A 144,179-nucleotide genomic window follows, 5' to 3' on the forward strand; every position below is an offset into this window, starting at 1 on the left:
TTAGTTCACAAGGCCCCTCCTGATCTGGGTCCTGCTTGATTCTCCAGCCTCAAATGCTTCTCTTCTTCACTGCAGCCAATTAGCTGAATTACTTATTATTCTCTGAAGTCACCATGACACGAAAGTGCTCCTAGCAGGGCAAACAGTCAGCCCAATACTATTACTTTTATTCTTAACCTATTTATACCTTCAATTCTGTGTGTCTTTGGAAACATGGGTTATATATGGGTTACTCCTACTGGCGCTGCAGAATGCAACTCACTCAGAATCTACTTAAGTGCTCGCCCATAACACCAGTGAGAAAGGGAATCTTGGGGTATAAACTACATCCAGCTGTGGAACCTTATAAGTAAATGCCTCTCATTAGTTACTTCTCTTCCTAAATATTTAAATGAATTTAAAAAGACATTTAGCTACAAAAAGTTTACTGAAACAAAGTCTTACAGGGAAGTCCAATGTGTAAACTAGTTAGACTAGAGATGCTCCAGGTGAACAGAGTGGGTGGCCCTGCTCTCTGCCAGCGTGCACCCCCAGGTGGCCTTGAGGAGGCTCCGTAGGAACCCTGGGGTCCCTGGACACATGGTTTAAAAACCATTAACTGAAAGCACCAAACAACCTCTTCTAAGTGTCCCTGTTTCATTTGGTCCATTCCTTATTTCCCTCTTCCAACATCCCCGAGTCCAGCTCGAAATTAGTTTTCAGTTGATTAGGCCAAAGGAGAAACCAGCCTCTTTTCTCCTTGGGTCTAAGATCCACTGCTTTAGCTGTGTGTTAAAATTCCTCTCTCAAGTGACTTGGGCTATCAACATCATGCCTTCTAAATGACCCATTTTTCTTACAATCTTATACCTGTATCCCACATCCAAGACCCAGATATCCCAACATCAAATCAGGAATTCACCACAGACTGCAGGAAACCTGGTTAGAGGGTAATGGGAAAATAGACACTCTAGGTATATACCCCAGAAAACTTTCACACAACTCCCTAAGACACTAGTATAGGAATGCTCTTTGTAGTGTTATCTGTAATAGCAAAAATTTGGCAGCAACTTAAACAAAAGAAAAATGATAAATACATTACTGTATATTTATACCGTGGAACGCAATGTTGGCTGGTAAAACCAACTTGCAGTATTGGTTGGTAAAACCAACAAAAAAACATAATAACATTTGTATTTATACAAGTTTAAAAGCATACACAGCAGGGCTTCCCTGGTGGAGCAGTGGTTAAGAGTCTGCTTGCCAACGCAGGGGACACGGGTTCGATCCCTGGTCTGGGAAGATCCCACATGCCGCGGAGCAACTAGGCCCGCGTGCTTCAACTACTGAAGCCCTCGCACCTAGAGCCCGCAACAAGAGAAGCCACCGCAATGAGAAGCGTGCTCACCGCAACAAAGAATAGCCCCGGCTCGCCACAACTAGAGAAAGCACGCATGCAGCAACAAAGACCCAACGCAGTCAAAAAAAACCCAAAAAACATACACAGAAATGTCATTATCTATAGACATTTATACCAGTAGTAATGATGTAAACATATGATTGTGAAAGGTAAATACTAACTCAGAAGAGTAGTTATGTCTGCAAAGGGAAGGAGAAATTTGGGATAGGAAAGAGGTATATGCTTCCACTGCATCTATTACCTTTTGTTTTAAAGGAACATCTGAAGCTAGTATAGCAATATCTTACAAATAATTCAGTAAAGTTTAGTGGTAGTTATATGTGTGTTTGATAGGTTAGTCACTGTAGCTTCCTAAAAGTTGAAATATTTCATTGAAAAGAAAGTATGGTCTGCGGTGAGGCAGGCTTGAATTCAAATCCTGTCTCTGTCTAAATAGCTATGTGATTTGGGGCAACTTAAAACTCAAAACTTGAGCATCAGTTTTGTCATCTATAAAATCAAAACAATAATACCTCATGGCGCTGATGGGCGGATGAAATGACATATGTATAAAGCTCTTGGCACATAGCATGAACCTGAAAATTGTCGCTATTATTTACTACTGGTTTAAGACATAGTCATGATCTTCTACTTTAAAAACACATGTATATGTGCATAGGATCATACCAATCTGTATTTAATATAGTTCTACCCCCCTGGCAGCAGCCAGGCAGAACACAACACTAACAGTCTCATGACTCTCAGGATGAAAGAATCTCTTTATCATTGAGCCCAGCAGAATTTTGCCCCCACTTCCTTTCTGGTTTGTTTGTTTGTTTGCTGTCAATTAAGGGTCAGAGATTAGATGACTGACCTGTTAAGAGGCTAACTGCTACCTCCTGAGAGTCTGACATTCTAACTTAGTGAGTGAAAGAGCACAAAAAGGCTCCCATGGACCGGAATCCTTTTTAGAAGGCACTCAATTTTTTTTCCTCTTGTTTATGGCATTGATTGCCATTAGCAGATTATGTGTACCCTCTTACTTTTATCTCATAAGCTATAAAAGGTCTACACTCAGAAAGATCCTCCTCTCTCTGTAACAAAGATATTGCTTGAAGCATTTTTCTTACTTCCAGGAATAAATCTAGTGATTAAGAAGAAAGGCCATAAATGTTAATTCACCATCTCAACAAGACCTACAAACTCCATGGCATTTTGCCAGGTGCTGTATGAGATTCAGACGTGAAGAACATGTTCTGAACCTTTAAAGAGTTCATGCAAATAATGACAACACAATAGCTACCAATTATTAGCTCCATGTCATAGGTATTGCAATGATTAACTTACATAAACTGTCCCTAATCTTTACAACCACTCTGAAAGTTGTTATGACCTCAGGTGACCAATGAATAAACTGAGGTTCAGAGAAATATAGTGATTTGCCTCAGGAAACACATCTAGTAACTTGCAGAGATGGGGATTTGATTGTGTTGGGATCAGTAGGAAAAAGAAGGGAGAGATACCAAGCCCTGCTGAAGTCTTACTTTCTCTTTGACGTGTCTCCAGCTCTTTTGTCTGTGATTGATTCTCTGTTTTGTAAACTCTTTAAGAATTTATAGCCTGGTCCACACATTTTGATTCTTATTTAGATACCACTGTACATTCTAGGTGAAGGTTCAAAGGTACAAGTTGGGAATAGGTGAGACATAAGTGAAGCACTACTCTGACTTATATCTGGGTCTCCCTTCCTCAAAGGGTGCAGGGTTGAGACTGACTGGAGAGGCAACCAGGCAGATGGCAGATTGAGGAGATTACCTGAAAAGGGCTAGAGGGGGGAAGAGCCAAGCAAAACTGGATAAGCCATGGCATAGGGAACACAGTAGTTCAGATCCAAGGGCGGATGATTTTATGTTTAAGTTCCAAATGATAACTGAAGAAAGATAAAGAAGAAAGTTGTTGCTCAAACTATTCTTGGAAGTCACCAGAGTAGTGGGTTGGAATAGCACGTCCTAAAAGGCCACTGCAGGTTCCTAACTCAGTAATGGAATAGGGGAGGATTTCTGAGGAGAGAATGTGGAGGAAGTGGAAAATAATAAGGCCCAAAGAGAAAATCAAGTGTTTGTGATGGAATGCAGTTACGCACGTTTCTTCAGAGGAAACGAAACAAAAAGAGACAAAATAAAAGAAGGTGCCCACTCTCCCACTAACCCCCTCTTTGGCTTCACTGTCCCACACTTTTTCAGACAATCTTACTTGTTGTTCAGCATAAGCTCTCTTATTTAATTCTAATACCTGTAACGCATCTATACTCATCCACTCATCCAATGGCTGGATGTGGTAGCCAGCCTCCAAGATGGCCCCCAATGTCCTGATATTCATGGCCTTGTGTGGTCCCCTCCCACACTGTATCAGTGTTGGCCCATTTGACCAATAGAATACAACAAATGCAGAGGTGTGTGACCTTAGAGGGTAGGTCATACAAGGCATTGCCCTTCCTACCTTGCTCTCTCTTGGATTTCCTGCTCTGGGGGAGGCCAGCCACCATGCTGTAAGGACACACAAGTAGCCTATGGAGAGGCCCATGTGGAAAGGAACTGAGGCCTCCTTCTCAGAGCCATGTGAGTGGGCCACTGTAGAGGTAAATCCCCTAGCCCCAGTCACGCCTTTCGGTGACTACAGCCCCAGCTAACAACTTGATTGCAAACTCTTGAGAGAACCCGAACCCAAGCCAAAATTACCCAGCTAAGCCATTCCTAATGGGCAATTGCCCATTAGTGGTGGCAGTGAATGCAGGAGCTTTCATGAGAGCTATATTTTTAGAAAAACAGCTATTCTACTGTACAAGTTAACTATTGCTATATAATCAATTACCCCAAAACCTAAGGGCTTGAAATAAACAATTATCTTCACAGTTTTATTGAAATGGCAAGAATTCAGGAATGGCTTAGCTGGGTAATTTTGACTTAGTTTAGCTCATGAGTTTGCAATCAACTTGTTAGCTGAGGCTGCAGTCACCTAAAGGCTTGACTGGGGCTGGAGGATTTATCTCTGTGGTGGCTCGCTCACATGGCTCTGAGCAGGAAGCCTCAGCTCCTTTCCATATGGGGCCTAAACTACTACATATAAAATAAATAAGCAACAAGGATATACTGTATAATGCAAGGAATTATACCTTTTATCTTGTAATAACCTATAATGGAGTATAATCTGCAAAAATACTGAATCACTATGCTGTACACCTGAAACTAACACAATATTGTAAATCAACTATACTTCAATAAAAACAAACAAACAAACTTTAATTTGCAAGTGCACTTTAAGTTCTTTAAGCACGCTCAGAGGCCTGCTTGAAGCGCCACCTGCTGGTAGTAACTTAATAGCATCCCAAGAAGGCTGGAATAATTGGTGCTGATGGCCAGTGCTAACCCGTAACACCTTTCCAAGGTAAACCCCCGCTTCCCATCTTATGTCTCTTCTGAGAACTAGGCTTCTTCAATTCCTGGAGATAGCAACACCTGCCTTGGATTCTTCATGGCAATGCTTAAATGTGATACAACCTGAGCACTGAAAATCATATAAACATATAAGGAGTTCATATGATCATTCTTTCTAGCATCTTATCTCTCCTGCTTTACCAACTCCTTTCTTTCTGCCTGCAAACATGCAAAAGTCTCCATTAATAGAAAAAAAGGTAAATACCAAAAAACTGTTCAATGGATTTCCCCCCCAAATAACTGCCAAAGGCTTAGTCTGCCCCCCAACTTTATATAATTTTCTTTTCCCCCATTTATCCATAGACCCCTCCAGAATGCTTTCTGGATCTCTCCATGGAAGTTAGATATGAAATGAATAAAATGATTGCCCATCAGCAGAGACCACTTGATAATGGTTGGCATGATTTGGCATTATCCCCATTTTACAGACAAACTGATGGTCAGAAAGCATTAAAAGGATGGAAGGAAGGAAGGAAATAAGGAAGGGAGGGAGGGAGGAAGGAAGGAAGGAAGAAAGGAAGTGCTGCCCAGAGTCACACAGAAAGAAGTAGCCAGGGCCGTCTATGAAATTTGAGGGTCCCAGTGCAAGATGAAAATGTAGAACTACTTATTCATAAAGCAAGAAAAAAGTGCTGTTAAAGGTATTAAAATATAAAGCCTTTTCCTTTCTTCTGGGTCTCTCACTCAACTTGCCATGGTGGTTTTTAATTTGCTATTTAATATCATTCTAAGTAAAGAAAAATTAAAATTTTAAATTAATGGCATGAATTTTGCCATTCATCTTTATACTGTGCAATGTGAGTTTTAAATGCAAATATAAGAGCATTTAATTCATATGCAGAATCACCAGAATTACATAATTCGTATTTCATAGCTCATGCATACATCTAATATTTCGTTCTTACCAGAATGGTGGAAATGCTGCACAAAGCTAACCCAACTGTTTTTATTTTACTTCTTGATATGACTGTATTCTGACAGCACTCTCTACCTTTGCTTACTGATAAATAGGAAAAGCCCGAAAGGAAAAAGAACTATGGGTTACCCTATCTTTCCCTTTCCTCCTATATCATCATATTTAGTGTAAGTGGTTGGCTAGTACAGGGTAGCAACAGGAACAAGAAACAATATGATGAGGTTCCTCGGTCATTTGTGTTTCTTTGAATGCCATTGTCATCTTTCTGCATTCAAAACAAGTTCTGGTTCCAGTGGAAAATATGGCCTCTAGGGGCTGTCAGGACCCGTGCTTGCTTAGTCATAGACATGACACACTCACTTTGTACTTACTTTGAGTCTCATTAAACTTCTGCGCATTGTGGGTCCACTGGAATCCTGTGTTCATGGAGCGTTGTGAATGCTCTATGGGAAAGGGGCAGCAAGGGATGGTGGGCACATGAATCACACACATCTCCTCTAATTCACATGCATGCTCCATTGTCTGGTCAGACTTTATTACAAAATACAAGTTCAAAGATAAAATTATTAATAATTTTAAGACAGCAACAACAGAGCACTGAACTAAGTGGGGGGCCCTTCAGAGTGCCAGGCACTGTGCCACTGCATAGGCTGCATGCCCACAAAGCTGGTTAGAGAAGTTCCTGATGATACCGAAGGACTGAGGACTAGGATAATGGGAAGGGGTAAAGGGATTAAAATCTGGAGAAGGATGAGGAGTTAGAAGTGTTTGGAAGGAGATGGTTATCAGAAGGATAGAACAGCCTAGTTAATTTCAGCGGACGTACAGTAGGTCAGTTCCCAAGGGTGGGACAGACAATGTCCTAATCTCTAGATGCTTAGGAAGCATTCACTTTGGCAGCCGGTATCTATAGGGTACTTTCAAAAAGGGACAAGACCAGAGAGGCAGCCAGTATCAGGAGTCCAACAAAACAATGTTACAAGAGTTAGGACAATCCTGGGATGTGTTCCTCAGAAGGTCAGGCAGGAGGTCAAATCAAGGAGGCCTATTTGCAAACAGGTAGGATCTAGCTACAAGGCTGAGGCCAGGGGACAGCCAAGTGGAGACAGGATCCCTGATCAAGAAACAGACCAGGAGTGAGACATTGCCTATGGGTACAGGGTTTTTGTTGTGGATGATGAGCAAGTTTTGGGTGTAAATGGTGGTGATGGTTACACAACACAGTGAATATATTGTGAATGTGAATGCCACTGAGTTGTACACTTGTGAATAATTAAAATGATAAATATTATGTTATGTGTATTATCTAAATTGAATAAACAGACTAGCATGGTGCTCACAGCTGGCAGAATTATATCAGTTCCCCCATCTCAATGCAGAAGAGCCCCAGCAGGTACCACCTTCCTTTAGGCAGGCAGGACACTCACTGGGCATGAGAAGATTAGCCAGAACCTAACTTTCTTTACATCAGCACCTTTCAGTCAGATGTTGATGACTCCATCAGACTGTTCAATAACCCCAGTTACCTCCACTGCTTTTAAGAGAAACAACTGTACCAACAAATCATTTAAAATCCTTAGGATTAGATGGAATCTTGAAGTCAGGAAAACTGATAATTCTGGGAAAATTTTTTTTTCCTATCACGGCAACTTCTGACCCTTCTGGATCCTTTGAGTGAAAAGAAAAGCAAGTTTCATTTTTTAAAATAATCTATAAGTACAGAAGTCACACCTAAGCATAATATGTAATTGATAGTTCTTACAGAAATATTCACTAAGCTCTAAGAAACTTTGTTGAAACTAAGCACATATGATGTTGATGTAGATTTGAGGCAATGACTGTCAACTGGTCAGGCTTGTTAACAAAGACTAATTTCTAAGGCACAGAGGCACATTTTCAACAGACATAAGTAGTATGGTAAATATTTAGAATATGTTAAATAAACTCCCAACAGGCTCTTCTCCACCTCGCTTCTTCCTGAACAGGACCTCCAGGATAATCTTCTTCAAACACTGTTTACATGACGTCATGCCATGCCCAAAAGACGTCCTTGGCTCCCTATATCTTCAAATCAAACCTGAACACCTTGGGACATGCCACAGCAATGGCCTCTGATATGTTCAATGTTTACTGTCCATGGGGAACTCTAACAAGGGAACAATGGGGTCCGTGGAGCCATTCACCGCTATGACAGGTTCACCTGAACATGCCGTCCTCCCAAGAACTCTCCCAATGTAAAATAATCCACCAAAGCTGGTACTTATTCTCCCGGAAGTGTTTCCAGGCCAGCGGCTGCAGCCAAGTCACTGTCATGGTCATCTCCACACCTTGCTTCTTCCTGGCTCCAGACCTCTGCTCCTTCTGCATGTCACTCAAGACATGGTCCAGCTTCTCTCTATCAAACCATGTCCATGGTTTCCTTTAAGACCAAGTTCAAGGGACTTCCCTGCTGGCGCAGTGGTTAAGAATCCGCCTGCCAATGTAGGGGACACAGGTTCGAGCTCTAGTCCGGGAAGATCCCACATGCTGCAGAGCAACTAAGCCCATGTGCCACAACTACTGAGCCTGCACTCTAGAGCCCACAAGCCACAACTACTGAGCCTGCATGCCACAGCTACTGAAGCTCATGCGCCTAGAGCCCATGCCCCACAGCAAGAGAAGCCACCGAAATGAGAAGCCCACACACCGCAATGAAGTGTAGCCCCCACTCGCCACAACTAGAGAAAGTCTGTGAGCAGCAACAAAGACCCAACACAGTCAAAAATAAATAAAGAAATAACGAAATAAATAAATAGATAGATAGATAGATAAATAAAGGCCAAGTTCAGGACCTGCCCTCATCCTTTCATGATTTCCTCCAGAGTAACTTAATAATCATCTCCAGTGCTGCCTTCCCTTCAAGCTGGTCTGCTATTGGTCCTACATCATCCCCTACTTGGCTTACTGTATTATGTGTGCTTGTTTGCCTTTCTGAACTCAAATGCTTATGAAGGACACACACCATAATCCCTTAAACAAATCAAGAGAGGCTAAGTGAGGAAGCTCTGGAGAAAGACAGACCTGGGTTTGAATCCTGATTCAGCTAATAATTTTCAGTACGATCTCAGTGGTTACTTAGTTTCTCTAACCCTCTGTATTTTCATCTATAAAAAGGAGATAATAATTATATTGATCCTATAAGGTTGTCATGATGATATAATGCATGCCATGCACTTCTCACTGGTACCACAATTATACTTCTACAACCCTCACCACATCTGTCCACGCTTCACAAAGAGCAAGAGGATATGAACTATTATGACCCACTTTAGAGATGGACCCACCAAAAGATGTTCTTTAATGGGGCCATTGAAATGTATTTCAACTAACATTAAATTTACACACAAAAAATGTCAGTCAGAATAACAGAAGTATAAAATTACCAGGTCGTACCCCAAATAGATGCTAAATAAATACTTGCTGCTATTTAGTAATGAATAATTTAATGCCACATTTGACTAGTGCTATAATAATGAAAACTCTTTATTCATATAATGAAAATGCCACGGTTAAATTTTGATTTAAATTAGTTGCATACTCACTATGAAGCTTAAGGTAACTTCTCTTTGCAATGGCTTTAGGTATTCATCCAATGAATAAACTCTAACTTTTACTGTAAGGAAAAAATTGTCATTATTAGAAACTCTGTTGAACTCTAAATGATCTGACAATATTATTAATAACTCTATAATATGAGGGCTGTGAAATTAAACTTAAAATTAAGAAAGCCCAAAACATTAAATCCAAGTTTAAAGGGAAAGATGAGCTAGGATGTTGGAATGTGAACTTGATATTAAAGTAGAAAAAAATATTTTTTTCACAAAAGATTTCCTGAATGGGATTCTTTTAAATGTTTCTCTTTATGCATTTAAAATATAATTCAACTTATTAAGAAGTATTTTTACACAGCCTTTTGTATTTTTAAACCACTGATAGATAAAAAAGACTGATATCTGAATTTATTATGGAGTCGAGGAGGAAGAACATAAGCAGTAAGTTATGTCAGCAGAACCCAGTGAAGCATTCTCTAATAGAAGGAAGATGCAGGCAAAAATCTGCATGTCTCAGGGTATAATTAAGTGCATAGAAGGGTGGAAGCCTCACAGGCACCACAGCTCTCCTTCGACACACAGTCATCTTCTGATCAGGTGCCCAAGAAACAGTTCTGTCTAAGGCCAGGTTAATGTGAACTGGCGGGGACCTTGACCTGTTGCTAAAATTATGGCGGTGATTCCATCTTATCTTATTAGATGATGCTTACCTAATTAGCATCACCACCATCACCATCATCTTCAGTGGTGATTCGCAAAGTGCAGCTGCATTCAGTACACCCCCATTAGCTCAACCTTCCTTCCCACTCTTTTTTTTTTTTTTTTTATAAATTTATTTATTTATTTATTTATGGCTGTGTTGGGTCTTCGTTTCTGTGCGAGGGCTTCCTCTAGTTGTGGCAAGCGGGGGCCACTCTTCATCGCGGTGCGCGGGCCTCTCACTATCGCGGCCTCTTGTTGCGGAGCACAGGCTCCAGACGCGCAGGCTCAGTAGTTGTGGCTCACGGGCCTAGTTGCTCCGCGGCATGTGGGATCCTCCCAGACCAGGGCTCGAACCCGCGTGCCCTGCATTGGCAGGCAGACTCTCAACTACTGCGCCACCAGGGAAGCCCCCTTCCCACTCTTGAGATAACTTGTAAGATGGAATTTCCTGAAAGAAGACTGAAACCATTTCCAACTGGAAACATAAGGAGGCAGATGTAGGTAGGTGAACGTTGCAATTTAGTTCACAATTTTCAATGTTAATATGAAATTGAAATATTTTTTATAAAAGGAGATGATATTGAGAATTAAAAGTTAGATTTTTTACAGTTAAATTCAGCCTCTATGTTAAGTTCTATAATACATCACTTCAAGGGGTTTTTTTAAAACCACTTTGAAAGGAGCCTTGGCATCATTCTATGAAAGGTCTTTCTACCTCCAAATTATACTTGTATTTTTCTGATTCTCTGTGTTTATAATTTACAATTTAACCTTTAGTTTGTCAGCTCTTTACTTTTGTGTATGGTGTAAAGTTAAGAATTAAGTTCATTTTCCTCCCAAAATAAACCACTTGTCCCAATACCATTAATCAGGCCATCTCACTTTTCCCCCAGAAATTACAATTCCCTCTTTATTATACCTGACTGATCTGAATTGTAAATAGATTTGTCTGTCTGAAGAGAAATCCATTGTCACAGCGTAGTGGAATTTTTGTTGCTTTTGAAAAATGAGCAGATACAACTTCTAAATATACATGTGAAACTGCATTTGGTCCTCCAGATAAATCTTTTGGTTGTATCTGTTTAAAAAAATTAATGGATGAATATTGTATAATTAAGATATTCAAATAATATAATTTTATTATATTAATTATGATATATTATTATATTGATTAATTATATATTATTAACTAATTATATCTTAATATAAATACATTAATATAATGAAAGCATTTGTCTTTTAGGTATCTATGAAAATGATTTGAATAATTGTTTACATGCAACAAATATAAAAATTTTGTAAAATAAAATAGTAAATATGTTTTTTCCAGGAACACCTCTGTATTTTAGTTTCTTATCAAATTTAGTTTGAAACAATTACTTTTAAAAAGTTGATCTAGAGTGTATGTCTATTAAAAATGACAATCACTGAAAAAATTCAATTTTTAGTAAACAAAATAACCAAAAGTCATTAAGAAAGATAAAAAGCTCAAAAGCTTATCAGCAATGGAGGGGTGGGAGAATGGGGGGATTCAGATGTCAGGTGGAGAATGGACTAAATGACTTATCACATGGTAGTATAAAATATCTCTTATATTTATTTATATTTAGACTTACACTGAAAGTTAAAACGTTTCTTTTGCTAATGTTTTTCATGTCTATTTGTCATTATATAATTAGTATGTAGCCCTCTTCAAATATATTGCATATGGTCAGTATATTTTATAGTAATAGAGTTTGTGGACACATCTCTAATTTTCCTTGACATTTTTCACAAATTTGTTTGAAAGAAAATTTGTTTGATTTAAGTCCAAACAGAAAGTAACAAAAGCCTATGATAGATACACACTTTAGGGAAAAAATTAATTTTTCTGGAAAACCATGGGATTAGAATGTTGAATATAGTCTAGGAAAACAAATGTTCAAAATGTTCTCCATTCACTTCTCTGAATTTTTTAAATCAACAGAGTCAAACCTATTTTTATGTCTCTATATATTAATATTTCTGTTCCTCCTAATAAATAAAATTTAAGTATCTAAATTGTCTCTTTCTGGTATTCATCATGTTAATTCTGAAACAGGTGCATGTGTTGGTTAATTTAGTTTTCAACTCATGTCACCAAGTCTTTTCACCTTAAAAACCTTTATCTGCTTCATTCAAAAATTTACATTTCCTGACATTGTCCCCAAATCAGAAACAGATTCTCTACTAAACATTTCCCACTTACTTACATGTATAAACATATGCCACTTATCTCTCACCAACTAGTGAACTCACTTAATAGTGTGATGTATCACATTTTATCCACGTATATAAAAAGGATCAATGTACCATCTACAGGTATGTTTTACAAAGACACATTGGCATATAAAAGAAACTGTAAGATGAATACGTACAGTTAAGTTTGAAAAGCTTTGGAATTTATTTTCTGGAGATAAATTAACCTGATCAGAAGAATATGTAAAACTTTCGTCAGGATAACTTTTAATAGCAATGGTCACTGGAAGTGATTCTGTGTATCCATGAACTTGGATTACTACATTTTCAGAGGCTCCAACATAGAATACTTCAGGTGCTGAGACAACATATCTGTTGAAACAGTGAAATTATAGAATGATTCTCTAATACAACATAATTTTTAATGTTTTTCACTTAGTTCAAATTAGCAATTTTTCTTACATTTAGCAATACATGTCTCATTTCTCAAAAATTTATTATCTATGATAAAGCCAGGATAGTGTCCTGAAAAACATCCTAAGGATGAAATTTCAAAGAGACAGATCAAAATGATTTTGATCAGTTGCAGCCAGGGCAATGTTTAATAGAGTCCTCTATAAGAAGTGTAAATAGGGATCATGCTGCAGTCTTTTGAATTTTTAATCAAAATTCCAGTCAGTAAATTACTCTTCCCCATGGCAGGGATAACAGCCTGGGAAAATACAGAGTATTTGAATATAAGTCATGATAGCTCACAAAGTACTCATATTAAAAAACAGAAATGGCGTTAGACAAGAGAGGAAAGAAGAAATTCACTTGGAGTTTTCAGAACTAGAAAGTTAATTTCATGTGGCATTGATTGAATTCTGCTTTCTATAAAACTACAACCAAAATACATTGCAAATGAAAATGGGATCCTTCACTTACATTTGCTCCTGTCCCCAACTTCTTCCCAAGTAGAAAAAAATACACACTATGCTGAAAATGTCCATGGCTGGGTTAGGATTAAACTATTGATACAACCTTTCTTGAAACTGCCCTTCTTTTTTGTGAACTCAGCTTGAATAATTTGGTTAAATAAGTCAGATAGTGGGATCACTGAGAAGGAAACCTCAAAATTTAAATGATAACCTTTTAACGTCCAAAGATAATTTTGGGATTCAAAGCAGAGAAACTTGATTTTGATGACTAAAGCAGAAAAGACACCCAAATGGGAGTCTCCAGGAAAATGGTTCAAAGCTGGACACAGATACAAAATATTTGGAGGCTGCTCTGGTCTTGAACATTTTCCGGGTGTAGTAGATGCGGCTGATGCCCAGACCAGATACTCTTTTCTGGGCCCGCTATGCCCATCCTACAGATGCTGTGAGTGTTGGCTGCTAAAGTTTCCTAATTGCTCCCTTCTCCAGGTAACTCACCTCAGCCACAGGAGACAGCTTGCCCAGAAATGCCTGGGAAGTTATATCCTCTCCTTGGGATTGGTCCACAGCCAATAACTGACTGATTCTGGGGGTACAACAGACTAGCTCCCTTGCCTCAAGGTGGGACAACCTTGTGGTACCATTCACGCTACAGAGCCCCTCATGGGATCAGGTTGAGGCTAGACCTTGGTTGAAACCACATCTTTGCTTATCTTCTCTCCTGCCCTGTCCTGCTTCCCTCACTGCTTATAAAATTCTCTTAAGTCTCACAATAAACCACTTGCATGAGAGAGTCTCCCAGTCTCAGGCTCTGCTTCTAGGAAGCCATTCTAAATTTAAGGAGCATGAGAGGGGACTATCATCCTGGACTCTCTGTAGAATGTCTCAGATATGGAAATGGTTCTGAGGTTTCCCTGGAATGAGTCTGGTTTGAATTGTGCCCATGAGGCCTATACTGATCCACTTTGGAGCAGATCTGAAATCCCAAGGCATACTCCCAAATGCTGAAGTATTCCCAGGAACTTTGGGATTAAAAATGACCCATCAATGACCAGGACATGGGCAAGGAAACTATAAAACTATTGTTGTCATAGTTTCCTCAAGTCTGCATTCAATTGTATGCACAGACCCATCCTGAACTACAAGTCTCTAGGTATAGTCAGGATTGCTGGTGATTAGGATGATGGGCTGTTTAATTGCCTCTTCACTTGTCTGTTTTCCCCTCTTGACTACAGTTCCATGAGGACGGGTACTGGGTCTAACATATACAATGGAGATACACACAGAACTTATCACCTAAAAGGCACTTAGACAGTTAAAAAATTGTTGCTAAATGAATGAATAAATGAATGCATCATCAGGTGGACCAAGGAAGATGTTGTTGAAAGGTAGGTTGAGGGCCAGATTATATATGGCCTTGAATGCCATGCTAAGGAGTCTAGAAGGGAAATTAAGGACATTTTGACTTTGCTGCTCTGACCCTGAGGATGTTACCATCCATTTATGACAAACTAGTATTCTTCATTCTGTGAAAAGAATAGACAGGTAGTGCATGCTATGCAAAGAATTAAGAAAATTGTTCTCTAAGGCAAAATGCAAGCAGAAATTGTTGAAAGTCTGAGATGTCAAACATTCATTCGCAACAGCAACTTTAAAAAATGATCTACCATAAAGGCATTAGATTTTGATAGTGTTTGTTAAGCAGGAGTCTCGTAACTGCAAAGCTAGATTTCATCATTTTGTTGGGACTAATGGAATTGTCCCACATGCTACCTACAGGATATATACTTCTGGTTCAAAGATAAAAACAGGTTGAAAGTAAAAGGATGGGAGAAGATATATCATGCAAACAGCAACTACAAGAAAACTGGAGTGGCTATACTATGTTAGACAAAACAGACTTTGAAATTAAAAATGTTACTAGAGATAAAGAGGGATTTTTACAATAATAGACGGGTCAACCCATCAGGAAGATATAACAATTATAAACATACATATACCTACCACCAGAGACCCAAAATATGTGAAGCAAAAATGGACAGTTGAAGGGAGAAACAGAAAATTCAACAATAATAGTTTCAATTATGGATAGAACAACTATGCAGAAGATCAACAAGGAAATAGAAGACTAGAACAACACCATAAATCAACTAGACCTAGTAGACATCTGTAGAACATTCTACCCAACAAGAGCAGAATACACATTTCTCTCAAGTGCACATGAAACATTCTCTAGGATAGATCATATGCTAGGCTATAAAACAAGGCTCAGTTAGTTTAAAAGGATTGAAATCACATATTTCTCTGATCACAATGGAGCAGAAGTAAACATTAATGACAAAAGAAATTTGGGGAATTTCCAGATCTGTGGAAATTAAACCACACATTCCTAAATATCCAATGGGTCAAAGAAGAAATCACACACAGGGAAATTAGAAAATACTTTTAGATGAATGACAATGAAAACACAACATGCCAAAACATATGGGATACAGCTAGAGCAGCACTTAACAGAAAATCTTTTGCTATAAATGCCTGTATTAAAAAAGAAGAAAGCTCTCAAATCAACAACCTAATCTTCACTTTAAGACAGTGAGAACAGCGAACTAAGTACAAAGCAAGCAGAAGGAAATAAATAATAAGGCTTAGAATGGAAATTAATGAAATAAAGAGTAGAAAAACAACAGAGAAAATCAACCTAACCAAAAGTTGGTTCTTTGAAAAGATCAACAAAATTAACAAAGCTTTAGTTAAGCTCTTTATGAAAAGAGAGAAGACTCAAATTGCTAAAATCACAAATCAAAGAAGAGTCATTATTTCCAATATTCTACAAGTGGAAAGGATTATAGGGGAATACTAAGGGATCATCTCCTAAGATTCAGTTTGGTCTCTCTGTTTACCCTTTCAAGGTACCAGATGGAACATAAGTGTCACCCTAAGTGAAAGCCACCAAAGGCCTAATTACTAGGGAGGTTTTCAGAAATCATTATAAGAGAGGGTTAAGAGGAATTCAGGCTCCTGAATTGAGCTACATGGAGCTGGGAAGATGATTCTGATAATAGTTCATTGTCTGCCATTCTGACTTTCCTTGGACTCAGCTTCAATAGACTCATGTTTGAGTCCCAGGAAACCCTAATAACAGCCTGGCTTAAAAATGTTAAAATCTACATGAGGTATTGGGAGACAAGACTTCAGTAGCATGGTTTTGATTGGTTACAGTGGTGATTAGCATTGACAAGGACAAGAGTCAATTATATCTCATAAAACTGGAAAAGGAAAAAAAAACCAATGACAAGGGCCAGGACCTCCTGGTTTAGGAGACTCCTCCCTCAGTACAGCAAAAGTGCCCTGGCCATCAGGCACTTACACCCTCAGCACATACCTCTGTGCACTTCAGCAACAGTATGGTGTCTTTGGTGGTCAAAGCAGAGTGGCAACCATGGAGATGGGCTGCTCAGATTTCCCTTGATTAAAGAACTTGCCATCAGTTGCAAGGGGGATATTAGCTGACAGCCTCCAGCTGTTAATGCCTTCAAGCCCTACCTTAGCTTTCAAGCTGAGGTCACGCTTTTTCCAAGAAGCCCTCAGCCAATGACTAAACACTAGAGCCTGACCATTTCTATAGAAGAAAATAACTTTATCTTTTAGGACTGAAAAATAATGCAAACTGTAAATTGAAGGAGTTTAGCTAGGTGATATAACAGAACCAGAGATTCTCTCTAGTTCTTACAGTCCATAAATCTGTTGAAAAGAGTCTGGGAAAGTTTTATATGGACTATCAGTCCTTTGGTTTGTGACACTGGCTATTATTCCTGGGGATTCATGTGATCTTAGCTTTTTAGTTCATGAATTACTCAAGGTCTTACTGGCCCTGTCTCTGATTGCTAAATTCTAGCTTTGTACAATCTTGTTATTTTCCAAGTTATTCTGATAAATTAAATAAGAGGAAATTCCATTAATATTAAATGATGATTATGAAACTGCAAGGTGGAAGGATTTGTACTGGGTGTTATATGAAATATAAGACATATCTCCTGTCAGGAAGCTGCCTGACGACCTTAGTCTGATTCTCCTCTGAAGCAAATCTGCAAAATTATTAAACTGGATTGTGAAACATGAGGCAAGTGACAACAAACAGAATAGCTTTCTATCATTTGGAGAAAAGAACTGAGGGATAGCTAGGTCACTCTGCTATGGTTAGTATTTGTATTGTAAATGCAACTCAGAAGAGTAACAACTTCATATTATCAGATATATACAAATCAGTGTGGAATTAAAGAGTTGCCCTCACTCCTTTCCTATTCTCACTCCTGCTTTGGGGAGAGAGGTTCTTTTAGCATGCTAAGAGAGGCGGTTAATATTCAAATTAGCTAGAGAAAGGTTTCACCTCTGACTGCTCTAAGGCCTGAGGTCTATCCAAGGCCTTCATCATGCTAGACACCAGCAGAGGGTCTGGTTGAAGGAGGAGAACTGGCCAAGAAGGGACTGGCAAGTACCCACCCAAGGTTAACTGGATAGGGAGTGAGAGACTACCCAAGGGAAAAATAAGTGTTTTGCACCATCCTCTGGATTTTGTATATATTTTTACCAGCTACTTATCAGATTGATAATGAACTACACCAGCATACCATGATTTGATAATGGATCCCACCTAAATATCATGACAGACTTTGAGGGACATAGCAGTGAGGTGACACCATAAATCCAATTCTCTGTTGGAAAAGAGAAAAAGAAACGAGTTTCAAAACAAAAAGACAAAAAATAGTAAAACTGAAATTCAGCAATGTACACATTCCAAACTAATAAATATCATCTGAACTTAGATTTTTTTAAAAAAGGATACAGCTTCCTTTCAATTTAAAACGTGGAGCTTTTAATGAATTTTGACTTTTCTACAACTCCAAGGGCCTCCTTCCGTGTTGCATAAATAGTGGGGGAGAGGGGAGCATCATTCACATAAATGTGAGTGTGAATGGCGCCCCCTGTTGGAAGCCACCTGAACTTCCTAGTCCTGAATCCATCTCTGCCTTCAGGAAAAATTAACAAGTGCCTAATACGGTTCATATACGGTTCATAAGGTCCGTCTTCCTGCCTTAGCGTCTACACTCCAGATTTTTGGCTGTATCCTGATCTGCTTAACGTCCAGCTCATTGCCAAGCTCTTTTTTCCCCCTCCTCCTGGGGTTTGCAGAAGTTGTTCCCTTTGCCAAGCAAATTCTTCCCCACGCCCATACTCCCTGAACTAAGTTCTTTGCTTCTTCCAGGACTTAGGATGAGGCGTCACTTCTTCTGGGAAACCTTTGCCTAATGCTAAAATAACTAAAACATATTGAGAACATATTATAGGGCATGTGAGAGAACTTAGAACTGTTCTAAGTTCTTACACATACATCAACATTTATAACTATCAGGATAACTGCGGGAAGTAGGTAGGACTGTCCCATTTCACAGATGAGGAAACTGAGACACAGAGGAAATTCCTAAAATAGTGTTACACAGATGGGCCATTGAACTGTGAGAAAACGGTAAGAACAAGGGATTGGAGGTCACAATGAAGTGAATTGTGCTAGGACGGGGGTCTTCCGGGCAAGCAAGCTGTTAAGATTGGAGAATTACGGTAAGGGAGAGGTGGTGCCTGCATTGGCGATTTCTGGAGATGGTGCAACCTCTGATGGTGACACTGTCCAGGGTACCAACTTGGAAATGGGAGGCTGCAGTGGAGGAATGGTGTCCTCGGCGACAACGTTTTTAAAAAGAATTCACTGTATTTCCCTGGCATCCAGCACAGTATGTTCTAAATTCTCTTAAACCATCTGTTGAATATACGCGGTGAAATGCAGCCCTTTCAGGCAAGCCCCAACCGAAGTTTCTTCAACTGCTTTTGGCTTTGGCTTCCCTCTCACAACCAGAGCACTAGTCTCTGCCAGGACTCCCAGGCTGCTCTCACTCCCTTAACCTCGGTTGCAGCTGGAGCCCAAGATGCGTTCCCTCAGCGGTTTATCCACGTCTGGCACCTGAAGCAGAGAATTCGCCTCAGAAATGGGCCTCGAGGAGGAGCGTGGGGCGAGGCACACTAGTTCAAGCCCAGACGGGCAGCATTGGAAGTGCGGGAGCTTGGCGACAGCGCCACATCGGTCCCTTAGGTCATCCTCAGGCCCAGCCCCCACGGAGCGTGACGAGGCCTGGCCGTGAGGCGGCCGCTTCGCCTCAGAGAAAAGCGCTAGGCCTCTAGCCAGCTGCCACAAGGAACCTCCCCTACCGCCGGCTCCCGCGCGCCTTTGCGCGCCCGCGGCCCTGGCGTCCTAAGCGGCGGGAAGCCCGGCCCCGCCCCCATGCTCCGGGGAGGGGCGCGACCGAAGCAGTCCCCGCCCACACCGCACGCACTGCCCCTCGGCAACCGGCACAACACAACAAAATGGCCGCCGCGCCGTTGAGCGCCTGAAGGGAGCGACCAGCGCCTCTCCGCCCGGCGTCCGCCCGCGAGCTCGCTCGGCCCGGCTCCTCCGTGGTGAGTGGCCTTGGTCGAGGCCGTTCTCCGGCTTCCAGTCGGAGCGGTGGGGGTGAGCGGCGAAGGCGGGAAGGCCTGAACCGAGCGTGGGATGGATTCGGGGCGGGGGCGTGTGCCTGGGAATTGGGATTGGATGGGAAGGAGGGGAGGGCCCGGAACGGGCGTGGGGAGGAGGAGGATGGAGGGAGGTTTGGATGGGAAATGAGGAGGTCAGGGGTGGGGTGCGGCGTGGAGAAAGATGGGGTCCCGCCACCGAGCGGAGGAGGGAGGAGGTGTGCCAGGTGTATGCGGGGAATGACAGGGGTACAGGATGGTTTGGGTGTCCTGACGGGCGTCCTGGGATCGGGCGGAATACAGTACATGGAGAAAAATGAGAGTTAGGATATTGGGAAGAAATATTTGAAGGAGAGAAAGAGCAAATACTTTGTTGTATAACGGTTAAGGGACAGGTGCATTTTGAAGTCAAAGCTTGGCTTCACGTCTTGATTCTGCCACCTGTGTTACCGGCTCTTGAGATTTGGGCGTGGTCCTTAACCTTCCCGAGCAAATATTTTCTTGTTTGTAAAAAATAATCGCTAATTACTTTCGAGTGTACACTGTGTGCCAGATTCAGTTCTGAGTCCTTTAGTCCTTTGCGTTAACTAATTTAGAATTTAAAATAACTTGTATGAGGTTTTCATCCCCATTTCAAAAGCGATGAAACTGTGGATCAGAGAGGTTAAATAATTTGCCTTATGTCACACCGAAAGTGGAAAATTAACATTTGAACTCAGGTTGCTTAGTTCCAGAATCCAAGCTCTTAATTCTTAATGACACTCGGTCGCTTATCAATGAGGTTAATAATTTTGAACTTACACATCTGCGAGAACTTAAATTTGGTAATGTCTTTAGAGTGCTTAGCACAGTCCTTTCTTCACTCATTCAACAAATATTGTGCACCAAACAATAAACAGAGTCCCTACTGTCTTGTAGCATAAACTCTAGAAGGAAAAACAAGCAATAATCAAGTCGTTTCACAAATAATCATTTAATTCTAATTGTAAGATGTTGTAAAGGATGCTATTTGGTGCAGAGACCTAATCCTCTTGTGTGTCTTGAGTGTAGAAACCCTGCCTTCTCAGCCCTGTATTCTTAGAGCCTAACACAGTTCTTGGTGCATAAAAATTGCCAAATAAAATTGGATGACTGAATAAATAAAATACTGGAAAGGGATGGGAAGCTTGGTTTTTTGGGTACCTGAGTAGAATGGAGAGAGATGTGAGAGGAGAGTTCAGGATGTTAATTGGATGCAGAGGGACACAGATGTCAGGGTGTTGGAAGGGAAAGGCGAGTAGATAGGCAGTTGGGTTGAGATGAAGAGGAATGGGTGGAGGTTTGATTATTTTGTTTGAAGAGGGGTTAATTAGAAGTCAGAGTATTGGAATGGATTAGGATGTTAGAATATTTGCCGTGATGAGCAGTTTGGGAAATCAAGATGGATATAGAAGTGTTGAGTCAGGGTACTGGAAAGAACTATAGAGAAATGGAGGAGACTAATACAGTGTCAGGGAATTGGAACAGAATTTGTGGGAGAACTTGGCAACCAGAATAGGGTGAAGGATGGGAGGCAGAGGCTGACGAGCACAGGATGGAGAATTGCCATTGGAGAGGAATAGGAGTCAGGATATTTGAAAGGACTAGTTAGAGAGTAATAGTGTTTAAATGGGTGAGGGTATGGGATGAAGTCGAATTGTAGGGAAAGTACTGAGATGTGATTAAAGGGCTAAGGGATGCAGTGGAGAGGATATGGAAGTCAAGAAATGGGGATGGATATTTGCATATTGGAGTGGCTGGGAAGCGAGATGGAAGGTTTGAGGATTATTGAGGTCTGCCTCATTTGGAAAAGATCAGAGAAGAAAGTGGAAAGTCAGGAATGTTAGGAAAGGCTGGATAGAGGTGGAAGTGTGGTCTCTACTAAGCTGTGATGGAGGGGATTGTTAGATCAAGGCAAGTATCTGAGTCTGAGAATGACAGGATGCCCGGTCATGATTCTGATGATCACATCATCCAACGGCTTTCCTTACTCTGCAGACTACCTTCTGGGCCTTCAAAATGTGTCTCCAGCTCTGGACTTGTTTTGCTTGTTTTGTTTTCTCTTTATCCTGCCCTTCACACACTCTAGCCCTACATCTCAGCTCTATCTTCTCTTTTCTATTGATTAGTCTTTGTTTATATTATTGCAAACTACAGCCTAGGCCATATCTGTCTCTTTAAATTGTGGTTCAAGGCGTTACTACCCACAGGTGATAGTCTCTGAAATAATGCCGGCCTTTCTCAAGCACAGTAAATCCCTAACCTCATTTCACTGAGTTAGCTGTTCTATGAGATCCTACATCCAGGCTTTACAGGAGCTATGGCAACCAAGGGAGGGGGTCTGGCAATGCACTGTGACTTTGGAACCATCATTTAATCTTTCAGGTTACAATTCATTAAAGGAAAGAGTTGATTTCAATTTCTGGAATCCATTCTGATATATTTCTTTAACTCTATAAATGAGTAAGGCAGAGTTTTTCTAATCAGGTGAGGTAACAAAGGACAGCATGATATTCTAGTGAGGCCCAAAGAGTCTTGGTCATTAGGATGTTCTGAGAGGAATTCAGGATGGTTCAATATTTTAAGAATTTAGAGATAAGACTAAGGTGCAGGATACAAAATAATTGCATTGCATAAAAATATAGGATGTGCATTTTTTAAACCAAGAAACTAAAAAAAATATATAAGCCATATCTGTGTAACATGTAGCACACTATCATTCTAATTTTATAATTTTCTATCATGCTATAGGTTAGAGAAAGACATATACAAGTGGGAACTGGGCCCTGTGCCTCTCCTCTTTTATCTTTTAAATCTCTTGCCTTTATGAAAACTATATTTAATTCAGGAATGAATAAAATTATACTATTAAAGCACATGCCTCTTAGCTCTTCTCAAGCTTGAGTATATTATTATTTAGAAAGAGAGCACCAGTGCAGCTTAACACAGAATGAGGAGTATTACTAAGAGACTTTTTGCCTTGGCAGAATGATGAGACAAAAATTGTTTACCACGCTTGTGAAATTAAGACCCAAAACCTTGTGGCTATGGCATAAATAGCAGTTATGTGAATTGGGGGAAAGCTTTTCTGACCTATGTGGATGATATGACATGAAAAAACGGAAGAGAAAGTAAAGACATAGATTTGCAGTTTAAAGTGACCTAGACTATTGGAACAAGGTAGTTGGCCATGTTGTACTGTATACCGGTGAAATAATAATCACTTTTAAAAAATTTCGCAGGTTTTTGTTACCTTCAAACTAGTCACCTTAAGAAGCTAGATCATGAGTTCAGTGATGCTATTGTTGTATTAAATTTTCTGTTTTTCCTTCAGGAATAGTTTTTATAGTGTATGTCATCCATTAATCAAGGTTGTTTAGTGGCACTTGTTTATGATCTGTTTTGTCTAAGGCACTATCCTAGGCCCTACAGAGTGAATCAAACATGATCTGGCCTCCAGAAAACTCAGTCAGCAGTATGACATGGTAATGAAGTCATGGGCTTTGGAATCAGATCAGGATTCAAGTCTTGGCTTAACCAATTAGTTATGGGACTTTGAACAAATTATTTAACCTCTTAATCTTTAAAATGGGAGATAATAACACCTATTTCATAGAGTTGTTGTGTTTAATCCTTCTAATGTGAGGATACATACAAGAGCTTATCACAATATTTGGCACATGGTAAAGTTAATAATGAAACTGGGAAAATAAAAACAAAATGTAGTTGAAGTGATGGATCTAGTTTTCTTGTGAGACTTATAAATTAATTCTGAAAGCAGGACCCAAAGAGGAATTCCAGAAATGTTTTGGGCAAGATCAGCATTCCTAGAATGACTATATAGTCATTGAAAGGTATTAACATCTGTTAAATGTTGGTTAATTGATTCGATATGTTAATGGCAGCTCTCCTTTACATATATTGTATGTGTTCTAACCATTTAAAAAATAAGTTTCTTTAAAATCCCAGCCTGTATAATAATACCCATGTACATACCTGTGAAGGTGTATTTATTACATATGAAGATGTTCACACATCAAACCACTATAATATCTCTTTCTAATACCAATTTATATGGCATTAAGATTTTTTTTTAGACTTTCGTGGTGGTCCAGTGGTTAAGACTCCATGCTTCCAATGCAGTGGGTGCGGGTTCAATCCCTGGTTGGGGAACTAAGATCCACATGCTGCCACGCTGCGTGGCACAGCCAAAAAAAAAAAAAAAAAATTAAAATGAGATTTTTTTTTTTAAAAAGCTACGATTTATTATTATTATTTCTTTTTTTTTTATTTTTGGCCATGCTGTGCGCAGCATGTGGGATCTTAGTTCCCCAATCAGGGATCAAACCCGCGGCCCCTGCAGTGGAAGCACGGAGTCTTAACCACTGGACCGCCAGGGAAGTCCCTGGCATTAAGATTGGAGCTATCCAAAAACTTTGGATTGCAAACTACTTTTCTAAAAAAGAGTTTGTGTTTTATCTTCACATTTTAAGTAGTAAGAGTAGGGGAGACTGTGGATATTGAGCAAAAATAGAATCATTGTTAATGCAGCCTTGTTCAAGACCTATGCTTCTTATAAGATTTTTTGGTCTAAAAGTTTGTCAAATTTATAATTAATGCAATGTACTTATAAGAGCAATTGTATAACATGAAAATCTTTTTTGCATTAAACCTAACCTGTAAGTTAGGGCTCTTGGTATTGAGAACTGATACTACTCATGAAGATATCCTATGGCTGAAGTACTAAATAGCATTTTATTGGTTCCAGGTTCTTTATGAATAATTCATTCCATAAGTAGTAATTATCTACTATCTTTTAGGCTCTGTCCTAGGTCTGGAATACATCAGTGAACAATATCCCTACTTTCATGGAACTTATATTCTACTAGATTAATTATGTGATTTGACTTACAAATTAATTTGAGAGGAGAACTGATTCTTATCATTGCTCCAGCTAGCATTGTGTCTGACCAAGTCATTTACCATTCTGGGCCTTAATTTTCTTACATAAAAAGTAAAGGAATTTGGTCAAATGATTTTTGACAAGGGTACCAAGATCATTCAATGGGGAAAGGGAAGTCTTCAAAAATCGTGCTGGGAAAACTGGATATCCACATGCAAAAGAATGAATTTGGACCTTTACCTAATACCATATACAAAAATTAACGCAAAATGGATCAAAGACCTAAATGTAAGAGCTAAAATTATAAATCTCTTAGAAGAAAACATAGGGCAACAGCTTCATGACATTGGATTTGGCAGTGATTTCTTGGATATGACACCAAAGGCACAGGCAACAAAAGAAAACATAGACAAATTGGACTTATTAAAAAGTTTTAAATGAGCATCAAAAGACAATATCACAGAGTAAAACGGAAACCACAGAATGGGAGAAATTTTTTGCAAATCATATGTCTGATTAGGGTTAATATCCAGATTATATGGAGAGAATTTCTGAAAAGTTTTAAAAAAAGAAAAGACAAGACTGGGACAAGCATTTACAGCAGAAGAAATTAGATGTAGAGGTCCGTGTGGCTGGAGCCACAGAGTTGAGGGAACCAGTGACAGATGTGAGGCTAGAGACAAGGCTGTATCATGGGGGACCTCATAGGTCATGGTAAATATTTCATTTATTACAGACAGATAGATTAACTTTTAAAATAGATCAGTCTGGCTGCAATGTAGTGATGGAGGAGGAAGGCAAGAGAGCTTGTAGACAGATCAGTTAGAAGCTATTAGAGTAGTTTGATGAGGGCGTGGATTAGAGTAGACGACAGTGGAGATGGAAAGAATGGACTATTTTGAGAGATATTTAGGAGGTAGAATTGACAAAACTTGGTGATTGTTTGGTTATGGGAAAAAGGGAAAGGGAAGCATCAAGAATGACTCCCAGGTTTCTGTCTTATTCCCAAGAGCATTGTTCATAGTTAGGGAACACTGGAGGAGGAACAGGATGGGAGGAAAATGAGGGAGGAATGAGAGAAATGATAAATTCAATTTGGACATGTTGATTCAGGATGCCAGTGAGATATCAGGTAGCAGTTGGGAATAGGTGTCTGGAACTCAGAGAAAGGTTGGATTGAAAATATAAATATTAGTATACAGGTGGCGTTGGGAACCATGGGTGTGCATTAGATTGTCTAAATTAAGATTAGAAAGACCCGAAGAGACTTGAGGAGCTCTGACATTTAAAGATTGAATAGGAGAGCCTTGGCCAGCAAAGGAGGCCAAGGAGTGGCCAGGGAGACGGGAGGATACCAGGAGAGTATGGTGTCCCAGAAGCCAAAGGAAGAAACTGTTTCAGGAAGGAGAGACTGCTTATCAGTATGAAATACTGCTGGTTGCCAAGGATTTCCACCTTCCTGCAATCTAGGACCCCTTATGGGTAGAAGAGACATTGTGACCAGTTTGGTCCAATAAATTGAGAACCGTAATGACAGGTAAGGCTTCTGGCTGGAGTATTTGTCAGTACAGAACCCTCTAGAGGTCTCTTTTCCCTCTGGTAAAGTAATCAGCAATGTCTGAAATAGTGTCTGCTCCCAACAGCTTGGAGTAGTTTGGGTTCTAGCATCTATAACTTCTGAGTTTATAACTTTGTAGTCTTGAAAATTCTAGAAATAGATTAATAGTTTTGATAGCTCTAAAAATTAACCTTGTTAAATATACCGGAAACTCTTACAGGTTTTGATGGATACCTGGCTTTATTCTTGCAATGAAGAAAGGTCCTCAGCAAAAAATTTCCAAAGCAAAGATGCCACCATCATCTCACTCTCCTAGTCCATCATCTCTTACGTCCAACATGAGATCTAGGTCACTTTCACCTTTAAGTGGATCCGAGACTCTACCTTTTCATTCTGGAAGACAGGGGTATGAGCAAGTTGAGATTATAGCTGAAAACACTATGCTTTTGGACTACCAAGACCATCAAGGTATTGCTTTTAACCTAAGAATTTCACCAAATACTGTTAAGTACAGATGGAAAATATTCAACTTACATTTTTGGTCCAAATGTAACATATATCCAACTACTAACTTGAACCATTGTTTTTATTGACAGAAATTGTGTAGGGACAGTGGAGGATGGAGGCTTCTGGGTGAGGGTGAAGATGTCTGAAAGGGTTAGGAGAAGGGAGTTTCCTGAAAGAGGAAGCTTTATTTCCTGTGGTGGGAGAGTGCCTTAAAGCTCATATGCCAAATATATCTGTTATATATCTGAATATCTGTTCACTTTGGAATGGAGTGCCTTAATTCAATATAAAAATGCTATCCACCCCTGGGCTATTCCAGTCTGCTTATTAACATCTTGCTTATTAGCAATCTGTGAATGGACTGATTTCCACATAAGGGACATATAAATGTTCCACCAAGGTTTTTATTTTTTCTTAAAAGCATTCTTTTAGTCTGGGTATCTATAATGTGATTAAGTGTGAAAGAAAACTTTGTGATTTCTTTGCTAAGTCATGAAATCACAGTCATCAAACTCTGTTGACCTGAATATTGATCAGTGTTTATTAATAAACATTGTCAGCCTTGAGTTGACTGTACCCTTGCTGCCCGTTGGTACACTGTTATTTCTAATTTGATTAATATTTTAGAAAATGGTCTTTCCTAGAATGGCCCAAATTTTAAAAATTATTTTATTTTGAACCAAAATAAATATATTAACTTATTATGAGTAATCATAGGGAAACTTTGGCCCACAGCCTGGATCTGAACCCAGGATTAATTATCTTTGATTCATAAAGAAAGAACCAAGAGGCAATTTTCTTTTTTTGGATGCTTTTGCAGAATTTAACATAGCTTTTTTTAAAATAATTTTTTTTAATTGGAGTATAGTTGATTTACAATGTTGTGTTAGTTTCACGTGTACAGCAAAATGAATCAGTTATTCATATACATATATCCACTCTTTTTTAGATTCTTTTCCCATATAGGCCATTACAGAGTACTGAGTAGAGTTCCCTGTGCTATACTAACATGGCTTTAACAAGCTGTGACTGCAATATCCAGGAAGGTCTTAAGATAGGGTGTGCTATCCATTAAGTTAGTTCTTTATCTCTATAAAATATGCTATGATCCTCTATATTTAAAAAAGCAACAAATTTGAGTTTCCTACCATAAAAAAGAAATAGGAAAAGAGGTGTCGTGGTCTGAACATGGGTTGGAAAAGAATTTCCAGACTCAAGGCAGAATGTAAAGAAGATAGAATTTATTAGAGGGAAGGGTTGCTGCTATAACAGTGGGCCGACTTCCTAGTAGTCTGGGAGAGTCGAGCCCAAACATGTGCTATTGATCAGCTTTTATAGCCAGAAAACAAAGGAATGGTCCTAGGTGAAAATTTCATTTACTGATTGGTCGAGGCACATATACCTTCTTTCTGTAGGGTGGGAGTGGGAAAGGGAAGATGCCTTTCCTTATTTGGGACAGGCCCAGTAGCCCAGGTGGGCGTCGCCCAGGTGGGCTCAGGAATTTCGTAACCATGGCAACATGGTGGGGAAGGCGATTAAGAGTCGGTAGGGGGTATAATGCTGAAACTTTTTGAAGGAGGGTCATTCTTTGTCCTTGAAGCACCATTGTCCTTGGAGCACCACAGAGGATTTTTAAGAATTCCAGTGTTTTTGAACTTTAGATTAGAATTTTAAAAAACAAACAACTAAATAATGCCAATATTTATATATTTTAAAATAGCTAACATTAAAATTCTGCTAAAAACCTCAGTGCTGCATATAATTAAAAGTATAAGTTTTAGATTCATCTGCCTAGGTTCAAGTCCTAGATTTGCACATTTCTAGCTGCAAGATCTTGAATAAATTATTATAATTTCTTTTATAAAGGGGAACAGTAATTTCTATCCCAAAAGTTTGTTGTACAAATTAAATTTTTTAAATTAATTAATTAATTTTATTTTTGTCTGCATTAGGTCTTCATTGCTGCGCGCGGGCTTTCTCTAGTTGCACAGAGCGGGGGCTACTCTTCGTTGTGGTGCGCGGGCTTCTCATTGCGGTGGCTTCTCTTGTTGCAGAGCATGGGCTCTAGGCACACGGGCTTCAGTAGTTGCAGCACAGGGGCTCAGGAGCTGTGGCGCGCGGGCTCTAGAGTGCAGGCTCAGTAGTTGTGGCGCACGGGCTTAGTTGCTCCGCAGCATGTGGGATCTTCCCAGATCAGGGCTCGAACCCGTGTTCCCTACCTTGGCAGGCGGATTCTTAACCACTGCGCCACCAGGGAAGTCCCCAGATTAAATTTTTAAATGTAAAGTATTTAGCACAAAGCTTGTACACAATTAATATTTACAGAGTATAACTGTTATCGTCATTATTATGAAATGCTACACAAAGTAAAATATTATTATTAAAACATTGCAATTAGAACTAGCCAGCTGTTTTTACATTTGCATGGCTTAAAAATTTTTTTTTGTTATATAACATCAAGACAATTTGTTTTTCAAAGTATTCGTGTCTTCCTCTACTGATAATGATCTGTTTGTGTAATTTCAGAAGCTGATTCACATGAAGGAGTTCGATATATTACCGAGGCCCTTGTTAAAAAACTTACTAAACAGGACAATTTGGCCTTGGTAAAATCTCTGAACCTTTCACTTTCTAAAGATGGTGGCAAGAAATTTAGGGTAGGTTACCAACATTTCTGAATACAGACATTGTTTTTAATTTTTATGTGCTTTAAAATTTTTTTTAAAAGAGTATATTAGATTTACAGCACCCTAATGTCGCCGAATTTGTTGCAGATCTTTTATTGTTTCTAGTGAAAGTTCTCCATCAGAAGTGTGACATCTTCAAATTCATAAGCTCCTATTATTCTATACATTATTGATTCTCTCTAGAATGAGTCAGCAAACTACAGCCTGTAGGCCACATTGGGCCTACTGCCTATTTTTGTTAATAAAGTTTTATTGGAGCAGAGCTACACTCATTTGTTTACATATTGTCTGTGGCTGTTTTTGCACTACAATAGCAGAGGTAAGTGGTTGTCAAAAAGACTATGTCTCACAAAGCCAAAAATATTTACTATTCGGCGTTTTACAGAAGTTTGCTGATCCCTGGTCTAGACTGTTTACTACTTTATTCGTAAACTATACAGCATGAGCACATTGTAATAGACAACTTAATTTTTTAATTGGAAATATAAACTTAGATGCCTACTACATTAGTCACAAAAACTAATTCCAGAAGATTGAAAATCTTAATGAAAATGAAACAAAAATCAACCAACAAAAGTGCTATAAAATTATTAGGAAAGAATATAGGAGAATATATTTTTAAATCTTAGAGTTGGGAAGGCCTTTCTAAGCAAACACCAACCCTAATACCACAAAGAAAAATACTGACAGATTTAGCTTACTTAAAAAACTTAAAAAGTTGTGTTTAATGAATGATATCTTTTAAAAAGTTAAAGCAAAAAACAAGCTGGCAGATAGTGTTTCCAGCATATGTAACAATATCCACATAATATATAGAGCACCTACAGTTCAATAGAAAGAGACAGCTAAATGGAAAATGTGCAAAGGATATGAACGGTTTGTTCACAAAAATATTATAAATGGCTAATGTTAACATGAAAATATGTTCAATTTCATTAATGTCGAAGAGATGTGAAGTAGAACAATAGTTTGATGCCATTTTCCATCTTGTATGTCTGATGGACAAGAATTAAAAAGATTATTTCAGTGTTCAGAAAGGTGTGAGAAATGGGTATTCTCATATGGTCTTAGTGGATGTATAGATTGGTACAGCATTTTAGGAAAACAGTTTGTTAGTATTTATGAAAATTTCAAATGTATTTGTTTGATCCAGCAATTGAGTTTATACTTACTGAGTTTATACTCACCAACACAGCAGTTCTACTCCTTGATATCTATTAATATTTGCACACGTATCCAAAAGTATCTGAATAGCCATGTTTATTAAGCATTATTTAAGATGGAAAAATTGGAAATAACCAAATGTCTGTCAATAGGGGATTGCTTAAAAAAATTATCGTGCAGTATACCATGAAATACTATCAAGTTTCTTGAAAGACAAGAACAAAACCCAAAAAACCCCAGAACTCTATGTATTAATGTGGGAAAATGTTCCAGTATATTTAAATGGAACAAACAAATTCTAAAATATTTTGTATAGTAAGGTCTCGAAATATATTTTTTAAAATTCTGTTTTTCTATATATGTATATATAGATGTAAATGAATAGAAAGGCCTATATGTATATACACCAGCCTCTTAACAATGGTTACTTTTGAGCAGTGCGATTTTTTATGGGGGCCTGGAGACCTGATGAAGAGAGCTTTTTATGTTTGTTTGAAATTTTTATTAGAATATATTTACGTCTTGTGTAATTAAAAAGGAAAAAAGGAGACATCCTGGAGTTTAAAGGGTGTGAAAATGAAATATCAAGTTAGTAAATCTTTACTGTGTGGTTATTATATGCCAGGCATTATGTTAGGCTGTGGGAATAGATACAGAAGTCAATAAGCTTAGTTTCTGATCTCTGGGAATTTAGAGCTTAGTGTGAAGAATGCCTAGGATTAAGAGGAGAAATAGTGAGAGGGAATCAGAGAAAGAGAGTGAGCACGTGGGAGAGACAGACCCAGTGAAAAAGTCCGAAGGGGCTGTTGGAATAGAAGATCCAAGAGTATGATGAACGAGGGCCAAAGGAGAGAGAACATCAGGCAGAAAGGATATGCTATAAAATGTCACCGAATCAGCAAATAGGATGAAAACTAGGAAGAGGTTATTTGATTTGGCAGTTAAAAAAGCCCTTCCTTCTATTTCTCAAACCAACCACGTTCATTCTTTTAGGGTCTTTGCATTTTTTTCTCTGCCTGGTATTCTCTGTCCTCAGATGTTCACACAACTGGCTTATTATTAGGGTCTCAACTCCATGCACTTCCTCTCTCTGTGACGCCTTCTCTTACCAACCCAATTGCAGTTAGCCACCTTCTCCTCAGTCACTCTCTCTCATTCTTTCACTCAATAGATATTTATTTAGCACCTACCATGTGCCAGGCACTAGTACTATAGTAGTGAACACAGCAGACAAAATCTGCCCTCTTGGTGCCTTGCACTCTGTCACATCACGTTACCTTTATTTTCTTGTTAGTGTGCTTCAGTGCCTGAAAATTTTGTTTCTCTATTTGTTTATTGGCTTTCCCTGTGAATGAAATCAAGAACCTTGTTTTCCTTATTCACCACTGTTTTTCCATATTTCCAGTACCTAGAACAGCTCCTGACACATAATCAATCCATGTTTGATAAATATTTGTTGCAATGGATGAATGAATGGTGATCTTGGAGAGAACTTTTTGAATACATAGTAAGGGTGGAAGATATATTGCTTTGCCAATAGAATAATAGTGAATGGAAGGCCTCAGAGTGAGCAAATATTCACAACTTTTATGAGAACATGGTGGCAAATAAGGGTGATAAAATGAAAGCTTGGTAGGAATCAAGTTGGGTGTGAGGTGATTTGTATTATATAGAGGAGACTGAGCATGTTGAACATAGGCTCCTGCAGCAGGGGAATTGTCTGGTTCACCAGTATATCGCCATTGCCCGGTGCCACATCTGACATGTAGTGAGTGGGAAATAAATATCTGTTGAAAAGTGACTGTTTTTAAACTTGAGGGGAAGATCCAGGAGAGAGAAAGAGATTGGAGATATAGGCACACAAGGAGAAGAGATGGGTGAGATTATGCAAGAGCGTAAGTACCTAGTTGAACTTTGAAGAGGGGAGAAAGGGAGAGGCATAGAAAAGTCGAGGTGGAGAAAAGGATTGATGGGGAAATTCTCATTGGATAGTCTTCAGTTTCTTAGTGCATAGGAAGTGTTGTCCGCCGAGGGGCAAGGAGAGTTTGGCGACCTGGGGAGAGTGGCCACTCCTGGCCAAGGAGAGCCACACCAGCGGATTTTCCGGGGAAGCAGTAAAGGCTTAGTCTCTGGTGACTGATCAGCACATGCTTATATGTCGTGCTTATGTCGAGGCATCTGTTATATAAAGTATTTATTCATTTGTTTCCAATTAGTATATCGAAAATTTGGAAAAATGTGTTAAACTTGAAATACTGAATCTCAGCCATAATCTAATAGGGAAGATTGAGAAGGTGGACAAGCTGTTGAAATTACGTGAGCTCAACTTATCATATAACAAAATCTGGTAAGTAAATACTTCTTTGGGTGGCACTGCAGGGTCCTCATCTTTGTTAAAGAGGTAGATTAATGCTGCTGTGTTAACTGAAAGAATCCTTTGAAAGAGCAGGCACTTTGATCCTTATTCATTTGTAGTCTAGCCCTTCACATATGATAACTGTCATATTTTGACATTACTAAAGTACAGAATAATACCTGTCATTATCAAAGAAGGAGATACATTTTTTGAGTACCAAATTTTATCTTAATTCCATTTTTGACAGGAAGTTTTCCCAGATATAGTCTGATTAACTGCCTTATCACATTAAAAAAGGTGGCATGAAGCAGAATGTTTTAACCCTGTCATTTTGATCCTAAAGATATTTCAACCTGTTTTGAGCCTATGTATTTATCCTAATGTTCTTTGCTCATTGCTGTAATAAATACACACTATCTTGTTTCCACTTCATAATATATATTACTCTGAGAAATAAACATAATAAAACTGACAGTGGCTAAAAATATACATAGAAAACTTGTTATAGGCAAAATGATACAATTACCAAATCTTGAAAATCTTTATATCTATGTATTTTCCCTCCACATAAGACTTGGTATATATAATGGCCAGAGAACAAAACAACTAACAGTAGCAAAACCTCTAATATGGCAAAAATGAAATGGGAAAAAAAGTGATTAATGAATCAAATCCTTAATGTAAAGTATGTATAAAAAAATTGATTGTGATGAAAATAATTTCAACAAAACTGAAAATAAAGAAGCTTGGAAATATTTGCCCAGTATAGAGAATTGACCAAGGAATTAAATTGGAATCAACTTGGGAAAATATTTCATCCATGAAAATTCATCAATATGGGTGATAATGTTTTATTAATTTAAATATTCTGATTAAAATATTTTTGTTCATAAATACAGTATCATTCTGGGGGTCCACCAGCTCAAAATGGCAGCCATATCCTGCTGGCATAGCTAATGTTTTGGTGATGATTTAAGGTAATAATTAAGGACATCTTGTTCTTGTGCAGGGCTGTAGCACATAGCACAGTGTGTGCTGTTGAACTTTCTAGCTCTCCCCTTGCTGTCCACTAGTAGTCTTCACAGTGGTTAGTGATAAAGCTACGGACAGACTCTTCTGTGTTGTGGGATCTTAAAGTCTGATAGTAGGATAGGTGGGATTCCTGGGCACACACAGTAATGAAGAGTTTACCAGAGCTGTTCTGGTAAATTTGTTTTTAGCCACTCTTTAAATTCTCATTTATAAATTATAATTATGGAAAGTAACTCCACATAAAACCAAGCCTGTTTATTTTTAAAATACAATGGAGGGGCACTATCATTGTACTTACTAAGTTTGATTTTACCCTTTGGTTTCCAGCAAAATTGAAGGTATAGAAAATATGCATAATCTGCAAAAGCTAAACCTTGCGGGAAATGAAATTGAACATATTCCAGTATGGTTAGGGAAGAAGTTAAAATGTTTGCGAGTCCTCAATCTGAAAGGCAACAAGATATCATCGGTAAGTTATTCAAAGTAGCAAGAATATTTAAAAAATTTTTGGACTTGTTGAAGCAAAAAGATTAAAATCTATAAGTTTTTTTTAAAATGGGACTTCTTCTAATGTCCTTGGTCCTTTGACCAAACATCAAATTCAGACATAACCTAGTATTCTCTATGGTAATTAAATATAGGCAGTCCTGGTTTTGCATGGTTCCATGGTAACTAAAAGTTGACCTCTTAGCATTTTCCCATCTTTCATTTCATTTGAGCCTCAAAATACTCTTGTTAAGGAGACAGTGCAGGGATTATTTTTATAATTCTGTGAGTTAGGTACCATTGTCTTATTCCCATTTTCAAATAAAGTCTCAGAGAGGTTAACTCTCTTACCCAAAGTCATTCAACTTGTGCCAGAGTCCATGTCACTGAATGCCTAGAGCAGAGTTCTTTTTTTCAAACTTGTGAATTAATCTGAATTAATCTTGATTATAATGTTAGGTGTTACAAGAAGTGTTAATCACTAGCTTTTTATAGTAGGGCAACTTTGTTTTCGTGGTTCACATAAGCTAATAATGATGTGTATTTTTCTCTGGAGTATATTTTATGATTTCCTTGTGATATTTATACAGTTAGATATTCAATAAGCATTGCAAAGTAAAAACATTAATTTACTTAAATCTGTATTAAAATTGGTACAATCCTGCTATAATTTAAAGAACTTAAGTCTTAGAATAGAAAATAAAAGATGTGACTTCCAATGTGGGTCTAGGCTTTGCTTCTGTGACCTTTGGAGAATCTTTCATCTCTCTAAAACTCACTGTTTAAATTAGAGAAAACAGTCCCTGCCCTGCCTTCTTTACAGAAGTGGTATGGGGCTCAGATGAAATGATAGATGTGAAAATACTTTAAAAACTGTAAGGAATACAGCATTAGAGTTATGTAGTATTTTAAACTTTCACCAGTAGAAGCCAATAATAATAAATAACATTTGTTTAATGCTGTGCAATGTTTATGCTTTCTCATTTCATCTTTATAAAGATCTGGTAAGGTGACTCTACCATTTCACTGTGACAGCCCAAGAACCTCAGAGCCCAAGCCCCACGCCATGTTACCCAGCATCACCTTGGAGCTCTTGGAGCTTATGGGGTGATGGGAGGAGGTAGCCATGAATCTATTTAAAATTTGCCACACATGTTCCAAAAGTAGCTGATCCCTAGATAGGACTGTTAACAGGAAAATCATTTAATAAATATTTATTATTATTTCTAATTTTGTAAGACCTTCTTATCCCAGTTCATATTTGACATTGGCTTCAGTAAGAGTGCACATCCACTTGGGAGAGATTTATTTATACTAGCTATTGGTAGTAGTGTTTCTCAACCTTTTAAAATCCCTCTTTGGGTAAATGTAAAAATCTGACTTCAGAACCGTGAGTGTCTCTATGTATCCTTATTTCTTTTAACTATCAAGTATAACTGTTACCTGAAGATTTACCAAACTCCTTTTTTATAGCCATTTATATTTTTGATTTGTTCAATCAGCATACTGAAAAGATAATAGGGTTAGAGTTTCACAGTCTTGAATTCAAATCCTATTTCATTCACATATAACCTCTGAGCTTTGAGCAAGTCACCTAAATTCTTTGAACCTCAGTTTCATCATCTAGAAAATTAAGATGGTTCCTATATCATAGGTTTTTGTGAGAAGTCACAGTTAAAATGGTATATGGAAAATGCCTAATATTGCCCTTGATACATTTTAGATTCTCAAATACTCCTTTCTTTTTCTCCCTTCAAACCACTACTTTTGGATAATAGGTTTCATGAATAGGTTCCTTGCCATGTTAATAGCAATTTCCTTGATTTATTACTTCCCTTAGGTATGTTTATGATTTTTATTTTATTTATTTATTTTTTATGTTTTTAACATCTTGATGTTTATGATTTTTAAATTCAGTTATACCAATTATAATGTTACCTATCATTTCAGCTCCAAGATGTAAGCAAATTGAAACCACTTCAAGATTTGACTTCTGTGATCCTAGCTGAAAATCCAGTTGTGACCCTTCCTCATTACCTCCAGTTCACCATTTTTCACCTCCGTTCACTGGAAAGTTTGGAAGGTCAGCCAGTAACCACTCAGGACAGACAGGAAGCTTTTGAGAGATTCAGTTTAGGTGAGGTGACATATTTTTAAAAAACTAAATTTGGGTGGGAGAGGAATTTATTTTCAGAAATTATCCAGAAAAAATATACTTATTATGAACTTTATAATGCTATTAAAATTTGCATAGACAGTGGCACCATAAATCAATGAACTCAGCAAATATTCATTAGGCATGTACTGTGAGCCAGGCACTGTATCTGGCACTAAAGATATAATGGTGATCAAGACATAAGGTACTGGCCTTCGTGCAGTTTGTGTTTTAGTGGAGAAGACAGACAAAAAAACAAGTAAACCCAGATAAAGTAACAGCGGAGAACCCCCTTTTTGGAAAGTGGTGTAAAGGAATGGCTCTCTGAGGAAGTGACATATAAGCTGAAGGCAAAGGCAGGAGAGGATTCGTCATGTGAAGAAAGGCCTGAGGGAGAGGGAGCAGCTTGTACTTTGAGATTGGAAAGACCCTGGTGAGTTAAGAGACAGAAAGAAGATCAGTATGACTGGAGAATAGCTCAGGTAAAAGTTTGGAGAGATGGGGAGGGGAGAGATGGCACAGGGCCTTGGGGTTTGGATTTTATTCCAGGTGCAGTGGAAAGCCACTGACAACTTTTAAGCGGGGGTTTATATATTAAGATTATTTTTGATGCTGGATGGAGAATGATTTGAAGCAGGGCAAAATAGAGATAAAGGGACATGTTAAAAGGCTATTGCCTTAGAAATGTTGGTGGCCTGTATTTAGGTGGTAGATGTGGAATAGACGGATCAGCTTTGGGAGTAGAATCAGCAGCACTTTCTATTGGATTGGATAATCCCCAAGCTTCTGGCTTGAGTAAGTGGTTGGATGGTAGTATTGTTTTGGAAAATGGGAGAACTCAGAATGCTGAGTTTGAATGTCTGTGAGACAACCAAGAAGAGAATCAGAAATATGAGTCTGGAGTTCAAGAGATCTGTCCTAGAGATATAAATTTGGGATTCATCAGCATAAAAATAATATTTAATTCCACCAGAATCAACTAGCTCACTCAGGCAGGGGTTTGGAAGAGCATGAAGAGGAGCCAGTTAAGAAAACTGAGAAAGAGAGGCCAGCAAGGTAGGAGAAAACCAGGAAATAGTGGGTTGCAGAAGCTCAGAGAAGATTTCAAAAGAGAAAGTGGTCAGCTATGTTGAATGTCGCTGCGACATGAAGAAGAAAGATGAGCACAGAGAAGTGCTTTAGATTGACAACATGATGATGAGCTTGACAAGAGCAGTTAAGGTGTGGCTGGGACAAATGCTAGATTATAGATTGAAGACTGAATGGGAGGGAGACATTTGGGTAAAGATTTGAAATTGCCTCCCACAGCTTCCTCCCCTAGTACCTAATAAATGAATTTTTAAAATTAAGTTTAAAAAAATTTCACCAGTAGCTTCCAACCAGGAAATGGAGAAGCAAGTGCAATAAACCTCAAAGCTAGTAATCAAAGCAACAGAAAATATTCAAGAGCGGAGTGGAGAGACAAATCGTGGCTTAGTTCTTTTGGTCCTTGAGAAGACAAGGAGATGAGATCAGAAAAAAAGAGGAAAGATTGTCTGTTGATAAGAGGGATGGGACACTTTCTCCATCAGAAGGGAGAGAAGATGCGTGTAGGTATGGGTAGTTTTGTTGCCTTGGTGGTAGGAAGATGAGGAAGTTCCCACTGGTGGGGTTTCTGTTTTCTCAATAAAATAAGAGGTCATCAGCTGAGAAAGAAAATAGAAGGAGTACAACGTTGCAAAGCAACTATACTCCAATAAAAATTAATTTAAAAAAAAGATTGGAAGAAAAAGAAAATAGAAGGAGTATGGGAGGTTTGAAGGGAAGAGGAAGGTATATGAAGTAGCCTAACACGATAATGTTAGGGCATGAGCCTGTATGTTCAACCATTTGAAATTGATGTTAGTCCATTTTGACTTATAAAAACAGCAGTTTCATATGGTTTGATCCAATACTTGAGAAATGTGGTAGATTTTTATTTGTTTCGGATCCCCCTACCTCAACATTTGTTACCCAGAAGTTGATGTTTTGGAATCATTAAAAAATATAAATAATGCAAAGGGAAGTCATTATATAAATATACTGTTGGGGGACATGTTTAAAGTACTTATAATTCATTCACAACTTTGAATGTTAATTAAGAGCTTTTAGTGATGCTGAGCTCTTGGGATCCAGTTGTAATACAGATAGATGCAGTTTCTGCTTTTGCAAAACTTTAGTGGGGAAGGCAGACAGCCAAGCTATTTGATCACATTTTCCAACTCCCTCTGTGATGAGGACTGCAGCATAGGTGCAGGGTGGCATCATAGCATCCCTGAGAAGCGTCCAACCTGGGGAGGGTAGAGTCAGGGCAGGCTTCTCAGAATGGTTTTTAAAACTAAGACCTGGAGGGTGCAAAATAGGCCAGTAGGAGATAGAGGAAGACAGTTCCAGGGAGAAGGTGTGAATAAAAGCCTGCAGGTGGAAAAAGTTTTCGACAAAATTCAACACCCATTTATGATAAAAACCCTCCAGAAAGTAGGCATAGAGGGAGCTTACCTCAACATAATAAAGGCCATATATGACAAACCCACAGCCAACATCATTCTCAATGGTGAAAAACTGAAACCATTTCCTCTAAGATCAGGAACAAGACAAGGTTGTCCACTCCCACCACTGTTATTCAACATAGTTTTGGAAGTTTTAGCCACAGCAATCAGAGAAGAAAAGGAAATAAAAGGAATCCAAATCAGAAAAGATGAAGTAAAGCTGTCACTGTTTGCAGATGACATGATACTATACATAGAGAATCCTAAAGATGCTACCAGAAAACTATTAGAGCTAATCAATGAATTTGGTAAAGTAGCAAGATACAAAATTCATGCACAGAATTCTCTTGCATTCCTATACACTAATGATGAAAAATCTGAAAGAGAAATTAAGGAAACACTCCCATTTACCATTGCAACAAAAAGAATAAAATACCTAGGAATAAGCCTACCTAAGGAGACAAAAGACCTGTATGCAGAAAACTATAAGACACTGATGAAAGAAATTAAAGATGATACAAACAGATGGAGAGATATACCATGTTCTTGGATTGGAAGAATCAACATTGTGAAAATGACTATACTACCCAAAGTAATCTACAGATTCAATGCAATCCCTATAAAACTACCAATGGCATTTTTCACAGAACTAGAACAAAAATTTTCACAATTTGTATGGAAACACAAAAGACCCTGAATAGCCAAAGCAATCTTGAGAAAGAAAAACAGAGCTGGAGGAATCAGGCTCCTGGACTTCAGACTATACTATAAAGCTACAGTAATCAAGACAGTATGGTACTGGCACAAAAACAGAAATATAGATCAACGGAAGAGGATAGAAAGCCCAGAGATAAACCCACGCACCTATGGTCACCTTATTTTTGATAAAGGAGGCAAGAATATACAATGGAGAAAAGACAGCCTCTTCAATAAGTGGTGCTGGGAAAACTGGACAGCCTCATGTAAAAGAATGAAAGTAGAACACTCCCTAACACCATATACAAAAATAAACTCAAAATGGATTAAAGACCTAAAGGTAAGACCAGACACTATAAAACTCTTAGAGGAAAACATAGGCAGAACACTCTATGACATAAATCACAGCAAGATCCTTTTTGACCCACCTCCTAGAGAAATGGAAATAAAAACAAAAATAAACAAATAGGACCTAATGAAACTTAAAAGCTTTTTCACAGCGAAGGAAACCATAAATAAGACAAAAAGACAACCCTCAGGATGGGAGAAAATATTTGCAAACGAAGCAACTGACAAAGGATTAATCTCCAAAATATACAAGCAGCTCATGCAGCTCAATATCAAAAAAACAAACAACCCAATCCGAATTGGGCAGAAGACCTAAATAGACATTTCTCCAAAGAAGATATACAGATTGCCAACAAACACATGAAAGGATGCTCAACACCACTAATCATTAGAGAAATGCAAATCAAAACTACAATGAGGTATCACCTCACACCAGTCAGAATGGCCATCATCAAAAAATCTGCAAACAGTAAATGCTGGAGAGGGTGTGGAGAAAAGGGAACCCTCTTGCACTGTTGGTGGGAATGTAAATTGATACAGCCATTATGGAGAGCAGTATGGAGGTTCCTTCAAAAACTAAAAATAAAACTACCAGGGCTTCCCTGGTGGCGCAGTGGTTGAGAATCTGCCTGCTAATGCAGGGAACACAGGTTCGAGCCCTGGTCTGGGAGGATCCCACGTGCCGTGGAGCGGCTGGGCCCGTGAGCCACAATTACTGAGCCTGCACGTCTGGAGCCTGTGCTCCGTAACAAGAGAGGCCGCGATAGTGAGAGGCTCGCGCACTGTGATGAAGAGTGGCCCCCGCTTGCCACAACTAGAGAAAGCCCTCACACAGAAACGAAGACCCAACACAGCCATAAATAAATAAATAAACAAATACTTAAAAAAAAAAAAAAAGAAGTGAATCTGGAAAGACAAACTTAAATACACAATCTGTGACTCGTTTTTAAGAAAAAAAAAAAAAATAGAACTACCATACGACCCAGCAATCCCACTACTGGGCATATACCCTGAGAAAACCATAATTCAAAAAGAGTCATGTACCACAATGTTCATTGCAGCTCTGTTTACAATAGCCAGGACATGGAAGCAACCTAAGTGTCCATCGACAGATGAATGGATAAAGAAGATGTGGCACATATATACAACGGAATATTACTTGGCCATAAAAAGAAACGAAATTGAGTTATTTGTAGTGGGGTGGATGGACCTAGAGCCTGTCATACAGAGTGAAGTAAGTCAGAAAGAGAAAAGCAAATACCGTATGCTAACATATATATATGGAATCTAAAAAAAATGGTTCTGAAGAACCTAGGGGCAGGACAGGAATAAAGACTTAGAGAATGGGCTTGAGGACACAGGGAGGGGGAAGGGCAAGCTAGGACGAAGTGAGAGAGTGGCATGGACATATACACACTACCAAATGTAAAATAGATAGCTAGTGGGAAGCAGCCACATAGTACAGGGAGATCAGCTTGGTGCTTTGTGACCACCTAGAGGGGTGGGATAGGGAGGGTGGGAGGGAGACGCAAGAGGGGGGAGGTATGGGGATATATGTATATGTATAGCTGATTTACTTTGTTATAATACAGCAGCAACTAACACACCACTGTAAAGCAATTATACTCCAATAAAGATGTTAAAAAAAAAAAAAAAAGCCTGCAGGTGAGAATAGGCATCACAGATCTGAAGAAGTGGAATCGTTTTGGAAATGTATGCTTGAAAATGAGACTGGAGAGGGAGTTTGGGACCAAATCATGAAAAGTCTTGTCAGCTCTTTATGTAAGCTTTTTGGATCCTATGCTAAGCATCATAGGAAGCCTTTGAAGGATTTTTAAGTTAACATAGTATTTTATTTTGCAAACATGCTTGCAGCATCCTTTAAAGTGTAATTACTAATATCAAATAAAATATTGCATGTTTTTTCTAGGAGACCTGGAAAAAACATCACTTATCAACACAATAATTGAATTAAATACTTGGAATTAAAGTGTTGTCTTTTAAAATTGTTATCCACATGGTAATACCTTCTTACCTCTTAATAGAAATCACTTCCCAGCTCAAAATAACCTTTTTTTCCAAAACCATAGTGAATAATTTTAAAAGTAGAATTGTATATATACTATTCTAAGACTTATTTTGCTATTATTCGAGAAATAGTCTTACGTTTTTTCAAATAGAAAATATAATGATCAATAAACTATTAAATTTGTACTAGCAGAAGAGGTAGAAAGACTGGAAAGAGACCTGGAGAAGAAGGTGATGGAAACTGAAGAGCTTAAAAGCAAACAAACAAGGTTCCTCGAGGAAATTAAAAATCAAGATAAGTTGAACAAATCATTAAAAGAGGAGGCCATGTCACAAAAACAGAGCTGTGAGGAGCTAGAGAGTAACCTAAACACGAAAAATGAACTGGTAAGACCGTATTTTACATTGCCTTGACTATATTCTCTTGAAATAGAAAATTCTTTGTTCTTAGGTCTGAAAACACAACTTCCTGACTATAAAATGGGGAAGATGTGGTTTAACAGAAATATGTGCAACAGGTTTGACAGGTTGTAGTTGACTGCACACTGTATGGTGTGGCTGCCCAAAAGATGCATACTGTCTTGAGCCGTGAAAGTATGATACCCAGAACAAGTGAGGAAGATGAAGCCCCACACCACGGGGAGCTGGTCAGACTGCCCTTAGATGTCTGTATTTTTTTAAACAACAACACTGTTGGTGAGACTGTATGTTGGCAAAAACTTTTAGAAAGCAATTTGGCAAAATTATCCAAATTTAAATGGACGTACCCTATGTCCTATATATTGGAAATATTGTATATAATATTTATATTATTTATTGGTTATTATGTAATAGTTACAGTATAATATAATATATATTTCTAATAATATAGTCTGTAGAAATGGTAGCAAGAATGTATAAAGATATTATATATGTAGATACATGCATATATGTATATAAATATACATATACACATATATATACAAGGACATTGACTACATTATTGTCTATATTAGCAAAATATTGAGAATAACTAAAATGTCCCTCAGTGGATATCCATGTGGTAGAATAATAGTGTTCTTATCAAAGGAAGGTAGAGCTGTATATCCTCATATGGAAAGATGTCTAACATATATTGCTATATGAAAAAAGGCAAGCTGTATATCAAGTATGGTCCTATATATAAAGGAAGTATATAATAGTATAAGTATGTGTAAGTCAAATGGTAGAATGTATACCAAATTCTTGACAGCAGTTATTTTAGGGGAGTAGAATTATAGAGCACTTTCAAATTGCCGTATATGCATATCTTTAATGTTTAAATTTTAAATAATTTGGCTTTACGGTTGAATAGGTAGAAAAGGTATTTTAAAAGAGAAAGATTTAGACGGACTAGATAGCATGTCTTCAGAAGGTACCTGACCCAGAGGCTTCAAAGGTCTTGAGACCATGTCTGAGGAGTGGCCAAAGCAACAGGGGTGTCCAGGCTGGAGAAGAGGAGACCCAGCGAGCTGTGACGATTGCCTTCAGATAGTCAAAGGACTGTTTCATGGAAGAGGGACTGGAGTTATTGATGAAGGTACCAAGAGATAAAAATTAAGAAATGGCAAATAGAATTATAGGAAAACAGTTTTTCATTTAGTAATGAAGAAGAAATCTGTATAATAGCTGTCTTGAGATAAAATGTGATAACTCTGGAATGTGTTCGCTATCACTGAAACAGGCCATGTGCTCAGGGTTTAGGGAAAAGATAAAAAAAAACATTGGTCAGGGAGATAGACTAAATCACCTTAAAAGCCCTTTTCAACCTAGATAATTTGATTCTGTAAAATTATTAGTCTACTTTCCTTGAAGAAAAAAATAGCTATTGGTACTCTCTTTTCTTTTTCTTTTGACAGTTCTTTTTCTGATCTGTGCATAACTTAGAGAACTGTATTTCTCATATAATTAATAGAATCCTTGATACAGTTATCTTTTTTTTTTTTTTTTTTTGGCATCCCCCTTTCAAGATTGGCATTCTGGCTTAATTACTTGATTCGTTGACGAGAATTCTGCCTAAGCACTTACATTTTTAAGCAAGAAAAAAAAGCGTTCCCTCCTCTGTATAGAGAGGGAAATTGTTACTTGAAATCCAGATACTACTTAATTACCTCTTTCTTGAGCTCTTCTTTTTCAGGGGGACATGATAAAAGACAGGGCAGCTTTCCCAGCTCTGTTAGTCAAACATTCGGAGCATTTGTGGCTTCCTTCATATGCCTCTTATTTGAAGGTAGTTTTCAAATATGTCTGCTGTATTCTGAAGGCATATTATATATGATGTTAATAATCCAGTGATTATCAATGGTCTTATAATATGCATAGATCTGTTGCACTCCCTTCCATAATAGAGTGGATTAATGAGTAATTAAATCATTGAAGACATATTACAATCAGTTTTATTTTAGCAGTGAACTCTTTGTGCCATCACTTAACAGTTGTATTTAAAATACAAAAATAAAACAGTACTTAAAATAAACACAGTACTTATTTTGGTATCACTTGATATTTGTGAACATTTAATAAATTTTCCTGAGTTATTGATCTTTTTTGTAGTGTAGAATTCATCTTGTATTATTAAGACAAAAAAAATTATGATTTCCGTATGCTGACTCCCTGGTGCACGTTAAGTCAACCCATTGAAAGTCATGGCAAAATATTTTATTTTATATTTGTATGCTATCCCAAAATTATGGATTATTATAGTTGCCTAGTTTTCTCTTTTGTTCGTTTATTATGTTGATATGTTTATGCTGTAAATAAATGTTTTGTAAATTGTCAACAGTTTTTGTTCGTTTTTTTTCCTGTAACTGTTTTCAGTTAGAAGACAGACTGTGCTCTTTTTGAGTCATTATGTTACTTTTATCATTAAGTATTTAAAAACACTTTATATACAAAGTTACTATATGTTTATTATAACAAATTCAGACAACACAAATGTATGTAGTAGAAAATGAAGGTTTCACTCTTCCCCTACCCCATTCCTTGGAGGTTAATATGTATCCTTTTTGTTTTCTATGCTTATACAATATATATGTAATTACATAGTATATATGTAATTAAATATATATTTTTTTGAATGTTTTGTGATTTAAAAAAATTTCACTATATATTTTTTAAAATTCTGCCATCTTAATTTTTACAAAACAGTATATCATTGGACAGCTGTCCAAGTTAAAAAAATACATTCACGTGTACATGTGTGCACACATATATGCACACACACATGAATTCTTTTCAAAGTCTATATTATGTTCCACTATACGGATTTTCCATGATTTATTTAACCTCTTATTGATGAATATTTAAGTTGCTTCCACTTTTTTGTTATTAGAAACAATACTATAGAGAAAATATATATATATGCCTTATGCATTCATGCTAGTAATTCCTTAGCATAATCACTATAAGTTTTAAATTTTTAAATTTTGATAGCTATTAATGTTACCCCTCAAAAAGCTTATAACTGCTTCACACTTCTATAGCAGTGGGTGAAAGAGCCCAATCCCCCACTTGATAGTATTATTTTGAACATGTAAATAGGATAGAAAAAAATGGAATCTCATTGCTTTAATTTCGCATTTCTTTAGGTATTGGAGAGCTGAGTACTGCATATGTATTTCTTAGCTATTTTGTATTTCTTCTTCAAATTCATATTGTTTTGCCAGTTCTTTTATTATTCTAAAGGACTATTCTATGTTAAAAAAAAAAAAAAGAATTCTGTGTCTTATTCTAAGAGCCTACATTTGAAAAACATTTTCCATTATCTTATGCAGAATATCTGGTGAAAATATCACCTATAGTTGTATAATGTTTTCTAGTTTCATATAATAATTCCTCATGTAGTAAGTCAATTAACTTATAAATGAAGCATAGTAACATTGAAGGAAAACTTCTGGTGGCCATTTAACCTGTAATAGTCCCCCTATCCTGCCACCAACGAATGTTAACTTTAATATTAATGTTATTCATTGTCTTTTTGCAAGTTATTTAAACTCCTGGTCTTGTTTCCTCATTTTTAAAATGAGGATGATTTACCTGTCCTGCCAGCCCCACAGAGTTGTGAGGACTAAGTGAGGTTATGAATGTGAAAATGATTTGAAATGAATCAAGCTAAGTAATGGAAGGTGGTAAATATGAAACTCCATTAGAATGATGATAAAATGTGTCCATGTAAGAATAATGCAGGTATTAATAACCATATCTTCCTAAGGTAAGTTGTCAGTAAAGAGCAGCTTATGTTGTTATAGCCTCACTCTCTAGAATTCTCCAGGTGATGGTATCTGTTTGCTTCTTTCTCCTTTTAGCCCTTGTTTTGGTTTCTTGCAGACCCTTTTCTGCTGATTCTTTATTCTTCCTTAAAGGTAGTTTGTTCAGGACTGAATTGTATACTGTGTTTTTCATGGTTTGCATGAAAACTTGTATTAATATCCTTATGTACATTTTAAGTTTTGAAACTGGCTTGCCTTTTGAGAAATGTGCTTGTGTGTATGTATAATTTTTTTTAATGATTGTTTACATAGGAGAGTGAATTTGAATGTGGGGGAAAGAATTTGTATCATTTTTCCTATTGGTAAATATGTTAACTGCAGTCAGCTCTTGATTATCCACAGCTAATACTGTAACTAGCCTACTTTCCTGGGCCTTGACTCCCAATTTGCTCCCATTTATGCATTTCTTCAAAGGACATTTATTGAATGCTTACTATATGCTAAGCCTACTGCTGTAAAAAACACAAAGGTACTTTAAGATGCACAGAGTATTCATTATTAAAGTTGAGCCTTGAACAACACAGGGGTTAGTCCACGTATAACTTATAGTTGGTCCTCAATATCCTTAGTTCCTCGGCATCCACAGATTCAACCAACCACCGACTGTCTAGTACTATAGTACTTACTATTGAAAAGTATGTGTAAGTGGACCTGCTCAGTTCGAACCCACATTGTTCAAGGGTCAATTGTATTTGCCTGCGGAGACCAGTCCCTATAGCCTCCATGGTTCAGTCACATTTGCCTTTGTTTGTCCCTGCTGCCACTGATCTTTAGGGAGAGAAGCCCAAGATTAGTTGACATTGTTGGTTGTGAGTTGCCTTCTGGAGACTCAGGGACTTGTGAGCATTCAGTGAAAGCATCAATGTGGGTAATGTGCTTGACACCCTGCAGCAGGACATCGAAGGCAGTGTAGTATAATAGAGTGTCGGATTTGAAATCGGGAAACTTGGAACTGAACTCTGCCTCTTCCACTACCAGCTGTGCAACTGGGCAAGTTATTTAACCTCTCTGTACAGCTTTTATCATCTCATAGGGTAGTTGTGAAGATTCAGTGAGATAGCATATGTCAGATGCTTAGCATGGTGTCTGGCATACAGTGAGTAGTCAGAATTACCTGTTATCCAGGTTAGCCTTACTTCCACTCGGATGGATAATCAGGAGGTGACTGAAAGCTAAATCGTGCACGACTTTGATTTCACGGTCCTTGTAAAATGTTCATGTTTGTTTATGTTTTATTTTCTTCAGCTTGCATTTTTATATTAAAGAAGTTTTTCTGCATGCCTTTTTTTGTCTGGTATCTATTGTCAGACGCTGGGGGGAATGAAGAAGCAGAAATCACTTAGTGGACCTTTGAAATGAACTCAAGGGTTGGTTTAGTAGAAAGGGGACTGGTACTGGTAGTTAATAAAATATTTAACTTCTGCCACTAACCTAATTATGTAACTTTTGACAAGTCAGTTCACCAATCTGGGACTCAGTTTCTTTATTTATAAATTCAGAAGGTTAGATTAGATGATTTTTCTTCTAGCTCCTAAAATTTCTAAGAATAACTAAAAAGTTGTAATTACAGTAGGATTACTTTATTAAAAATTTAATGTCCCATATTTGGATCTGATTGAGCTTATTCACATCCCTTATCCTCCATTACAAAGAATAATGTTCAGAACACTTAAAACTGAGATGCCATTAGCCAAAATACTACAGCAACATCAGTACAACAATTAAAACCAATCTCCTATTTTCATCCTTCTCACTCCTTCTAATTTCTTAGTAATAAGTGTCAAATATCATTTCTATCCATGATTTGAAACTGTCATGAGTCAGTTAAATAAATTAGTACCAGTTATTGGGAAATCAGGAAGCAGGTACTTAGTAGACTAGTTACTTAAAAATAATTGATAAAGAGTTATTTTCATGTTTGGATAAAGCAAATTTAAATGATTTTTAAAACTTTTGTTCATTGTATCCTGAAATAACATATAAACTTCAAAGGTCTTTTATGTGATCTCTTATGAAATGATAATTTTGTATTTCATTCTTTGTAATACTTTAGAATTAAGATAAAATGCTCTTAATGTTATTCTATTTGCTGTGAGATTTTTAAAAATCTAATTATCAGTTATGATTAGAACTTGCCACACCACTGTACCTTTATACTAACTTACTGAATCTATGTGTTGTTTCATATCAAATTGGGCCAATAGCTAAGACAGAAGACCATGGAACTAACTCGAGCATGTCAGAAACAGTATGAACTGGAACAGGAATTGGCTTTTTATAAAATTGATGCTAAATTTGAGCCACTAAATTATTATCCATCAGAGGTGAGTTATTTTGATTTCGTAGTAATCCACAGTTAAAGCCAGCATAGAATGGGGCAGGGGAGGGCAGGGTGGTGGAGATGTTCAAATGATTTTATCAATAACCACTCCATGTTTTTCTTATGAAGATATCAGCAGAGTATTTTGGTTGAATCTGTGAATTATTTGGCTCAGTGTCCAAAAGAGGGTAAAAGCCCCGAGAGGATATTTGCCCACATCCATATTTGTAACCATAAGCAGCCCTTCTAATCCTCAGTTACCTCACTCAAGAGTGTGGTTGATCAGCTTCCTTAAATCCAAACCTCCAGGAAAAGTGCACTGCCTGCTTCAGTGACCATGGAATAGACATCTCCCTACATTGTTTTTTCAATAATCAGTGGGTTCACTATTAGTCAACCATTATTTGTACAAATACCATAAATGCCACTGCAACAGGGAACTGTTTAACTTCCAAGCTCCAGTCAATATCATGTAAAATAATATATGATAATAAAATATCATATCAAATATGATTTAGTAAAAATTTAGTATTTAGTAAATACTAAATACTAAATTTTTACGAAAAATTATTTTAGTAAAAATTCAACATTTAAAATTTATTAGACTGAGATTTTACTTATATGTCAGCCAAGAAACCAAAATAAAACATGTAGATTTCTGATTTGAGAGATACAGCAGTGCTAAAAACAACAACAACAACAACAAAAAACACATAACTGTAGGCACTTCCTTAGTCAATCCAGCTCACTCTTCGAGGATAGGAGGAGTAAGCCTTTTGAGACCATTTTTTGTTCTAGTTCCTTTTTAGTATATTAAGAATAAGATAAAAGAATTATATATATATTTTTAACTTCTGTGTATGTAGGATTACTATTTAGGCAAGTCTGTGATATATTCTTCATTAATATAATGAATAATGTCACTCGACTGCATAACAGTTACTTATTAATTCATAAGATTTATTTATTTTGTTTTTAGTATGTTGACATTGATAAAGCCCCAGACGAAAGCCCTTACATTGGCAAATCCAGATACAAGAGAAATATGTTTGCCACAGAGAGTTATATTACCAATAATGCCCAGCTAGTAGAGATCAAGAGGATGGATCCAGATGAAGGGGAACAACTTAGAAATGAACATGTGAACTTGAGAGCCCATACGCCACTGGACACACAACTGGAAGACAAAGAAAACAAAATAAGTGCAGGTTAAAAAAAGTTACTTTAAATTCTTTAAAAATATAAAAGAATTGAATATATAAGCAAATTTTGTTTTTTAATTCTTCTAGTTAAACATGCTGAAGTTCTTTATTATATTGTTGTTTGCATGAGACGTCTAAAACAAAAGCAGCGATTCATTGAGCAGATTATTTTTTAATGATTCCTGTTATGAAGAATGGGGTTTTTGACCGTTATTTGATAGCAGCATGTCCAAGGGCTCCAAGAATGCTTAAATTTCGTCCTGCCAACAGGTGCTTCTCACCATTGGACTTACACATTGACAGGCATAATTAGTAATAATTGAAGCAAGTAAAGTTATTGATTCCTATACATGTCGCCAAAACCTAAAGCAGTGCTTTGGATAAAGTGGATCAGTGCACTCTCCTGAGGCTTAGGCCTGAGGCTGGCCTCTGACTCTTCTTGACCTGTCCTGCACTCCACCTCGTCAACCGCCCCCCCCCCCCCAAGTCATCTAATTCAAGGAATCTTACCGCTTCCTGGCAACTCACAAAGAGGAGGAAATCAGTCCAAGGGGACACTTAGAGACCTTCCAAGTGGCAAACTTTGGACACACTTCCCCACTTATCTGTATGCATATGGCGGAAGGAGAAAGCAGACCTGACTTCATTCATCTCACTAGTAATCATGGCCCATTATGGGGATCTCAAGCAATGAGATTAGTGGCCCATCTTCTCTTGGTTGGCAGCTAAATGGAATACATGGAAGGCCAATAGAGGTTGACTTGGAAAGGGGAGAAAAGAGGCCAAGTTGTCCGTGCCTGCGTATACTATATGCAAGGCTCTGGAAGGGGAAAGCGAAACTAAATCACACCAGCTTCAAGGGGCTCATAGTTTTATAGGAGGCAGGGAGGGAGAGAGAAATCAGGAATTTGAGGTGGAAAGTCACTGATTTGGGATTACCAAATCAGTAGTGAATTTCTTGATATTGAATCCCATCATAAAGCATTTGCCTCTAACACAGGTTTTTGTTTAATACTCTAAACCTAATTATAACTTAGTGACATGTAAGCACATATTTACAAATAAAATCCTTATTCTTTCAAAAGAGTTCTTTAATGTTGGGAGTATCAAGTAGAGCCTCTTTTATGTTAGGAATTTTACAAATAAATGGATCAATTATAGCTCTATGGCATATCATGAAACTATTCTAGAGATTAACTAATAGAGAGGAAAACAATCATAAGAAATTACTTTTTTTTATTCCTGTGTTGTATAATTGCAGAATTTAATTGGAGGAAGTTATTGCTAAGAAAAAGGTAGAAATTTGAGAATTCAAGATTTTTCTTGTGTGTGTCTGTGTGCATGGTTTTTAAATTTGCAGCACAAGCTCGACTATCAGAACTGCATGATGAAATAGAAAAGGCAGAACAACAAATTTTAAGAGCTACTGAAGAATTTAAACAACTGGAAGAAGCTATACAACTTAAAAAAGTAAGTAAAAGTAAAGCTGCATTGCTAAGAGAAAATGCCAAAAATGAAATGTGTTTCCCTCTTCATAACCGTGTAAAACAATCTGTAAATCAGTGCTGCCTAATTAATTACGGAATAACAAATTTCAGAGTCAGATATGGTTCTAGCATTTTCCAATTTCATTTCCTTCCATTCAGGATGACATCCTATTAGCATTTTATAGAGTGTATAGATACACGTTACTTAACCATTTATGTAAAAAGATATATTCGGTCTACTCTATTATGAAAGTGTCCAATTTACCCAGGGAAGCTGCTTCCTAATATATCTCTCCTAATTTAATTAAGCACTCACCACCTTTAAGATCCTGGAACCTAGATTAAGAGCCAGAAAACACCTCTACAATGAACATTATTAAACATGAGCAGCAAAAATATAAATGATATAAAATATGGTATACAAAAAGATGATGTCATGAAGAAGCAAGCAGCTCAAACCCATGATGTAGTTGCATAGGGAGAAAGTTCAGAAAAGGAAGTATTTTGACATTTTAGTTTTTAAGTAAGTAAAAGGTTTTAGTTATTTGCAACTTTTAAAAATCAGTATTTCAAAATTGTGATGGTAATGTATTCATACCATAGTAGGAAGAAAAGAAGGTGAAGTCCAAATTATATATTCTTTTAAAAAGGTAACCCTGTGTTGTTAGTTTCAAATTATTTAGTAACTAGAAATTGATTCAAGTTTATATGGCAGTTGCTGACTGAGCTGGGCCCTGAGTAATGAAAAAAACAGATGTGTTCCTCTCTCATGGGCAGGAAATAGGCAAAAAATAAGTAAAAATAAGTTTAAAAGAAATGTATAGTTAAACAACATAAGTTCTAGGGGGGAAAAAAAAGAAAATTAGGAGAGACAGTAAAGAGGATGTAGATTGCCACAACCCACAAAGGCCTCACTGAGGAGGTGACATTTAGGCTGAGACCCAAAGGATGAAAAGGAGCCAGTGAGGCAGAATTAAGGGCAAGCATATTCCAGGCAGAGGTGACAGTGTGTGCAAAAGACTTCAGACTAAAGATTCCTCTGCAGGGTCAGGGAGAGTATAGTGGAAGATGAGGTTAAAGCTCATGCCAGGCATCATAGGCCATTTTAAGGGGTTTGAATCTTATTCTGAATGTAATGGGAAACCTTTGAAGGACTTTAGGTGGTAGCGTGGCTGATCCTATTTGTATTTTTATAAGGTCACTCTGGCTACTTGATGAGAGTGAAATGGGTTGAGAGAGATGGAAAAAATGGAGATGTGTACATCGGTTAGGAGGCTGTTGTTTAGTACAGGCAAGACATGATAATGGCTTGGACTACAAAGGTGATGGTGGACATGGAGAGAAAGAAGACTAGGTAAAATCTGGCAGTAGAATTGACAGGACTTAAAGATGGATTGAAAATGGGAGATGAGGTGGATGGAGCTATTAAGAATGATTTTAATAATTAAGAATGTTTTATAACAGTACTGGCGAAAGCTTTATATAGATAAATTGGTAGAAGTAAATAATGTACATAATTTTTAAGTAAATGGATGCTTACAAAATGTGCTTGGAAAAAATAGTTATTTTAAATGAGTAAGTATAATATAGCCTAAATTTTTCATTACATTGTCAATTGGCTTGATATTCTAATACAAGGGTAAGTGCTATGTAAAGTCAGCTACCATTAATATTATGGTTATTATTATTAATAATTTATAAATTGTTTATACTAAGATGACAACTTCATTTCTACCTGCTATTGTTTTATAAGCTTTTATAAAATAAATTTTCTACATATAATAAGGATAAAAGTATAAGATATGAATGGAGTGCCTAGGTATCACCTGCATTTTACTTTTATTATAAAAAAAAAAACAGAGCATGGAATACCTTTTTAAATTGTACTAGTTGTTTTCTGTAAATTTGTAAATCAGTGTTGCTGTCCTCTGTTAATTGTGTGTTGGGGTGTGGGGGGAATTAGATTTCAGAAGCGGAGAAAGACTTTCTTTTCAAGCAGTTGAGTGGTAGGATACAACTTCTAAATAAATTACGCCAAGAAGCTCTGGATCTAGAAATGCAGATGGAAAAGCAAAGAGGAGAAATTGCTGAAAAGCAGAAGGAGATCAAGGACCTGCAAATAGGTATTGATAGTCTGGATTCCAAAGACCCAAAACATGTAAGTAAATGAAGAGATCTTTGGCTTGTTCTATGGGGATGAGCATATTGTTCTTTCTGGGTATTATGTCTCATCATTTTTAGCCTCAGAGTCCTTTCTGAAAATCTCTTTTAGTTTGATGCACAAATTTGAGTGATACATATGTTTATATGTGTGTGTGTATATATATAATATGAGTGTATGTATGTGTATTATATATATACATATGTGTGTATATACATACACACACACACATATATATAAAGTGTGTGTGTGTTTAAAACAAAACAACCTAGGGCTTGATGGAGGTAGCTTTCAGTAGAACAATTGATGAATGATATATTTATTTTTTTTAAGTAATTGAATTTCATTATATTTCAAATCAAGAGAAACCTGCTCTAAGGTGCTCTCCAAACCTCTTACTCTTTCTCTCTCCTTGTTTTATTTTCTTCTTTCTTAACAGCAAGGTTGCAAGATGGAGAGCTGAAGGGGTTCAGAGTCCTTTTTCTACCTCTTCTTTAATCCTTTATGCAAATATTCCACTAAAGCTATTTGTTGTTTCATATTGTTTTGTTTTGTCCTTAAAAAGAAAACATTTCTCTAGAGTATGTCTTCCTAAAATGTGGCCAGAGGTGGTCAGGTGGCTGGATGATGGAGTTAGGTTCTTGTCTCTTTCTGTCTCTACTCTGAAAAGTCTTACTAATGGTTTATATTTTAGCCAATATTTGTAAAATAGAAGTAAGAATATTTCCTGCATATTTTACTGGTATACTTTGAATAATAAGGTTATTTTAAAAAAAACAACTTTAAAATCTCTGGATTATGAGAAACCATAGAATTTAACATGGTAAAGACAATGCACTATAATTGCTTTATGTACTTGACAAGTTATTTAGTTATCCCTTTAAACATTTTAGTAAAATATCATAGATATTTTTTGGAGGCCAGCTAATTTTGACAAAGGGTGACCATATCATCACAGACATAAGGTCTTTTCTAACAAAAGCCTAAGACTTAGTATTAAAATTGAAACCAAAAGTAGTCTTGATTGTCTTGAAGAATTTTCATTACATGAAAAATTAGAGATTTTAAATAATATATAATATGGTCTATGATATCTTCCCGTATCATATTTATTTGTTCAGAAACCTACCACCCCATGTAAGGCCCCTGAGGACAGGAACTGAATCCCCAGGGGCCAGTGCTATGTTTATGAATGCTTGCATTAAGGAAAGTAGGGAAGAACTGGTCTATAGGCACTACTCAAAGCTCCTTTACTCCCTCTTGTAGTTCTGTGATCTATGAGTGTAATCAGAACCTAGATTGTCTGTTTGCTTTCAACTTAGGACTGTGATAGTCTTGGCATACAGGGAGTCTAATACACACTGGATTTCTGTAAAGAATTACATATAGAAAGGAGTTAAATGAGAAGTAGGAAAGGCATCCAAGTTTTGAAGGTAGTCAAAATCAATCTGTAATAGTGGAGATGAAACATACAAGCCAGATTTTGAAGTTCCTTTTCGGTATTGTTAAAACTCCTGAAGGTTAGTTCTTAGGGTTACAGTCTTAGTCTGAGCGCCAGAGGATGTCTCTTTTTAATTTGTTCACCTGGAAGGAGCATCTTTTTCTAATTTGCACAGTCACCTTAATGCCTAGTATTAGGCACCCCATTTTAGGCTGCAAAATGTGAACATTTTAGCAAGAGGGAAAGAATCAACAACGGTATTCTGCATATTTTTCTGCAGATACAGGCTTTTATTTAGCTTTTATTATTTAATCAGATGAAGTATCTTTCTGAATAGCAAATAGAATTTAAAAGTAAAAGCTTGAGAGATTAGGAAACAGTAAATGACTGAGATATGATGGAAAACAAGTATGTTAAGTGCCAGTGATGTGTCTTGCATTGCACTTGGTTTTAGGCACATATGGTGAGGAACTTTATTTTATTACAGCATCCAAATGAGATTGGTGACTTTTTAAATTTGCATAAGATGAAAATATGATTTAGAAAGATTAAATGATTTCCCAAAGTACCCCTTTTAGGAAGAGGCAGAGCCTCACAAAGGAGTTACAGGTCTAAAGAGATTAATTATTTTTTAAATTAGCTCAGAGCCAAGCCTGGTCAAGTTTTCAACAAGCATAAGCATTTAACTAGTTTTCAAAAGGAAAAGGTACTATATAAAAATCAAATCCCATTTTAGTTCTAGAAAACATTCACAGTCAGAAGCAGAAATACCACAGGAGCAAACATAATAAAGGAAGATTTGTATCCCTGTTCCCTATCTAGCAGTGCTCTATGGGAGCAAACTGTATGCTAAAGGCAATTAATCTGTAGTAATCTGTTGCAAAGATTGTGCGTGATTGGCCTGTGGGAGCTTCCTGTGTTGTGATTTAAAGCGCGGAGGGTGTGGCCTGCCTGCAGAGGCTGCTTGTGATTGGACGGGCTGGGCTGCCGCTCAATCTCTGCCAGGAATGTGGTTTGAAGCGCTGGGAGGTTAGAGGCTCAGAGGCGTTTACAAAAATGCGGCTGTCAGAGAGGGAAGTGCACATGAATTTCAAGACAGCATTAGAAAGCGTTCCGCCCACAGTTCCTCTGTTATCAACGGCTCAGTTTTAACAGGACAAATTCTAAATTAAGGTATGATCATTTTTTCTCTCTGTGTACAAAGGATTTAAAGAGGAGGAGAAGTGAGAGATGTAAGTTCCTGTTTTTACAATACCTCTATTGTGAGCTCCATGGTAGTGAAAATCGTTGAATCTACTTTTGCTCCCATGTGTTTAATGCAAATCATTGGTGTATTGAGCTAATTTTTTGTCCTGCATGTAGAGATTTCAGTGGAAGTTTTAATGGTGAATTTTTAAGATTTATTGATGCAGATATGAGTGTAGACCTTTTTGAAAATTCTTTCTTGAGCCATAAAAATCCTAAATTTACTTAGAATTTAAGGTTTTATCTGCAGTTACCTTTTCAGAAAGACTTCAGATGGGTATTTTGGGAGAGTAGGAGAAGAGTTTTGAACATCCATCACGTTTTACCAGTAGTAAAATAAAAACCTTCCAATCAAGCTGCCTCTCATTTATTCTTCAGAAATGAAGAGACTTTCTTTCTTGTCTTTGGAGGCAACAGACATGTAAAATTGAGAAGTGTTCTTTTATAATCAAATTATAGTCTTAGACTTGAGACTCGTGGAGTTCGTTGTTCAGACTAATATAGTTCTTTCTCCTGGTAACGTTCTCTTGATTTATTATTGTTCTGTTCCTCTGATCCTGTGGGGGCAAACTAGAGCTGCGAGGGTGTGATGTGAGTGGGAGGGCACAGGTTCTCTGGGGAATTATTTTGTCTCCATATGAACAGTTGCTTAAGGAGACCTGGGCAAGTCATTTGATGGATCTGAGATTCAGTTTTCTCACATGTAAAAGGAAGAGTTAGACTAGGTCATCGGTTTTCAGTTTTTTCCCCCAGCGCACCTGAGAAATACAATCCAATCCTTTCAGATAACAGTAGCTCCCTAAAGCGATGACTGTCAGGGTGTGTGTGGGTGTGTGAAAGCTCTTTTCCACCAGGGGCATATGTAGTGGTTGGTTGCAGGGGTGTGCCGCCACAGGGCCCTCCATCTTGAGACTCACTGGGCTAAATGGTCTTCGAGGTCCCTCTCAACTCCCAGTTTATGGAACTTAAAAACAAACTGTTTCTTTGCATAAGGAGTTGAAAATAAACTCGTTGAGGACACGGGGAGGGGGAAGGGTAAGCTGGGACAAAGTGAGAGAGTGGCATGGACACATATACACTACCAAATGTAAAATAGATAGCTAGTGGGAAGCAGCCGCATAGCACAGGGAGATCAGCTCGGTGCTTTGTGACCACCTAGAGGGGTGGGATAGGGAGGGTGGGAGGGAGACGCAAGAGGGAGGAGATATGGGGATGTATGTATTATGTATAGCTGATTCACTTTGTTATAAAGCAGAAACTAACACACCATTGTAAAGCAATTATACTCCAATAATAAAGATGTTAAAAAAAAAAGAAAATAAACTTGAATTCTAAGGAAGTATTTATTTCATGTCTCTATTTCCCCCAAAAAACCTTTTTAAAAATTATGTTTTTTAATAAAAAGTTATTACTTGTCTATTATAAAATTTTTTAGCTAAAAAAACTTATTAAAAATCTCCTGTAATCTTTCCACCCAGATATAACCTTTGTTAACATTTTAGAATATAGCCTTTTCCTATGGATATATGTATATATAATCAATTAACTTTTTGGAAACCTTTTTGGAAAGATACATTTTAGTGCAGTGCAAAGAACACTGAAATTGGCTACATTACCTACTAGCTGTTACCTGGGAAAAATCACTTAACCTTCCTGAGCCTCAGTTTGCTCATCTGTAAAATGGAGATGATTTCCACATCAAGTTATCATGAGGTTTAAATGAAAACTACTCATGTGAAAACAACAGTGTCTGACACAAAACAGATGCAAATTGTTACATTTTCTTTTCCATTCTTCCCTAGAAATGTTATTAAGGATTATTATTTTTATAAGAGTTTAAAGAGTTTGGGATTTTAATTTTTTTTTTTTCAATTCAGTGCCATATGAAGGCTCAGAAAAGGGGTAAAGAACAACAGCTTGACATTATGAACAAGCAGTACAAACAACTTGAAAGCCGTTTGGATGAGATACTTTCTAGAATTGCTAAAGAAACTGAAGAGATTAAGGACCTTGAACAGCAGCTTACTGAAGGTGAGAATTTAAGTATGATTTAAGGTAAATCAGATTCAGTGTTAATAAAAGACAAATAACAGGCATGAATCCAGATATTAGCTGAATATGCTTCAGCTGTTAGTACTAGTATTTGATAGGGAAATATTTGCAGAATACTCAAAAATGTTTAATAAAATTTAAAATTTTTATTTTAGTTTTCTTGGATTGATGTCCTAGTGAGTCAGGTCACTATAGCAAGAAGTCCATACATGATCATGATAAACTCTGGCATGTGATTGTCTTCTTCTAAGGCCTAAAATCTTTTGAGGAGAGAAGAGTCCGTTGATATCAGGCATTCAGTGTCTGGTTATAAGGAGACTATAGAAAGAATTTTAGTATCTATTTTTGCAGTGCAAATTTAAATTGTGACATTGCTGGGAATTCCCTGGCGGTCCAGTGGTTAGGACTCTTTTGCTTTTACTGCCATGGGCCCAGGTTCAATCCCTGGTTGGGGAACTAAGATCCCACAAGCTGCACAGTGTGGCCAAAAAAGAAAATTTTTTTAATAAATAAATAAATAATAAAAATAGATCTTCCACCCATTTTAAAAAATAATTTTAAAAAAATGTGACATTGCCATAATAGTGGAAGAGGAAGATAATAGACTGTAGTGATGAGAGCCTTGGCTTGTGGTAAAAAGACCCCAGTCCTTGTTTTGCCATTATCAGCTGTGTTACCTGGGACAAATTATTTCTGTCACGATCATTAGTTTGGGGGAAGATTAAATGAAATAGTGTTCATAAAGTGCCTGGACATAGTAAGTACCCAATATATGGTTGGTTTGTTTTTTTAAGTCTTCAGGTTACAGGTTAATGCTGCTAGTCTGGGATTTGACTTGGTTTTGTTTTGTGTGTCTAGCAGCAAGAACTGTTTTGTTGCACATTTTTCGTTATTTTATTTGGAAATCACTACTTTAAACTTTTTATAGCATGTATTAAGCATTTCATAAGCAATGCCAATGAGTATACTATTTTTATCGTCTACCTGCTTAATACTCCTGTACCATGGATAATAGGGGGGAAAGCTATTACTATATCTTGAAAATGAAAACTAAGATAGTAGGAAATAATTGGAAGCTTAGAATTTCATTCTTAGCTAGTAACAATAGCTAAGGAGACTAAATGCAGTAATTATGTATCTTGAAAGCATTTTCTTATATATATTATCACCTTCCCTTTCTTCGTCTTGCTTAGGCCAGATAGCAGCAAATGAAGCCCTGAAGAAGGACTTAGAAGGTGTCATCAGTGGGTTGCAAGAATACCTGGGGACTGTCAAAGGCCAGGCTACTCAGGCCCAGAATGAGTGCAGAAGGCTACAGGATGAGAAAGAGACATTGCTGCAGAGACTGACTGAGGTCAAGCAGGAAAGGGACCAACTGGAAATAGTTGCCTTAGATGCAGAAAATATGAGGAAGGTATGAATTGTTTCTTCTTGTCTATTTTCCTTACCTTCAGAAGTAGATGATGTCCAAATTAAGTTAGTTAAGGAAGTTAGCAACAGTGCAATTATAAGTGGCAAAAGTGTTAGGAGCTATTTAGTGTTTTGGGGTTTTTTTTCCCTTTAGTTGTGATACACTTGGAAGCGTTATTTTTCCCTTACTAAGAAAAGGAAGGTTATTTTAGCTGAATTTCTATCCCTGAAAAGTATTGTGATCAAATAACTCTAAAGAATAAGAAATTATAGCTATTACAAATACTGTATTAGATGTTCATATTTTGTTATTTGTGTAGCAAAATTAGGCATAACATAATTTTTCTTATTCTTGTTGCTGTTACTTCATAATTGTAGTATTATTTTGCAGATAACAGAACAGACACAGCATTGTAAATTATACCCTTCCATGCTTGATTTGTTGACATTCATTTGGAGATTTCACTTGCTCTGTTTTAGTTGTTTGGTAAACTTTACATTGCAGGAGAACCCAGATTCCCAAACCTCATCCTCAGTAGGGCTGGCTTCGGAAATTTGAATTAATTTGTTTTAATGTTATGAAATTTGTCAGACATATAAGAATATCAAAAATATTTAACACCATGTACTCACAGCTTAAAAACTAAAACATACAGATATATTTGAAAGCCTCTGTGTACCCCCTCCCAGAGGTAGCAAAATCCTGAATATGGTTATTATTTCCCTCTCTCTCTTCTTTCATTATATGTGTATCCATCTATAAACAATATGTATTAGAGTTTTGCATAATTTTAGGATTTATATAAAAAGTACATAGTGTATCCTTTGGCTACTTCATTTCTTCCTTCATGTTTATGTTTTTGAGAATTATGCAAGTTGATACATGTAGCTCTACTTTATTTTTATTGATGTATATAGCATCCCATTGTATGTGCCTACCACAAATTTATTGCTTATTCGTTCTCCTCTTGGGGGATATTGAGGTGGTTTCCATTCTTTTGCTATTACAATATTGAGAGTGACATTCTTACACACACCTTGAGCATGGGGACTGTGTTCACAGTGGAACTGTGAGTCAGAGTGTGCGTGCCTTCTCAGCTTCACTAGATATTGTCAGATTACTGTCCATAGTGATTTTGTGAATTTCTGTTTCCCCCCAGCAGTGTGAAGGGCTACCATTACACCACATCCTTGACATCACCTTAATGTAATCTAACTTTTATTTTGTAAGCCTTAATTTTGAAATAATTTCAAGCTTACAGGAGAGTTGCAAGAATAGCTCACTATACCCTCCATCCAGAGTCACCAATTAATATTTTGCCACATTTGCTTTATCTCTCTCTCATATATAATTTTACATGATTTTACATGATTTTTACAATTTTTTAATAATTTTACATGATTTTATATACATTTTTATATAAAATTTTTTAGCGGTAGACATCATGCTCTTTAGCTTCTAAATATTTCAGTATGTGTTTCATAAGAACAAGGACATTTTCTAAGATAAACACAGAATAAAGATCAAATTCAGGAAACTTAACATTTTGTCAGACTTAGTGTTTGCCAATGTGCTGAGTTTGAAATGATGTCTTTTTATTATGAAAATTTTTACATTTACAGGAAAGTTGAAAGAATAGTTCATTGAGCATCTATGTGCTCTCTTAGATTCAACAAATATTTTTCTATATCTTTTTTTTTGCTGGGTCATTTGAAAATTGCAGATGTTATGACATCATCCCTTCAGTACATATCTCTTAAAAATGAGGACATTTTCCTACATCAGTGCAACACCATTATTATACCTAGGAAAATTAACAGCAATTCCCTAATATCATCTAATATCTGAGCCATATTCACATTTTCCCAATTGTGCCAAGAATGTCTTTTATGGCGTGTGTGTGTGTGTGTGTGTGTGTGTGTGTGTGTGTGTGTGTGTGTGGAGAATCCAGCTGGTAGTTCTGTAGAGTGTCCCACATTCTGGATTTGTCTGATTGTTTCCTCATGGTTTGTTTAACTTGTTTCTCTATGCTCTGTGCAAAATTGTGTCTTGTTTTAACTGAATTTTCACTTGATTACTGGAGAGGTTAAGTACTTTTCATCTGTTTATTTGCCATTCAGTTTTTCTCTTCAGTGAAATCCCTATTCATATTCTTTGCCCATTTTTTCTATTGGATTGTCTGTCTTTTTCTTAATGATTTGTAGGAACTTTTTATATATTCTGGATATTAATCCTCTGTTGGTTATATGTAGCGTCTGCATTTTGGACAAGCAACCCATATGATTCAGGTGCCAGGTGGTCTTTGGATCACTTACTGAGAAACTCTTCTATAGAAGTTCTTATCACAGGATTCTCCTCTTTAATCAGAATAGTTTAATCTGACTCTTCAAGATCCCAAATAAACAGATGAAAGCTGCTATAATGTTTAATCATAAAAAAATAAATAGGCTAAAATGAATCAGAACTGTGGTATGCTAATCAATAGGTACTTATATTCCTGTTAACACTGGTTTAAGTTTCTCTGTCATCCTTAATATTAGAGAGTGCTAGTCCCATTTTGTTCTTCTGATAAGTGAACATACTATGGTTTAATAGGAAGAGTGTAGGCTTTGGAGTCAGAAATCTCAGTTCATATTCTGACTCTGTCCTTTTTTAAGCTGCACAGCTTTGTGCTGTTTACTTAGATCTTCATTCTCCATTTCCTCGTCTATAAAACGGGGATAATACCTTGCCTTACACAGTTACTGTGAGGATGTAATTAAATAATGAATGTGAAAACATTTATTCCAGTGTCTGAAGGAAAATAGGCCTTAATTTTATCCTCCTCTCTTTTTTTCTTCTTATGAATACATAAGACTCGTTTAAAGTATCACACAACTGGTTACTTTGGAAAACATGTTGTAGCTTACTGATTTTTCTGATTACATTTAGTCAGTGTTTTTGTTTTCCAGCCTGGATTCATACAGCCTGCAGCTTCATCGTATTGCCAGTGAATACTCTCTGTGCCTGGCCAGCACTGGCTGGCCAGCATTTGCTTTAAGTGCTCAGGTTACTTATAATGACTTGCAGGTGCTTAAGCAGCACAGTGAGGGTTCTGTACTTAAAACACTGAATCCTTGCAGGAGCTTGCAGAGCTAGAAAGCGCCCTTCAGGAGCAGCATGAGGTGAATGCATCCCTGCAGCAGACCCAAGGAGATCTCAGTGCCTACGAGGCTGAGCTAGAGGCTCAGTTAAAAATAAAGGATGCCGAAGCCAACCAGCTCAAAGAAGAGTTGGAAAAACTAACAAGGCTCAGCCAAGTAAGTAAGAGCACAAAGCCATCCAGAAACCAAGTAGGCTGGGCCTTAACATAACAGCTTTCCTTTAATTTAATGTAAGATTAAACACGTTTTAATATAATGTATGTGGAGTGATGGGAAGAGCACATTTTTGGAGTCAGACATTCTGAGCTTAAATATGACCCCTGTGTGAACATGGGCAAGTCACTTCATGGCTCTGAGCCTCTGACAAATGCCTCATCATCTGTAAAGCAGGTTATGGTGAGGGTAAGTGAGACAATGGACCTGAAAGCACCTAGCAGTTGGTAATCAATAAATTCTAGTTGTTCTTTCTCAAAACAGCTTTAAGAGACCTCTTTTAAGTTGATACTAAATTTTACTTTGCTACTTCCTGTTCTGGTTGGATGAAATACCCACTAGTTTAATTATACTTGCAAATTAGTGAAATAGTTATTCATCCAATAAATACTTATCGATTGGCCATTAAGGACCAGGTGCCATGGATGCTATAGGGAATAGCACAGATATGGTTATGTCCTTGTGAAGCTGACAGTCTGGTAGGTGAAACAGGTGTCGGAGAAAGAAAACGATAGGGTTCTGTGCCAGGGGAGTGGTGGTCAGGGAAGACTGCCCTATGGAAATGGTGTTTCAGGCGAGACTTCAAGGGGAACTAGGATTTGGCTGTGCAGAGGGAGCAGAGGTGAAAGGGTAGAGGTAAGGGATGTGTTCTAGGCAGAGAGGCAAGGAGAGAGAGCTTAATGCATTTGAAGTGCTGAAAGTATGCCTCCAATATGCCAGGAGCGAGAAGAGGAGTAGGGAATGAGAGTGAGAGATAAGGGCAGAGAGGAAGACAGAGGCCAGTTATAATATATTCTTGATCACATTAAAATACAGTTTTGTTTAGCTATTAGCCAAATGGGTTGCATCTTCCTCCAGGAAGCCCACCCTCTCCTTCTGTTATGCCTGCTGAAAATCTGGATTTGGGACTCTACTTTGATTTTCCTTTAACCTGTGCTCAGTCAAAGCATTTTAGCCTGTGTATGAAATCATCTGTTTAGATTGTCCGTCTCTCCTGCTAGACTCAGAGCACAGTGAATGCCCAGATTGTAGATGCCTGTTTCAGTGCCTGGCACCTGAGGAGGGTCAATAGGTTCTAACTGGATGAAAGTTAAATAAAATAAGATAGTCTGAAACAGGCACATGAAAAGATGCTCAACATCGCTAATTATTAGAGAAATGCAAATCAAAACTACAATGAGGTACCACTTCACACTGGTCAGAATGGCCATCATCTACAAATAATAAATGCTGGAGAGGGTGTGGAGAAAAGGAAACCCTCCTACGCTGTTGGGGGAATGTAAATTGGTGCAGCCACTATGGAGAAGTGGAGGTTCCTTAAAAAACTAAAAATAGAGTTACCGTATCATCCAGCAATCCCACTCCTGGGCATATATCTGGAAAAGATGAAAACTAATTCGAAAATATACATGGACCCCAATGTTCATAGCAGCACTATTTACAATAGCCAAGACATGGGAGCAACCTAAATGTCCATCGACACATGTATGGATAAAGAAGATGTGGTATTTATACACAATGGAATATTACTCAGCTGTAAAAAAAAAATGAAATAATGCCATTTGCAGCAACATAGATGGGCCCAGAGATTATCATACTAAGTGAAGTAAATCAGACAGAGAAAGACAAATATCGTATGATATCACTTATATGTGGAATCTAAAAAAATGATACAAATGAACTTATTTACAAAACAGAAATAGACTCACAGACATAGAAAACAAACTTATGGTTACCAAAGGGGAAAGGGGGGGAGAGGGATAAACTGGGTATTTGGGATTAACATATACACACTACTGTATATAAAATAGGGAAACAACAGGGACCTACTGTATAGCACAGGGAACTATATGCAATATCTTGTATTGATAATAACCTATAATGGAAAAGAATCTGAAAAAGAATAGATATATATATTTGTATAACTGAATCACTTTGCTGTATACTGAAACATTGTTTTAAATCAACTATAATTTAAAATTAATTATTTTAAAAAAATAAGATAGTTTGAATCCCAGGAATTCATGTAAAATGGCATTCATATGATTAGAAAAGGATATAAAATAGGCTTATTATAGTAATTACATTACTTTGTGTTCCTTTACTTATTAGATACCAAATGATATCAAATGACCATTTGCCAGTTGTCAGTGTTATATTTCTTAAGAGTACCAAGTTTTATAAAACTATAGTTGACCTGATCAGAGTGTGGAAAACACGAGGTTGGGAAGGAAACAATTAAAATAACAGTAAATACATATTTTTAAATAATAGTAAATACAATTTCTGGATGGCATCTTCTTTGAAATAAATTTTCTTCTTTCAAAAGTTTTTAAGCCAGCCCTTACTGGCTTAAAATCCATTGTCTTTTGTACTTTCATTCTCCTTTATTTTTTTTTCTTATAAGTCTTGACAAAAATATTACAGCAACCTGGCCTTTTCACAAATTCATATGGTATTGAAAGGGACATTCCTTTCCTTGCATCAGGACTACCAGGATTGGTCTTCAAACCACACATTGAGATTGCGGAGCATAACAGATCTTCTCTCTCTGATTTACAGATCTATGATTGGTACCCTTTAGTTATATGAAATCACTTGTGATGCTTGTTAAATGCAGATTCCTGGGCCTTGCCCTAGAAATTCTGGCCCATCAAGTCTGAGAGGGAGTCCAGGCATCTGTATTTTTAACAGGTGCAGCAAGTGATTTTGATGCAGGTATTTGAGGACCACAGTGTGAGAAATATTGGTCTAAGGGAAAAGGGAGCAGTAACTGTTGAATCACTCACAGAGCTTTTAAAGGTAGGTATTTAGGCTCACTCCTGGAGATTCTGAGTTGGTGTATCTGGGCTGAGCTGATTTCGATGCTTGCTCTTCCTTAGGTATTAATTGTTTAAGGAGGCATGTGAAAAACTTACCTTGGGCTTTTAAACTTGGGGGTACAAATGTAAAACTGAGTTGTTATAAAACCAAAGCTGCCAAGGGATTGCATGTGTATGTAAATTTATTTATGCCTTATTAGATCATAAATTATTGCTATTTTACTTTTTTGTATCATTGCTTCCTATGGCAATAGTTAGAACAATCAGCTGTTCAAACAGAACTAGAGAAAGAAAAGCAAGCCCTCAAGAATGCACTCGGAAAAGCCCAGCTCTCAGAAGAAAAGGAACAAGAAAATAGTGAGCTCCGCACCCAACTTAAACAGCTGCAGGTAGAGACTTATTGGCTCCCAATACATTCTTATATGGGACACCCAAAGATGTTGCCATCTTTATGTCAGACACTTCACAACCTGCTCTTACATGTAGTAAGCTACTTGAGTTATTAGAAAAAAGGAATTCTGGATGGGATAGTACCTTAGCCTCTGTTGTGATCATTTTAAGATTATTAATATGCATATCCTTTGTGTTGTTATTATGGTGCTAAGAGATAGAGGCAGTGTCGATAGTAAACAGAGAACACTAGGTAAACTCATGGGGGACAGCAGTACCTTGCATTTCCGCTGGAAGCGGCATTGTTACCAGACTGAGCTAAAATTATCAGATTGATGCATTCTTCTTCCACTGAAATATCTTTGCAATTATCCAGGAATTTAACTAGAATGAGATGCAGTAGAACTTCTTAATTGTAAAGTTTTCAGTCTCCTTCTCAGAAGGAATGTCATTAAAAATGCAGCCATTTTACATTTATGAGAGTTTTCTTTGGCAGACTATTTTTATAGCTATTGTCACAATAATCTGCCCAACAAACTGCCCGAGAAGCAGGTGGACAGGATTTTCCAGGTAATTAAATGCTCTCGAAGAGGACACATGTCTGAACAAACAAGTATCTGGATCAACATGCAGGTTTCCAGATCTGTGAGGTCAGGGGTCACTTAGCTGACCGAGGTGGCAGCTGTTATACTTCACCAGAAATCAAGGGGCAGAGTTATTGTGGTTTGGGGGAAGGCTCCAAAAATGCATGTACGGGGGTTTGTGACAAATAAGACTAAACTCACCCAAATTCTCTCTCTCTTCTTCCAATGCCTTGAATATTTTTTTCTCAAAGTTTAAGAAAATCTAGTTACCTAGAATTTAATTTTTACTGCTATCATTTCAGCTTCTGAAGTAAATATAAAAGATATACATATTTTCCATTCCTGTGTGTGTTGTGTGTATATATTGGGTGTTCACTGGATTATTATTTTTTATTTTTACCTTGGAAATTTTCAAATAATCACAAAATCAGAGAGAAGATAGCCTTATGCCCTTTTGTTTACTCAGCTTAAACAATTGTCAACATTCTGCTGTTCTTATTTCAGTTAATCCACATTTTTTTTTTGCTGGAATATTTTAAAGAAAATCTCATACATCTTTATTTCAACCATAAACACTTCAGTACACATCTATTAAAGAAAAGGACTTCAGGGGTCTCTCTCCAAGGTAGAAATTGAGGTCAGCTTTCCAGAATGCTGGTCCATGCTGTAAGACTCTCTTAGTTGGAACTAGGTCCTTTGGTTACTTGGCCTACTGACCTCCTGGTGCGAAGTACAAGTTAAACTCACTCTACATTTATCTTTGTCAGAAATCATTTAGTTGCAGTGAACCAAAACCTACTAACTCTAGCTCAAGGAAGGAGACAGGCAGCTTGCTGGTGACCAGAGCTGCTCTGTTAACCTTCCAGGGCCTGTGCGGCTCTCATTTCTCTTTCTCTGTCTCCCTGGGCATTGCATTTGGCCCAGCATCAACCCCAGCCCCGAGCTGACATAACTTTACGGGTCTAGCTCTCATACAGACTTGCTGGACTGGATCTTGGTTCACATTTTGGAGAGGGAGAGAACTTGTTTTCTGGCTAATCAGTGGATTGGCTGTCCTTGGGTCAGATCACCTGTGGCCAGGATTAGAAAGTAGTGCAAATATGGGTGCCTCAGGGCAAAGGGCAAGGACGGTTTATGGATAAGAGACTCCAGGTGGATAGGCACGTTCATTGCAATGCTAATTCTCCAATTTAGTTAACAGTGTTAAAAAAAAAACAAAACAAAAAACCTAATGTTATACCAAGTTTGAAGAAAATCACTTAAGTAGAATATAGGTATTCAGGGGAATATAGTCAATAGCTTAGGACATAGAACTATTTTTCTGTACAATTTAGGGAAATTTTAGCAGTTTCTTTTTACTTAAAAGAGATACTGTCTGGATTTAATTCTGGGGTCTAGATATATTCATTAGTTTCTTAGTGAAAATATCCTAGCATATAACAAATACTCCCACAGAGAATTGTAAGCTATTAGAGAACTTCAGTATTAGATGTTCCATTTTTCAGTTGATTGGCAGATAAAGCTGAGTATTATGGGAAGGTGTTTTTGTTTTTGTTTTTTCTAAGTTTGAATTATGTATATTCTCAAGCATATACAAAAATAGAATACTAAAATGAATCCTTATGTATATATCACTCATCTTCAACAGTTTCAACACATGGACTATCTTCATCTATAACACATGGCCAGTCTTATTTCATCTATAATACCCTCCACACCTCACCCCTCACACTTGTTCACACACTGAATTATTTTGAAGTAAATCCAAAACATCTGATTTTATCTGTAAATACTGTACTATTGTATGTATCTCTAAAAAATAAGGCTTTAAAAAAGAAGCATAGGGTAGTTCCCTGGTGGCCTAGTGGTTATTAGGATTCCGAGCTTTCACTGCTATGGCCCGGCTTCAGTCTCTGGTCAGGGAACTGTGATCCCACAAGCCACGCAGCATGGCCAGAAAAAAAAAAAGAGGCATAAACATGGATACTGTCGTTACACCTTAAAATTACAATAACTCCCTAATATCGTCAAATACCTTAAGTATACAAAATGTTCAAATTATAAATTTTTTAGAAGTGTTATGTTGGAATCAGAATCCAAATAAGGTGCACACATTGCATTTGGTTGACTTGACTCTTGTGTCCTGTAATCTATAGTCCTGCTCTTTTTTTTCTCTTTGTTACATACTAAAGAAAACCAGGTCTTTGTCCTGTAGAGTTTCCCATAGTCTAGATTTTGCTGGTTGCATCCCCATGGCATTGATTAACATGTTCTTATGTCACATATGGAGGCTTATTTAGATTCAAGTTATTTACTCTTTGGCAAGGAGACAGTCTTAGGTAGTGTTCATACGTACTTCTTTTTTGCATCACATCAGGACACATCATAATGCCTGTTTGTGTCTTTTGTGACTTCGGATTAATCAATAGATTCAGATATTGTCGGCCATAGTGCAAAGGGTTTTTAAAAAATTGGTAAAGGGAGTTGACTGGACTGTTATATGGTAAATAATATGGGCTGTGTGTGTGTATTTGGGTGTATTTTTTATTTTGTTTTGGTAATTTTTACCCCTCTCCATTTTACCCCCCTCCACAGGATGACAATAACCTGTTAAAACAGCAACTTAAAGATTTCCAGAATCACCTTAACCACGTAGTTGATGGTTTGATTCGTCCAGAAGAAGTGGCAGCTCGCGTAGATGAGCTAAGGAGAAAACTGAAATCAGGAACTGGGGAGATGAGGTAATGGAAAGTCAAGACCTCCAGGTAGAGAGTGGGCTGAGTTGTGAATGTGGGGTTCAGTGATGAAATCACCTTTCCAACTACTGTTAATGGCTGAGTTCTTTTGTAAGGTTTCCCTTTTCCCTTATCATATTACCATGATTGATACACAGATTGCTTAATTCAAGTTGTCTGTCACTGATTTTTTTAATCTTTTATACTTTTTGGTATTTAATTTAAAAAACACAAAGGTTTTACGAGTAACTCATTCTTGAAAGCTTACTGCAGATGGTCAGGAAGTAGAGTCACATTATGCATTTTAAATAGAAAACAAATATCAAAAGAAAACTGAGGCTAATTTGAATATATGAAATGGCCATTTATTCTTTGAACACACATTGTTAGCCTGACAGGAGCCTGTGCTTTCAGAGTGGCAACAGTCATTTAATAAAACAATGATTTGCACTCAGGAGGTGCACAGTAATTTGCTACGGATTGACACCAGTCCCATTCCTCACAACTCCTTTTACTTCTGCACTAATGTTACCGGCATGTTTGCACCCAGCATCCAGCATCAAAAATAAAATGTCACACTTATACCATCTTTCTTTTTCCCCCCTTACCAGAATCCATAGTCCTTCAGATGTCTTAGGGAAAAGTCTCGCTGATTTGCAGAAACAGTTCAGTGAAATCCTTATACGTTCCCAGTGGGAAAAAGAGGAAGCTCAAGTGAGAGAGAGAAAACTCCAAGAGGAAGTGGCTCTGCATCAGGAGAAGCTGGCCAGCGGACAAGAAGAGTTCAGGCAGGCCTGTGAGAGAGCCCTTGAAGCAAGAGTAAGAGAAGGGCAAGAGGCAGCTAGAGGGAAGTGTTTAGAAAACATTCATATTTTCCAGCAAATTACAGTGCTTCCTTTCTCATGTAAATAGAGTGTAGGGAATTCCTGGGTGGTCCAGTGGTTAAGATTCCTTGCTTTCACTGCCCAGGGCCAGGGTTCCATCCCTGGTTGGGGAACTAAGATCCCACAAGCGGCACAGCCAAAACAAAAGAAAGAAAAGAGTGTCTGTTATGTAGATTATACCTTAATAAAGTATACCTTTATAAGGTATACTTTATTAAGGTATAATTAATAAAGGTATAATTTTTTTAAATACAGTGTAATTGTTGTTAGTTTCACTCCTAATAAGTCAAACTAGGTGTGACTAAAATTCAACTCTAAATGTGGTTACTGATGTCAAAGTCAGGCTTCTTTGTGAGACTGTGTTTTCCTTCTTTTGGAAGCAAGTGAGAGATGTTTCTTAATGTGCAAGTAGATAATACAACATTGCTAGAGTGTAGTATAGTGCCAGAATCTGAGTTTTTGATGTAATTATTTTAATGATGAGGCAAACATTAAAATGGATCCTAGAGAACCGTTGTGATAAAGCCATCCCCAGTAACTCATTAGCACAGCATTTTGTTTTACTCTTTAGTAAAACGAAATATAATTCTCTAGAAGGTTTTTATTTTGCTCAAAACATATTTTGCTTAAAAATCATCTTTGAAACTTGATTTCCTCACAGACTAATTTTGACAAGAGGCAACACAAAGCAAGAATTCAGCAGTTAGAGAATGAAATTCACTATTTACAAGAAAATCTAAAAAGTATGGAGGAAATCCAAGGCCTTACAGATCTCCAACTTCAGGAAGCTGATGAAGAGAAGCAGAGAATTCTGGCCCAACTCCAAGAGTTAGAGAAGAAGGTGGGCAAGACTGGGAAAGAGACATATGAGTCCCCACTGCCAGGGTCCTGCTCCCAGCAATGGGGCAGCTGAGAGGGGTGTGATCCACGGTCACCTCTGGCTGCATTGCTGGCCCAGAGGTGGACCTGACCTAGGTAGACCTAGATGCATGTCATCGAATCAAGAGCCTGAGACAAGGGTGCCATGCTAGATGGAAGCAAGAGAATTGGGATGTAAAGAGTGACTGGAGGGTCAGTTAGGTGGGGCTTAAATGCTATTGGGATGAGTCATGCTGACAGGTTTTCAACCTTCTTGATAATCCCAGTGCATTAACCCCACCTTTTCTGTGTGTTAGGCTTTCCTGTCTTTACTTTCTTCCTTGTCCAACTTAAATTCCATGGTCTCCCATTATCGCTATTTTTTGCAAGTATCCTCAAATCCCTTGCTCTTTTCTCCTATCTTCTATGACAAAACTGCAGCTATCTGCTTTCTTTAGCCCTGCACCTGTGGCTAAGTATTCCTGAAGGAAAGAGTCACCCATCCAGGCATAGCGGTAACACTATAAATGTTAGCCAGCCTCAAATGGGCAGCATTACCCTTTTCTCTGGTAAGCTCACTCCCTTGCTGCACTGTTTCGTACCTTCTCACGTCTCACACCTACCCTCTCCCTTCTCCCAGCCCCAGTGAATGACTTGCTTGATGCTTCACTGAGAACCCATCAGTTCCCAAGTATTATTGAGTCTGCCTCCAAAATCTCTCTGGAATATTTGCACTTTGTCCTTCTCCAGTGCCACCACCCTCATCCAGCCATCATCTCACTTCTGGACGACTGCTCTGGCCACCTGACAGTCCCCCACTTCCACTCATGACCTGCTCCACAGAGCAGCCGACACGCTCTTCCAAAAACGTGAATAGGCTCTTGTCAGTCCCTTCCCATCTCCCCTTCTCTCCAGCAGCTTCTGTTGTCTTTAGGATAAGGACAGAAATTCTTCAGCCTCTGAGCCCCTGCATGATTTGCCTCTGTTGAGCTCTCTCCTTTTCTTACCGTGCTGCTTCTTTCAGTTCCTGAGACTTCCCAAGTGCTGTCTTCCCTCCTGGCCATTCCTTCTCCTGGACCATGTCCCTCCACCGTTCTTCTTCCTGAAAGCCCTCCCCCCACCAAGCTAGGTCTCCCCTGCTGGCATCTCACATAGTACCTTGTTCTGTCCCTCGACAGCAGTGATCACAGTGTTAGTTACACACTTGTCTGAGTGTTTGTTTAATACGCGTCTCTCACAAGCTCCTCAAGCGCAGCAGCCAAGTCTGTTTTGTTTACCACCATATGCCCAGTGCCTGACTCCATGATCACAAGGGGCAGGCCCATCGCTTGGTGATGGTGCCAAGAAATGTTTCTCCAACAAATGAATGGATTTATGATCACGAAGATTCTTGACTAAGTATACTGATTTCATTCTAAGTTATCATACAGCTTTGAGATGTTATTTATTTATTCACTCAGGAGCACCTGCTGAGTATTAGTATGGTTCTAGGCATGGGGTGTGTGAACAGAGTCCCTGCCCTATGGGGCTCATGTCTTAATTCATTGCTACCAAATGATTCATCTCTTTAATTAGTGTTTCTTTTATTTCAGAAGAAACTTGAAGATGCCAAATCTCAGGCACAGTTTCTTGGTTTAGATAAAGAACTGAAGACACTAAAGAAAGCTGTGGCCGCCTCTGATAAGCTGGCCACAGCTGAGCTCACCACTGCCAAAGACCAGCTCAAGTCCCTTCATGGAACCGTTATGAAAATTAACCAGGAGCGCGCAGAGGTGAGTCCCCACGTACAGAACAAGTTTCCACCAGGGCTGCCCCTGTCAAAAAACATAGCAACTTGTATTACTGATCTTTTGTTATAGACTTTGGCTCTTTTATAAACCACCATAAAGTTGTCTGTTCCTCTTCAGACCTGAAGATTGTATTTCCCCCGTCACAACCCTGCCATGGGTCCTGTACTCTATTGAGTCCCAAAGGAGCCATCAAATGAAACGTGCTATCCTTACCTCAAAGTGTAGGGGTCTGCTTAGGGAGGTACCTATCAATACACATCTGAACAGAGGTCTTCAAGGCTTGCTGTATAATCCTTCTGAACCTCAACCTTTTGTCTTTGTCATCTTGTGCAGTCTGATGTCACTTCACAGGGTTATTATGACTCCTGACTGAGATAAGTCTGTTATAGCCTTTATAAGATGAAAATGCTTATGAGATTAAGACAGTAAATCATAGGAGGGAAAATCTAACCATGGGGGTCCACAGAGACACCAGTCATGGAAGACTGTAGAACAGAGAAGAAAAAATTAGTCCTTGCTCTTTCTGATGCAGAACCCTGCCCACTTGGCCCCCAAAGAGTGCCAGAGTGAGCTGCCAAATCATAGGAACAGCACAGATAAGGTGGGACTTGGCACTACGTGTGCATGGGGTAGCCAGGCGGGCGATCTGATGAAAGCAGAGGACTCAGTCAGAGGAAGAAAGAAATAAAGAGGGCAGCCCGCAATAGCAGTGGTGCCTTTCTCACACCTCCGTCCCAGTAGGAGCTGCAGGAAACAGAGAGGTTCAGCAGAAAGGCAGCGCAAGCCGCCAGGGATCTGACCCGAGCAGAAGCGGAGATCGAACTCCTGCAGAATCTCCTCAGGGATAAAGAGGAGCAGGTCAGTGCTGGTACCCCCATGAGACCGCTTCCTTATTGGGTACTTATCAGTTCCTAAAAGATTGAATTACTGTAGGCGACATCTCAAAGAATTTTGAGGTACAGCCAATAGTCAATCAGTACTTGATTCTCTGCTGTGTGCCAGGCATTGCATGGTTTAAATGAAAGGAGTAATGCAGTTCCTCATTAGTAAAGTATAAGTAAAAAATTATAGAATTATAATCTTACTGCAAGGAGACGTGCATCTGGGAAAGAATATTCATTGGCAACTTTGTATATGTGATTTTTTAATAGTTTCGAATTGAGATGGAGAAAGTAGAGGTAGGCACCAGAGGAGCAAACTCACAGGTGCTAGAAATTGAAAAACTGAATGAGACCATGGAGAGACAAAGGAAAGAGATCTCAAGACTGCGGAATTTACTAGACCTCACCGGGGCTGGTAAGGTATTGGGCTTTGATTTTGGTAGTGGTTTTGTAGTTCTAAAATTAAATCATCGTGTTTGTTTTTTACCTTTAGCAAATTTATTTAACTGTTACAGATCAATTCCATGCTCGATTTATAGAGCTGTGATAATTAGCTTAATAAATAAAGCACTTTTTAAAATGTAAGTAAGTGCAGTATCAAGGGACTTGATTACAAAGAGAGATTTATTTTTGTATTTTCAAAAGAAATAATGTTTACAAATCTGTTCTTTCTCTGGCTCACTTTATAAATGAACAGCAGTAGAATATGTCTGTCCTCTTTAAGTGTCAATAAAAATTTATTACCGAAGGGCAGGCTGAACGGCAGCTTTGAGGAACTGATAAAAGTCATTCGCTCTTGTGGAAGCACTTTTGTATTTTGAGAGAGAGAGGAAGTAGATGATTTCATACCCAACTTCACAGAATGGCTTTCCTTTTACAGATAACAGAGGAGGCTTTGAAAATGTTTTGGAAGAAATTGCTGAACTCCGACGTGAAGTTTCTTATCAGAATGATTACATCAGCAGCATGGCAGATCCTTTCAAAAGACGAGGCTATTGGTACTTTATGCCACCACCATCATCATCAAAAGTAGGAAGTCTGTGGTGCTGGGAATATATACTAAATTTTCTTTAAGAAAGTGTGATGGTGTTGCCTTCCCTAAATCTGTGATCAGGTCTCAAGAACAACATATCTAGGCTAAGCCATGCATTGAGGTTCTTAAGTACTTTGTGCTGCATGAGATGGAAATAGGGCATTCCCAAGGAATGTGGCAGTTGCCCACTCATGCTCAGGTGGTATGTGTGGGGTCCGGGTCCCTGAACAAGGATCCTATAAGGGTGGATAAAGTGACTTGAGCCCAGAGAGCCTTTTGAAAATGGCAGGAGAATTATAGAGTCTCAGACAGAAAAATAGGCACCTGGATTGCATTTCCTTTTAACACATTCATTCAGTACTTACTGAGGTCTAGGTCAAGTACAAGGCTTTGGTGGGGAACCATGATGAATCATATAGCCCCTGCTCTCAAAGAGCTCATGGGCTGGTGGGGAAGACAAGCACACCAATGTAATTACAAAACAGTGACACGCATGTGACAACAGACTGGACTTCCGTGCCCCAGTTGCAGAGAAATGTTAAAGATTTATCTCATGGGGATGTTTAGGGAAGAAGGCTTCACAAACAGGGGCTTGAAGTCAGCACTTAGCAACCCTCAAAGGATGGGCTTTCAGGAGGGAGGGAACAGCTTGTGAGGAAGAGGAGAGTTGGCTTAGCCCCTTGTGGGGCTGGAGGGCTGGATGGGAACAGTGAAAGGTGAAACAGGAAACGTAGATTGGGGTCATGCTTTTTTTTTTTTTTTTTTTAAAAAGGGCCTCAAAATCCCTTGCACTTAATTATGTAGGCCTTGGGAAACTGCAGTTGAGTGTGCTATGATCAGAGCTGTAGTTTAGGAAGAATAATCAGGCGGAGTGTGGAGGCTAGACTTATAGTGGGTGAACTCTGTGTGGGGCTGTTTGAACTTGTTCGGGTGAAGGATGGAAGAAGCCAGAGCCAGAGCAGTGGAGCTAGAGCAGAGATGGATTGAGGGGTGTTCAGGGAGCAAAATGTCAGGGCTTGCAGCCTGAATGTGGGAAGGAAGGAGAGGACTGTAAGTGGCTGTTATCCAAAGCAGAGGGGCTGGGCAACATCCTGCTAGAATCAGCTGACAACAGCAGTCAGGAGAAGCAGCTCCCACACGCTAGGATCCCCGGGCCGTTCAGACTTAATCAGAACCCCGAAAAGCAGAATCTGAAATCCTCCTCCCAGAAATCTAAAGGAAGCCAGACATCCGTGTCACAGCCAGGGCTGCAGGTGGAAGCAGTATAGGTTAGAGCAAAACATTGTAAGCCTGAGCTGGATGAGGGTTTGGAGGGTCGACTTACAACTGAAAGGAGAGGGAGAGTAACAGAGTAGAGCTCTAAAGCCACTCCAAGCTCCTGGCACAACAGGAGACTAATATCCCAGCTTGCCTTGAAAGCTCCTGTTTCCTTGATCTTAGTTGCTGGGCCATCAAGGACTAAGCAAAAGAAGAGAAACCACCGGGAAAGATGAGTACGGGAGACGGGAGGCTGACACCCATGCAGGTTATATAACCACGTAATCACGTCTCGTTTCTGCCTGTGAAAAATGAGAATTACGATATATGAAAAGAAACCAGTTCTTTCTCAACTTTGCTCTAGACTTTGACATTTCTCCACATCAGCCTTTTTATTTGTTAAGAGATAGTATGCTCTGCTGTCATTTATTTTAGGTTTCCAGCCACAGTTCCCAGGCCACCAAGGACTCTGGTGTCGGCCTAAAGTATGCAGCCTCAACTCCTGTTAGAAAACCATGGCAGGATGGGAAGGAAGGCAGTGCACCTCCACCTGCTTCAGGATACTGGGTTTATTCTCCCATCAGGAGTGGGTTACATAAATCATGTTCAAATAGAGGTAAGTTACATCAGGGAAGTTGCATTTCTCTTGCCTGTTTAATGACCTTTTATTGGTTCCCTGAAATCCATAAGACACAGTCCAGACTCCTTAGCTTGCTCTGCAAGGCCCTCTGTGACCTGGTCTTGGCCAACGACCTCTTGTCTCACCTTCCATCACTCTCCCACATGTCAGCCATACCCACTGCCTGCCACATTGCTCACACTTCCATGTTTTGAACCCTCTGTTCAGAATGTCCTGCTTCCTCCTTTCTCTCCCACACCTATTCCTACTCATCCTTCTGCAAGACCCAGGTCCTCAAACAACACTCCTTTTCTGGACCCTTCCTCCTCCCTGCCTTTCCTGGCAGGCTGAGCGGCATCTTCACCTCCACTCCTGGAACATGGCAGTTTACAACCTCGTTTTGTGGCACTAATTAGCTCGACTGAAATGAAATGTTACAGGTCTGTCTTCCAGAGCTCCAGGGGGAAGAGTCAGACCTGGGGTAAATCCTGGCTCTTTCACTAAGTAACTGTGTCATCCTAGGGGAATTATTTAGCCGCTCTGAGACTGTTAATCTGTAAAATGGGAATATTACCTTCTGAGAATTTGTTCATTCAGGAACTATTTATTGAGTGCCTGCTGTGTGCTAGGTTTTCTTCATCAGTGGGAAAAAAAAAACCTAGTTCCTGCTTATAGAGGAGATAAGTAAGAGAACCAACACCTGAGAGAGGCTTTGTATCCTGATAGTGGTAAAGCTGGGAGCTGTGGGATCTCACAGCACTTCTCTGTTGGTCTTTTACGTAGCACAAAGCAGGCACCCAAATGTTGCTGAATGAATGAATGAATGAATGAATGAAGATGGAAAAAAAACAACAGATAGGTATAAGAAAAACTCAAGGGACTTCCCTGGTGGCACAGTGGTTAGGAATCCACCTTCCAGTGCAGGGGACATGGGTTCGATCCCTGGTCCGGGAAGACCCACGTGCCACGGAGCAGCTAAGCCCGTGTGCCACAACTACTGAAGCCTGCGGGCCCTAGGGCCTGAGTGCCGCAACTACTGAGCCCACATGCTGCAACTACTGAAGCCCGTGCGCCTAGAGCCCGTGCTCTGCAGCAAGAGAAGCCACCGCAGTGAGAAGCCCGCACACCACAACGAAGAGTAGCCCCCGCTCACTGCAACTAGAGAAAGCCCGCGCACAGCAACGAAGACCCAATGCAACCAAAAATAAATTTTAAATTAAAAAAAAATAATAAAGTTCATTCGTTTAAAAAAAAAGGAAAAACTCAAGTTCACCTGGTGAAAATAATTTGCATCCCTGTTTGATCCACTTTTCAAAACTGCTTTTGACCTTTTTTACAGAATTTTATTTTTACATCTCTGGTATCTTGGCCTAAAAGCTGCTGTCCTCTACTGAACATGTTTACCTAGTGAGCCATGGGAATAAAACGCTCTTCTGTTTTTTTGTTTCAAGATGCAGACAGTGGAGGAGATAGCCAGGAAGAGAGCGAGCTGGATGACCAAGAGGACCGCCCATTTGTGCCTCCTCCTGGATACATGATGTATACTGTGTTTCCCGATGGTTCTCCTGTACCCCAGGGCATGGCCCTGTATGCACCACCTCCTCCCTTGCCCAACAACAGCCGACCTCTCACCCCTGGCACTGTTGTTTATGGCCCGCCTCCCGCTGGGGCCCCCATCATATATGGGCCTCCACCCCCCAGCTTCTCCATCCCCCTCATCCCAATGGGCGTGCTGCACTGCAATGTCCCGGAGCACCATAACTTAGTAAGTGGAAAGACACAAGACCCCTATCCACACTGCTTCCATGGGAGACTGAGTACGGTTATATACTTAATGAGTCGACCTACTTATGCATGGATTATATCCCAAAAGTGTGTTTGTAAGGCTGATGTTTAGAACTGAGCAAGCATCCTCTTATTAAAACACTGTTCTGGACGGGAGTTAGGGTACCAGGCCATTCTACGAACCTGGTTTAACCATTTTATAACAAAAATGCTTTCAGTCCAGAAAATAGCCATTTTTAGAAAGCTTTTTATATATTTTTCTATTGACAAGTATTATATTAATTTGTATGTATAGGTATATTCACATACTAGTGCCTGTACCTGTACATACAGATATTATGTGTGCTTGTGTATGAACACATGTAAGAGCAGCATACAGTAAGGTTTTGGAGGGGGTTATCTCTGGGTGGTGAAATTAATTTTTATTCTTTCTTTCTTTTCATAGTTCTTAACTTATTGTGTGCGTAATTTTGTGTCCTGTTTTTCCCACTTAATGTTACAAGCATTTTCCCCATGGTTTTTACAAGCGTTTTTAAGCAGTATTTTAATGAATGCATAACATTTCTTTATTTATAGGCTGTGTAGTTCATTTAACTGTGTATAAATTTTTACTGTATTTCATATTTTCCTCTAGGCTAAATTCTGAGAAATGATTACTTCCTAATCACTAGCTTCCTTTATAACTTTTTTGCTTTAAAGAAATAAAATGCATTACAAGGACCTCCTTCAAACTTAAGGCACCTGGAGCTCTTTATTTTTTCCTTTTCCTCTCAGAAGATTGAGAGGAAGATAAAGGACTAGGATACCTGGGTGCCAAGCCACCAGCCCCATTTTAGTAGGTCAGACTAGTTTCAGAGGGACTGTGGATATTTACATGGTTAAAAATGGTAGTTACTCGTGTTATCCTGCAGTTTTTCAGTGCACACTGTTTTTATAGCAATTCTGTTGGTTCTTTTACCCTCCACCAGTACCCGGCTGTTCCTGTAGTTTCCCAGGTGTGCCTTTATACCTCCCTACATTTGCACATTATTTCTTCAGCATAGTCGTTTCCTGTTTCATTTATTCTTGAAAACCAGGCAGAACACTACTTCCTCTAGACATCCTTCTCAGCCAACTCCTCTCCCATGTGTGCAGAGGAGGGAGACACCTCTGTCTGTGTCTTCTGCTAGATGCTGAACTCTGGAGCCAGATATTATCCATAGGAGGTGCTTGGTGACTATTTATCAGCCATAGCTGGACTGATGGAAGAGTCGTACAATCTGTTGGTCCATCAGTTTCATCTATGGCATGTGAAGAAATTGGCTTGACTTAATTTTTCTTTTCATACTGAAGTCTTAGAAGCTACCACTATTATCAGGTCAAAGATACCACTTTAATCACTGTTAATTTCAGTTTTTGGCAGGAAAAAGGGGAAACATCATATGATATTTCAGTATTGCATTTTTTTCTTTGTCCAGGAGAATGAAGTTTCTAGATTGGAAGACGTAATACAGCATTTAAAATCAAAGAAACAGGAACAGTGGATGAGAGTATCCAAGCAGCAGTGTGAGAAAGAAATAGAAGAACTGCATCATAATATTGATGATCTTTTGCAAGAGAAGAGAGACTTAGAGCACGAAGTAGAAGAATTGCATAGAACCATTCAGAAACATCAACAGCGAAAGTAATTATTAGCCATTTTATCTTTATAATTCAGATGAATATGATATTGGTTCATTAAGGTAACCTAAATCAGTGTTGTCCAATAGAACTTTCTGTGATCTTGGGAATGTTCTAGATCAGTACTATCCAAAACAGTAGCCTTAGCCACATGTGGCTATTGAGTACTTGAAATGTAGCTAATAGAACTGAGGAACAGAATTTAATTTAATTTAATAGCCACGTGGTGATTATCATATGGGATAGTACAAGTCTAAGTTCTTTTGGCCAATAATCCATATCAGCTCCTCTTGTAGTCCCTCTTGGAGAATGGCACAACCGCCACCCCTCCCCGGTTACCCTGGCTGAAAACATGCTGGGTGTCCTCAACACCTGCCTTTCCCTCACTCCCCCAGGCATCCAGCTGCTTTCCAAGTCCCACTGACTCTATACACAAAGAGCTCTCAAACTGGTCCCCTTCTTTCGTCTCCACTGCCCTGGCCTTTAGTCATCCTCATTCCTAGGTCAGGCCTTCCAGGTCTAGTGTCTTTCTCTCCATCCCACCCTCGACATGGCTGCAGACATAACTGTGCACGCTCCCCTGTGTCTCTCATTCCCACCAGCAAACATACTGCCCTCCAAGATCTGAACCCTACCTCTCTCTTTTATCCTTCTCTCCCACACGGTACTTACTCTAGCCCTACACTTTGCTGTGGTTTCCCCGAGCACCACGTTTTCTCCTGCCTCCCCACCTTTGCACATGCTGTCCTTTGCCTGAAATGGCTTCCCGACCTGCCCCCCACCTAACTCCAGTGTGTCTTTCCAGATGAAGGTTAGGGATCCCCTCTGACAGAAAAGCTTTCTCATCTCAGGCTCCCACAGTTTGGAGTTGGCAACCTTGGGCGTAGTGTTGTTCAGACCATGTTGTAAGATACCCAGAAGGGCAGTAGCGGGGCCTCCCTCTCTGTGCCCCAGCATCTGGCATAGGGTCCGTTAGCTAATGCTTGTATCTGCTGCGTGGGTCAGTTATGTAGAAGCCCATCTTCTGCACTAGACCATGAATTATGACAGTTCCCCAGTTTTTGTCCCTTAAGCCAGACTGCCCCAGGTACCAGGGTTGGGGGGAGACCTGTGGAGTACATAGAGGTGAGTGAGATATGGTCTCTGCCTTCTAGGAGCAAACGCAAGAGTGACTGATAGACCTGGCAGGGAAAACCAAGGGTCATACCGAGAGAAGGTTGGGACTAGATGTTTGAAGGCTTGGGGGATGGTTATTTCATTTTTGTAGGTGTATATGGGGGAGGTGAAGTTTTTTGAGGGGGGTGTAGTGCAGTGGGAGAACCACTTCTTTTCCTAGTTATAAAAGTATAATAAATGATCATTTTAGGGAATTTGGATAACACAAAAATGTTCAAAGAAGAATTAATCTGTTAATATGTTGATGAATTTATTTTCAAGTTTTTCTGTCAATAATAGTCCCATTTTCAAATAATTTTGACTTTAGCCTTGAGTTACCAAGTCCTGTGTTACTCTTTCTGATTTGTCAAATATTGTCACCATAATTTTACTCTAGTAGAAACTTAGGATAGTTTTGAGGGAATGGATGATTATTGAGGCAGTGGTTTGTTTTATTTTTATACCACAGAAGAAGTGAAGTATCAGCATTGTCTTGACCAAGTGCTGATGAAAAAATAATCTTTATATTTAAAAGGACAAAACAACTGCCTCATACATTATACATATTATCCACTTATTGTCAACAGTATGCCATGTTGAGTAAAAAGGTAGGCATAGACATTGAACTTAATCAGATGTAGCTGTCTGTCCAGTCCCTTCTCATATAAAATTAGAAAATCATTGTGCATCTTTTTATCATTAGGCTACAAGTATCTATATTGTCACATTTAAAATCTCTTGATGAGTGTGTATATATGATTTTTTTAGAGACTTCATTGATGGAAATGTTGAGAGTCTTATGAATGAACTAGAAATAGAAAAATCACTCAGGCACCATGAAGATATTGTAGATGAAATTGAGTGCATTGAGAAGACCCTCCTGAAACGTCGAGCAGAGCTCAGGGAGGCTGACCGACTGCTGGCGGAAGCTGAGAGTGAACTTTCACGCACAACCGAGAAAGTATGTGCTGTTGTGCTTGGGGTGAGGCGGCTTGCTGGCTTGCTGGCTTGCTGCCGTCGGCGGCGGCGGCAGGAAGGGTTAGAAAGAAAACGTGAAGAGCAAAGTGGTCCAAGTCAGGCTGTGCTGTGCTAGTTAAGGAGCTGTGAGGATTTGGGCAAGTTGCTAAAGTCCCCGAGCTTTGCTTTCCTCCTCTGTAAATTCAGGCTAAGAAAACCTAGGCTGTTCAGTATGAATTAAATGAAGTATAATTAACCTAGTATAATTAACCTAGATTATACTAATTAACCTAGATTATACTAATTATACTAGAATTAACCTAGTATAATTCAGTATGAATTAAATGAAGTAGCATATTTAAAGCTCCTGAAAGTCATTTAGTTCCTAACACACCCCACCTCCTTATCCTGTGTGTGTCTTTTAAAAATCATTCGGGCTGTGATATCTGTGTTTATTAAATAGGTCAATCTTATATTCTTATAACAATGGACCTCACAAGACTCTTATTCTTACTTTGTTCTCCAAGTTGATAGTAAGATAAAATCAAATATTTTTTGGCCTGAGGTAGTATTTTTAAGACTGAAACACAGAGGAAGTTGGGAAGGAAAAGGGACTACCTTTTATGAGCCCCTGCTGTGGCCACACATTGGCTATTTTATAAATACCACTTCATTTAACCTTCCTGGCAGCGTTGTAAGATGGTCATTAGCCCAGTTCACACATGTAGCTCAGAGGCTGGTCTAGCCCAGGGTCACACAGCTAAAGTTCTGACTCACCAAGAGAGCTTTAGATGGGAATTCCAGGATTAAAAACAAAAGTCCCGAATCCATATGGGCCACATCAGGAACTACTATTTTTATATTGTTATTTCAACATGGATCAATTTAAATGAATAGAAATCTATTACCCAGGAACTGAAATGAAGGATTTATTAAAGAAATTCTGTGAGTGATGGCTTTAATAAGAATGGAAAAGTGTCCTCATCTCTTTTCAGGTGATCAGTTCCCTCTTCTGTCACATGTTAGATTACTGTGAGAGAAAATAGGTGTGAGCAGGACCAAAGAAAAATGCATCACTGGTGTATAAAAGAAAATTGCTGAGACTGGTAGTTGGCAGAGATAGTAAGTGAACCGAGACTAATAAGCTCGTCCTCCTTCATCCTCCCAAAATGACTCAGGGAAGCAGCTTGCTAAAAAGGAAGAGGAAAGGAGAAAGTGCTGGATTTTGTAAGGAATGTGCCAGACTTGTTAAAACCTGATGTACAAGGGGCTAAAAAACTACTTAGAGGGGGCTTCCCTGCTGGCGCAGTGGTTGAGAATCTGCCTGCCAATGCAGGGGACACGGGTTCGAGCCCTGGTCTGGGAAGATCCCACATGCCGCGGAGCAACTAGGCCCGTGAGCCACAGTTACTGAGACGGCGCGTCTGGAGCCTGTGCTCCACAACAAGAGAGGCCGCGATAGTGAGAGGCCCGCACACCGCGATGAAGAGTGGCCCCCGCTTGCCACAACTAGAGGAAGCCCTCGCACAGAAACGAAGACCCAACACAGCCATAAATAAATTAAAAAAAAAAAAAAACTACTTAGAGACGTGGCTGGCTTTCTGTAGTGTGTAGTGAGTTCTGTCCAATGCTTTGCTGATGAATCTGGTAGAAACCAGCTATCTGAAGTGGAAAGAAGTGTGGTGAAATATCTAGCTCTCTGGGAGCTGGCCAAACCCTCTTGCATCCACACGGGGTATTTACTAGACGAGCTTCACATACAGATGCCTCTGACTTGAGTGCAACTGCAACACGCAGTGTTTTGGCAGAAAAGTGAGTCACTGCTCAACCAAGTGCAAACCATACTCTTTTTGGACCTCTCGTGACATTTTTAAGCCTCTTATTTTAGACAGAAAAAGAAACCAAGGTGACAAAAAAAAAAAAAATGATGTTTTTGCCAAATCATATATAGGAAGATTTTTAAATACTTCAAAAGTATTAAATATTTGTGTTTCTCAGCCATAATTAAATCATCCTTCGATTAATGGGGTTTTACTTAACAAGATAATATCTAGAGTAAAGGAAGAATCTTTATGTGGAGGGAATATTGGTAAAATCACTTCCTTGCCACTTAATTGGGTAGATATTTATTTGTTCACTTTTTTCTTCTCTTTTTGAAATTTCTTTTTTTCCTTTTTTTTTTCGTTGTTGTTTTGGGGTAGATATTTTTATTTATTTATTTATTTATTTATTTATTTATGGCTGTGTTGGGTCTTCGTTTCTGTGCGAGGGCTTTCTCTAATTGCGGCAAGTGGGGGCCACTCTTCATCGCGGTGCGCGGGCCCTCTCACCATCGCGGCCTCTCCTGTTGCAGAGCACAGGCTCCAAACGCGCAGGCTCAGTAATTGTGGCTCACGGGCCTAGTTGCTCCGCGGCATGTGGGATCTTCCCAGACCAGGGCTCGAACCCGTGTCCCCTGCATTGGCAGGCAGATTCTCAACCACTGCGCCACCAGGGAAGCCCCTGGGGTAGATATTTTTAAGTGAAAAAAATAACATATAATAACATTACAGATTATTTTTAAATAAAACATCATCCACCATCTCACCACCCTCAAATGACGATTTTTGTTTTTGCACAGCCTTTCTGTCTTTGTTGACAAGATAGATTTCTATAGTTGCTCTTACAGTGCTTATACCATTTAACATTTTTTTTCAGCCAACATTTTATCATTAACATTCTTCTATGTTACTACATTGTCATATTATTTTAAAGACTGCACAGTATTCCATTGTGTTGATGCATTATCACTTACTGAATCGATTGTTTGTCAAGTCTTATATTATTTCAGTATACAATGAGCATTTTTGTGTAATAGTTCTTCTGAATTCTTTTTTGAGAATTGGAGAGTCAAAGTGAATGAACATTTTTATCAGTCTTTCTGTATTGTCTTGTTTTCCAAGAGCTGTGCCAATTTACGATACCAATAGCCGTGAGAGAGTATTGTAACTGAATTGCTTTTAACGACAGTTTCTTTTCTAGACAAAAAATGCTGTTGAAAAATTCACTGATGCCAGAAGAAATTTATTGCAAACTGAGAAAGATGCTGAGGAGTTAGAAAGGAGAGCTCAGGAAACTGCTGTTAACCTTGTCAAAGCCGATCAGCAGCTCAGGTAGGTGGACTCCCTCAGCCATTGATGTCCTCGGTGAGATGAATGAGAAGTTTGATTCTAAGAGGACGATAATTGCTCTATGATAAACAATGCACGTCAAGTCTAAGGAGTCTGGGGGAAATAAAGAGATGTGTTTTAGATTGCTCCAGGCTGACACAAAGGATTTGGAGCAGCACAAAATCGAGCAAGAAGAAATCTTGAAAGAGATAAACAAAGTTGTTGCAGCAAAAGACTCAGACTTCCAGTGTCTAAACAAGAAGAAGGAAAAACTGACAGAAGAGTAAGTACGGCCTCTGCAGGCCTTCAAGGGGCTTCTGCTGGAAGGTGGCTCTTGGGGCTCTGTCTCCCTTCCAATTTGCTCTAGTACTGCTGGTGCTTTGTAGGCTGCAGAAGCTGCAAAAAGACATCGAGACCGCAGAACGCACTGAGGATCATCACCTGCAGGTGCTTAAAGAGTCGGAGACCCTCCTGCAGGCCAAGAGAGCAGAGCTGGAAAAGCTGAAAAGCCAGGTATGGCAGCAGACACCTTGAAAACCAGTTCATGCTGCTTTGAAACCTACATGCGTGTTATGATTATAAAAAGAAATACATGTTTGATTGTAGAAAAGACTGGAAAGTACATAATAAAGTATAAAGCATAAATGAGGCTGTATATCCTAGTGGTTAAGAATAGAGTCCAACCCAAATTTGAATCTCAGCTCAGTACGATATATTATTGAATAAGTGAGTCTCAAAACACAATATGCTCTGAGATCATTTATGTTAAATGTGTTTATGTATACTTATGTTTGAATTTTTAGTCTATACCAAAGTACAAACATGGTCGTCTGATAAGGGGGGATTGTGAATATTTTCTATTTTCTTCCTTTTGCATGTCTGCATTTTCTGCTTTTCTGTAACTAAATATGTATTGTCCTTAAAATTGTAAGTTTTAAATTTACAAAATGAATAAATTTTTTAAATCCTTGCCTAACTTCCATTGTCAAGGTGGTTGTCAATTGGAATAAACTATAGATATGAAAGTTCTTTGAAAACCATAACCTGAAGGATAATCATTATTATCATATTGTGGTTTTTGCTGTGATTTAAGTGTTTTTACCTATGTGAGCTCAAGGCCTTTATTAGGCATTTTATGCCTGTAGCCCCCTCAGCCTGGCCTTTCTGACTCTTGCAGCTAGGATTGTGAGAATTAGACTGCCTCCTTATTTCCCCACACAACCTTTAGCTGGACTAAATATTCCCCATCTCAGCACTTTGTCAGGCTTTGCATTCTTTACTTTTCTTTAATGCAGGTAACAGGTCAGCAGCAGGAGATGGCTGTCTTGGACAGACAATTGGGGCATAAAAAGGAGGAGCTGCATCTACTCCAGGGAAGCATGGTCCAGGCCAGAGCTGACCTCCAGGAGGCGCTGAGACTGGGAGAAACTGAAGTAGCTGAGAAGTACAGTCACATCAGGGTACATTTTTCAATAGTTTTTCTTAAGAGTCCTAGTATAGTCCTGTAGATTTATTTTGAGATATTTTCATTGGTTTCCCCCTAAAATGCAAATATAAATTCCTGAATCTTGATGCCTCTGTAACGAGCTTGGTGTTGTGCTATCTATCCATGCTGCGGCAGCCGTGCACAGCTCTCCCCCTGTCTTGTTTTCTGGACATGCCCAAGGTTTTATGCCTCTGTGCCCTTCTCATACTGTTTCTTCTCTAGGAGTTCCCTTTCTGGGAATGTCCAGATCCGACCCAGCTTTCATGGTCCAGCTTCATGCCACTAAGAAGGCTTCCCCAACTTTTCCTTTACCCTGGAAGGAGTTTCTCTCGATTCTGAGTTTAGTAGCACTCTGCACATTTCCTAGGGCACCTTAGCCTTTCGTGATCATGTTTCTGTTCCCTGCCTTATTTCCCCACCAGGTGCTAAGCCCCTTGAGGGCAGGAGATGTGTCCGAGTGAGCCTTTTTTCTCTGCAACACATTGCTTTGCTCATAGTAAATATTGCATATAAATTTTAAATGAAGATAACGTGTTACTTTTTTGCTTCTATTATACTGAAATATGTTAGTGTAAAATATAGTGCTGTTCTTGATGTAAAACTCAAACATGAGCATGTTTCCAAATGAGAATTTCTATGAAATGAGACAGTTAATAACAGAACTGATTTTAAAGTAATTTCTATTCATAACTTGGTGAAGGTGGGTTGACTTTTTTCTTTTCTTTTCTTTTCTTTTTCTTTGAACAGGAACTAAAATCTCTTCTGGAAGAACTGAGTTTTCAGAAAGGAGAACTGAATGTCCAGATTAGTGAGAAAAAAAATCAACTTTCACTTATAAAGCAGGAAATTGAAAAAGAGGAAGAAAATCTCCAGGTAGTTTTAGGGCAAATGTCTAAACATAAAACTGGTAAGTTTAAAGTTTAACCTTATTTCTAATCAAAGAAAAGCAGATTATAAAAGGAATATGATATTTTCTGCCACTCAAATTGACTAAAAGCAAAATAATCATCTTCATTGCTGACCAGGGTGTGATGAAAGAAGAGCACTTACAGGCTGTTGATTGAAGTATAAAATGGAACAACCTCCCAGTGTCTTAAGACTATTAAACTCACACCTGTTAAACCAGGTAGCCCATTTCCAGTTATCTAGAGAGGGCAAGCGTTTATGTACATCGCGGCGATATTTATTTTATTTCTCTCTTTTTTTTTTTTTTTAAGAAGTAAGCCTTTATTTCCTTGTTTTACAAATTAAGTTGACTGAGTCAGTTACTTGCAACAGAAATTATAATGACAAAATTTGGAAACAAATGACTAATTTAAAAATCATATTTTGGGCTTCCCTGGTGGCGCAGTGGTTAAGAATCCGCCTGCCAATGCAGGGGACACGGGTTCAAGCCCTGGTCCAGGAAGATCCCACATGCCGCGGAACAACTAAGCCCATGAGCCACAACTACTGAGCCTGCGCTCTAGAGCCCGTGAGCCACAACTACTGAGCCTGCGTGCTGCAACTACTGAAACCCGCACACCTAGAGCCCATGCTCTGCAACGAGAGAAGCCTGCGCACCGCAACCAAGAGTAGCCCCCGCTCACTGCAACTAGAGAAAGCCCACGCACAGCAACAAAGACCCAACGCAGCCAAAAATAAATAAAATAAATAAATTTTTTTTAAAAAACATATTTTAACATTTAATGACATGCAAAAATGCTGATGAAAGAAGAGTGAAAAAATAGATAAAAACTGAACATTGATTGTAGTCCCAATTTATTTTAAAATATATATATGTGTGTGTCTGTTCGTGTGCGTGCGCTCCTGGTAGGGAATACATCAAAATGCTATTGCAGTAGTGATTGTCTTTGGATGGTAGGATAATGATGGGTTTTCATTTTTTTTCTTTTATACTTTTTTCAAATTTTCTATAATGAACAAATATTTTTATAATCAGATAAAAGTAGTTAATGTTTAAAAATCTATATTTCAAAGGACAAAAGAATTGTTATATAAATCTCAGCTGATATATTTTAAAGTTTTTCCTATTTATTTTGATTTAAATTCTTTTAGGTAGGGTAAGTACTTTTTAGAACTAGATCTCTGTTGAATGTTTTCGTTTAAATGTTTATAACAAATTAATGTTTAGCAATACTTTTAAAGGCTTTTTACATTCAGAATACAATTAATTAGCTCCATTAATTCAGCACAACAAATATATTTTTATTATCTTTTGTTTCTTGTATCAGCCAGTAGCATTATTTTCTGTTTCATTTTGTAAATGTTTCCACATTCATTTAATTGCCTGGACCATGCTTTGTTTCTGTTAGAACTAAAGAATATTCTGGACATGTTGCAACTTGAAAACAATGAGCTGCAAAGTTTGAAGCTACAACATGACCAAAAGGTGTCTGAGTTAGAGAAGGCTCAGGTTGAAGTGCTAGAGGTAATAAACAAGCTGTTTTACCAGTAGTGAACCGTGGTCTTCCTCAGTTTGCATGGTTGACTCCTCTTTTATCTGCTTTAGGAGAAACTGGAGTTGGACAGTTTGCAGCAGACAGCCCTGCGACAGAAAGGGGAAATGGAGTGGCAGAAGCAGCTCTTGGAGAGGGACAAACGAGAAATTGAGCGAATAACTGCTGAGACCCGAGCACTGCAGTTGTGTGTTGAGTCTTTGTGCAAACAAAAGGAAGATCTCGAAGAGAAATGTGATGGCTGGGAGAAGAAGTTGGCACAAACCAAACGGTGAGAGCAGGAACAAGTAAGCTTGTAAGATCCCATCTGGAAGGCTAAAGCATTATTAACACACTATTCAAAAAATTGGAAAATTGAGAAAAGGCAAAAAAATACAAAATATGCCACAAACTCAGTATCACAATACAATTCACCAATAGCATTTTTGGGTGAATTTTCCTTTTAGGTTTTTTTTTTCCCTGAAAGCATTTTTTAAAATAACTTGTTGTGATTTTTTTTTTAAGTAAAATAATTTATGGTTGTTCGTGTGTAGGAAGACCCAGTCTTAACCCATTGTTAAGATTCAGTTCTCCTCAAATTGATCTATAGATTCAAAACAGTCACAGTCAAAATCCCAACAGGTTTTTTAAATAGAAATTGGCCATCTGATTCTAAAATTCATATTAAAATGCAGAGGACCTAGAATAGAATCTAAAACTTTTTAGATAATGACACCAAAACAACTTTGAAAAAGAACAAAAGTTTAGGGCTAATACTATGTGATTTCAAGACAGTATACAGCTATGGTAATCAAAACACTGTGGTATTGGTATAAAGATAGACAAATAAGTCAATGGAACAGAACAGAAGTCTGCAAGTAAACTCACAAATATAGGCACAACTGATTTTGACAAAGATGCAAAGTAGAGAAAAGATGGTGTTTTCAAAAACTGTTGCTAAAAGCTACATATCCAAAACCAAAAAAATGAACCTTGATCTATACCTCACACTACATATAAAAATTAACTCAAAATGGATCATAAACATAAATGTAAACCAAAATATAAAACTTGTAGGAGAAAACATAGGGGGAAAAAATCTTTGTGGCCTTGGGTTAGGCAAAAATTCCTTAGATAAGATGCTGAAAGCATGATCCATAAAAGAGTACATTGATAAAATTGGACCTCATCAAAATTTAAAACTTCTGTTTCTCAAAAAACACTGTTGAGGGCTTCCCTGGTGGCGCAGTGGTTGAGAATCTGCCTGCTAATGCAGGGGACACGGGTTCGAGACCTGGTCTGGGAAGATCCCACATGCCGCGGAGCAGCTGGGCCCGTGAGCCACAACTACTGAGCCTGCGCGTCTGGAGCCTGTGCTCCGCAACAAGAGAGGCCGCGATAGTGAAGAGGCCCGCGCACCGCGATGAAGAGTGGCCCCCGCTCGCCGCAACTAGAGAAAGCCCTCGCACAGAAACGAAGACCCAACACAGCCAAAACTAAATATAAAAATAAATAAATATTTCCATACAAGTACAAATATAAGATTTAAAAAAAAAAAAAAAAAAAAAAAAACACTGTTGAGATAATGAACAGACATGTCACAGACTGTGAGAGAAATCCTGACAACCATGTATCCGATAAAGGACGTGTACCCTGGATATAATGAACTCTCAAAACTCAGTAATTAGAAAATGAAGAACACAATTTTTCAGATGGGCAAGAGATTTGAAATTTTATTTAAGAAAATATATGGATGGCAGGTAAGCACATGAAAAGATGCTTGGTATCGTTAACCATTAGGGAAATGCAAATTAAAACCACAATTAGATATCATTACACACCTAATAGAATAGCTAAGATTAAACACTGACCATATCAAATGCTAGCGAGGAACTTTCATACACAATTGGTGGGAGTATAAAATGTTAGTAAGACCACTTTGGAAAATAGTTTGGCAGTTACTTAAAAATGCAAGCATACACCTAGCAGAAGATCTAGCTTTCCCGCACCTAGAGGTGAAAGCATGTGTCCATACAAAAACTGTACATTGATGTTCATAGCAGCTTTATTTGCAGTAGCCAAAAACTGGAAACAACCTAAATGCCCATCAGCTGGTGAATAGATTAGCAAATTATCGTATAGCCATACCATAGAATACTACTCAGCAATAAAAAGCAATGGAGGATTGATACAAATTCATGGATGAATCTTAAAGTAACTATGCTTACTGAAAGAAGCCAGACAAAAACCAGTCCATAGTGTATGATTCCATTCGTGTAAAGGAATGCATGCTCATACATACCTGTTTTTTGGACAAATCCTATTATACATACAGTGTGTTTCCTGCTTTTTCATTTATCAGAAGTTAGTGATCCATTTTAATCATGTTTTTTAAAATTAATTAATTTATTTTTTGGCTGCGTTGGGTCTTCGTTGCTGCGCGCAGGCTTTCTCTAGTTGCGGCAAGTGGGGGCTACTCTTCGTTGTGGTGCGCGGGCTTCACATTGCGGTCGCTCCTCTTGTTGCAGAGCACAGGCTTTAGGCGCGTGGGCTCAGTAGCTGTGGCTTAAGGGCTCTAGCGCACAGGCTCAGTAGTTGCGGCGCACGGGCTTAGCTGCTCCACAGCATGTGGGATCTTCCCAGACCAGGGCTCGAACCCGTGTCCCCTGCATTGGCAGGCAGATTCTCAACCACTGCGCCACCAGGGAAGCCCCCCAAATGTTCTATTTGGAAAGCTGAAAATAAGATTCCTTTTGAAAATGAGTTGAAGAGCCTTACATTTTGTTAATATTTAATAACATTTAATAATTTGGTAAATTATTAATATTTATTTATTAATATCATCCAGACTCCACAACTACATTGTGAAACATAACACTGTTCCTTAGTTGTCGCGTGTGTGTGCTTAGACATTTTGTATTTGACAGTCTAACTTATTCTCCATTTGTATTGTAGGGTTTTAGCAGCTACAGAAGAGAATAGCAGAACAAAGCAATCAGCCTTAGAAAAGTTGGAGGTGGATGTCAGAAAACTGCAGCAGGAGCTAGACCAGCTAAACAGAAACAAACTCTCACTGCATGAAGACATCGCGGCCACCCAGCTGCAGCTCCAGGGTATGAGGCAGCACAGCAGGAGAGATGTGACCTGCTTCCTTTTGCTAGATTCTTTTTTTAATTGTTTGCTTTCTTATTACAGAAATAATTCATGCTACAGGGCATGGGGTTTCTTTTAGAAGTGAGAAAGATGTTCTAAAATTAGGTATGGTGGTGGTTGTACAACTCTGTGAACTTACTGAAAGCCATGAAGTTGTATACTTTAAATGGGAGAAAATGCATGGTATGAGAATTACATCTAAGTAAAGCTATTTTTTAAAAAGACTAATTCATATTCTTTAGAGAACAATTTAAAAACATGGCAAAACGACAAAATAAAAATTACTATTCACCTCACTCCTCAGAGATAATTTCTATTATCAATTTAGTAAATATCCTTCCAGCTTTTTCCTTGGGGAGTGTGTGTGTGTGTGTGTGTAGATTTAAAAACAAAAACAAAGATGCAAATAACATCTTTATTAGCAACTCTTTATAAAGCCTCATGATTGTTTATTTATAAGTTACTAAGTAATTCTAGCCAACAGTATACTGTTGAGCACTTACTGTGTCCTGGACATGATACAGGTGTTTCATATGCATTTTATCACTTAATCCTTGTAACATTTTTATGAGGTAGAAACTATTATTTCACCCATTTACAGATAAAGCAACTTAAGCCTAGTTTCCTTGCGACTCGCCTAAGTGAGAAGTGACTTGCTCAAACTTACACAGCTAGTAAGTGACAAAACCAGTACAGATATAAAATTTATTCCCAAATTGTCTTCCTGAAAGGTTGTACCAAATTTATATTTTTATCAGCAATGTGGATTTTAAACCATGCACCTCATCAACATTAGGTATTATGTGTAAATTTTCATCGTGAGGTTTTGAACATGTAACATCTCTTTTTTTTTTTTTTGAACATGCAAGTCTTTAAAAACGTGGGCTCCAAGTCCAGATCTGGATTGCGCATGTACCTCTTTTGGCCTTTAATAAGATAGGGTGGCATAGTCATACATTTAACAGAAGGAAGTATAAATTCACTTCTACTCTACTACTCTAAGGGGACTGATAGGAATCTGGAACATGTATACATATGTATTTCTTATTTTATGTAAATGTTATTTCTGTAGAAAAACGAGAAGCAGTAAACTCATTACAGGAGGAACTAGCTGATGTCCAAGACCACTTGAACCTAGCAAAACAGGTAAGCCTCACAAAGGTAATCTTCTAGTAGTGTCCTGAAGGCATGCAGATAATTGGTTGAAATAACAAATCAAGTAGCCTGGTTCCTTTTCACATGAGCAGGTCCCTTAGAACCATTTATAAAACACAAATATATACAAAAATTTTGATGCAGGGGCTTCCCTGGTGGCACAGTGGTTGAGAGTCTGCCTGCCAATGCAGGGGACACGGGTTCGAGCCCTGGTCTGGGAGGATCCCACATGCTGCGGAGCAACTGGGCCCGTGAGCCACAGCTACTGAGCCTGCGCGTCTGGAGCCTGTGCTCCGCAACGAGAGAGGCCGCGATAGTGAGAGGCCCGCGCACTGCGATGAAGAGTGGCCCCCACTTGCCGCAACTAGAGAGAGCCGTTGCACAGAAACGAAGACCCAACACAGCCAAAAAAAAAAAAAAAAAAAAAAAAAATTTTGATGCAGAGCAGTGATTTTCCAGTTTATTTTAGCCCTAGAATTCTTTATTCAAACAACGTTTTACTCGAAGCTAATAAGTAAGGTCGTGGCTAAAAGAGCCCAACAGTCCCTCAGCAGCTGCTCTGGGGGCTTCAGGGACCAGATGGACCATCTCTTATCCATGGCACAGATGAGGCCTGCAAAGGCTGGGCTTAGATTTGATCACTCGTTGAGCTGCAGAATAATGGCCAAATCTGGGCCTTCATCTTGTCAGATATTGAATAGAGCAGATTCTTTTCTTTTTTCTTTTTAATTTATTTATTTGGCTGCGTTGGATCTTCGTTGCTGAGCGCGGGCTTTCTCTAGTTGCGGTGAGTGGGGGCTGCTCTTCGTTGTGGTGCACGGGCTTCTCATTGCGGTGGCTTCCCTTGTGGCGGAGCACGGGCTCTAGGCACACGGGCTTCAGTAGTTGTGGCACGCGGGCTCAGTAGTTGTGACTCGTGGGCTCTAGAGCGCAGGCTTAGTTGCTCTGCGGCATGTGGGATCTTCCCGGAGCAGGGCTCGAACCCCTGTCGCCTGCACTGGCAGGCGGATTCTTAACCACTGCACCACCAGGGAAGCCCCTAGAGCAGATTCTTTACCCTTGTACTTCTGATCATCTTCTTAAGGTAATTCAGTGTTGCCCTGTGAGATTATTGCCAAAATTTGAGTTTCAGAGAAACTCAAGCAAGTTTTGGGCCTCAGTTTCCACTCTGTAAATTACAGGTTAGATTAGACATCTAAATTCTCTTCCTTCTACCTTTAAGATTCTGTGTTTCTAAGATAGATAAAACCTAAATTATTCTATCTTTTAAGAAGTCTTATTCAGGTTCGTATGAATATTTTCTGTGTTGTTAGAAATACGGTAACTTTTTCAAAAGTGCTTAATTTGGGTTCCTTGAAGAAAGAAGTACTTATTGTTGTCTGAGGTTTTTTTTTTTTTTTTTTGGCTGTGTTGGGTGTTTGTTGCTGCACGTGGGCTTTCTCTAGTTGTGGCGAGCGGGGGCTACTCTTCGTTGTGGCATGCGGGCTTCTCATTGCGGTGGCTCCTCTTGTTGCGGAACACGGGCTCTAGGCACGCTTGGGCTTCAGTAGTTGTGGTGTGCGGGCTCAGTAGTTGTGGCTTGCAGGTTCTAGAGCACAGGCTCAGTAGTTGTGGCGCACGGGCTTAGTTGCTCCGCGGCATGTGGGATCTTCCCAGACCAGGCCTCGAACCTGTGTCCCCTGCATTGGCAGGTGGATTTTTAACCACTGCACCACCAGGGAAGTCCTGTTGTCTGAGTTTTTTAACCTGTATAAATGTTTCAAATAGTAACAAAACCATGACTTTAGGTTCATTTTCAGAGTTACGCCTTATTCACAGCTTTTCTTAATCTTAGCAATCCTGTGAGGTGGGTGTTGTTTATTCCCATCTCAGTGACAAGGCAGCTAAAGCTCGGAGGAACTGAGTCTCTTGCTGAGGTTCTGACATCTCTGTCATCCTAGGTACTAAAAAGAGGGAAGCCAGTGATTAAATTGAGTTTCAGGTACCTTTGTATGTTTGTTGAAATATTAAAGGATATGGAACTTTTATGCTTTAACTTTGTCAGACTTAGTAGATAGATGTAGCTGTGGCACTAGCCACCTGTAATGAAGGTGGCTTTGTCCGTAGTTTCAATTTGTTCTTTCACCTGAAGGACCTGCTCCACACCACCAAGCGTCAGGATGCACTGCTCAGTGAGCAGACCAGGCTCCAGGAGGACATCAGAGAACAAGTAAAGAAGTTGGAAGTCTGCCGAAAAGAAGAGGAAACAAAACAACAACAACTGCAGGTGTTTCAGAATGAGGTTGAAGAAAACAAGGCCAAACTAGCCCAACAGGAAATGGTACCGCACATCTATGACATTCTATAAGAGGAAACATTTTACCACTTGTGTGAGCTTTTTTCCCCTGGCAGAAAGCTGCTGAGAAGTATCCCCCTTGGGACTAGCTTCCCTCACCTGCCCTGTGTGACCAGAGGGGATTTTACACCAACTCTTTGACTCCCTTGGTATTAATATTATGGGCCATTAAGACCATAGAACAGGCCCGGTAAGGAATCTTGATGGCCACCTGCCAGTTCCTGCTTGAATCCGCTCCTCACATGCTGGCCAAACAGTTTTCCAGTCCCTACTTGATCACCTTTGTAAAGAGAACTCACTCTCTGTCCCCATGGGCTGTTTTCTACTTTCTCTTGAACTGGAATCTATCTAGTGTCCATGAAGATTCCCTCAGGACACTGGGTATTTGTTATTTTATGACTAAGGTTGTTCTCTATTAAGATGTTTCAGAGACTCCAGAAAGAGAGAGAAAGTGAAGAAGAAAAATTAGAAGCCAGTAGAGTGACCCTGAAGGAGCAGCGGCAGCAGCTGGAAAGGGAGATAGCAGACCAGAAAGGCAGACTGGAGCAGGTGCTCACCAAGGTGCTGGTGGCTGAAGAGCGTGTCAGGACTCTGCAGGAAGAGGAAAGGCAGGGTGAGACCCTGGAGAAGACGCTCTCCCAAACCCGTATGTATCCTGGAACATTGCACTGAGGGCGGGGAAATCTGCTGATTGTCGTGTAAAATGTGCAAAGGAGTCCCAGGCCCCAGCTATGGCCCAGACAGGAGGCAGGACAAGCACAGTGGGAAGAATGGTCCCTCATTTGGCCCTCCCAGCGCTGTGAGAGATGAGGGGACAGGCTCAGAGGGACAGAGGGGATTTGTCTTTATGGAGATAGGATTTGATTCCAAGACTGTTAGGTCTTTTTACCTTTACCGTATTGCTTTCTTCGAGAGTGCTGTCTCAAGGAAGTGGAACATTAAGGCAGAGAAGTGCCAAAAGGTGCTCTAAAGGCTTTCTATAAAGTACATTAATTCTGAGCTTTGGAACAATGATCCATTTCATCTCAACCTATTAAAACAAACCCCACAATATTAACAATTCTACTTCTGTCTAAATTTGACATAGTGAACGGTACCAAGATACAGATGTTGGCCTTTGGGTTTGTTTACTCTCTCGAGCCATACATAAATGAAGTTGACATGGGAATCCAGGGTAAATGATTGTTCTCACATCAATAAATGAGTTTTCTTTTTCTTAGGCTTTAGGTTTTAATAATGCTCAGAAAATGTTGTTCTACCTTTAGTGAACTCAGTGGACTTGGGATCTGAAAGGGTTATTATTCCTTTTTCCCTGGGAACTCTTGATGCATCCAGACCCAACCATTTCATTATGAAACTGAAACTTAACAAATATGCTGAGTCTGACCATTGCCAGAGGTGTGAGAAGTGAAATCTGGGCGGGGTGTTGCTTTACAGAGGGTGATTAGAAAAATCTGTTTTAAGTATCACCGTTGTGCATAAGCATTATTTATTGAGTACTCACTATGTACTAGGTGTTTGCATACATGATTCCCATTGAACACCAGGAAGTACGTTTCTTCTGTAGAAAATAAGACGTGTGCCATTCCAAATCCTGTGTTCTTTTCACTGCGCTGCCTCCCATGAAGGAAGAAATACTGTGTGCCTCCCTTTATTAAAATTAGGTTTATAAAAAACATTTCAGCAGTCTGTTCCATGTTCCCTGCACCTCAGGTTTGGTGCTCTCTGGTCTCAAAGACTCAAAAGGGAAGACAGTAGCTGTCTGTCGCTTTGGGATCAGGCCTCTGGGAACAAATTACATCAAGAGGCACCCTTCTCTGGGCCTTTTTCTGGGCCTCTGATGTGGGTCAGGGGAGACCTGGACAACTGAGTGATGGAGGAAAGTGCCTGAGTGGGTGGCATGTCGTTGTGGAGTCTGCCCACGAGGGAAGGAAAGCTCTGCCCACGGCCAGCCCAGAGCCTCGGGCTAAGCTACCTAAAATGCTCATTTCAGAACGACAGCTTTCAGAACGGGAGCAGCAGTTACTGGAGAAGTCACGCGAGCTTCTGGCTCTGCAGAAAGAGACGGACTCTGTGCGGGCAGACTTCAGCCTCTTGCGGAACCAGTTCCTGACAGAGAGAAAGCAAGCCCAGAAGCAGGTCGCCAGCCTCAAGGAAGCACTTAAGATCCAGCGGAGTCAGCTGGAGAAGAACCTTCTCGTGAGTACCCACTGCCCTGGCAGTTTATGAGGAGATGATGCCTTTAAATTTTTAATGAAAATACTTCTTCAGTGTAGAGAAAATAAATTACCTGTCAACCAAGTCCCTAACCCAACTGTGGTTTTTGGTGCATCTACGCATAATTTGTTCCTGAAGCTGATGGTAGATTTTGCCAGAGTCTGGGCTCAGCCCTAGAGGAGCTGTCTGGCTGGCTGGAACGACGGTTGTGTGCACAGACAACGTCAGCACTGAGCAGAGAGCGCCCTCAGCGGTCCAGCCTCTGCTCACATCTCCCCAGCAGGGTCGAGGAGGGGGTTGGGGAAGGAAAGCCTCTGAAGACATTCTTACCCAGCTGCAGTCTGTGCTCACAGGTTTTTCTCATCACGCCCTTTTCGGTCAACATTAGTTTTAATCATTATCCTAAAACCGGGAAGCTCAACCTACCATGGTTTTATCCCTGGAAATGAATTGTGGGAGGTGACACTCAGATGAGTTCAAAACAGTGTATGGTGGGTGGAGGCCAGTGGGCAGCAACGGGGGCTGTCACAGGAATGGATTTTTCTAACACCCGTTGGAGGAATTAATGTAGCCCTGTTGAATGGTACTTTCCAACCAGGTGTGTTTCCCAAAGGGTGATATGCTTACAACCAGTGATGGGCAACATGATTGTAAAGATAGTATGTAGATGTCTAGATTTTAATCCTCCCAGGAACCCTATGACGGTGGCTATAGTTAACATCTTACAGGCAAGGGAAAGTAACCTAGTATCAATGGTAATGTTGCAGATCTAGGATTCAGACTCTGGGCTTACAGACTGACCACATGTTTACTCCCAGCTCTACCACAGCTGCTAAAGAAGGCAGGTAGATTATCCCCATTTTATAGCTGAAGCCTAGACGAGAAATGAAGTCACAGAGCTAGTGAGTGCATAAGCCAGTAACGCACACCTCCAGAGTCATTCTCCTCCTCTGGTGCTAGGAGCAAAAGCAGGAGAACAGCTGCATGCAGAAGGAAATGGCAACCATCGAACAGGTGGCCCAGGACAACCATGAGCGGGCCAGGCGCCTGATGAAGGAGCTCAGCCAGATGCAGCAGGAGTACACGGAGCTCAAGAAACAGGTGCGCCCACACCCCACGGGACTCGGGCAGAGCTTTATTTCTTCCATAGCTCTTTTAAAAGGAGTATTTCTTTGGGAAAATCGTGAAAAGCTAATTAATAAAATCTGTTTTTCTAGTTTTGAAATGTAGAAATGCACCTCTGCAAGAAAAAAAGTATTTGTTCAAAATATACTTTTTTTAAATTAATTTTTATTGGAGTAGAGTTGCTTTACAATGTTGTTAGTTTCTACTGTACAGCAAAGTGAATCACCTATACATATACATATATCCCCTCTTTTTTGGATTTCCTTCCCATTTAGGTCACCACAGAGCATTAAGTAGAGTTCCCTGTGCTATACAGTAGGTTCTCATTAGTTATCTATTTTATACATAGTATCAGTAGTGTCAAAATATACTTTTAAAATGCCCTTAAGTTCAACAAGGTTTTTATGTTAGTTTTTGAAAGAAAAATGGCAGCTCTTCAGCATAAAATTTTATCATGTCCCAAAGCACTGTATTGAAATGTTAGATTTTATGTCAGAAACAAGTCTATAAGAGCCAAACCCCTGGGGAAGGAAAAAATGACCCCCGGGGAAACCTTTGATAACCTGTAATGTTGCCAAGCTGAGGGTGGGAAAGCAGTTCACGCTAGATGGAGAGTCTAACCCTAGACCCCCCTGGTGTCCCTTAGCCATTGGCAGCAGCTGGGCCACCCCAGAGCTCTAGTCTAGTCAGGCTGCTGGGGCCACTCGGTTGACCCTGCTACACCTTGTCCTTTGGATAACCCTACGTGGCCATTCAGTTTCATCTGTGCCTATAGCCACCCGCCCCCAGCCCTGCCCCCCCCCCCCCCCCCCACACACACACACACGCTTTGGCTCAAGAAAAAATAACTGTTTTATTTAAAGGCCCCCCCAGCCTCTGCAAACTTGGAAGGGCAGTCAGAAGTGGGTATGACTGTAATATCTTCACTAAGCTCTTTATTATGGAGAGAGCCACATAGGGTAGTCTCAGGTATTAAACACAAACTGTAAAACCTGAGGAAACCTCCTGACTGCCGAAACCACCAGATTCTTCACCCATAAAATGAAAACATTTGACCAGATCTTTTCTAAGGCCCCTTCCAGCATTAACATTTATAATCTAGATCACTTACGGCTTGTTTAGGTAAATGGCCCTTTTCTCATTTGGGTACCACTAAGGTGCTTTGTATAAATTCTCACCTAGTTCTTGCATTTCGGGATGCAAGGTATTATCTTCATGTTAAATGAGGTAAGAGAGGCTCAGAAGTTAGCTAACTTGCCCTAAGTCATACTGGTAATGTTTACTGGAAACGAGATTGGAATCCAGCTCTGTCTAGCTCCAGAGAGACTGACTTCTATAGAGTAATGCACCTTCAAGGAACATGGCACCCATGCTTTTCTAAATGGAAGTTGCTTCAGTCAAAATGTCAGTAAAATCGTTTACTTGGTAGCTTATAGATACTTGAATAGCTGAAAAATCACAAGTTTTTACCATTCTAATCATCGTAATTAACATTTGTAGGTCTGTAAATACATGACACGTGTATTTAAAACATTAAATTTAAATCATTAACAATAACAGTTCAATTCCAGGTAAGTCCCGAACTTTACCTAGTAGTTATTTGACTCTCACTCACTCCTTAGATGGAAAACCAAAAAGATTTGGAAAGAAGACAAGTGGAAATCAGTGAAGCAATGAGGACACTTAAGTCTGAAGTGAAAGATGAAATCCGAACCAGCCTGAAGAATCTTAACCAGTTTCTTCCAGAACTACCAGCAGATCTGGAAGCTGTTTTGGAAAGGAACGAAAACCTAGAAGGAGGGCTGGAAAGCTTGAAAGAGAACTTTCCATTCCCCGTGAGTGAGAGACCATCGCCTTTTGAAGAAAAACTGAATTTTTCTCATGTTCACATAATGGTAAGGGTTTATCCTGCTATTCTGTGGACTTCATAAAAGGATAATTTGGTTCCCACCTACCCTAGACAAGCTCAAACACAGACTTGAGGGTGGAAGAGGGTTAGAGGAGGGAAGGGTGGGTTGGTTACTGATGGTGGTGCTTAGAGACTCTTTGTTTCCCTTTCCCTCTGAAAAAGGATGAACACTGGCGTGGAGAAGCACTCCGAGAGAAACTGCGTCACCGTGAAGATCGACTCAAGGTTGCCCTTTTAAAAGAAAAATACAGTATAAGATACTTGGCATATTGAGGAGAGTGGGGGAAATTGCTCTGTTGCAGCTCTCACGGCAGTTTTATAGATTACACGTTCGAAGCTCAGAGAAGGGTCTCTTTCTATAGGCAGCTGAAAACAGGTGTCTAGAATAGGTCATTGTTGACCTAAAAATTTGGGGGTTGAGAGTTTAGGTGGGAGTTGGAAAATGAGAGTGAGTTAGATAGAACAAGAGAGGACAGAATGCATCTTTGGCGAACGGCCACTTACAGCGAGGGCTGAGAAGGAGCCATGGGCAGTACCAAGTGAGTGGAGGCCCTTGACATCAAATAGCCTCCAGCCACATGTGACTGTTTAAATGTAAATTCACTTTAATTAAATCAGGTTAAAAATTCAGTTCTTCAGTTACATTTCAAGTGCTCAAAGGCCACACATGACCAGTGGCTACTACAGTGGGCAGCACAGATATAGAACATTCCCGTCATCACAGAAAGTTCTGTGGGACAGCGCTTGCTGTTGACTTTAATAAGAGCATCATTTCAGAGGTACGGTGGGGAAGCCAGAACGTAGTATGGGGTTGAGGATTACATACATTGTGAGAGACTCTGAAGATATCAAGTATAAACCAATCTTCTAAGTCTGGGCAGTAAAGAGAGAGAGATGAGGCAGTCATTTAATGGGGAGGCCAGGGATGCTGAAATCCTAAGTGCTGTGACAGCAGAGAGAACAGGCTGAGTTAAAGGCCCAGTTAATGACAACACAGAGAGTAGCCATCTGGCACCTCCTACCTTTTTTTTTTTTTTTTTAAGGACAAGAAGAGGATTTTCAGCAGCCATTCCTATTTTATGATAGTCAGATTTGCCTATCAAATGTTAAATGTGAGGAAGGTACCCAGTATTAGTTCTAATATATTCTACCGTAACACTTTCAGGCCCAGCTTCGACACTGTATGTCCAAGCAGGCAGAAGTGTTAAGCAAAGGGAAGCGGCAGACAGAGGGCACTTTACACAGCTTGAGGAGACAAGTGGATGCCTTAGGGGAATTGGTCACCAGCACATCTGTAGATTCCACGTCATCACCCAGTCTGTCTCAGCTAGAGTCTTCCCTTGCAGAGGACTCCCATCTTGGACCAAGCCAGGTAGGAGGAAGCTCTTCACAAGGGGTCTGACTTATACATGGAAAGTACCTGAAAGCTTTGGGGTCCGTAATCTTGAGGAGACTCAGAAGGATATGAATGCCACCTTCAAATCTCTGAAAAACTTGTCTTAGGAAAGAATTGCTTTTTCATGGTCCCTGCAGAGACTGGAATCAATTGGTTGGTAGATGTATAAAGAGGATAAGCTGATGATTTAGGGAATAGCCTAGGAAACTGGGTGACCTGTCAGGGATACAGTTAATTCTTCTATAAATGCCTTCCACTTCTGGATATCCTTATCGTCTACTTGGTCAATATAAAGAGTTTAGGGAATTCCCTGGTGGTCCAGTGGTTAGGACTCTACTCTCACTGCTGAGGGCCCGGATCGATCCCTGGTTGGAGAACTAAAATCCCATAAGCTGGGACTTCCCTAGTGGTGCAGTGGTTAGGAATCCGCCTGCCAACGCAGGGGACACGGGTTCGAGCCCTGGTCTGGGAAGATCCCACATGCCGCGAAGCAACTAATCCCGTGCACCACAACTACTGAGCCTGCACTCTAGAGCCCGCGAGCCACAACTACTGAGCCCAAGTGCCACAACTACTGAAGCCTGCACACCTAGAGCCCATGCTCCACAGCAAGAGAAGCCCGCGTACCGCAATGAAGACCCAATGCAGCCAAAAATAAATTCAACAACAACAAAAAAACAGAAGTTATAAAATCCCATAAGCTGTGCGGCACGGCCAAAAAAAAAGTTTAGACCTCTGAAACCAACTTGAGTCCCAGTTTAGTCTGTCCATTTGGGAAGATGACTGTGCCAACTGTTAATCCTCAGCAAAGTTTGAACAGGGAGTTTCAACTCTTAACTGAGAGTCCATTACAAGAAAAACCCTGGATTTCACAAGTTTTCTGTGTGAGACTTACATAAGGTTAATAATTATTTAGGAGGAACATAAAATATACTTACGGAATCAGTAAATAACACAGTATTACTGTCAGAGACGGATAATAGCTACCATCTTGTGTGCCTACTGTGTATGTGTACTAAACACTTTATCTCATTTACATCCTGGGAAGTAGGATTTATCCCTCTATATAGATAAGGAAATGGTATAAAATGAAAAATGATGTCAAGGTCACAGCAAAAGACAAAACCAGGAGTTAAGAGGCTCACCTTTCTTTACCACAGAGTGGTATATTGTATGGTTGAGACACGAGAACATTCAAGGCCAGTTGCATCTTTAATAGACACACAGCTCGCTCATTAGCAGCAGAGCCAAGATTTGAATGATTACCTTAAAACCTTTCATAGTAGGATCCAAGTCAGATACAGGCCAAAACCATCATGGGCCTCAGGGCAGGCCTTGAGGAACAATGTGTCAGAGGCACAGAGCACTGAAGAGTAGATGACTCTGGAGGTAAGAGAGCCCAGAATAGTGGGAGATGACTAGACAGGGGTTTGGGGGCCAGGTTAAATTCTTAGCTCATGGTGGCAGCCAGAAGAGTTCAGGTGCTCTAAATCCAAGAGTAACAGAGGAGTGTTTGAGGAACAATGAGTAGAGGTGAGTTTGTTAGAATTATTTTGGACTCTGGAGTCATAATCTAGGTCTACGTGGGATAAAAGTCTGAACTAGGTTGGAATTAAGAGACTGGCTTCTGAGCCTAATGTTTTATCTTCCTTCGTTTCAGAGCTCCTTCCAAGTTCTACAAGGTCTGTCACAATCACTAGACAGTTACCGACACTGATGCCATTCCCAGTCTCCTGCTCACAGGGTACATGTTACAAAGAGTTCTTTTAACCTGCATTTTCAATTGGAAGATCTTGAATTCTAGTTTATCAGTCTTAAGTAAACTTCTGACTTTTCTCTTGGATAATTTCATACAGTGGTTCATCTTAAAACATTTTTCCGAAGAGGTACTCAAGTATATATTTTACCTGTTAGCCATGATGCTATCATTTAATTCTGTTAATCTAGTTAAAACCTGTTTTTACTGTTGCAAGGGTTCATCCTGACTTTCTCATCTTGTTGTAGGAAAAGAGCGGCTCAGCCAGATGAAGACTGTCTTGCATAAATGTGAGGAAATACCTTTTCCGCTACCTCACCAACTTCATAATTAGAATGCCACTTGCTTTTTATCAGGAACCAGTGAATTCAAATGCTGAAACTCCACTTGTACAATTACCATCAGGGTTTTTGTAAGTCACTTGTACATATGGGAATAATTGTATACAATTTAAACCAGGGTCCTAGATGGCTGAGGGTTTTTTCACTTTGAAATGCGTTATTATAAAACCAATACTGATCTGAATCTATAAACTGGTAAAATCTATAGTTAGAAAGGTTAAAAAAAATGTACTTAAGCCCCTCTTCATTAATAGTGCCAGAAGTTATTTTTGGATTTGTTTAAAATCTGTATTCATATAAAAATAAAAGATAAAGTAAATTTAGGTCTGACATCTGACTTTACACTTCACATATCTACAGTTAAGTCATAAAATTTTTACCTAAATGTCAGTCTTTCAAGTGATTTTCCATCTCTGCCTGCAGGATGAAGTATGTTGTACCTATCAATGAATATATTTTATTACTTGAAAATATCTGTTATAAAACTATTATATATACTTCAGGTGATTTTCCTTAACCAAAAATATTCTGTGGTAGAAAATTAGGAGAACTTTGGACTTTGGAGAATCTGACCCAGTGGTAAATTCAAATTGTGTTCAGACTGTTTGTTTTAAAATATCCCCAAGGACTCTTCTAGGCCCCTATACAGCTTTTGAACCGTAACAGGTATTATATATCATGTTGTGTATAGCACGGTGAGTAATCTCTCACCACCAACTGAGGTTTATATTCCTAAAAAGTTGTTTGGCTAGAGCTGGACCATTAAGATATAGAGATATGGGATAGGGACTTCGCTGGTGGTCCAGTGGTTAAGACTCCACGCTTCCACTGCAGGGGGTCGCACAGGTCTGATCCCTGGTGGGGGAACTAAGATCCCTCATGCCACGTGGCACAGCCAAAAGAAAAAAAAAGATACGGTATAAATACGATTAAAGACAATGAAAATGGCATAAAATTTATTAACACACATTAAGTTCTAGAAAACATCTACTTCCAAAATAAAACTGATTTGGTAGTCATATTGTTTCATTTTCACAAGTCTTCGCAAAATGCTTAAAATCCTGGCATATCCACAATTACTGAAATCCTTCAAGGACGCAGTTTCCTGGTCTGTCCATATGCTGAACGAGGGTAAAATATTATTTTCTTCCTAAACTGCCACATGAACCCTCTCTATATTCGCACATGAACAGGAATCATTTGGTCTTCTGTTAAGGGGAGTGAATTAAGCCACACATTTTTAAGAAAAGAGAACACTTAAAACATGTGTGGGCAAAAATGTTCCCAAAACTATAGTCTTCTGGAATTAGAGGTGAGGTAATTAATGTGTAAAGCCAAACACCCAGTTCCAAGACATCTTTCCAAAGAAACTTTACTACCTCTAACTAGTATTATGAAAACACCACCAACGCCCCCCCCCCGCCAAAAAAAAAAAAAAATCAAAGTTACTGCATCAAACACTTTATTGTCCATGAAAAATACTTGAACATCATACTGGAATGTCTAACGCATAGAGTACTGAGCACCAATTACTAATCAGGAGGGCCTCATAGGTGCAAGGGCAACGAGTAACCCAGAAAAGCAGGTGACCACACAAGTAGTAAGCTCTCCACGGATTAAAAATTAAAAGAATTTCACATTCTCTCCAAAGTGTACTTGCCCAGTGTCTGGCACACAGATATTACAATATGACAATTTGCTTCTCTATTTTTGAGCACCCAAGTTTATTATAGGGGATTTCACATGCAAATAACAGAATTTGGCCCCAAGTACAGTCAAGGGAGAACACTATCAGCCACCAAATGTGCTGATCTCACACTGAAAAAGGTTGAAAAGCACAGCAAGTGTGATCTGAACACAAGGATAAGACTGTAGCTCAATTACTGGGTGATGTGGATTGATACGCTACTTATGTAGACTTCTCTTTTTAAACAAAAAAGGACAATTCTGCAATAAAAACTGGCAACTTATGCCAAATAACTGTTTGCCTGAAGAAAATATGAAATCCTGTTATAATTCAGAAAATAATGCAAACAATTTTAATTTAATCTAGATACAGGTACTTTATTTACAAATATTTAGATTAATAGCATTTTGTTACATCAAATGAAGAGTACAGCAGTCTGAATAACTCCTGTCACAAAAACAATTAAGACCCACTGTAACTAACTTTGGGAAATCAGGGTATTGCACCTAAACAAGCCGCAGTCTTTAGTTTGTGATTGCTACCTTACATCCCAATGGGTGGTTTGTTTGTTTTGTTTTTGTAAATATATACACACACCAGCAGGTCATGGTCCCTGGGCAAGTCCCTTGTGATGCAACAGTGTGAGCAAAATGGATCACTGTTAAGCCTTTAACAGAATACACTGATCTACTCCAGGTATCTTGTTTTTTAAAAAGTTAAACACAGACAGAAAGGTGAGTCCACAAATTAACCAAATCCTATTTTCTGCACATTCCAGTTTTGGCTTTTATTTAACACTGACTATACAATACTCTGGTACTACCACATGTTTACAACCCAGAAAGCTGTATTTTTTACGTTAGTGTCTGTAAATAGGGATTTAAAATGTGTATTTTAAACACAACAGTTGAGCTGAGAGTGAGTTGTATATAATGTACTGAGGTTTACCTATCCTACTTCAAATAACTTCTCAATTCCCACCCTGAACCATAAACTCAATTAGAAATCAATCAACAGAAGAACTTGGTAAAACATAAGTTTGTTTTCTAAAGAAATAAAAGATTGTTTCCCTTGCAATACAGTATTCTGTCAGTGGCCAAACCACCTAGTGCAAAGTAATAACTTACTTTGTATCAGCACAAATATTGGAACACCGTTAGAAACACTTTCCCCTTTACAAAACAGTTTATGCCAACATGACATAAAATAGCCCCTCATACTAAGAACACAAGGGATATCTTAGATTATTTCACTGTAGTGTTAAAAATGCACAATTTAAAATCCCTTAACAGCAGACCTGCAGTTCTGGCTGTCTGGTTCAGAATCTCACCATTCCAAGAAGATACAGGTATAAAAGCTTAAAATGTGCAATAATAAACCCAGCCTTTTTTCTTTTTCTATACAGTAAGGCAAGAAATGCAGCCTGTAATGCAAAACGTTTACAAAAAGAGAAAAGCAGGTTAGCACATTATTGATTGCACAAGAACAGTTAAGAAAATCAGCAGGTAAGCCACAGTGCAAAGATGGAACAGAATCTACTAGTGTTAATCCTCTCACGCCAGGAGCTCCTTCCAGCATAATGTCCCCAAACACTGCCAGCACCAAAGGGTGGAGCCAGTATATCCTGTGAACTGCAGTTGTGTCTATTTTCTTATGTGAAATGGAAGGGAGTAACATAGTCACATATAGGTCATACTGTACAAACTGGTATTTTATACTGTTCCAAAGCCAGTAATCAATTTATTTTCTTCATTAAAATAATATACACAGAATGTATTGTTAGTTCGGTTCCTTCAAATTTTATACATATTTACTTTCTGCTAAAGAGAAAAAGATAAAATGGTGTAAAAAAAAAAAAAAAAGGATAAAGCTATTAATTAAGCACAAGAGAAAAGATAAATGGATATTTTCCCTGTGCAAGGCTAAGACAGAAGCAAACCGCCTCAAGAAAAATGCCACCCACACAACAGGGAATTTATCCGACAAAAACAAAAGGCTTTAAAGGACCCCTTCTCTATTATCAGAAGTCATTTCACAGCAATAAACTTATGGGTTATAACAGACATACCTGAACAGTTAAAAATGGGAAGAAAGGCTTAAGATATCATCAAATTAAACCGTACAATGAGACAAAGCCTTGCCAAAAAGAGGGAGGGGTAAAACTCAAGTCCAGCATCAGTGCTCAGTTTAAATCATGTATTGGTGACATACCTATCATGAGGACAATCAAGGGGGAAAAAAAGTCTAGATTTACCATGCAGAAGAGATTTATTACTCTACTTGCCTTTGATAACCTGATTACATCTAGGTGTTTAGCAGTTTAGTATTGTGTTAAACTGTTTTTACAACAGAGTTGTTTTTTCTTTTTTCTTTTTAATTAAACCCAGTAGGATGTACAGAAGACAATGAGGCAGTAAGTAAAAAGTACTGCTTCCAACAGACAGAGGTGAAAGGTCAAATGAGAGCCACAGCAAAGAGGTCACTAGCAGCCACAGCCTTCTCTCTGGGGTTGGGGTTCACTGGTTAGCCGGCCTCCCTGTGGGGCTGAAGGTTTGTGTTGTACACCAGACTCAGCAGCATTCAGATCCAAGCTTCCATCCTGAATGTTCTGATAGATTTTCTTGGCAGCCTCAAGGAAAGCATCTTCTACGTTCTCTCCCCTAAGAGGCAATCGACAACTTTATTGGCGAGCCACAGCTTTCTACGACAGATAAGACATTATACACTGACCTTTTGCTAACTTTTAGTCAACTGGCATGATGTCTTCAACTCAGCCACTATCATCTAATAAGGGACTACCAGAAGACTGAGCTAAGAGAACAACATGGGAAAATATTTTCTGTGGAAAGCATATAAACAATACTAACAGCTCTTTCTACAAACCCTATTTGAAACTATGTGCTCTAATCATTAAAATGCTAGATATTAATATATAACAATAATTAAGACAGGCCATTATAGAGGGTATTCCAAACAGAAATGAAGTTATCTCCAAACATATGCAGAACAGTATTCCAGGATTTGTATGGTCTGATTAGCCAAGCATGAACTGCACTGTTCTTATCATGCTTAGCCATGTTCACACTTGAGTTCATCTCCCTTAGGAATAACAGTACAGATGAGGCTAAACAAAAAGGGGCTAGCTTCTCACCACTGCAAGGAATTTTTGGCTTAATAAATGAAGAACTATGACAGCAGTCCTGGGGTTCAATAATGAACATGGAATAACAATTAGAAAATGTTAATTATGCTTCTGATTATTCTTAGACATTGAATATTTCCTTAAGTCATGCTTTTTACTATAAGAAGAAGCATTAAATCAACAGGTTGACCAACCTTGAGTCCAAGATGCCAAATTCAACCTTGGTTGTAAAAGTCAAACACTTCTGAAATGTTAACACAATTTCATTTATTAACCTGGCTTACCAACAGGTATAAGCAAGGTATAATATTTTAGGGAAAGTAACAAAAAACATTATTTTGAAATGTGAAACAGGAAGCAAAGGGATGTTTGCTGACTGTTTTCCCTGCCATAAGCATTACACATTTATATATTATACATTACATGTATATACATTATACATTTTTTTATATATGGTTCTACTTTGAGAAATTTGAATATAATTAAAAATGATCTACTAATTTTAGCCATACTTACGTTTTTGCACTTGCTTCAAGGAACAATAAGCCTAAAAATAAAATTCAGACTATGAAGGATATTTCAAATTAACTTTCACAAGGACACTCTCTTCAGTAACATCTGAATAAAAGTTTCCCAACAGCTTTCAGTACTCCTTCTATAGTATTTTATGAAAGACTATATGAGTTTTTTTGAGATGGAGGGAATCTTTACATTTGTCATTAAATAACTCTACTGCCCTCAAATAGAAACACATTTTGTTATTTCCTCATTCTTAGATTTGAGCAGTTTGCATTTTTAAAAAACTGTCAAATAATCTGCATTGTCAAAATCCCACCTATCCCTAGAAATTCTCCCATGTGTGACCCAAAAAAGCCATTAAAAGTCTTAAAAGAAACCCACCATTTTCTTCAGCAAACTGTTTGGCTTCTTCATATGTAACATCTCTCTGTGCCTCCAAATCCGCTTTATTTCCTATGAGAATTATTACCTAGTTTGTGACCAAAAGAAAGACATTTTAAAACAAAAGAAACCATTTAAATCAAACATGAAAATTCTGAAATCTAAAAATCTTGAAGAAAAAACAAGTGGGTCTAAAAAGGAAACGAAATACTAGCAATTATCCATCACACAGAACTACAGAATCATGAAGGTATCAGTATGAAGAGGGATGTCAGCAATTACCTAGGCCAGGGGTTGACAAACTTTCTGTGAAGGGCAAAAGTATATATTTCAGGTTTGTGGTCGCTTTGCACATATTTCTTTGACTTTTTTTTTTTTTTAAACAACCCTATAAACAAGTAAAAACCAGTCTCAGCTCTCAAGCCATTTAAAAACAAAAGTCGTGTTTTGTTTTTGTGTGCCTGAAATATATCTGGTCTAGGCCAAAGATTATGATTTATCTGAGTAAGACTACTAAGGGTCCATGGACAAGCTCCAGGGTATCTGTGAATATACTGAAATTAAGCACAAAATGCTGTAAACAAGGACATTCCCTGGAAGAGAAGGTTTGTGGCTTTCATCAGATTTTCAAAAGTTCCTGGGACCCTCAAAAAACTTTAAAACTACTGGTTCAACTTCTCAGGCTACAAGTAAGGAAATTAATACTCAAATAAAGACTTGTCAAAGGTCACTCAGTGAGTCAGTGGTAGGCGGACATTAGAAGTCAGGTAGAAAACCCAAACTGTGACCATCAAATACTGTCCTCCCCTACACTATCCCTAGGCTGGACTAAGTTTGTAGCAACTGATAACAAATGACTGTGTATCCATGATAGGGGGCAATGGGGGTGGGAGGACATATATGCAGTGGGTTCAAATTCAAGGCAAAATATTATACATCTATATCCACTCTGGAGTCATTTATACAAGTGGAGTTAGGCTGAAGTTAAAGGCTGCTCTGAAAAGCTCTAAGAAAAACGTGTGCAGCCTTGGGAAACAGGGCTTCGGCCTTTACTGGAATGAGCCGGGGATAAACTGTCTCTACCTATATATTTTTTGACACCAACTGGCAACTCCCCCCACCCCCGCTTTTCCCCTTCAGAACAGATGTGGTAATCCAGATGCAGATACTTTAGAAATGGACGGTTTCAACTAAAAGAGATTTCCACCATTAACTTCTTTTCATGTGAAATTTCAGGCCCTGGCTGTCCTACTTTCAGAACATGGTGTCCATGAACTATAACCATTCTGACCCGAATGTAAACCTTCAGCAAGTGAGCCTCCTTCAATCGGTGTGGACAAGTGCCCACTGAGGAGAGAACGGTCCACTAGTCTTCTAAAGAATAAGGCAATAACACTTAAAAAAGGAAATCAATTTTTTAAAAAAAATCAAAGTTGGTCAAGTCACGATGGCTTAGTAGTACAGGGCCATTACAACACAGGTGCTCTAAGCAAGAAATGTTTGCTTAATGGAAACACTGCCTGCTCTCCATTCCTTAAGAATTTCCAAAATGCTTCCCATCATCGTGAAAGGGGAGGCATAAAGTGGCATGCTAACAAGACAGAGGTACAAAATATACCACCAACAAAATGAGAAAGTATTTAACTTCCACACAGAAGTCAAAGGCAATGTTACAGAAACGTAACATTTGCACTGGACCTTAAGAGATTTTCTTTTCTCTAAAGATCCGGTAAGATTTTAAGAGGCATAAATGAGGCAGGAAGGACACGGCTAATTTTTTTATTACACTCCTCTAAGGACCCTGTACAATAAGTTGTTTTCTTGCTGTTTTTAATATTTTACCAATACCTGAACATAACTATAGAACCACAAAAGCTTACAGAAGAGTAGAGGGGTCGTATATACCCTTCACCAAGCTTCCCCAATAGTAGCATCTTACATACTTACTGTACACTCTCAAAACGAGGAAAACTGACATTGGTACAATCTAGAGTCCTTACTCAGATTTCACCAGTTTTACAGGTTCTGGAGTGTGTATAGTTCTATGCAATTTTATTGCAGGTATAGATTTGTGTCATCACCATCAGGATACAGAACTGTTCCATCACTTCAAAGAAACTGCTTTGTGCTGCCCTCTTTACAGTCAACTCACACTAACACCTTTCACGCCCATCGCTAACCCGACAACCACAAATCTGTTCTCCATCTCAATAATTTTGTCTTTTTGAGAATGTTTTATATAAATGGAATCATACAGTATGTCATCTTTTGAGACTGACTTTTTTTCATTCAGCACAATGCCCGAGATCTATCTAATGTGCTGCATTTATCTACAGTTCATTCCTTTGTATGGCTGGGGAGTATTCCATAGTATGGACGTACCAGATTGTTTCACCATTTACCTGTTGATGGCCATCTAGGTTGTTTCCAGTTTTTGGTTATTGCAAATAAAGCTGCTGATGAACATTCATCTACAGATTTGTATGTATACCTACAGAGGGTTTAATGTGATAATGGAAAGTTCCAGACACAGTCCCTGGCATAACAGGCAAACCATGTTAACTGACTATCAATATAATTAAATTGCTGTTCCCTGATGAAAGCCAATCTTACCACTGATTACATATTTACTAAACCAGGCCACTGCCAGGTGCTGGGGTACAAAGCTAAGTGAGACACAGGCCTTACTCTCAAAAAGCTCAGAGTCAGTCACAGATCTGTGCTTTTCCTCACTTGTTTCTGGAATACCCTCAACAGAATCTACTGAAACCTTTTTACCCCTCAAGTCCCAGCTCAAACAACACCTCCTCTGTAAAGCTGGTTTCTCCAGATGGCACTGCTCATACTGGGTCCTCACCACCACCACCAAGCACTACACCAATAACTCTATTTCTAACCCATATTCCACTCTGCTTTTCAGTATAGTTATCTATATACCCACAGGTAATCTCCCTGCTAGACTATAACCTTTTATGGGCTAAGGACCCACATTCATTTTTGTATATTGCAGAGTCTAGCATGGTGGCTATGAAAATCTCAATAAATAAATATCTTCTCAGACTGGCTAATTTTTTAACGCGTGCAGAACTCTTTTTTTATTTTTAATTGAAATTTTATTGAGACTTACATGCAATTGTAAGAAATACAGAGATTCCCTAGTACATTTTGCCTAGTTTCCTCTAATGGTAACATTTTATGAAAGTAATGCAGATTAAAGTGATAGTTTAAGATTTCAGAGTCTCCACTTGACATGAGATCACTACCCCGCTCATAACTCTTTTTTTTTTTTTTTAACCACAAACATGAACAAAAACCAAGTATAAGACACAAAACCTGGCATAATCCATATTTGAAAAAAACGTTTTTACTTCAATTAATTTCAGAATAAAGATTCTCTCATTCTTAGTACCCAAATACAAAAAAAGCCCACATAGCATATGGCTTTCCTTTCTGGGTCAACTTAGATCTTAAGTTTTCTGTATAATAGATGTCATTTAACTTACAGTATTTGGATTGGTGAGATTCCTTGCATCTGTCAACCAGCTGCTTAAGTGATTATATGTACTTCTTCTGCAAAAATTAAAGTTTACATTTGTGACTGCCACAAACAGATGCCATTTCAACAGAAAAAAAGGAACTTCAACAAATATTTTAAATATACACTTTAATCAACAGATCCTAAAGAAGTATTTTTGATTTGACTAGATTGTTACACTAAAGTACAACTGTGGAATGCAAACATATACTTTTCAAAAATCTAGGAAAACCTATTATTTTTAAATAAATAACTCGATAGCCAGCAATTCTGCTAATTACTTACATGTCAGGAGTAAATTTTTTACATTTAGAAGAACATCCATAAACAGACCAATAAACAAGCAAGGAACAACTTAAAAAAACTGATGGGAGGGTGGGAGGGAGGGAGATGCAAGAGGGAAGAGATATGGGAACATATTGTATATGTATAACTGATTCACTTTGTTATAAAGCAGAAGCTAACACACCATTGTAAGGCAATTATAGTTCAATAAAGATGTTTAAAAAAAAAAAACAAAAAACTGATGGAAAACAATTCTAAACTCATAAAAATTGGCTTTAAAAAGACATTTAAGGGCTTCCCTGGTGGCACAGTGGTTGAGAGTCTGCCTGCCAATGCAGGGGACATGGGTTCGAGCCCTGGTCTGGGAGGATCCCACATGCCACAGAGCAACTGGGCCCGTGAGCCACAACTACTGAGCCTGCGCGTCTGGAGCCTGTTCTCCGCAACAACAGAGGCCGCAATAGTAAGAGGCCCGCGCACCGCGATGAAGAGTGGCCCCCGCTTGCCTCAACTAGAGAAAGCCCTCGCACAGAAACGAAGACCCAACGCAGCAAAAATAAATAAATAATTTATTTAAAAAAAAAAAAGACATTTAATACATTTGACTGGAAACTGAAGTCCCCAGGTATATCAGACAGTGAGTTTATCCTAACTCTGTACTCTTATTTACCAGCAGCTAAATCATCTGGGGATTCAGACTGCCTTATTTCTCCATTTTCTCTAATCCAAGAGTTTAAAAACTCATAGGCTCCTTTGCACTAGCCAAGTAGGATCTAAGATAACAAACAAATCCAAATAATTTACAATAATATACAGAGTATATACTATTACTATTAGACTTTACCAAAAAGGTCAAAATTTTTAAAAATTTTGTAGGTTAAAAATATTTCTGACTTCTACAGACTCACAGAACATTAATCTATCTTACTCATTTATCAGGTGAGGAAACAGAAGCCCATAAAGATTTTAATGATTTCAGAGCCAGATGTAGAACCCTGTACACACACTGTGTCCTTGAAGTGTTTCGAGTTCAGCCTTGTGAATATATTCCATGATCTCCAGCTGCCAGTGCTCATATAAATCTGATATTCCAAACATTTAATCCTTTCCCAGTGAGAACTGAAAAGAATTCCTTACTCGGACTCTTTTTCTGTGCTATATTACATTATACACAAATCACCACCTAAATGTCAAAAAAAAGTCACATAAAAACTTTTTTCCCAATGCTTTAAAATTTTCTAAGCAAACAATGGTCAAATATAATTCTTAAAAAGCACAAGCCTTGGGACTTCCCTGGTGGCGCAGTGGTTTTAAGAATCTGCCTGCCAATGCAGGAGACACAGGTTTGAGCCCTGGTCCGGGAAGATCCCACATGCCACAGAGCAACTAAGCCCATGGGCCACAACTACTGAGCCTGCACTCTAGAGCCTGCGAGCCACAACTACTGAAGCCCACGTGCCACAACTACTGAAGCCCACACGCCTAGAGCCTGTGCTCCACAACAAGAGAAGCCACCGCAATGAGAAGCCTGCGGGCCGCAACTAAAAGTAGCCCCTGCTCGCCGCAACTAGAGAAAGCCCGCGTGCAGCAACGAACACCCAATGCAGCCAAAAATAAATAAATAATTTTTTTTAAAAAAAGCACAAGCCTTATCACTCTTTAATACTTGTAGTACTAGCATACCTTGCTTTTACCCAACACATCTATCTTGCTTTGTGCACAAAACATTACACAACACAAGTCCAAAAATATTTATACTGATTTAGAACAATTTTAAAATGTCAAAGCTGGCAGCAAGAGTGAATTACAAACTGCCAACACTTTGGTAAACAGAAAAATCTACACATCCTTTGTAAGTAGTAAAAAGATCACATAAACTGAATTATTTACATGTACCATAGCTTCTGCTAATGCTTTTGCTAACTGTCTCATTACTAATTTAAAATTCACCAACGTACTTTCAAATCTATAGATATACTATCTCTCTATATATTGACCCAAATATGCATTAACTGGTGTTACTACTGCTAAAAAAAAAAAAAAAAAAGGTGCTAAAAGATCCCTAAATTTGGTGTGATGTTAGATATGATATATCAAACAATTGATATAGCCAAACAACCATGATAAACTATGATGTCAATTTAGGCAAGCACCCTGTGACAATCAAGAGTTAATGCTAATGGACTTGCCTGGTGGCGCAGTGGTTAAGAATCTGCCTGCCAGTGCAGGGGACACGGGTTCGAGCCCTGGTCTGGGAAGATCCCACATGCCGCGGAGCAACTAAGCCTGTGTGCCACAACTACTGAGCCTGTGCTCTAGAGCCCATGAGCCACAACTACTGAGCCTATGTGCGGCAACTACTGAAGCCCACGCGCCTAGAGCCTGTGCTCTGCAACAAGAGAAGCCACCTCAATGAGACGCCCGCGCGCTGCAATGAAGAGTAGCCCCCGCTTGCCGCAACTAGAGAAAGCCCACATGCAGCAACGAACACCCAACACAGCCAAAAATAAATAAATTTTAAAAAAAGTGTTAATGCTAAGAATAAAAAGTATTACTAAAGCAGAGACTTTTAAGTTTGCAAAATGTCAATGATTAATAATAGAAAAAAAAAAGAGAAAAAAATCAGTGTCATGGCTGCCACATCAATGTTACTATGAAGTATCACTTTACCAAGAAAAAGTACCTGTCTAAAACCTGAAGTACTGTTTTTTTTCAGTAACAGTTTTATTGGGATATAACAAACATACCACAAAGCTCATCCTGTTAAAGTATACAATGTAGTGGTTTTTAATATATTCACAAATTTGTGGCATGATCATCACTCTAATTCTAGAACATTTCATCACCCCTAAAAAGAAACTCTGTACCCACTAGCACTTACTCCTCATCCCCTGGCAATCTACTTTCTGTCTTTATGAATTGGCCTATTCCAGATATTTCATATAAATGGAATCATACAACATGTGACTGTATGTATCTGGCTTCTTTCACTTAGTAAAATGTTTTCTAGGTTCATCCACTTTATCGTATGTATCAATGTTTCCTTCCTTTTAATGGCTGAATTATATTCCACTATATGGATATACCACATTTGTTTATCCATTTGTCAGATGACGGGCATTTGGGCTGTTTCCAGCAAAGTACTTTTGATGACTTGAATAGACACAAATTTTCTCAAAAGTAGTTACTATGCTTAAAAGGTATGTTTAAAAGCAAAATATATACACGTATCAAATGATCTTAAACTTATACAATCTTCTACATTGACTGTATCTCAATAGGCTGGAATTAAAAAAAGAACACATAGAAAAAGCAAAACAAACTAAAACACTATAGATAGATACACTTAAGCACACATCACCATATTTAAATTTTATTAATAATGAATGCAGGGTTTCCCTAGTGGCACAGCGGTTAAGAATCCTCCTGCCAACACAGGGGACACAGGTTCGAGCTCTGGTCCAGGAAGATCCCCCATGCACCACAACTACTGAAGCCCATGCACCTAGAGCCCATGCTCTGCAAAAAGAGAAGCCACCACGAAGAGAAGCCTGCACACCGCAATGAAGAGTAGCCCCCGCTCACCGCAACTAGAGAAAGCCCACGTGCAGCAACGAAGACCCAACACAACCAAAAATAAATAAATAAAATAAATTTTTAAAAATAATAATAATGAATGCAGTTTTCAATTATGCAAAGTCTTCAGGAATGCATCCCTCATAAAAGGATTTCTGTACAGATGGCCAGGTTCTTTAACAGTCTCCCCACAAAACTATTTACCAATTGTCTGGCTCTAGTGAAGAGCATTAAGGCTGTTTCACTCTGTTTTGCCCTGAGACCACCCAATTCTAGAATTTAGTAAAACTTCAAGCGCTATAATTATAATCATCCACTATTTTTATTCTAAGGCAGCATTTTCCAAAGGGTGTTCCTCAGTAAAATAACCTTACAAAACACCAAATTAAACAAACTTAAAGAGTTCCTTTACACTACAGAACTTCTCAAGGTCCTATAATAGGCTAATGTGCATTGTGACTCTTCAAGAGGAAACAGTGTAAAGCATTTCCCAAAAGGAAATAACTTGAAAGTCTATCACTTGGTCCCACTCACCAATTCCTATCGCCCCAAAAAGTGAGACAAGAGTCACACTGATTTAGACTGGCACTTTGCATTAACATGAAAGGTGATCCAGTTCATTTTCTAGCTTACAGTAGATAAACAGCACAGAGTTTAATGAAGTGGCACAGTATTCCAAAGTCAAACATTTAGGATCCAGTTTTGTTAGTTTGTATCAATTGCTTTCAGTTTCCAGAAACAGAGTTGAAATAAATTTAATCTTGCTACATGAAGTATCATGAGCTACTTCAATCCATTTTAGGACAAAAAAGAATTTAAGTAAATAAACAATAAAATACTTCAGATGCAAGTATGAGAACGTTTTATAATCTACCATGGTGGGTTAGCAAAACTACTTAATTCCTTCCTTGACCTTATTTTGAAAAGGTGTGGGGACTTCCCTGGTGGCACAGTGGTTAAGAATCCGCCTGCCAATGCAGGGAACACGGATTCGATCTCTGGTCCGGGAAGACCCACATGCCGCAGAGCAACTAAGCCCGTGCGCCACAACTACTGAAGCCCACATGCCTAGAGCCCGTGCTCCGCAAGAAGAGAAGCCTCTGCAATGAGAAGCCCACGCACCGCAACGAAGAGTAGCCCCCGCTCACCGCAACTAGAGAAAGCCCGTGCGCAGCAACGAAGACCCAATGCAGCCAAAAATAACTAACGAGAGGCTGAATAGAGTAACTCCTCAAGATCTGCTTGCTTTCTACTGAAGTGAAAATATTTGGTGTAAAATATTATTTCACCTCAAATAATTCAACTGATACCGCTTTTCAGAATAGTATTCTTTCACTCGCTCTACCGGCATCTCCTAAAGTTTTTCTTCAGTCATACTCACTTTCAGAAAGGGAAATCAACAAGTTGTATCAAGTCTTACACACAGCAATTCAGAGAAAAATCCATAAAACCCAAATACACTCATTTACAGACAAGCAATTACAAACTATAGAATGCCTAAATCAATAAAAAAAGAAACCACACTGCCTAAAATAGATTTCTTTTTTCAAGTATGAAGGTTGAAAATGATTAATCTCTTACCTAGTGATATCATACACCATAAGTGCTCCCGCAGCTCCTCTGTAGTAGCTTCGTGTGACAGCCCTAAACCTCTCCTGTCCTGCTGTATCCCAAATCTGCAGTTTGATTTTTTGGCCACTAACTTCAATTATTCTTGTACCAAATTCAACGCCAATTGTATGAGGACAGTCAGCCATAACTGTTAGGGAGGAAAAGAAATATAACATTCCAACTTGCAGAAAGCTTCAAATTAAGACCAGTGGGAAAATAATCCACTAGTAAATCAAATGACTTATTAATGCTTGTAGGCTATAAACAGACTAAAGCTTGCACTAAAAAAAAAAAAAAAAAAATTAGCAAAAACCCAGAAGTAAGGAGTCACAGAGATGTGATTGGAACAAGGGTCAGCAAACTTCTGTAAAGAACCAAATAATAGGACTTCCCTGGAAGTCCACCGGTTAAGACTCCGTGCTTCCACTGCAGGGGGTGAGGGTTCGATCCCTGGTCGGAGAAGATCCTACATGCCAGGGAAGATCCCGTATGCTGTGCTGTGCGGCCAAAAAAAAAAAGAACCAAATAATAAATACTTTAAGTTCTGTATGCCAAAATATCTCTGTCACAAGGACTGCATTCTGCTGAAGCACAAGAGCAGCCATAGACAATACGTAAAATGGGCATGGTTGCATTCCAACAAAACTTTATTTCTAAAAACAGCCAGTGACTGGATTTGGCCCACAGGTTACTGTTTGCTGACCTTTGGACTAAAAGAATCTGCTAATGAAAAATAAAGATTTTAATAAACTCTTCATAATACCAACATTATACTATTTAGCCTTCTGACAATTCTTACATATAACAAATCAATCAATGGTTTTAGGACTCTTGTTTTTGGTCAAACAAATATATATCTTGTAAAATGTTATCAATATCTCAAAGAAAGTCACCATGTTTAATATATATTTATAATTATATATTGTCAAGTTATATATGTCTAATCCAATAGAACAATTTTATTAGTCCTTTCCTTATAATTAGGCCACTGAAAACCTAAACCCACTATTATTCTCTTCTACAGTACACACAGACTGCTGGACACTTCATAAAATGTTACAATAAGCCAAAAAATGCCACAGCAATGATTTCAACTACTGGAAACAATTTCAACTACATTTACCCTATCAGTTACATAAAATAAAATGCCCCCTTCCCCTACCACCCAAGATAGAGTAGTACACTTTGAATCTTAATCAACCAGTCATGAATGTAGAAAGAATTCCATCTTAAATATTTCCAATCTATTATTATTTAGTTATTAGCAAATGATATATGAGCAAATTCCCCCCATTAAGATAATTTCTATAATGGAAAGTCAGAGAACAAGAAAAAGATTACTTAAATTTGACACTATAATATTTTTTTGTTTTTTATAGTATACGTTTTTAAAATTTAAGTTTATATCATCAAAAAAATCTAAACAAGTCAATCAAGTTATTTATGGCATAAAAAGTCAACACTCTATACATACAGGTATATTTCATTTTGTCTGCACCTATTAAAAAAAAAAAAGTCACTTCCTAAAGACAAAAGTGCATATATAGAGAAAGGTTATATTTAATTGCATAGAGTACACTGCAAATGACACTTTTTAAAAGGTAGGAAAGTGACAATAAAGAACTTACTAATGTTTTATCTTATATATTGAACTTACACTTTTTTTCTGTAAACTGATGAAGCAAGCAAGATTTTCCTACTCCCATGTCCCCTGTTTAAAAAAAAAGTTTCAAGTGGTAATTATAATTTTATACTCTTCAATGATTGCTATACCCCTTTTACCATATCACATCACAAACTTCTGGGGCACTTAAAAAAGTTTTATTTCCATAATTTATAATGAGTTCAAAAGATCCTAAAGGTCAGTTTTCACTGTGATATATAAACTGACTATTCCCAACCTTCACCAGTGACAGAATTTGGTTATGAATTATGTTAATAAATAGACACCAGCTGGCAAAAGCTTTTTAACAGAGAAACTGTTGTAATAGTATTTTTTACTTTGAACTATTTCAACTTTTTTTAATTGTTTTTTTTCCCTTAACCCATGCAAAAAAGCCAGAAACTCCTAGGAGTGACCAAAAGGGCAGCATAAAACAAGTAGAAATAATAAGTTTTGGAAGCTTGATTCACTACATCCCATCTTATCTCATATTTCTTGTAGAATTCCACAAAAGAATGTACATCACATGAAAATCATAACAGAAGAGATATCATCTCTAACTGTACTAACAGCAATTTAACCTTTGATGAAGGAAGCATTACAATATAGTCACATAAGCTCAACATTAAACCAAACTGTTCTAATATGAATTAACAGAAAAATATGTATACTTTCAACTGTGCTCTTACAACTGTATCTGGATAAACAGCACTGTCTTAATTTGAGCTAAATCTCAAAACTTATTAAGAGAAAAACCACCATTATATTTTATGTATCTTACACAATTATTCTGAATCTTTATCAACTGCTGGAATCCAGGGCGCTCTGAGAGCTTTCATGATATTTCTGGAATGGATCAGCACTCCTACGAAATAAATCTCATTCCCAGTATTAACAAACTTTCAGGTAGCCCTGAAGAAAAACCAACATCACTTCAAAGGTACCCAGCTTTGTACTACAGAAGTACCCAGGGTCACAAAGCAAAAGGTACATCATTGGTGCAAAAATAAACCTTATCAAAGGAGCTTTAATTTTGCAGTGAGAAAGAAAATCCTTCACTTGTTCTGGAGTACTATATTAAGTATTAGCATGTAAATATTTTGCATTTTAACCTTCTTTGGAGAACAAGAGTATAAGTTAAATAAACTTACCAATAATAATATATTTAAAGATGTAAGAGTAGTTGTATGGTGCAGTTGCCATTGTGGCACTAAAAACAAAGAAAACTGTGTTACTTCAGAAAAAAAGTATATACAAGTCACCTAAGCTGTGTATCCTTTAAAGATATATAAAATAAAGCACGGTGATTATAAACAAAATGTTGGTTACAATATCAGAGCAAAACTGCATTTCCCAAAATGATCAAATGCACAAATTCATTTAGATGAACACTGCTTTAACATTCTTATGTATTATCCCCAGAAATATAAGAACATATATAAAAACAATTCCAATATTTTACTTTAGGAAATACCCAATAAGAAATGCTACTCTGAGAAATTTCAAACAAGAAAATCTTTATAAATTTAAGTTAAATAGTATCATCATTATAAATAGTCCTCCTCCCCTATTAAGGTCCCCATCCCTGTTAACTGATCAAGTGAATACTGATGACCTATTTGTTTGGAACTCTTTGATTTTACAGTAGAATGTTATAAAAAGTAACCACCAACTTATAAACACAAAATAACCTTTTTACTCTACCTGAAATTATCAATTAGCACAGCATCCAAAGAAAGAGTAATATTATTTCTAAACCAAATAAATGTCAGAATTAGAACCACATGAAACTGTTGTTCTTATAGATTAAAAAAAAAAAAGTCAATTATTGACAATTTCACATAGCTCAACCTAATATAGGGTTTGAAGATTAACAATATACCAAATGCCTGCTATATATTATTCTAAGAGCTAAGAGAAATAATGGAATATTGTGGTTGTAAAATTTGAAAGTTTATTTATTAGAAGATATTCTTAAAGATCACAGCCCATTTCTTACCATCAGAGAAGACTTACCCTAAAGAATTCTGATTTCTCTTCTACGCTTAGTAACTTAAAAAAAACCTCTCCAATTTATTCAAATAAATGCCTTGAATGTGTCAGACACTGTGCTAGGTGCTAGAGAAATAAGAGGTGAATTCTAATACTGGTAATAACTTACAATAAATTTTATTCCCCAATAAAACTGAAAGAAAAAAATTTATTCTCAAAGCAGTTTTCAGGGAATTCCCTGGTGGTCCAGTGGTTAGGACTGCACGCTTTCACTGCCAAGGGTAGGGATTCGATCCCTGGTTGGGGAACTAAGATCCCACAAGCCACACGGTGTAGCCAAAAAGCAATTTTCAGCTTAAGATAAAAATTCTTTATAAATATGAAGGTTTAACCCTATTTTTAAAAAAGTTTATTTCCAGTATTTTTTTAATCTGGATTTTACTGTTTTGGCCAACTGTCGCATACACAAGCCAGACATTTAATATGATTGGGGAAACTCATTTACTGAAATTAACACCTTACTGTATGTCATATTTCAAATAAAATTTCTAAGTAACTAATAAAATTTAACCTGTAGAAAAAGTACATATTTAGAATAAGTGAATTATTGCTACCAGGGAAGAGGAAGTTGTCAATTACAGTAAATTATTAGATAACCATTTCACACAATATAGTCTTCCCACTGAGCTGTATGAACTACATTCAACAAAAATGGGACATGATGTAACACATTTATAATCAGTCACATCACAGAAAACGCCCTTAACCAGTTCTTTCAGCAAAGAGTTTCTAGTTAAAGTAACTCTGATTCTGAACATACTAATTTGATTCCCTTTTTCCAGGAACAAGAATGATCTTGGTCCTGAGGCTCAAACTGGTCTGTATTTATTTACTACATTCTCTAAACCAGATCCTAAAGATAAGGAAAAAAATAATCTCTCACAATAAAAATGATATTTAAAGGTTATTAATTTATTCTTGGGTTGCATTTCTCTCAGGTTCTTCTCATCTAATTCATTTTTAACTCCTCTTTTAACTTCTTTTTCCCCATTCAAACTTGGGGGAAGGTAATTAGTCACCTTTAAATTACTGTTACTCTCAAGCTCTCCCTCTTCTGATTTTCCTATTTCTTTTTTCTCTTCTAACTGAACGTTGTAGCTGTACATACTTTGCTTCCCTTCATTTTATTATGTTAAAACTATGGCCTCTAACAATCCCAGTTTCTATTTGAAATGCTCGAAAGGCTAATCATGAAATAATAAACCAATTCTAGGGCTTCCCTGGTGGCGCAGTGGTTGAGAATCTGCCTGCTAATGCAGGGGACACGGGTTCGAGCCCTGGTCTGGGAAGATCCCACATGCCACGGAGCAGCTGGGCCCGTGAGCCACAACTACTGAGCCTGCGCGTCTGGAGCCTGTGCCCCGCAAAGGGAGGGGCCGCGATAGTGAAAGGCCTGCGCACCGCGATGAAGAGTGGCCCCCACTTGCCACAACTAGAGAAAGCCCTCGCACGAACCGAAGACCCAGCACAGCCAAAAATAAAATAAATAAATAAATAAAAATAAAAGTAGCTATAAAAAATGCAGATTTAAAAAAAAAATAAAATAAAAAAAAATAAACCAATTCTAGTTGTACTAATTTGTGTACTTGCTAATTATCACACAAGCATTAATTAATTAAATATCTACTGAGATGACTAATTTTGAATTTTTTAAAAATTTCCAAGCATTAATTAGTATAAACTATTTCCAAATAGAAGAGAATGATCTCTATTTCAGACTCAATACCCGCACCCTGTCTCCACCTCACTACACAACTTTCTGGTCAAGTTTCTTAAAAATTACAATAAAAACCCTAAAAGCAGAGTTAAAGGAGAACTACTCAAACGTACTAATTTCAGTAGATAGGAAAGCAAAAATATCTAGCACTGTAGCCACTAACACAACAAGTCCTCTTTTTATTATTCTAAGGTAAGATACTACTTAGGTTTAAATAGACTCCCATAGTTTATTGATAGCGTCCACTCAAAACTACATATTTGCAGCAGAACCATGTTCAAGTGGCACCTTTTAACTATTAACTATGCTTAACACTGCTTTAACTAAGGATTCCTCAACCTAATTTCTTGAACATGAAACATACCAATGTTAAGGTGAGGAATATATATATTTATATATATATATTTTTTTTGAGGAATATATTTTTAACTAGCTTTGGAAGGGAGAAAAAAGTTTTTCCCGTATTACTTAAGTGTGCTTCTGCTTTACTTACTTTGAGAACTCAAAAAGTGAGAAAAAAAAATGTCGAACTGGGAGAGCAAGAAATGTTGGTCTAGTTCAAACACTCTGAAAACATGAGTCCACTCAACACTGTAATATCCACTAATTTTAAAATCTTGGTAACATCCCGTAATTTGTGCACAGCAAATGTGTGACTGGTGTGATTAAAATGCACCTTCTTACATGTTTTACAAAAATCATTTGAATAAAATTCACATATAAATAAGATCTCCTTTAACACCTTTTTCTTAAAGACAAGAAGCAGACAACAAGTCATTAACTATGTGATGAACAATTTGTAAACTAATAACAAACACAATTGTTGTAGTTACCATTTATTGGGCACTTAACATATGCCAGGCAATGTGCTGAATACTTTACATGCTATTTCATTTAATCCTCACTACTACCTTTATATAAAACGGTGACTATTATCCTCATTTCACAGGTAAGACTCAACAGGTAAGTAATATGCTCATGTCACAGAGCTAAGTGGTCAAGTCTATACTGAACCTACAACTGTTCTGACTACAGAGAACCCCCTCTTAATCACTATATTATTTGGCCTCCTCCACAGTTGAGATGCACCATAAAACCCTACAGCGGTACTTTGGGACACAAATCTTTCTCAGTTCACTCACTTGGTTCTAACTTAATATTCTGAATAAGCGTTATTAAATAACTACATTCAGAGGATGCACTATGATCAGGATTTGTAGATATGGATAAATGATAATACTAGTAACAACGATTCATATTATATCTACTTACAAAAAAGTTTCTGAAGGGAACTAACATTTGTTGAGAGTAAACCATGTGAGGATGTGCACTACTTTTCCCTATACTGTCTTGTATAATTCTTACTCGTCTTACAACTCTGCAGAATCATTACCATTATGTCCGCGTAAAAACTGAAGGAATTGAGGTTTGGGGAAATTCACTGATTTGGTTGGTTTACAAAGTTAGCAAATAGCAGAGTTGGAACCCGAACCCAAACCTGACTCCAAAGAACATGATTTTCTCTATCTAAAGTAGCTCATTAAAAACATATATATGTAGGTTGATAAAATAAAAGCAAAAAATCAAAACCAGAGAAAGATGGAGATTAATTAATACTCAAAGTTAAGGTAATAGTTTTACTATCAGTCCATGTAAAATTTAGTCCTAAACTTCCTGGTTGTCAAGAAGAATGTTTACTAAATGCATATTAAACACTAATAATTGTTCTGTAGCCCCATTTAAATATTAACTTTGCCTAATGATGCTGTAACAAAGGATTTCTCAACCTCATCTTGTGAACATGAAACATATACCACTGTTAAGGTGAGAAATATATTTTAAATGGGGTATACTATTGAATGAAACTCTGCAGCATGCTTTTTTTCATTTAACAATATCATGGATCTATTTCCAGGCCAATACATATAGATCTAAATAGTTACTAAATGCACATTAAACACTAATCATTATTGGGCCAAAATAGTATCATATAGTCTCCATATACTGAATCAGACACCTTACCAAATAAAACTATACATATAAATGACTAGTTTTGAAATGTGCAGATACAGATGTGAAGGTAGGCACTTTCATATACTCTGCTTGTGGGAATCTGAAGTGCCACAGTATTTTGGGGAAGTAATCAGTATATTTTAATATCTTAAAAACAACCCAAATCACCCTTTGGCCAAGAAACCCACTTAGAAGTAGTCTACAGGGCTTCCCTCTTGGTGCAGTGGTTAAGAATGTGCCTGCCAATGCAAGGGAAACAGGTTCGAGCCCTGGCCCGGGAAGATCCCACATTCCACGGAGCAACAAAGCCCGTGCACCACAACTACTGAGCCTGAGCTCTAGAGCCTGCAGGCCACAGCTACTGAGCCCGCATGCCACAACTACTGAAACTTGCTCGCCTAGAGTCCGTGCTCCACAACAAGAGAAGCCACGACAATGAGAAGCCCGCGCGCTGCAACGAAGAGTAGCCCGCGCACTGCAACAAAGAGTAGCCCCCGCTCACCACAACTAGAGAAAGCCCGCGCACAGCAACGAAGACCCAACACAGTCAAAAATAAAAATAAATAAATTTATTTTAAAAAAAGTAGTAGTCTACAGAAACAAAAGCATCAGTCCATAATTTACAAATGCAAGTGCATTTAATGCAGCATTTTCACAGCAAAAAACTGGAAACAATCTACACGCTCGTCAACAGGGAAATGACTAAAGTACATCTGTACTATGAAATAATATAAATCTAGTTTTAAAAACCATTTAGATATAAGTATTAACCTGGAAATATATCCATGATTTTAAGTGAAAAAGAGCATGCTGCAGAGTTTTATGAGATAGCATATTCCATTTTTAAACACATACACACTCAATCCTATATGCATATACTATGGAACGATACATACCAAGTTGTGAAAAATTAATACACAGGTTGAGAGAGAAAAAAGGGGAAAATTATTAACTTTCTTTAAATATCCCTGTGAGGACACTATAAGCATGTACTATATTCGTTAGTAATATTCTAAAATATTAAAAGTAGAGAAAGACAAATATTTTTTAAGCATTTTTATATATAATTCTAATACAAAACAAGAACAAACAAAAAATCCCAGTCATAATACTTCCAACATTACTTCCACATTTACCAATAATATGGGGAACATATGAAGTGACTCGTGATTAGACTCAAAAAACAAACATAAGGAGAATTCCCTGGCAGTACAGTGGTTAGGACTCTGTGTTTTCACAGCCGAGGGCCCAGGTTCAATCCCTAGTTGGGGTACTAAGATCCCACAAGCCCCGGGGCGCAGACAAAAAAAAAAAAAAAAAAAAACCAAACACACAAACAAAAAGCACCCCAATAATGGAGGGTATTTTTTCATTTTCTTATGGTTTGACTCCTTGCTGTGTTAACTTATGCACTTGTCTGACTAATCCTTTCACAACTGTTACACAGCTATTTTATTCCACTCTTTAGAACATAAGATGTTACTGTGTAATTTTTACATAACTGATTCAAGACAACACAGGAAAAAAGCAACCTCCTAAATAAAAATATTCCAGGTGATTTAAATTCTTATCCTTATTGTTAAAGTGGTTTTTTTTTAACATGAAAAACAGTTAAAAACACCTGAGCCAGGATAAACTGTGTTTGTGATTCCAATATAAAAATATTTTTAGGGCTTCCCTGGTGGTGCAGTGGTTGAGAATCTGCCTGCCAATGCAGGGGACACGGGTTCGAGCCCTGGTCTGGGAAGATACCACATGCCACGGAGCAACTAGGCCCGTGAGCCACAATTACTGAGCCTGCGCGTCTGGAGCCTGTGCTCCGCAACAGGAGAGGCCGCGATAATGGGAGGCCTGCGCACCGCGATGAAGAGTGGCCCCGACTTGCCACAACTAGAGAAAGCCCTCGCACAGAAACGAAGACCCAACACAGCCATAAATAAATAAATAAATAAAAATTAAAAAAAAAAAAAAAAAAAAAAAAAAATATTTTTAAATTATCTACTAAGCACAAAGCCTTATGCTAGGCTTTGACAATACAGTAATTATATATATATATATATATATATATATATATATATATATATATATATATATATATGGTTCCCCCCCTTCACGGAACTCAAGAAGAGAAGCATTTTGGTGTGCTTACAAGCCCACTAAAGTGGAATGCTACTTAATTTGTCACTTAAGTGGACACAAAACTTTGGGAGTTAATCTACTAAACTAATCAAAATGTATGCTCAATTTCCTTTCCTCAACACTAATGCAACCTCTGAAAATAACCCGCTCATTTCTGAGACGCACTTTAAAAATCACCTCACTTTTGACAAGATATTTAAAGTCACACTTTTATATGAATTAATAATGCGATAAGAAAAAAATGGATTTATCTATGTATCACGAGAAAGACAAAATTTTCCACCTAATTATGACAGCATGCTGTGAATAGGAAATAAAGTACTTTACTATTGTACCTCTGTCCACAGAAGGAAAGTACTTAGGAGGAAAACAAAACAAAACTAAAACCCTGCACTTACTGTTAGAGTTAAAAGGATTAGCAATAAGTGAAAAATGTACTGATGAAATGATGTCTGAGATTTCTTTCAAAATAATTTGGTAGATGGAAAAGAATCTAAAAAAGAGTGGATATATGTATATGTATAAATGATTCACTTCGCTGTACAGAGGAAACTAACACAACACTGTAAATCAACTATACCCCAATAAAAATCAAAACAACAACAAAAAATAATCTGGTAGACACGTACAGGTGTATATAGATGAAAGGAGACTGATCACTGATGACACTGGCTGTATGAAGGCTCAATATACTACTCTACTTCGTATATGTTTAAAATTGTCTAGGGCTTCCCTGGTGGCGCAGTGGTTGAGAATCTGCCTGCCAATGCAGGGGACACAGGTTCGAGCCCTGGTCTGGGAAGATCCCACATGCCGCGGAGCAACTAGGCCCGTGAGCCACAACTACTGAGCCTGAGCGTCTGGAGCCTCTGCTCCGCAACAAGAGTCCGCGATAGTGAGAGGCCCGCGCACCACGATGAAGAGTGGCCCCCGCTCGCCGCAACTGGAGAAAGCCCTCACACAGAAACGAAGACCCAACACAGCCAAAAATAAAAATAATAAATAAATAATAAATTAAAAAATTAAAAAAAAAAATTGTCTAGAAAAAATAGTTTCTTAAAATAACAGTATCTTTGATACCTCTATATGTGCACTGCTGACTGCCGGCATGCCCAGCATTTTTAATCACGTAAAAATGTTTCAAGCTTTTTTAAAAAAATGAAACATCTCTCAATAGCCCTAGTTTTAAAATATCTTATTTGTCTTAACCCAAAGTTTCCTGTAATTGTACAATATCTTACTGAGATTATGCAAAGATATTTAACACTGATAATAAACAGTTGTAAAAACACTCCACATTCTGTTGCATAGTTGAAGTATGCAACAACTATAAAGTGTAACCTGAAATATAAAAAAAAAAATCTTTTTAAAATGTAGCTTTAATTCCAAGGAATTTTTTAGGTTATTAATATCTAAAGGTTTTACTTCTTTACAATAACTGCCATTTACTGAGTGCCTATTATATGCCAGCTACTTTATAAGCAATCTCTAATTCTAAAAACTAACTCATTTTACAGATAAGGAAACCAGCTCAGAGAGGAGATATACCCATGGTCATATACTACCAAAGGGAAAGCTAAGATTAAGGCCCGGGTCTAACTCTACAGCTCTCTAAAGCCATGCTCCTCTCAATCAACAAATATTAAACACCACTACACGCCTGGCACTGTTAGAGACAACGGGGCACTTACCATATTCCAAGCAATGTGCTAAGGGTTTTAAACCCCATTTAATCTTCACCACAACTCTAAATTGTAGGTACAGTTATCCCGTGAATAGACAAAGACACTTAGTCTGAGAAGTTAAGTAACTTGTTTAAGGTCACTTAACTAGGAAGTGGCAGTACTGGCGTGGGAACCCTCCCAAGTCCTAAACACTACATGTCTCAAAGGCATGACCAAGTAAATGGGTGTAGGCAGAAATGTGAAGAAACGTTTGGGGAAGTCTTGAGGGGTGGGCGAGTGGGAGCTAGGTTATTGCAAGGTCAAATTTGTCCTCGAAAACCACCCCTAAATAAAAGGCAGTTCTGACAGTAATGGAACCGAGCGGTAAACTTTGCAAGAGTCCAAATCTGGACTCTGACACTTGCTGTGGGACCACCAGGAAAGCACTTGCTCTCTGCGAACCCCAGTTTCTCCTTCAAATATAAAATGGAAATCTTGCCATCTCTCCTCTGGGGTGGTGAGAATGAGGACTGGCAGTGTAGTGGCCGACACGACGGACTCTGGGTTCTAAAGGAGTAATCAGCTGTTACCCAAATGCAAACATAGGAAAAAAGGAATTAAGCTGTAGCTACGTTTTAAATGGTCCTGTCTGTAACCCTGTCCTAACCTGAGTTTGCCTGTACCATCATTAACCAGCCACATCACACCTTCAAGCCTCAGTTTCCTCATTTGGGAGATGGAGACACTCTACTTACCCCCCAGGGCCACGTGAAACAAGATAAAGCTGTGGGAAGACACCTAAATCCGTGTCTGGCACACGGTAAAGTGCAAACCACCGAAACACGCTTCTTCCGCCTTCTTTTCTTAAATTTTAGAAAGGCCAAAACTTTTTGTCTTCGTTATTTCTAGATGCTGCCTAGCATCGGGGTCTTAGAGGATGTCACAGACCTTACAGGGCTTCACCCAAACCAGAACCTCGCCGGCAAGGACACCCAGACCCCTGCCCAGCCCGAGTCCAGGAGAGCCTACCCACATAGACAAGGACGCCGGAGACGATCCAAGAGGCCGGCGGGGCTGCGGGCTCCTGCCTTTTGTGCTCGGGGCCGGACGCGGCCTATGGGCCGGGGAACGCCACGTCCGGGGCTCGTGAGCTGCAGAGCGGCGCGGCCCGCGTGGACAAACCCGGCGGGGGAGGTCTGCGGCCGCCGAGAGCGGCGGCAAGAAGACGGGACCCGCGGGAGGTGCGAGTCGGCCCAGGCCGGCTGAGGAGGCGGGGAAGGCGAGGCCGAACACACCCTTGCCCACGCCGCGCCTCGGAGCCCTCGACTGGGCGGGGAGGACCGGAGCTTCGGCGGGCGCCGCGTGGGGACACCCTCGCCCCCGCACGGACTCCTGTCAGGCCCCGCGCCGCGGAGCCCACCGCCGACCCCGGGCTCGCCGCGGCCTGACACGGCCCGCCCTGCGACGCCCCTCGCCCGCGCCCCGGGCCCGCCGTCGTCCCCACCCCCGGCCCGGGGAGAGCCCGGCGAGGAAGCCCCGGCCCCCCGGACACTGCGGAAGGCCTGGGTTACCTGGGGGGTTGCTGGTGGCTGGGCAGCTTTCCGGGAGTGAGGGGGGCGTCAGGACGAGGAAGAGGAGGGCGGGCGCAGCAGGAGAGGGGCGGGGGCGGTCGGCCGAGGCGCCGGCAAGCAGCGGGCAGGCCGAGAAGCTGCAGACGCGTTGGCGGCAGTGGCGGTGGCAGCGGCGACGCTCCTGCGGCTCCCTCAGGGTCTTCCTCGGGCACGTCCAAGATGGCGGCGCTCCCTGCACAGGGTTTCCTGTCACCCTCGCAATGGGCCGGACCACAAAAGAAGGGGGGAGGAAGATGCGCACGCAGCTGGAGGAGCCCGGAAGAGTGTGGCCGTGGCCCGGCCTGCTGGCCACGCCCCTTCCTCAGTCCTCCCCTCTGGACTCGTCGCGACGCCGCCGAACCCGCCCCTCTGGTCCTCGCGCCCGAAGGGGCGGAGGAAAGCGCTTATGCGCAAGCGCAGTCGCTTGTCTTCCCCTCCTGGGGGAAGTTAGTGCGCAGGATGCCGTAGGACTTGCTGAGGTACGCATGGGTCCTGCAGCGCTAGGGTTGTAACTATGGGGACTTTTTACTATTTTTAATGCTAGCAGCTACCACTTACTGGAGGCTTACCTTACACCGACCACTGTGCTAAGCACACATTTACTGAATTCATTCAACATGTATGTGTTAAGCGATTCGTACCTAACGGTGAACACGGAACCTAGGTCCCTGTCCAATAGCCTCAGGAGGTACATATCTCCATTTTATTGATGGTGAAACTGAGGCTCAGATTGATCAAGTCACTTGTCCAAAATCATGCAGCTAGGAATTGGCACTTTCTGCCCTATGTTTCACCTCTGTCCCTTACAACCTCCCTTTGGGGGGTGACTTTGATGGGAGGAGAGAAATTGTGACATTTTTCAGAATCTGGCCACCACCTACCACCCTCTTCCAACTTAGTCTGCTATATCACCTCCCCAGAAAGTTTAGCGCACCCCGGTACAAGGCCGCATTCTGACTTTCATGGGCCCCGGGCACTTTTGCTTTGTGCTTGTGGATATATAATATATATATTTATGTAGTAGATAATATTTATTTAATATATATTTCATATTTTACAAATGCATTAATATACAGATAAATGTATTAATGTTATATAGCAAGTCATTTTCTTCAACCTAAAAGTCCATTTTTCTCTTCTGATTTTGAACTTAAACATTTTTATAGACCCCTAAAAGTATTGTGGACCCTAGGCACTGTGCCTGCTGTACCTAATGGATAAGACAGCCCTGCCTCAATCCACCAAAATGAAGTTCAAGCCTGCTTTTGGCATTCAAGACCTTTCATAAGCTGGTTCTGCCATGCGCAAGTGAGATTTCATTGGAAAAATGTATGGGAATTTACAAATATCTTTTTTTCAGAAAGATCTGAGAGTGAATCCCTGCTCTACAATTTACTGATGATATCTTTGGGCATGTCACTTGATTTGTCAGATCTTCAGTCTCTTCAGAATAAGAGTAAGAATATCTATCTCACATGAGTCCTTGTGAAAATTAAATGAGATAATATATGCAAAATGCTTGGCATATGAGAATTTAATACATGGGATGGTTATTACATGACAATCTAATATAAGGTAATACTAATCTATAAGGTAATCTAAGGTAATCCATTCCAGCCCTATAGGTCTGTGCTTCTATTTCTATATTCTTTAACTCCAATAAGTATAGTTTGTTTGTTGTCACAATTTATTTGGTACAGGCAAATTTCCTGAAATCAGGAAATTTGCCTGTACCAAATAAAGGAGAAAGCGATGAACCAATTGACACTACTTGTCCAGCTATGAACTTATGTCTGGCTAGAAAATTTCTATATATACAATTGTCACATGAACTGAAACCTTTATGTATAGCTAATGCTTACTGAACACTTATTGTGTTCCAGGAAATGTCCTAAGAATCATGCATATTTTCTTATTAAATCCCTGCAACATCCCCATGAAGTCACTACTTTATTCACCCCATTTTATGAATGAGAAAACTGAGTGTCATACAGGTCTAAAGTCATATAGGTAAAAACTGGTACTGATATTTGAATTCAAGTACATATGACTTCAGATCGCCCATCCTAAGCATTACTTAGTAGTTCACTCTTTATTTGCATTTAGCAGCTTAAATGTAGATCTCTAAATTTGCTTAAATCTGTGTCAAAGTCATTACACTTTGAAGCTGCATTGAAGAGAAACATTGTTGTGAATGCAGAATGCCTATCACATGCTAAGCAGTGCAATTAAAGAGTAGAAATTGTCAATTCTTGTAATAATTCACAGAATTTTCAAAGTAGGAAGAGGTTGTGCGACACTAATTGCAGCATAATTAAAATGGACTGTCCTTTGGATGACAAACATCTGTCAGGGTTTCTAGTTAAGTTTTTTAAAAGAAAGCTGTTTATATGAAAAGAGTATATGCAAAATATTCATTGTAGCACTGTTTGTAATAGCAAAAGACTAGAGACTAACTGTCACTAGAGAGCTGTTGCAATAAATTTTAGTACATCCATATTGTGGACTATATGAAGCAATAAAAAAGAATGAGGCACATGTACATATCCTGATATGGAACAATCTCTAGGAAATACTTCAAGTGAAAAAAACAAGATATGGAAAAGTAAATAGTATGCCAACATTTATTAAATTATGAAAGGGGAGGATAATAGACATATATTCTTGTGTAATTGGGCATTAAGAGAGCTTTTTCCTATTGTCCTGAAACTGCTGCTGAAACCCAAATCTGAACCAAAAAGTCCATAAGGAGCCCACATTCTATATTTAAAGAACTGCCAGTGGTTGGAACCAGCTATCTTCCAGCAGGGCATTTGAAGAGCCATTATTGTTCTTCTACCAGCCCTTCCATCAATTCCTACCCCACTACTCCACCTATTCCCCATTCCCACCCTTCTCCCACAGACAAACCATCACCACTAATCAGTGGAAAGAAAGAATGGAGAGAAGGGAGGGAAGCCAGCCTTGAGGGCAAATGCAGTTTTCTGAAAAGAGACCCATCCCTTCCTCTCCCTCCATGGGGGATTGTAGTCCCTCATAGAGGCAAGGGAGAAGGGCTCCCAGAGAATCACTAGTGAAGACTGGGCGTGCCAGCACGAAGAGGACACTGGCAACCCCCGGATATCTGTTACTTACTAATCTGCTCTGCCCATTGCTTCTTCAGCAAAGGAAAACACAAATGGAGAAAGACCACATGGAAGGGGACTTTGGATGGCATAGTGGAGGGCTTTAGATGGAAGGGGACTGAAACTGTCCCCACCGTGCTCACACACAGCTTAACTTCGCAGTCCTAGATTGAATAACAAGCTGGCACTCAGCTGGAAGATACAGCAAGTGTATGAGGGGTCACCCATTCCTAGAGGAGATTCATGAGATCACTCTAGGTACTGATTCTTTTTCATATCTACTTGTTCTTGTTTCATTTACACCTGTTTATATTTTTATAATTTCTTTTGTAAAAATAGATGTTATTCTATTCTTTATCTTTTTCCAGAGCCCAAACATTTAAATTCATTTTCAGATCTCTCTATTGTGTTTATTTAAACCAAAATGATTCATCTTCTTATTGGTTTTATAGGCTTAATTTTATTTGTTAATTTTCCTCATATGTCTTAGAATTTTGGTTCATAGACTTATCTTGGACTGTGCATTCTTTTTCCTCTATCTTTCTCTATGCTCACCCTATTTTTATGTAGTGGTTTTGGAGTTGCCATCAATCCAGAACCAGATATTAAAATATTGATGTCCCAATCCCTGAGGTAATATTGAAGATATAGCAGAACTAATACAATTTGTACTCTGGTATTTATTACCATGTACTACTACCTAATTTAAAAAACTAATATATGTTCAAATGTAGTTGATTAACTTCCAGTGATACATAATTCAATTGAGGAAAAACAAACAGTAATAAAAAATACTAGTTTAGAGATTGGTTCAGCAGAGCAGAAATTGAGACACAGAAGTAGAGAAAAAACATATGGACACTAAGGGGGAAAAGCGGTAGGGGGGGCGGGGGTTGCATGATGAATTGGGAGATTGGGATTGACATGTATACACTGATGTGTATAAAATAGATGACTAATAAGAAAAAAAATAAATAAAAAATAAACATAAATAAATAAAAAATACTAGTTTAATCAAAAAAGAAATGGCAATTGATACACTGTACTTCAAAATTTTGCAGACTAAGAAGTGAAAGTTAAGTCCGTGGGACTCTTTAGTCTCTGGATATGGAAAAGGATTAGATTCAAATTTATGGTACTAAAGAAGAAAGTGATGTATAAATGTAAGGAGAAGTACATGCTATATTCAGTTGTAAAAGAAATTTTGTGACCATTAACATATCCCCCCTCCACCTTATATAATCGCCTGGAGTCATAGCTTATGAGGGTGGAACATTCTAAAGTTGATCCATAAGAACAACAAAAATCACATGAGGTGAAAAATGTACTTGAGGGAATTCCCTGGCGGTCCAGTGGTTAGGACTCTGTGATTTCATTGCCAAGGGCCTGGATTCAATCCCTGGTTGGGGAACTAAGATCCCACAACCCACATGGTGCAGCCAAAACAAACAAACAAACAAACAAAAAAAGATGTACTTGAAAATTTGTTAGGAGAGCTTCGAACTGGAGACTGATTTATCATCTCTGAATTTTCCTCCAGCATTTGATCTGATAGCCTTCTCTTTGGCTGACCATCCAAAGTGGGTGGTTTAGATTTAGAGGCCATGCTACGTGAAAAAACGTGCATCTTTGAATCACACTCAGTATGGCAAAATGACCATGCCATGAAAGCCACATGAAAACTAAGATCTACTAAGAAAATAGCAGATTTAACTCTTTCATCACATGCTTCCTCCATGGCATGTACTTATTTAGAAAAAGGGAAGGCAGAATGGTATTTAAATTTTCTTTATTGCTTTGTTGACCTCATACATTTAGTTGAAATAATGTAAGTGAAGAGCATGGGTGATGTGACACAACGGGATTAAACATGGTAACTCTTTCCATGGCACAAATATGGCAGGTGCTGTCAGGAACTAAGATCTCACCCTAGTTGTAAGCCAACAACTTAGTGTAATGTGGTTTCATAGATATGAGCGGAGAACATGAGACTTCCGGGTCAGAGACAAAGAACTTTTATCCACAGTACCACATGCAGCATGAGCATCGGCATGTTTACATCAGTTCCTGGATGTCAGGAACCCTAAGCTTAGGGAAACCAAATCTTTTATAGTGGGGAGCAAGCATTTCTGTCCTTTGCTCTGGAGGGAAATACTCTATCTTTGAAGGCTGTTTGCTCTACAAACATCCTTGTGAAGATGGTCTGGGACAAATGATAGTCAGTGCCTCTGCTGACAAGATGTGCAGAAACACAAGAGGACAAGATTTTATTATGTTGTATTATATTTGGTGGAAGGGCACAGTGAGTAAATGGTTGCTATGGAGGAAAGAATATGGTTTTCACAGTCACACTGACCCTAGCTCCATTTCTAGCATAAGTTTTTGTAAGCTAAATGACCTTAGTCAAAGCGGTTAACTTCTCTGAGCCTCAGTGACATACTGGGATAATAGATCTTCCCCCATAGAATGGTTGTTTAGATCAACTAAGAAAGTGTAACAGAAAGGATCATTCACGGTATCTGGAATATTCTAAGCATTCAACAGATGCCCAATCCTTCTATCCTTCCCTCATTCACTGATTTCCTCATTTGTGTGAATCAGATGCACAATTAGGCCTCTGCCAGAGCCCTAAATCCCTCCCCCAAACTGAGAAGCAGCTGGCCATTTCTGCCACACCACCCTCGTTTGCTTAGGAGGAGGCAAGCACTAGAGCTCAAAGGCCTAGGGAAGCTGGGTTTACACTCTGAAGCCACAAAGACTGGAACAACTTTGTGCCACAACTACTGAGCCTGCGCTCTAGAGCCTGCGTGCCATAACTACTGAAGTCCACGTTCCTAGAGCCCGTGCTCCGCAGCAAGAGAAGCCACCGCAATGAGAAGCCCGTGCACCGCAACGAAGAGTAATCCTCACTTGCCAGAACTAGAGAAAAGCCCTCACGCAGCAATGAAGACCCAACGCAGCCAAAAAAAAAAAAAGTTTCTTAACATCTCTAAGGCTTCATTTTCTTGCCTCTAACATGAGGAAATAGTAGGATCTAATTCCTCAGGTAGTTGTGAAGAGAAAATGAGGTAAAGTATGAAAAGCTCTTAACGAGTGCCTGATCGTCAGCAAATCCTCAGGAAACGGTAGCTACAATTATTATTTCTGAGAGCCAATCAATAGCTCCTGAAGCAGTTTCTCCATATAATTTGGGAAAGAAAAAAACCTTTATCTGCAATCATGGAATTCAACAGAGATCCGAAGTTCTGTGCCAAATAATAAAAATAGGGAGAGAGAGAGGAGAGGAGAAGGATGGGAAGCAGGCCCCTGTATGCGTAACTGGTTTGAAAGACTGACTGGAATAGGATACAGGGCGAACTCCACTAAGCCTTCCCTTCCCTGTACCCACTTTGCCACCCCCCCAACACACACACAATCATAGACTAGCTGATACTTATCCAGGGTCTGACATCACTATTCCCAGGAGAGGATACTGTCTTTATAGATATATTAGCTAGGTTTTGCTGTGTAACAAATAACCCCCAAATCTCAGTGGTGTACAACCCCAGAGGTTTATTTCTTGCTCACCCCTATGTCCATGATGGGTCAACTACTTCCCTGTTCCATGTTATCTTTACTCCAGGACCCAGGCTGAGGGAGCTCCTCTCTCTCTCTCTCTGGAACATTGCCAGATTTCATGGCAGAAGGAAAAGAGACATGGTGAACAACATGCTGGGTCTTTAGCCTTCTGTTCCAAAGTGACATACATCACTTCTTCTCACATTTCATTGGCCAGAGCAAGTCTTACGGCTTCATGATGACAGAGTTGGGGCACATAATTCTGCTCCAGGGAGGTTATATAGGGGAAGAGTAATCCACTCTTCCACAGTGGACTACTTCCCCATCCAAACATACTAAAGTGTCAGAGGGACAGACAGCCACTGACAGCTGTTTATTAGCTGACCCTGGGCCTTCTCTGAGCCTCAGTTTTATCCTCTGTGAAATGGAGATAGCAATACTTGTCCTGTCAACCTCACAGAAAAGGGGTAAGAATTCAAATGAGACCACAGATATGAATGTGATTTGTAAACTGTAAAGTCCTGCACTCCCATGAGAGGGTTTTATTACTAGTATGAGTCTAACAGGAGAGATAATAAAGCTTTTTAAACATCAGCTGGATAAGGGAATCTCTGAGGTCTCTGATATTCAGTGTTCTCTTACTGAGAAAGCTGTGGGATCCTCTCAGGAGAGGCTGCCAGGCGACCACACATCACAGGTAACCCGGCATTCACGCATCAGTGATTCACTCATCAGTAACTGATGTTTGTGCTTGGACTTGGGCTTCTGTCTCCTTCTGACCACTGGAGCTCCTCAGTGCCCCTTTCCTATTTTTCTGCTCAGGCAGAAAAATGGATGCCTTTCTAACCAAGCCCCTATTATGCAGAAGAGAAAATAGAGATCCAAGATGTGAACTGACTTGCCCAACTCAGCAAGTGTGTTCAGAGCTGGGACTAGAAATCAGACTTTGGATTCCTAATCTATTGCTTTTCTAAAACTTAGATTCCAACACTACAGCCGTTAGTGCTGAGATTTGGGCAAGCTTATTAAGCTCTCTGAACCTCAGTTTCCTCATCTGTAAAATAGGTATGGTGGCCCTGACTTTATTGGATTGTTGTGAAGGTTAGACATTCATATAAAATCCTTCTCCACCAAAACCCCCAACCCCACCCCCCATTTACACCCCTCTGCTCTCCCTGCCAGGTGTCAGCTCCCTCCTGGAAGAGGCCCCTGCAGCCTTCAAGGTTGGTTCTGGGTACTGCTCCTGGGCTTCACTGGGGGTAAGGGGGGTATTCCCTTCCCCGTGGTGCCTCAGTACGGATGAGGATTTAGTTATTTTAGAATTCCCAGAGCACAGTATCTGTGAAACAAATGAAAGTTTCGAGAGCAGATAGACATTTTAATGAATCATTATTCTTAAAAAAAAAAAGTCTTTCTCTCTCTTCTTTGGTCTTGCCAAAGATCCTTTTCCCCTCCAGATTCTGGAGAGAAAGCTAAGGAGGAAAGGGAGTGTGAAGGAAGAAGAATTCTTTCCTGCCTATATATTTATTCTGGATTTTACAGGCTTAATGTCTGACCTCCCTGACTCTGAGCGCAAAGGAGGAAAGGGGCCATTTTTGCTGGGTTGACTGCTTTATACCTGGTACAAGCATGTGCAAGATGTGAAGACAGAAACAAAAAGTAACTTGTTTCATCAGTAAATGAACACAGGGCAGCTGGGCTTCTCTAAGTGACCCATGCCTTCAAGCAGTCTCCGTTTTAGGACAGTAGCTGGGGTCACTGGTTTTCAAAAACTATTGGGAAAACCGCATCCTGCTTCCCCCAATCCCTACGTCTATTCTGGTATCAAAATGAAAAAGCTGGCAAAGCAGAGCATTTCGGATGCCGTCCACAAGAGGGTGTCACAGGCCCATGCCAGGCCAGCTCCACAGTTGGAACTCCTGGCCTTTGGTCCCACTTGTGTAGCTCACACAAATCTGGTTCGGCAGTACTTCCTCAGTCTCTTTTTTGGTTCTTCTCTTTTCCTGGCCCAGGAGGAAGTGGAGAAGCTTTTGGGGTCGGGTGGACTTGAATTAAAATCCTGGCTCTGTCATTTGGTGAGACATTGGCAAATGAGTTAATATTCTGAGCTGTTGTATTATTAATAATTGCTAAATTCCCAAGGCCAGGGAATCACTGATTTATAGAGCAAGAAGGGACCTTCAAGATTGGCCAGCAGACCCACCACGTTTCACAGATGGGGACACTGAGGCCCAGGCTACACCAAAGCCCCGCTGCCTCCTTCAAAAACACATAAGACAGGGACTTCCCTGGTGGTCCAGTGGTTAAGAGTCTGCCTTCCAACGCAGGGGACTCAGGTTTGATCCCTGGTCGGGGAACTAAGATCCCACATGCCACGGGGCAGCTAAACCTGTGCAGCACAACTACCGAGCCCGCGTGCTCTGAAGCCCGTGCGCCACGGCTACTGAGCCCGCGCGCTCTAGATCCTGCGCGCCACGACTAGAGAGAAGCCTGCGTGCCGCAATGAAGAGCCCGCACGCCTCAACTAAGACCCAATGCAGCCAAATAAATAAATAGATATTTTTTAAAATGCATAAGACATAAGAGCATTCATCAATGAACAAATGAATGAAAAGATAAGCCAGCAAGGACTTTGGATCCAGACAAAAACACAAACTCTTGTATTCATCATCTAGCTTTGCTGGTGTCTAACTTGATCAAGTTGCTTGACCTCTTGTGCCTCGGTTTCCTCGTCTCAGTGGGGGAGGGGAAATATACTCAGGGATAATAATGGTACCTACTTCATAGGGTGTTTGTGAGAATTCAATGAGCTCAGACATAAAGTGCTCAGCTAGGTGCTTGGCACCTAGCAGATATTGTATCTTATTTATAATCTAGGTCTAGGTCATGTAACCTTTCCGAGCCTCAGTGTTCTCATGTGTAGAGTGGGGATTTTACATAGCGTTGTAGGGAGGATTAAATGGCACAACACAAAAAAACTCTCAACATAGGACCTGGCTCATGGTAGTGATATAAAATACAGTTTATAATGATAAGTATTACTTTATCCCTGTCCGTGAAGTAAAGAATGATTGTTTCTAAGAACAAAGCTTTACACACACACACACACACACACACACACACACACCCTTGTTACTGCCTTGGTTGAGACCTCTTTTCTCCTCTGGACTATTGCTACAGAGCCTGCACCTTGGGAGGAATGAGTGATGCCACCTGGCTGGTGGCTCACCTCTAGGGGGCTCCCTTCCTTAGCTCCAGCCAAATGTTGCCGGGAGGATATATAGGTTCCTTGTTGTATTAGTTTCCTACAGCTGCTGTAACAAAGTACCACCTGCTGGTAGTTAAAACCATAGTATTCTCCCCCAGTGTTGGAAATTAGAAATCTGAGATCAAGGGGCTGAGGTTGGGTCGAATCCTTCCCTGCCTCTCTGGCTTCTGGTGGTCAATCCTTGCTGTTCCTTTGGCTGACAGCTGCATCACCCCAATCTCTGCCTCCATTACCAGCCACATGGCATTCTCCCTCTTGTGTATCTGCGTCCCTTCTCGTAGAAGGACACCAGTCATATTTGACTAAGGACCCATCCTATTCCACTAAGACCTCATCTTAATTTACATCTTAATTGCGTCCATGAAGACCCTATTTCCAAATAAGTAGAAGTCACAGGCACCAAGGGTGAGGACTTCAACATATCTTGCAGGGGATGCAATTCAACCCACACTTGTTAAAAGATTTTTCAAAAAATTTGAAATTTTATGAGCTCTTCTGACTTATTACAGATTCAATGCAATCCCTATCCAACTACCAATGGCATTTTTCACAGAACTAGAACAAAAAAATTTCACAATTTGTATGGAAACACAAAAGACCCCGAATAGCCAAAGCAATCTTGAGAAAGAAAAACGGAGCTGGAGGAATCAGGCTCCTGGACTTCAGACTATACTATAAAGCTACAGTAATCAAGACAGTATGGTACTGGCACAAAAACAGAAATATAGATCAATGGAACAGGACAGAAAGCCCAGAGATAAACCCACGCACATATGGTCACCTTATCCTTGATAAAGGAGGCAAGAATATACAATGGAGAAAAGACAGCCTCTTCAATAAGTGGTGCTGAGAAAACTGGACAGCTACATGTAAAAGAATGAAATTAGAACACTCCCTAACACCATACACAAAAATAAACTCAAAATGGATTAAAGACCTAAATGTAAGGCCAGACACTATCAAACGCTTAGAGGAAAACATAGGCAGAACACTCTATGACATAAATCACAGCAAGATCCTTTTTGACCCACCTCCTAGAGAAATGGAAATAAAAACAAAAATAAACAAATGGGACCTAATGAAACTTAAAAGCTTTTGCACAGCAAAGGAAACCATAAACAAGATGAAAAGACAACCCTCAGAATGGGAGAAAATATTTGCAAATGAAGCACCTGACAAAGAATTAATCTCCAAAATTTACAAGCAGCTCAATATTAAAAAAACAAACAACCCAATCCAAAAATGGGCAGAAGACCTAAATAGACATTTCTCCAAAGAAGATACACAGATTGCCAACAAACACATGAAAGAATGTTCAGCATCATTAATCATTAAAGAAATGCAAATCGAAACTACGAGGTATCACCTTACCAGTCAGAATGGCCATCATCAAAAAATCCACAAACAATAAATGCTGGAGAGGGTGTGGAGAAAAGGGAACCCTCTTGCACTGTTGGTGGGAATGTAAATTGATGCAGCCACTAAGGAGAACAGTATGGAGGTTCCTTAAAAAACTAAAAATAGAACTACCATACGACCCAGCAATCCCACTCCTGGGCATATACCCTGAGAAAACCATAA

General features: G+C 39.0%; 2 protein-coding genes across 8 annotated transcripts; one reads left to right on the forward strand and one right to left on the reverse strand.

Moving 5' to 3' along the window:
- Window positions 1–19,577: 19,577 nt before the first annotated feature.
- Window positions 19,578–105,358, forward strand: CNTRL (centriolin). 7 transcript variants are annotated; one of them, XM_059925502.1, is made up of 45 exons: window positions 19,578–19,724; window positions 26,478–26,725; window positions 29,291–29,421; window positions 32,832–32,962; window positions 34,331–34,472; window positions 36,440–36,626; window positions 42,414–42,610; window positions 46,546–46,602; window positions 48,714–48,833; window positions 49,809–50,037; window positions 51,392–51,501; window positions 53,482–53,676; window positions 58,243–58,396; window positions 59,611–59,831; window positions 62,951–63,127; window positions 66,261–66,395; window positions 69,576–69,721; window positions 70,327–70,534; window positions 71,261–71,440; window positions 73,050–73,229; window positions 73,989–74,105; window positions 74,399–74,543; window positions 75,009–75,157; window positions 76,854–77,034; window positions 78,489–78,802; window positions 80,280–80,485; window positions 82,405–82,597; window positions 85,615–85,745; window positions 85,885–86,025; window positions 86,129–86,255; window positions 87,038–87,202; window positions 87,976–88,135; window positions 89,544–89,659; window positions 89,741–89,958; window positions 92,622–92,779; window positions 93,892–93,965; window positions 96,106–96,294; window positions 96,730–96,955; window positions 98,303–98,508; window positions 99,487–99,627; window positions 101,274–101,546; window positions 101,723–101,785; window positions 102,726–102,932; window positions 104,617–104,700; window positions 104,961–105,358. In XM_059925502.1, exons 2-44 carry the CDS (start codon window positions 26,509–26,511, stop codon window positions 104,671–104,673), a joined length of 7,074 nt encoding a protein of 2,357 aa, XP_059781485.1. In that variant the 5' UTR covers window positions 19,578–19,724; window positions 26,478–26,508; the 3' UTR covers window positions 104,674–104,700; window positions 104,961–105,358. The 7 variants fall into 7 exon arrangements, with proteins under 7 accessions (XP_059781485.1, XP_059781487.1, XP_059781486.1 ...); XM_059925504.1 differs by having other exon boundaries at window positions 96,106–96,240; XM_059925503.1 differs by having other exon boundaries at window positions 42,417–42,610.
- Window positions 105,359–106,498: 1,140 nt separating this feature from the next.
- RAB14 (RAB14, member RAS oncogene family) lies at window positions 106,499–132,926 on the reverse strand. The gene is made up of 8 exons (XM_059925512.1): window positions 132,609–132,926; window positions 122,604–122,662; window positions 121,447–121,500; window positions 119,760–119,937; window positions 114,286–114,352; window positions 110,783–110,870; window positions 110,399–110,429; window positions 106,499–109,400 (listed from the first exon to the last, which is right to left on the reverse strand). The coding sequence occupies exons 2-8, from the start codon at window positions 122,653–122,655 to the stop codon at window positions 109,223–109,225; spliced, it is 648 nt and encodes a 215-aa protein (XP_059781495.1). The 5' UTR covers window positions 122,656–122,662; window positions 132,609–132,926; the 3' UTR covers window positions 106,499–109,222.
- Window positions 132,927–144,179: the final 11,253 nt, after the last annotated feature.

This window comes from Balaenoptera ricei, chromosome 6 (genome assembly GCF_028023285.1).
Source record: "Balaenoptera ricei isolate mBalRic1 chromosome 6, mBalRic1.hap2, whole genome shotgun sequence".
NCBI classification, from domain to species: Eukaryota; Metazoa; Chordata; class Mammalia; order Artiodactyla; family Balaenopteridae; genus Balaenoptera; species Balaenoptera ricei.

Excerpts from the sequence above, each read along its gene's own strand:
- RAB14 (XM_059925512.1), bottom strand. The coding sequence starts at position 122,655 with ATGGCAACTGCACCATACAACTACTCTTACATCTTTAAATATATTATT. Across the intron at positions 121,501-122,603 it reads CTTTAAATATATTATTATTG|GGGACATGGGAGTAGGAAAA; the intron begins GTAAGTTTATTT and ends TTTTTTAAACAG. Across the intron at positions 109,401-110,398 it reads CTTGAAGCAAGTGCAAAAAC|GGGAGAGAACGTAGAAGATG; the intron begins GTAAGTATGGCT and ends ATTGCCTCTTAG.
- CNTRL (XM_059925502.1), top strand. The coding sequence starts at position 26,509 with ATGAAGAAAGGTCCTCAGCAAAAAATTTCCAAAGCAAAGATGCCACCA. Across the intron at positions 93,966-96,105 it reads ACTTGAACCTAGCAAAACAG|GACCTGCTCCACACCACCAA; the intron begins GTAAGCCTCACA and ends TTTCACCTGAAG. Across the intron at positions 96,295-96,729 it reads AACTAGCCCAACAGGAAATG|ATGTTTCAGAGACTCCAGAA; the intron begins GTACCGCACATC and ends TTCTCTATTAAG.